At 34.2% G+C, this 144,179-nt stretch overlaps 1 protein-coding gene across 1 annotated transcript in view; it reads left to right on the forward strand.

The window, feature by feature from the left end:
* The first annotated feature begins 142,602 nt into the window (after positions 1-142,602).
* Positions 142,603-144,179, forward strand: part of LOC139853378 (uncharacterized) — a 3,625-nt gene continuing 2,048 nt past the window's right edge. The window contains exons 1-2 of the mRNA XM_071842766.1: positions 142,603-143,046; positions 143,759-144,179. The exon at positions 143,759-144,179 is cut by the window's right edge and continues 203 nt beyond it. Of these exons, the coding sequence (XP_071698867.1) occupies positions 143,802-144,179 (378 nt within the window). The 5' untranslated portion in view covers positions 142,603-143,046; positions 143,759-143,801. The remainder of the gene's footprint in view (positions 143,047-143,758) is intronic.

Genomic DNA, 144,179 nt, shown 5'->3' on the forward strand with positions numbered 1-144,179 from the left:
CATTTCTTTCTTAGAACATTAGTTATGTTCATCCGAAACTTCATATCTACGAATTCTGGACCATTATTTGCTTCACACAAAGTCGAGAAGAGAAAACAATAGCACAAAGTTTCGAAATATAGGAGTATAAATCACAGCAAACAGAAGGGATCATTAACCATAGATGTCAATAATTATGGAAAGACAAATGCAAGGAAGGATTATGAAAACCACTACCCCAAGAGCGAAGTAGAAGTAAACAGATTTCTCCGATGAGAGTTGGAATAGAAGGATGATTGTGGTGATAGTCAGAATGAGATCAAGGATCAGAACTGGATAAAGCATTTTCACAATCTTTTGGAAAGTATGAAATGAGGAAGAAGACGGAGGAGTGATGAAAATAATGGGACGGGAGAGGTTGATTTATAGCGAAATAACGGACATAGCAATTGAGGCAGGTTACCATAATTAATCAAAGAGGATCCTAATTTCCTTAATCAAATCTTATATAGATTATGAAAATGTTGTTTAACTTCCTTAAATTCGGAAATTAACCGGGACTACGTCAAGAGTTGAAACGAATCTTTGATTTCATCATTTCACTCTTTTGCGATAGCTTCTCTCATACGCTTCAAGTAATCAAATTGTTTTATCCATATTACTCAATGGTAATAAAACTCTAAAGTTCAACTTATATTATTCATTAAAATATTCTTACGATCAACCATAACGACCTCTGTTAAAATTTCGGGATGAAATTTTCTTTAACGAGGAGGTACTGTGATGAAATGGAAATGTTTGACTTATTTAAACCAATTCTCTATATGATTTAATATTTTTGTTATGATAAGCAATGCATTTTGACAAGTTTTAAAACTTTTGTAAATGAGTTTTATATAACGGTTGACCACCTTGTTTGTCCGACGATTCAGGAATGTCATAACCTGTGATAATTATATAATTGTGTGTGTATATATATATATATATATATATACGGAAACATGCGAATAATATTTATATATGAAATGATAAAAATTTATTATCGAATGATGCAATTTTCAAATTAAAATTTTTACGTATATAATCGTTTTATTTTTATAATGTAATTTTTTTAATTTATAAGAAAAACTCAATTAAATTAAAGATGTACAAGCTGTAAAGCATAACGTACAACAATGTAACTTAAATAGTTGAATCAGAATTAATTCATTTACTATTCATATGAATAGTAATGAAAGGAAATTAATTAATTTACTATTCACATGAAAGCGACATGATAGAAATTATTAATTATTAATTATAAGTTACATAATATACCCCTAAAGTATTTGAGAAATATGACTTTTAAAAAAATTTATGTATTGCTTGAGGACAAGCAAAGTTCAAGTGTGGGGATATTTGATATTGCTCCATTTGATTCAAAATTTATTATTATATTATTATATTTTATTTCAATTTCAATATTATTATATTTATTATATTATTATATTTAAATTAATATTATATTATATATCTTTGTCCAGTCAAAAACTAGGAAAAAATGTATTACGCGTACAAACTTTATATTACGAACCTTTTTATAAGTAGTTTTAAAAAGCTTAAAACCAAACATATATATATATATATATATATATATATATATATATATATATATATATATATATATATATATATATATATATATATATATATATATATATATATATATATATATATATATATATATATATAATAAGTAAACGAGTGTTTTTAAGTCGCGTTTCAAGTGAGATAAAGCTAAGAAATTTATGGGTTATATCTAAGGAGGTTATGGGTATTGTTCGGGGGTATTGTTCGTGAATCAAAGACCAACTTTGCATTTATCATCTCAGTTGCGTCTGCATACTTTTCCTACAATATTGAATCACAATATTGATATGTGAGTTTATAGATCTCTTTTTTTTTAATTGCTTTTGCAATCTATATTTTTGGGCTGAGAATACATGCACTTTATTTTAAACGCAATGGACACAAGTATATACTAAATTCTACACTGAGTTTGAACTGAAAATCCCTTAGCTTTGGTAACTAGTAACTGCCGGTTATAAGAATTGGTGGGCGCGAGAAGTTGTATACGGATCCATAGGGCTTGACATCCCCGTCCGTTCCAGGTATAGAGACCCTAGCCCGAACTATAAAGCGGACATATGCTATTTGAGTTTAGTACACGTTGGTTTGCGTGTATTATACATGTTGGTTGCATATATGTTAAAACATGGGTACTTATTATATATACTTTAAGTTTAGTTACCAATGTGCTCAATTTCGTAGAATATTTTGATAAACGTTTTGGATGAAATAACTGAAATCTTGTGATCCACCTTTATATACAGAGTATGCGTAATATTAAAACTATGAACTCACCAACCTTTATGTTGACACTTTTGAGCATGTTTATTCTCAGGTTCCTAGAAGTGTTCTGCTGTTTGCTTATACATTATACAAGCTATGTGCATGGAGTCATACATGCTTTATTTGAGAAAACTTTGCATTCACAAAATCATCACCATGTATCTTGTTTTGACTGCATTATCAACTGATGTATTATTGTAAACTATTATTTACGGTTTGTTTATATGTAGAAATCATCAGATGTCAAAAACCTTGGAATTAGATATTCATTTATGGTGTGCATTTTCAAAAGAATGCAATGTTTACAAAAAGTATCATGTAGAGGTCAAAACCTCACTGTGAAATCAATGAATAACGTACCGTGTCAATAATAATTTTGGCGGGTCGTCACAGAGGTAAAAGTTGTCAATGTCAACTGCCGACCAGAAGCAATATACCTATTCTGAATCTGTTCTATTTCAGCATCCCATCTTTTTGGAAGACCATCTTTTAAAACCCTGATAGTCTTAGCATCTGACACTTCAATTCCATAACCAGTCATCTCAGAGATAAAAAGACCGTATCTAGACAAAGTCTACTCACGAGTCTCGAAAGGAAGAGCAGCAAACACCCTCCACTCATCTTTTAACACCTTACCCTTAGTTGCACGGTATGTTGCAGTACCCTCTGTGGCTGACTGAAGAGCAAGCTAAAGTGTATATGATGTCTTGTTTTTGTTCTTAAACTGCTGAAAAATATAGTCTTAGACAAGGCCTGAATAAGCTTGCATAACATCTACACTCCAAGTTATACTGTTCACGTTCAGTTGGATCAAACTATGATGTTTCTTTTGGTTCACCATCTCCCCCTTCCGGCCATACATACTCAGTTTCAATAAACTCCCACAACCTAGAGTCAATACCATTTAGATAAATCATGAACCGGGTTTTCCAGTCCAAAAAGTCTTTAAGGTTCTCAAGTTTTGGAACCTTATTTGAAGTTCCCGACTCACTTTCAGAAAGTAACATTTTCTGAAGTCCAGGAGCTATCACAAGAGCACTGTATTCGTTAGCCACCTCTTGATTAGTGTCCGACATTCTGATTGATTAGTTAAGATTTAAAACAAATTAAGTTTCTGATCATATAGTCACACAGTCGAGTGTCTCGGTCACACGGTCGAATGTCTATGTCACACGGTCGAGTGTCTACTCGAATTGTTAAATGTCTAAAAAAAAATTGGGCAACACTTTGTTACTATAGTTCACTTTGGTATTACAACTCCCACGGTCGAGTGTCTGAGTCACTCGGTCGATTGTGTTACTCACACGGTCGGGTGTCTAGACTCACACGGTCTAGTGACTTGATAAAGCTAACACAGTTTGACTTCAACTCATACGGTCGACTGGTAATCTCACTCGGTCAGTTGAGGGACTCACTCGGTCGAATGTCAAGACTCACACAACCGAGTGTGTTCTTATAACGACCCTCATTTTTCCATTATATATTTTTCCAATATTAAATGCCCAAACAATATAATCAAAACTTAATGATTAAACTTTAATCAACAATTGTTAAGTATTAAGAGTTAGAAAACATATTAATTAACTTTGTGCAATAATTGACAAGTTAATAAAAGATGAAAATAATAAACTGTTAGTCGACACTCACTGCTAATTAAAATTTATGCATTTATGTAATATTATAACTGATAACCTATAAGTAATAAATAAAAATTGACATTTATATAAATAATAAAACAATTGAGAACTAAATATATACAAGTCATGAATTAGTAAAAAGAAAATAATACTTATCATGTAGTAAATGTAAAAAATAATAATAGTAATAATAGTAATAATAATGAGACTAAAGAATCTTAAACAATTACATCCTTATGTTGACTAAAAATTAAAATAATATATATATAAACTAGTACCACCTATTGTTGACTAAAAATTATAAAATAAAATAAAATCATTAATTAGAACATCCTTATGTTGACTAACACTCTAATACTTGCACTATATAAACTCCTAGTTTCTCATTCACAAATCACACCAAAATCCTCTCTCAAAAACAATCTCTCCCTCTCCCTCTCTTGTGGTATTCGGATCTTCAAGCTTGTTCTTCGTGTTCTTCAAGAATCTTCAAGGAGTTCTTCAAGATTTTTAAGGCTTTGATCTTCCATCTTCATCGTGTTCATCTTTTCTTTGTTAATTATCTTGAATCTTCAAAGGTATAACATAAACCCTAAACTATTTACATAAACTTTAATCTTTGTTAATTCATATTCATATTATAAACTTGTTATTCATAAGTATATACATAAACACTCCTAGATTTATATATACATATATACATGTAAAAAAAAAAAAATATTTTTATGTATATATACGAATTATATATACATATACATATTAAAACCTTAAACCCTAATACTACTTATACTAGTACTTAACATGTATACACTATTACTATTACTAGCACCTATAACCTACTACTTATATTGTAGCACAAAAATATTTTGGGATATGTATTAGAGATGTATAGATCTTCGAACTTTCTTGACGAATGGTTTCTACGAGATTCTAGGCAGAGGGTTTGGACTTCCGATTTAAAGGGTCCTATGGCTCAAGCCCCTAGATCTAAATTAGCCATTCGAAGGGAAAGGGGTGATTGGAAGCTTATCTAATACGGCAAGTATCCTAAAATGAAAAACACTCATAAAAGTAGAAACTCTATAGTCATAGAAACTTAGTAAAATAAGAAACTTTCTAAAAATGGAAACATTATAAAAATAGTAACTTACTAGGAATAGAAACTTAGTAAAACAAACTATACTTAAACACATACTTAAACTTAAACATGGGCAAAACACTTAACTACTCTTAAATGTCAATAGGTTGACTTTCCTGCTCACTCGTTCAACTCTTTATTCCGAGGAATAACTCTCTCTCTACTTACTAAGGTGAATTCATAGCCCCACTCTTTATTGCTAGCAAACTTATTTAACTTATTTGGGGTGAGACACATGCTGCTTTTACTATTTACAATTTAGACACAAGTACCAACTGCTAAAACTATGCTATACCCGGCTACGTCCGACTAAGTCCCTACAGTGATATTTTTAAGTGCTGCGGCATGCTTATTTATTGGGGGTAGGCCTATCGGGAGTAACGTCCCCGATACATTTGACTCAGTCTTTGTATTACTTGATAATGAAATTAAACCGACAAGGACAGACACAACTTGTCATGGGGCAAACTTGAACGTTTAGTCTAAATATCACGCACTGGCATAACTTTTTGATCCTGCGGGAGATCAACCTTACAAATTAAATCTTGTGGTCTAAAACAAACGGTCAAACTTATTTGTTAAACCTATGAACTTCACTCAACCTTTTGGTTGACACTTTAGCATGTTTTGTCTCAGGTGCTGTTTGATTCAAGCTCTTATACTTACTGCTTATGTGATGCTACTTGGACATAGGATCAAGAGATATCGCATTTATTACTTCTGCATGTGAACATTTCCATTATTGTTATTCCTATCATTGTAACTATGTTTCATTTTCCGCTGCGTGCTCAATAAAGTTTGTTTTATCATTTAGTATTGTTCTCGTATATTATAATATGTTGGTTGATTTGATATTAAGTCACATTTCACCCAGGCCCTAACTGGGGGTGTGACAGATTGGTATCAGAGCAAACCAGGCTGTTATAGAGAACCAGGATTGCATTTTTATGTGTGCCTTACTTGTTAGCTAGGGTGCCTTAGCAATCTAGGAAACTATAACCTTTCCTGCCTTGGACTTAAAGCACTTAGGATTGTCGTATAATCTTAACAATTATGCTTTAATAAACTTGACTCAAAGATTCTAATCAAGGTCTCTTTCCTAATGATAGGATGTCAAGCTCAAGCGTTAACAAGTCCAACAAAGCAACTCACAACCCTACCACCGAAGTAGGTGTTGGACACTCTTCAACTTCGAGACCAGTTCGAAGTCCTCTTTATAATCCTGCTTCACCACCGCTGAATTATAGCCCGAATACTATTTTAGATTCACATGGGTCTCCTCAATACTACCCAACTCCGAGAACCCAAGATAAGGGAAAACGGCATGAAGAAGTTGGTCCATCAAGGAAGAGAGCCCGATCTCCTTTTTATGATGGTCCTAAGTATGAAATCATGAGATTACGAAACGATACCGAGAGAAACATTGGAGGTCTACTTCGCCACATGGAAAGAGTGGATCGTCGAATGAAGAAACTTATGAAAGAAAACGTCGAGCTAAGAAAGGAGTTGCTGATGCTAAAGTGCGAGGAAGAACGAAACACTCGCTGGGGAAAGCAATCACTTGCTTACCTCAAGGAGGATGTTGATGTCCGAATGAAAATGGAGAAAGGTCGAGTCGACGAACAACTTGCCATAAGAGAGTACAACACTAATGCCTTAAACAGTCGTGTTACCAACCTTTATGACAACTTCGAGTATCTCTATGAGAAACAAAAGTCGAAAAATGAGAAAGTTGAGGAGTTTATGAAGAAGGTTGGAGACGAAATATGAAGACTACTTCAATCTTAATATTTCCTAGTTATTTTTCCTATTTTCCATCTATGTAAAGGCTGTGCCTTAAACAATTTCTATTTCCGAATCGTGTAATAAAGGCTTATTTAATGCCTCGTTCTAATAATATAAAGTGTTTTATTAATATCATGCGATATCAATACTTTAGTTTATTCATACTTGTGATTACTCAAACTTATAACTTGTTAAACTTATCAAACATATGTTCACTTTTATGTAGTGACATCATGGTTCGTTCAGCTGCACCTACCGTTAACAACGTTGTGTTAACTACTGAGCAATTCCAACAGTTACTCGCTGCTGCCCAAGGCAACGCCCAAGCTAATCATGCTAATACTCAACCAAAACCTTGTTCCTACAAGGACTTTACAAACTGTCACCCTCCCGCTTTTAAGGGAAACGAAGAAGCTGTCGAACTAGTTCGTTGGTTCGAAAAGATGGAATCTATTTTCCGTATTTGCAACTGTGGTGATGATGATAGAGTAAAGTATGCCACTAGCTCGTTGGGTGGTAATGCTTTAACTTGGTGGACTGCTTATGCCAAGTCCGTAGGAATTGATAATGCTAATGCAATTCCATGGGACGAACTCAAAAGTATGATGGTCAACAAATTCTGCCCAAGGAGTCAAGTTCAGAAGCTTGAAGCTGAGTTCTGGGAACTCAGGGTCAAGGGTACTGACATTGAGAATTATACCAATCGTTATCTGGAGCTTTCTACTCTATGTCCTGAAATGTTTCCTACTGAAGCTAGAAGAATTGAGCGGTATATTGAAGGTCTTCCCGAGGATGTTCAAGGGAATGTTATTGCTGCTGAGAAGGTTACTTTGGATGCTGTGATTCTCATGGCACAAAATCTCATGTTGGCCAAGAGAAGAAGGGCGTCGGCCAATAAGCAAGTTGAAACCAAGGGTAATGATGGTAAGAGGAAGTTTGAGCCGTCTCAAGGTTCTAATCAGAATGTTAGTAAAAAGCTTATGGATAGTACAAGTACGAATTATAAGGGCACTTATCCTTTTTGTGTTCGTTGTGAAAGGCATCACCCGGGGCAGTGCACTGCCACTTGTTCGTTGTGTAAGAAAGTGGGACACGTAGCTAAGACGTGTAGGACTCCTCCAAAGAATAAATCTATTGTTCCTGCCAAAGCTCCTCCTACTTGTTATACTTGTGGGGAAAAGGGACACATTAGTCCAAATTGCCCTAAGAAGAGAGATAATCCTGCTACTGGAGCCAATACTACTGCTGCAAAGGGTCGTGCATTTGTTATTACTGCTGCTGAAGCCCGAGATGAAGATGAGGTCATCACGGGTACGTATCTCGTCAATAATTGCTACGCAACTATTTTATTCGATACTGGTGCCGACCGAAGTTACGTATCTAATGAATTTTGTACCCTATTTACTGAAAAGCCTCAACCCTTAGAAACTAAACGATTAGTAGAAGTAGCCAATGGAAAGATCATGAAAGTTGATAAAATTTATAAAAACTGCAACCTAATCTTAGCCAGCAAAGAATTTAAGATAGACCTTTTGCCGGTCGAGCTAGGAAGTTTCGATGTCATAGTTGGAATGGATTGGTTACGTCCATTAAGAGCTGCGATCATGTGTTACGATAAAACCGTTCATGTTCCATTAGGAAATGGAGAGACTCTTATTATCCAAGGTGAAAAGAGTGGTTCCAATCTCAATATTATCTCCTGTATTAAAACCCGCAAATACCTTATGAAAGGTTATCCAGCTATTCTAGCCCACGTTAATCTGATTGAATCGAAAGAGAAGCGAATTGAAGATGTACCAGTAGTTAAAGACTTTCCCGATGTGTTTCCCGAAGATCTTCCGGGTATTCCACCTCCTCGACAAGTTGAATTCCAAATTGATTTAACTCCTGGTGCTGCTCCTGTTGCTAAAGCACCATACCGTTTAGCACCTTCCGAAATGAAGGAATTATCCAACCAACTCCAAGAACTATTGGATAAAGGTTTCATTCGTCCAAGCTCGTCCCCTTGGGGAGCTCCTATTCTGTTTGTTAAAAAGAAGGATGGTACATTAAGGATGTGCATTGATTACCGTGAACTTAACAAGCTTACTATCAAGAACCGTTATCCGTTGCCACGTATTGATGATCTATTTGACCAACTTCAAGGGTCAAGTGTTTATTCAAAGATTGATTTAAGATCCGGTTATCACCAACTCAAGGTCAAGGAATCCGATATTCCTAAGACTGCTTTTCGCACTCGTTATGGGCACTATGAATTCTGTGTCATGCCTTTTGGTTTAACTAATGCTCCTGCCGTGTTCATGGACCTCATGAATCGTGTTTGTAAACCGTATCTTGACAAATTTGTCATCGTATTCATTGACGACATCTTGATCTATTCGAAGAATGAGAAAGAGCATGAGCAACATTTGCGCATGATTCTTGAACTCTTACGAAAGGAACAACTTTATGCTAAATTTTCTAAGTGCGAGTTTTGGCTCAAAACCGTACAATTTCTCGGACATGTTGTTGATAGAAACGGAATACATGTTGATCCAGCTAAGATTACTGCTATTCAGAACTGGGAGATACCAAAGACTGCAAAGCATATTCGTCAATTTTTGGGACTTGCCGGTTACTATCGAAGGTTTATAAAAGATTTTTCTCTCATTGCCAAACCTCTTACAAAGCTGACTCAAAAAGGGAAGAAATTTGAGTGGTCCGAAGAACAGGAATCTGCTTTCAAGATTCTGAAGGAGAAGTTGACCACAGCCCCGATTCTTTCTTTACCTGAAGGTACCGACGACTTTGTTGTTTACTGCGATGCCTCAAAGCATGGCTTTGGTTGTGTTTTAATGCAACGAGAGAAGGTTATCGCCTATGCATCTAGACAGTTGAAGAAACATGAAGTAAACTATACCACACATGACCTAGAGTTAGGTGCCGTGGTATTTGCATTAAAGATATGGAGACATTATCTCTATGGTAATCACTTTACGGTGTACACTGACCATAAAAGTCTTCGACACATCTTTGATCAAAAATAGCTGAATATGAGGCAAAGTCGATGGCTCGAGACATTGAACGATTATTATTGTGAGCTGAAATATCATCCTGGCAAGGCGAATGTAGTTGCCGATGCCCTTAGTCGAAAAGACGATATTAAACGTGTTCGTGCTTTAAACCTAAAACTCAAATCGAATCTTATTTCACGAATCTGTGAAGCTCAATTGGAAGCTATTAGACCGACACTTATCGAAGGTGAAGGACCTATTGGTTTTGAGAACCAACTTCAAGTGAAAGCTAATGGTACACGGTACTTTGGCAATAGAATCTGGGTTCCTCGTTTTGGTAATCTTCGCGAACTAGTCTTGGATGAAGCACATAAGACTAGATATTCTATCCATCCCGGTTCCAGTAAGATGTATCACGATGTGAAGGAATTCTACTGGTGGCCTAACATGAAAGCCGATATTGCTACTTATGTTAGTAAGTGTCTCACTTGTTTGAAAGTCAAGGCCGAACATCAAAAGCCTTCTGGTCTATTGACACAACCCGACATTCCGCAGTGGAAGTGGGAAGGTATCACTATGGACTTCGTTACTAAGTTACCTAAGACTTCGAACGGTAACGATACTATTTGGGTCGTAGTTGATCGTCTTACTAAATCTGCACATTTCATACCAATCAAGGAAACCGACAAGATGGAGAGATTAGCACAGCTTTATATTAAAGAAATCGTCTCACGTCATGGTGTTCCTATCTCGATCATTTCTGATCGCGATAGTCGATTTGTTTCTAGATTTTGGAAAACTTTACAATCTGCTCTTGGAACTCAACTCGACATGAGTACAGCTTATCATCCGCAAACCGATGGTCAAAGTGAACGAACCATTCAAACTATGGAGGATATGCTACGTGCTTGTGCAATCGATTTCGGCAAAGGATGGGATAGACATCTACCTTTGGTTGAATTTTCTTATAATAACAGTTATCACTCCAGCATTAAGGCTGCACCTTTTGAAGCTTTATATGGACGGAAGTGTAGATCCCCTTTGTGTTGGGATGAACTTGAGGACAGACATTTAACTGGTCCTGAAATTATTCACGAAACTACCGAAAAGATCGTTCAAATCAAGCAACGTTTAGAAACTGCCCGTAGCCGACAGAAAAGCTATGCCAATAAGAAACGAAAAGACATCGAATACCAAGTTGGAGATAAAGTCATGTTGAAAGTATCCCCTTGGAAAGGTGTTGTCCGCTTCGGTAAGCGAAGTAAACTCAGTCCACGATATGTTGGACCATTCACAATCACTAAAAGAGTCGGTCCCGTGGCATACCGATTAGAACTGCCAACCGAACTTAGTCAAGTACATGATGTGTTTCATGTCTCAAATCTTAAACGGTGTCTTGCCGATGACACACTCGTTATTCCTCTGGATGATGTCCGCATTGATGAGCAAATGCACTTCGTTGAAGAACCTATAGAAATCATGGAAGGAGAGGTCAAACAAACGCGTAAAAGCAATATACCTATCGTTAAAGTCCGGTGGAATTCGCGTAGAGGCCCCGAATATACCTGGGAACGCAAAGACCATATGAAACGGAAATATCCCCATCTCTTCTCAACTGCTGATGCAAACGAGAAAACTACCTAAAAACTTCGGGACGAAGTTTTCAATAACGGGGAGGTACTATAACGACCCTCATTTTTCCATTATATATTTTTCCAATATTAAATGCCCAAACAATATAATCAAAACTTAATGATTAAACTTTAATCAACAATTGTTAAGTATTAAGAGTTAGAAAACATATTAATTAACTTTGTGCAATAATTGACAAGTTAATAAAAGATGAAAATAATAAACTGTTAGTCGACACTCACTGCTAATTAAAATTTATGCATTTATGTAATATTATAACTGATAACCTATAAGTAATAAATAAAAATTGACATTTATATAAATAATAAAACAATTGAGAACTAAATATATACAAGTCATGAATTAGTAAAAAGAAAATAATACTTATCATGTAGTAAATGTAAAAAAATAATAATAGTAATAATAGTAATAATAATGAGACTAAAGAATCTTAAACAATTACATCCTTATGTTGACTAAAAATTAAAATAATATATATATAAACTAGTACCACCTATTGTTGACTAAAAATTATAAAATAAAATAAAATCATTAATTAGAACATCCTTATGTTGACTAACACTCTAATACTTGCACTATATAAACTCCTAGTTTCTCATTCACAAATCACACCAAAATCCTCTCTCAAAAACAATCTCTCCCTCTCCCTCTCTTGTGGTATTCGGATCTTCAAGCTTGTTCTTCGTGTTCTTCAAGAATCTTCAAGGAGTTCTTCAAGATTTTTAAGGCTTTGATCTTCCATCTTCATCGTGTTCATCTTTTCTTTGTTAATTATCTTGAATCTTCAAAGGTATAACATAAACCCTAAACTATTTACATAAACTTTAATCTTTGTTAATTCATATTCATATTATAAACTTGTTATTCATAAGTATATACATAAACACTCCTAGATTTATATATACATATATACATGTAAAAAAAAAAAAAATATTTTTATGTATATATACGAATTATATATACATATACATATTAAAACCTTAAACCCTAATACTACTTATACTAGTACTTAACATGTATACACTATTACTATTACTAGCACCTATAACCTACTACTTATATTGTAGCACAAAAATATTTTGGGATATGTATTAGAGATGTATAGATCTTCGAACTTTCTTGACGAATGGTTTCTACGAGATTCTAGGCAGAGGGTTTGGACTTCCGATTTAAAGGGTCCTATGGCTCAAGCCCCTAGATCTAAATTAGCCATTCGAAGGGAAAGGGGTGATTGGAAGCTTATCTAATACGGCAAGTATCCTAAAATGAAAAACACTCATAAAAGTAGAAACTCTATAGTCATAGAAACTTAGTAAAATAAGAAACTTTCTAAAAATGGAAACATTATAAAAATAGTAACTTACTAGGAATAGAAACTTAGTAAAACAAACTATACTTAAACACATACTTAAACTTAAACATGGGCAAAACACTTAACTACTCTTAAATGTCAATAGGTTGACTTTCCTGCTCACTCGTTCAACTCTTTATTCCGAGGAATAACTCTCTCTCTACTTACTAAGGTGAATTCATAGCCCCACTCTTTATTGCTAGCAAACTTATTTAACTTATTTGGGGTGAGACACATGCTGCTTTTACTATTTACAATTTAGACACAAGTACCAACTGCTAAAACTATGCTATACCCGGCTACGTCCGACTAAGTCCCTACAGTGATATTTTTAAGTGCTGCGGCATGCTTATTTATTGGGGGTAGGCCTATCGGGAGTAACGTCCCCGATACATTTGACTCAGTCTTTGTATTACTTGATAATGAAATTAAACCGACAAGGACAGACACAACTTGTCATGGGGCAAACTTGAACGTTTAGTCTAAATATCACGCACTGGCATAACTTTTTGATCCTGCGGGAGATCAACCTTACAAATTAAATCTTGTGGTCTAAAACAAACGGTCAAACTTATTTGTTAAACCTATGAACTTCACTCAACCTTTTGGTTGACACTTTAGCATGTTTTGTCTCAGGTGCTGTTTGATTCAAGCTCTTATACTTACTGCTTATGTGATGCTACTTGGACATAGGATCAAGAGATATCGCATTTATTACTTCTGCATGTGAACATTTCCATTATTGTTATTCCTATCATTGTAACTACGTTTCATTTTCCGCTGCGTGCTCAATAAAGTTTGTTTTATCATTTAGTATTGTTCTCGTATATTATAATATGTTGGTTGATTTGATATTAAGTCACATTTCACCCAGGCCCTAACTGGGGGTGTGACAGTTCTTGACAGTAACTGGTCGATTTTTAGGGTTTTCTAATGCGAAAATCGATTTTTCGATCGATTCTTGACCAAAACACCTAAAACAAAATGTTGGGGACCCTGCTAAACACAACGGTAACTCATTTTAACACAAAAAACTTTTACTATAACGTAAAAACACAGCAAAACAAGAACAAAAAGGATTAAACACTAAAAACCTAAAAATTTTGACCCAAAAACGATTTAAAACAAGCAATCCAGAGACTCCATGTGACAACCCGGAAATTTCCGACCAAATTTAAACTTAATCTTTATATGTTTCCGACATGATAAGAGAAGTCTGTAATATTGATTCTCAAACTTTTTGAACTAATGTTATATATTCAGTTAACCTTTGAATATTGACCGACGATTCACGAACATCTATTTCTAAATATATATATATATATATATATATATATATATATATATATATATATATATATATAAATATAAATATATAAATAAATATATATATATATATATATATATATATACACAATAAGTTGGAATATTAATTATTCATAAATAACTTGCAATGTGTATTTAAAAACTGATTTATGTATATTAAATAAAGATATATACATATATATAATTTCAAGTTATTTAGTAAACGATAGTAACATTCGTTTATTGATTCGATTGATATTTAGATAAGTTAACTAAAATGTTTAAGATGAACAAGTAAAACACTAATTTACTACAGTATTTTCGAATTGCTACAGTATGTTTTCGAAAATCACTATTTGCACCAGTAAAGACATTTTGCTACAGTTTTTTTTCGAAAATCACTATTTGCCACAGTAAAAAACGACTTTGCTACAGTAAAACACTATTTGCTACAGTAAAACGACTTTGCTACAGTAAAACACTATTTGTTACAGAAAACAAAAGAGATTGGGTGTGTAACAACTGGCCATGCGATCGCATGGCACACACTCACAATATCCATGTGATCGCATGGGGTGAGATTCCTGGACACATATATAAATTCGACATTTTGGCTCGAGAACACACACACATACACTGATATAATTACTCCCTCTGTTGTTTATATTTATATTATATATTATTTATAATATTATTATTAAAGATTAATAATATTATTAATCTTATTAATATTAGTATGAGTAATATTATTATTATTAGTATTATACATTAAATACTACGACGAGGTTCTGCTAGCATGTTTTCAAAACAGGTTTTTCGAGCGGAATAGAGCTAAGGAAATTATGGGTTATAGCTATGGAGGTTATGGGTATGGTTCGGGGTATAGCTCGTGAGATCAAACTAGTGTTTATCATGTCCGTCGCGTCTACGTACTTTCCTAGAATATTGAATCACAATATTGATACGTGAGCATTCATATCTTATCTTTTATATATTAATAGTGTATCCATGTTTAGTGCTCGAGTATATATGTTTATGCATGCTTGTATGCTTTAATTTTGTCGTTAGATAGTTTATGATGAATCACGAATTTGATACATATGCTACTAATATAAAGTATATGATATGCATGTTTTTGGAAAGCTGGCGAAAAATTATTAACTTTTCATTTAGAAATCGCGTGATTTCGATGAACGGATTAAAAGATATGGTCAACTGTATTATGGTTAACGTTAATTGAAATTGTGTTTGAAACTGTAAATTAATATTTAAACAACTTGTCTTTGAGATTGATAAATTGGATTTTTAAATATTATTAATCGAGTAAATGAATTTCTATATAAAGCACGTCTCGTTTTGTTGAACAATTGTCAAAGTTGACTATCTTATCATGTTTTAAAGCTTTATAAACACTATAATCTGATTTTACAAGTATTGGAAAGCTATGTGAAATAATAAAATATTTTCAATTACCATGATAATTCAAATATAATATAGCCCCTGAAATAAATAATATTTTGAGTTTGATAAACTATAAATTCATTCAGTTATCAAGACTTATATTATGATAATAAACATGTATAGATTTAAAGATCATATTGGGTCAGGTTGACTTTTGAGATGACTTTTGTTAACTTTTGCATGTCGGTCTCGAGCATTAGGATTGTGATACACTATGACCCGACCTAGCTTGTTAGAAATGTATTGAGCAACATATGTTCTCTAGGTTGAGATCTACGGTTATTTTGCATTCTGAGTTTCGGTCACATTTCGGTGAATGACCTTATGTGCTGCTAAGGTGAGTTTATAGATCCCTTTTTAAATGCTTTAAATATTTTTGGGCTTAGAATACATGCAATTTATTTTAAACGCAATGGATACAAGTACATACTTAATTCTACACTGAGTTAAACCGAAAATCCCTTAACTTTAGTAACTAGTAGCTGCCAGTACATAGGATGTGGACTGGTGGGCGCGAATAATTGTATATGGATCCATAGGGCTTGACATCCCCGTCCGAGCTAGAGCGCTAGCCTTTTAATGGACGTATGTTATTTGAGTTTATGACACGTTGGTTTGCGTGTATTAAAATGAATAGGGTAATTATCATTATAACGTTAAGTTTAGTTACCAGGGTGTGACGACCCAAAAATTTCCAACCAAATTTAAACTCAATCTTTATATGATTTCGACACGATAAGCAAAGTCTGTAATATTGAGTCTCAAAAATTTTGAACTGTTTCATATATTCAATTACCCTTCGACTGTTCCTGACGATTCACGAACAATTAATTGTAAATAAATATGTATATATATATCTATTGGTATATAAATAATAATTAGAGATATTAAATAAAGTATTATATGATTTGATGATTTGAATTAATAATGAAATTGTTAGTTAATATATATTTATGTAAATATAATGTAATTCGAAAATAGATGATTTTGAATTCATTTAGGAAACAATAATAACATTTGTTTATCATTAGAATAGTGATTTAACCAAACTTATATAAATTTAAAATAAACAGTGATCCGAAAATGTGTTCTATAAATTTTAGGCTTATTAAAAATGTATTTAGGAACTATTTGTTAAGTTTTAACACTTTTTATATTTTACCAGAATTGAGAGGGACAGTTGATGTAATTTTTATTTAACAAATTAAGGATCGAATTTTATACCATAATAACCAAAATAAATAAATATAGTTAATTTAAAAATAGGGGATTTTTCTGAATACTTTTATCCACCACTGATTTAACAACGGAGTACGATTTAGCAGTCTGTGAAAACTGTCGGCACAATCAATCAAAATTCGATGGCTCTACTATTTTTAATTGCAATTCAACACGTTCTCTTTGATTCCTTTCTTGATTGATATATGATATGATTTATTATTATTATATTATTTATATTAAAACCTCACTATCTTTCTTTTATATATACATACACATTCACATCATATAGATGATAGGTAGAGATATGGAAATATATATATCCACTACCATTTTATTTGCTACTCAACACACACCCAGTTACTTCTCCTTATTCTCTCATTCGTTTTCTGTCCGAAGAACAAACACCCGTAACCATCTTACTTGATCACCATCGTTCGCTTTCACCTACAACCATCAACCCTCACTAGAACACCATTCACCACCACCTTCATCGTATCACCACTATACAACCAACCAAACATCTTCATCTTTATCAATCACCAAACAACACCTAAGTTATATTTTTTTTTTCTTTTTGCTTCTTTGCTACTACTCGACCACTACCCGATCAACCCATCAACTTTGTGCTTGATTGTTGCAGCCGTAAACATCACCCTCAACCACTTTCAGACCACCACCATCTCCGTTGAACCACCGGTTATCAACACCCACATCCACCATCCTCAAAACCATCACCATCCAACTTTTCTGTCTTGAATCCCTCAAACCGCCACCATGATTTCACCATGACCACCGTTACAACTCACCATGAACCTCCACTATCCTCCATCTTTCCGTCTCTTTCATCTTCTCTTCTCTCTCTCTCTCTACAATAATTATTTCGTAAACCCAAAAAGCCATGAAACGATTTAAACTACAAACCACAACAGCCTATTCACTGTATTGTTGTTCGTCCTTGCTGCTGTATCGAACCGCCATCACCACCTTTGGTTTAATCATCAACCCTTTAACCATCGAGACCCAAACAACATTAATGGATCATTATTTAACCACCTAAATACCGCTACTGCTGTATTATTTTTGTTTCTTCTTTATTGATAACTGCTACAACTTGCATATTACTACTACTCATTTAGACCCTAACCCAAACCCAAAAGCACCACTATTGAAACCCATTATATTTTCACTAACGATGATGATGAATTTATGATATCATGATGACGAACGAGCTTGAAGATGAAGAATAGTTGATTTAGACTGTACGAATTGGTTCCTATTTCCAGATAAACCCCACCCATTTAGTTCTGTCGAGTTTTTTTTTATTTGCTAGTACAAGTTTACAATTCCTATTATTAATTTTTTTTACTTTCGGAGGGTTTAGCAGATTAAGAAAAAAATGGGCCGAGATTTCCTTTATCGTTGGGCCGTAGTTTCAAGTATCTGTTGGGCCGATTTAAGCATGGGCTCAGTTTGTTAAGTGGGTTTTAAAGAAGCTGTAAAATGTGGGTTAAATAAATTAAGTTGAGAATAAAATCAGGAAAAACGGAAACAGTTGGACGGTTAAGTATGTCTTGGGTGAACGGGAGGTCACGGATTCGAGCCCAGACTGAGGCATTTTTTTTAGAAACTCACTCTTTAAAGGTAGTAAACTTAATCTTTATTAATATTATTAATATTATTATTATTATTATTATTATTATTATTATTATTATTATTATTATTATTATTATTATTATTATTATTATTATTATTATTATTATTAATCATAGTTATTAGGGATAAGTTAATTATTATTGTTACCATCATTAACATAATTAAACGTTATTATCATTATTGTTGTTACTAAGTATTAGGAGTATTATTAATATTATTATTATTAACATATGTATTATGATCATTATTATGATTACGATTATTATTATTATTATTATTTTGAAAACATTACAAATTATTATTATTTTCATTAACATTAGTATTAGTATCATTTTTATTATTATTATTATTATTATTATTATTATTATTATTATTATTATTATTATTATTATTATTATTATTATTATTATTATTATTAACATAAGTATCATTATTAATAACACCATTTTTAGTATTAGTATTATCATTATTAATAAAATTATTATTATTATTATTATTATTATTATTATTATTATTATTATTATTATTATTATTATTATTATTATTATTATTATTATTATTATTAGTAAATCATTATTTTCAAAAACTATCATTTTAACAAATAAATAATTTGTATATAAAAATATACTTATTACATAACTATAACTATATTAATATTACATATACAAATTTTTGATTTAACAAATATAATACTAACTATATAGATATATATGTATTAGTATAACTATATGTATAAATATTAATATACAAAATAAATATAAATATAAATATATATATATATATATATATATATATATATATATATAACCTTTGAAATAATAAATATATATAAACTAGTTTGATTATTATTACATGATAATTATATGTGTTAATATATATATATATATATATATATATATATATATATATATATAACTGATATTTATAAATGTTTGACGAAATAGACACAAGTACTTAAAAACATTCTACGATTGAGTTACGAGTACACCGGATATCACCCCTTTATAGTCTAGTAATCTAAGAATTAGGGAACCGAGCCCCTAATTGACGTGAATCCTAAAGATAGATCTATGGGCACTCACAAGCCCCAGTCAGAGAATTTGAACTGCTTTAGTAATTCGAAATAGGTATACAACCGCCAGCTTTAAAAGATATGATCTTTTTGTGAGGTGTGCACAACCATCATATTTAAAAGAGTGGCCTGTTTGTATGCTTTTTTCATGACCTTGCGGAATGCCGGTATGCGAGGGATATTCTATATGCATCTTTTAAGGTCGATTACCAGGTGTTTATATATCGTATGAATGATTTTCCAGCAGTGAGCAGACCTGCACAGATTGTTTTCAAAATATGAGTATCTTGTGGTCTATTATATTATTGAAAATGATTGTTTATGATGAACCAATGAACTCACCAACCTTTTGGTTGACACTTTAAAGCATGTTTATTCTCAGGTGTGAAAGAAATCTTCCGCTGTGCATTTGCTCATTTTAGAGATATTACTTGGAGTCATTCATGACATATTTCAAAAGGCGTTGCATTCAAGTCGTTGAGTTCATCAAGATTATTATTAAGTCAATTATAGTTGGATATATTATGAAATGGTATGCATACCGTCAACTTTCGATGTGAAGAAAGTTTGTCTTTTAAAAACGAATGCAATGTTTGTAAAATGTATCATATAGAGGTCAAGTACCTCGCGATGTAACCAAATGTAATGTATTCGTCCAGATGGATTAGGACGGGTCATCTCATAGGGTGCTCTGTTATGTAGAATCTTTTGATAAACGTTTCGGAGGAAACAACTGAAATCTTGTGATCCACCTTTATATACAGATCATGCACAATATTAAAACAATGAACTCACCAACCTTTGTGTTGACACTTTTAAGCATGTTTATTCTCAGGTTCCTAGAAGTCTTCCGCTATTTGCTTATACGTTATACAAGCTATGTGCATGGAGTTATACATGCTTTATTCGAGAAAACTTTGCATTCACAAAATCATTACCATGTATCTTATTTGACTACATTGTCAACGGGTGTATTGTTAAAAACTATTATATACGGTGATTTTCTATACGTAGAAATCATCAGATGCAGAAAACCTTGGATTTATATATTCATTTATGGTATGCCTTTTCAAATGAATACAATGTTTACAAAACGTATCATATAGAGGTAAAAACCTCACTATGAAATCAATGAATGATGTATTCGTACAAAGGGATTTGGACGGGTCATCACACTCCAGCTCTAATGCCACTTTGTAGATGACGGATTGATGGATCTTAGGATGCTTGCAATCGAGACTAGAGGCGGAAATCACTAGAATCGAGTAAAACCAAGATGCGGGTCGTGTCGGGATTGATTTGGTCAAACCTAGGGTAGAAACTAGATTAGATTGATGCCTAAACGGATGATTTCGGTGGTATATGGTGTTAGGGTTTGGTTGAGATGAAAACCAGATGAGTTGGGTTTATGGGATGTGCAACCTCATAAAGGAGGTGTTAACCCGTATATATACTGCAGCCCAGACACAGTCGGTCGACTGTGTAAGATAGACGATCGACTAAGTTACACAGTTGGTCGAGTGTGTGGACACACTCGGTCGACTGTGTATGTAGTTTAATATATTGATTGTTTAACTAGATAAGCATACACAAACAGACATATAATCAGTAGTCACCAAGATACGTTATTACATGACCAAATGTATTAAAACGATTAATGATCTACAGCTGGGGATTACATGCACCAACATGTTACATGGGTGTATCCGTCCCACCTGAATTTAATGGGAAAAAATTTTTTATACTAAAAAAATAATTTTTATACTAAAAAATAAAGTTTTTTTTAGTAATTACCCCTGCTAACATGAAATATTTATTAACTTTATATTAACTTTTTACACTCGCCTCATCTGTATTCGGGTTCAAATTTCATCACTGATAACCTATCTATGTTTTATGTCAGATGATACATGAATGTTGCTTGTAGAAGAATCTGAGTTCCTATTGGTTTAGGAAGTAACCCCAACATCAGGTAGACCATATCAAATAGCAACATTGAAAGCACCTTAACCAAAATTGTTTTCTTTAACCGTGTTTTTTTCGTTGCGTGAGTTGCATAATGGACAATAATAAAAAGATTAGATGTGATGTGATGATCATGAACAAGGATGCAAGCCGAGCTTAATATAATTGTTTGATTCGGGTTATATCTTTTAATAATGATTTCATTTCAATGGATAAAAATACCAATAAACCGAAAGTAACTTGAACGGTCTAAAATTGTAGGACAGACTTTAATGATACGCATGCTTGCTCATCCTTTACATGCGCATCACATGTGGCCGACAAGTGTTTTCCCTCGTGCCTAACCACTTAATTCCTCCTCAAAAGAACAAACACAAATGTACTACTTTGCGCATACCAAGAAACTAGCGCTGCTTAATCTATCTGCACGATTTGTAAGTGCATCTACATTACGCTAAACATGACAGCTATACTAGTTAAGGACAAGGAAAATAACAGCACACGATCTCCACATATTACAACTAACAGATGGTGGTGCAGGGTGCACGATGGTTGGTACAGACAACTGTCGGGTGTGACGACCCGGAAATTTCTGATCAAATTTAAACTTAATTTTTAATATAATTTCGACACGATAAGCAAAGTCTGTAATATTGAGTCTCAAAAATTTTGAACTATGTTATGAATTCATTTGACCTTCAACTATTACCGACGATTCACGAACCACTATCTGTAAATAAATAAATACATATATATATATATATATATATATATATATATATATATATATATATATTTGAAATAGAAACTTATATGATTTAATTCATATGTGTAAATGAAATAATATTTGATATTACTATAAATCTATGAAATGTATATTGAAAAAAAAAAAAATATATATATATATATATATATATATATATATATATATATATATATATATATATATATATATATATATATATATGATTTAAAATCTATTTAGTAAACGACGGTAACACTCAATTGCCATTTGACGGATATTAAACAAGTTTAATACAAACTTATGTGATTTTAAAATAAACGGTGATCCGAAAATGGGTTTTATAACTTATAGGCTTAGTAAAAATGTATTTAGGAGCTATTTGTTAAATTTTAAAACTTTTTATATTTTACTTGGGACTGTGAGTGAATAATTAATGTAATTTTTATTTAATAGTTAATGATCGAATTTGATACCATAATGACCAAAATAAATAAATATTGTTAATCTAAAAATTTTAGAATTTTTCGGAATACTTTTATCCCCCACGATTTATCAACGGAGCACGATATTATAACCAATTGAAAGTGTCGGCAGAATTAACAGTTTATATCCCGTGAGTGATTATTATTGGGTTAATGTGCTTCACTTTCTACCTACCTAAATTATAATATGTATCATAAGCATATGCATATATCAATATATACATATAAGTATGATCACCGTGAGCAAAGATCACCCTACCACTTTCCTCCATCTCTTTCTTCTCCAACCGAGACTATCATCACCTTCATCATGAACACCTACTTCAACCGCGAGCACCACCATAGCTCCACCAATACCACCACCACCATCATCATTATTTTTTTCGAAAACCCTTCAATCACCGGTTGCTATTACTCGTTTCGGTGTACTTCGGTTTCTATTTGAGTTGCAACCAAAACCCAAACCATCTTGTCGATCACCACCATGAAAAAAACCCGTCACCAAACCCACTTCCACTACCCTCCTAAGACCACCACACACCCCATCAAACCACCCTAAACCGAGTCACCTCCACCACCACCTTAACACACCACCGAAGCCTTCCATCACCAAGCTCACGACCCAAAACAGTTTTCTACTACAACTATTTTTTTCTGTTTCGGTTTGATAGGCCAATAACCAAAATCAGACTACTATACTTCGAATGCAGCAGCTATACGTTTTTTTTTTTTTTTTTTTTTTTGATGATAATGATAGTGAGGTGTTGATGATTATTTTTGTAATGATGAAAGAGTTATGGACAATGATGGGGTTTTAAAAGATCACTTTTTCTTTTCTGTTTCACTTTATAACCAAACACCGAACCTTCCTTATTTTAAAAATACTGATCGAGCTTTATTTTTTCTCTATTGGCCAACTAATCTTCTTTTGTATCGGGCTGTTCTTAGGCCATTTGTTGCTACGTGGGCTTTGAGGCAACTTGGACTATATTCATCGTTTTCTGTTTTTCTGACTCGTGTTCGATGTCAACACAAAAACACCCCACGAAAACCACCAGGTTTAGCCAATCGAACTACTGCAGATATATATTATTATTTTTTTCTTTTCCTGTAACTGTTCCGGTTAAGAATTTCACCACAACCACCAACAAACCGTCATCAATAACTACTGCAAGTTTCTGATTCGTTCTATGATTGCAGCCATGAAATACCAAACCCAACCACCATAAACTATCACAAATCATTGCTATATTGCTGTTATTCGAACCTGTTATTCGCTACTGCTGTAGCTATATATTCTTCTTCCCAAATCACCAGCTTGATTATTGTTACGCTGCTATTATTGTTACTAATCGTGACCCAACAAAACCCACGAAACATACTGTGCACCTGCTTGTTCCTATTTTGAAAATAATGATAACGTGGTAAAGGTTTTGATGATGATAATTATGATATAACCGTAGGATAAATATGATTATGATAGTTATGATGTTAAACGTGATGGTTTAATGATGAAGAATGGCGATATTCATGAGATTAGATGTGGGATTAGATGATGATCGTGATCATATGTTGATATGGTAATGATTCAGTCGATATATTGATATAGAAGATGAAAGTGGAAACATAGTATAAAGGGGTTAAATAAAATTTGGTATGGTTATAAAATAGAAAAACAAAATCGGATCACTGGTTAGGGTGTGTGGGAGGTTAAGCGAGAGTCTCAGGTTCGAGCCCTGGCAGTGACGTTTTATTTTTAAAGCTGCTTCTTCAAAGGTTGTAATCATTTATTATTATTATTATTATTATTATTATTATTATTAATATTAACATTGCTAGTATTATTAATTATCCTAACTATCATTAGTGTTATTATTAGAATAAGTGTTATTATTATTATTATTATGATTAGGGTTACAAATATGATTATCATAATTATTATTATAAGTATCATTATTATTAATAACATTATTATTTTCGTAAATATTAGTATTAGTGTCTTTTTATAAATAATTAAATTGTTAATATTAACATTTTTACATGAAAAATATTATTTATGTATTATTATAATTACAAGTTTCAACAGACAAATGTTATACATACAAAAATAAATTTAATATATATATAACCTAACTATATTAATATTTCTATATATAAAATGAAAATATATTTAATGAAACTTATTAATTTATTATATATAAAATTACATCACTAATAATAACAATATATATATTTGTTCGATTACAATTACATGTGTTAATATATATACAAATGATATATGTTTGTGAATCTAAGGCCAACCCTGCATTGTTCAGTATCATCGTATGAATATTTTTACTACAAAATATCGTATTGTGAGTTTCATTTGCTCCCTTTTTAAATGCTTTTGCAATATATATTTTTGGGACTGAGAATACATGCGCTGTTTTTATAAATGTTTTACGAAATAGACACAAGTAATCAAAACTACATTCTATGGTTGGATTATCGAAATCGAATATGCCCCTTTTAGCTTGGTAACCTAAGAATTAGGGAACAGTACCCCTAATTGACGCGAATCCTAAAGATAGATTTATGGGCCTAACAAACCCCATCCGAGGTACGGATGCTTTAGTACTTCGACTTATTATTATACAGACGAGAGGATTCTGTTTTGGGGATATTCTATATGCCTCTTGTTAATGTTGGTTACCAGGTGTTCACCATATGAATGATTTTTATCTCTATGCAGTTTGTGAAATGCCTGATATGAGATGTATATTTATGAGAAATGAAAATAAAAATCTTGTGGTCTATTAAAATTATGGAAATCATCGATTATGATAAACTAATGAACTCACCAACCTTTTGGTTGACACTTTAAAGCATGTTTATTCTCAGGTATTAAAGAAATCTTCCGCTGTGCATTTGCTCATTTTAGAGATATTACTTGGAGTCATTCATGACATATTTCAAAAGACGTTGCATTCGAGTCGTTGAGTTCAATAAGATTATTGTTAAGTCATTGATAGTTTGATATATTACGAAATGGTATGCATGACTGTTAACTTTCGATGTAATGAAAGTTTATCTTTTAAAAACGAATGCAATATTTGTAAAATGTATCATTTAGAGGTCAAATTCCTCGCAATGTAATCATATGTTATTGTATTCGTCCTGATGGATTAGGACGGGTCGTCTCATCGGGCTGCACCAGGGACCACCAGTGCTTTATCAACTTTTTTGACCGAATAGTACAACCCGGAAAAAATGATATCCCCTTTGTCTCCTTACATGGCACTAGGTATTCACATGATCTACACACTTCACACACACACACACACATGCACATATGGCACAAGATATCCTCTCTGAAACTCGTCGGACCGGAATCACCTGAATTATTAGAGTATCAAAACAGCTTACAAGCTCAACGTAATCATAGGTAACGTTCCTTGAACAATAAAACCTAGTGCCCTGTTGAGCCATCACTTACCGGCTAGCCCGATGATGGTGGGTCTACGTTTAATCACCCTTTCTGAGATCATCATCTCTTATGAGGGTTATTCACAGTAATTCGTACCTGAGAGTTAAACTTAAAAGACCCTTAAATCCCCCATCTTTGTTGAAAAGTATGGACCGAACCCCTTGAATATAATCCATGCTTGATCAAATGGTGCCATCTGTGGGACTTAAGTTAAAAGGTTTAGTCTATCTTTTATCTTAATGTTCGTAACATCCTTTTCTCTTTTTGTGCAAGGTAACCATCACGGGTACCAAGGACACTTTGCAAAAAGAAGAAAAATGACAAGTCAATCTTAGCCGAAGGTCTCAAAAGCGCTGCAGACGCTACTGAAAGCATCTGGGGCGCCACAAGAGCCAAAGGCTGGAGCCACCGGTGGTGCAAATGACTTGTCACCAAGAGTAACACCGCTGTTCTCAGTCGAAACACCTATGCAAGGCTTCCAGAAGTCGAAGACATTGCGCCCGATACCTTGGTAGAATAGCACTACTTATGTCGGAACAATCTCTATCGACGTTACCATGACGCCCGCCAATAACTCGGCAAGGACTGTTCAAAATCCTCGAACAATGCCAGGCACGCGCACACTGTTAGCGCCAGCTAGCGTGATAGAAACGTTGCAGAACATGAGTGACAATACTCAAGTGCTCAGCATTCAGAATGCGCCATCAATACCTGTGCTATAGTAAGTGGCACCCCCGGCGACACCAAGACCAAGTCCGATCATTTACATCTCCAAGAAAGTGTCAACCTCTAAAGGGACGAGTGTTACGCCTAATGTGCAGACAAGGGAAGAGCGCGTGCAAAACTAGGATAACTTGATCTACTCACTGATGAAAGCCACCCCTGATGACATGATTCACGTGTTTGAGAAACCGGGAAATGCCGAGCATATGATAAGGAACCTTTATGCGGGAATGAAATAGATCAGCGTTAAACCATCATTTGAAACTGCGCCTATAACGGAAAAGTTGTGCCATATGTGATTATTCACATCGCAGTATCGTTGCCTGTAATCCCCTTGACAGTTGGATATTACAATGGCCTCTCTGACCCATATGACTTCCTACAAAAGTATGAGAGCATAGCGCGCAACCAGTGTTGGTCAGATGAAACCAAATGCGTGGAATTCCCCCTATCTTGGAGGGAGTGGCGAGGCAATGGTTCAACAACCTCCCACCACCCCTGATTAGCTGTTATGATGACATGAGGGGATGTTTCTTACTAGATTTTACGCAATATGTGCGCATCTCGAAGGACGAACGTCGACTGTCACGGTATTAAACATCTGCGCGGGGAATCTCTTGGGAAATTCATTTACAGTATAGCAGAGAAGTAGATCGCATCCCGAATCTAGTAGAGTCTCAAAAGATATGTGGGTTAATACTCGAAATCTGTAGGGATCGACATCTCTTACTATGGAAAAAGTTCCAGAAGTGGCCCCCAGAAACATTGGCAGAAGCTATCAGAGAGGCGCATGAACACAGGCACACCGAAAAAGACACGACGCGATATTTCGGTCATAGGAACTACCGTGACTGACATGATGACTATAACTCACCAAGGGGAGGGAATTGTCACTCGAATCATTTGCAAGAAGCCAATACGATTCAAGCCCCTATCGGCATCATAACAACAATCACAGCAACAGCCGCAGGTTTTCTTATAAAGGTCGCAGCAACAATCACCGCCATTACATGGACCATGATGGAAACCAAGCGTTGATAAGAAACCTGTCCAAAAGTCGTTAACAAAATCATTCGAGGGAAAATCAATCTCCAGCCGTAACAGGGACCATCAGAAAGTTTGTGCAGCCTGCACTTATGGCAAGAGTAATCAATCTCCAGCCGAGAGAAGCCATTACCAAAATCATCCGGGGAAAATCAAACTCCCCCTCAAATTCAGAAGGAAGGGTGAAGGTGCAAGAAACGCTATTCTTGGTTTAAGAACCTTAATGATCGTCGCTTAAAGACACTGCATGAAAACAAAAAAGTTATAGATATACGTAAAAACAGAAGGGGAGAAATACACAAGGTTACAAGCTGGAAACAATACATTTGCTCTTCTTAGCCAAGGATATTAATCCTTTTACTTTACACTTCCTAGCTAGAACGAAAATAGGGAGAGGCTAAATCACATGCACATCAGGATTAACAAGCATAATATGCTACTCTTCAGCATGCTCAGCATCAGACTGCTCAACCTCCTCATTAGCTTCCTCTTCTGAAAGTTGTTTAGAATACCCCTATACTTACAAGTCATGAGTAGCAATCACATGAGCATTAAGTTCAGCGACTCAGCCCTGGTTCAACTCCTCAAGATAGTCAAAATTTATCACAGTGTTAAGTACCATTGCTGCAAAAAAAAAAGAGTTAAGATATTAGAAAGAAGGTAGGGCTGAAGCGTAAATGCGGATAGGACAAACACCTACCTTGATCACCATGAAACAAAATAGGAACATAGGAAATTCCCACTAGCTTCTAATACCACCCATCACAAACATATGTTTGGGATAGGAGAGTTGTGGAATTTCCAACTCCTTAATACTCTCGAAGAAAGACCTTTCAACAGCATTAAGAGAAGGGGCCTTACCAACACCCTTATTAGCTTTCAAACTCCACTCGGAAAGAGTGAGATATCTATCTGAAAAGTTTTTATACTAATAAAAAAGAAAGATTCTCTCCAGCCTTTCAAATAAGAATCCATATGGACAAAAAAATGGTAGCCACTTTTCAGTTCATAGATCACCAGCCAATCTCACAGGTGGTGATGGTAAAAGAAGATTGAAAGAGACGAAACGAAGGGCGTACATGTCAGGAACAAAAATACATTTCCCACTTAGTAAGTTTATGGTAGGCATGAGGATGCAATTGGGCAGGAGAGAAGTCATAATGTTCAAAAAACTCGTATAAAAATTCGGTTAGGGGCAAACGAAAGTTGCCAACATAGATTGAGGCATCATAAATGGCGACCATTTCCGGTGGAGGACTATAGGCCCTAAGACTGCGTCCAGGAATCACAGGGTGGTAATAATAGAGAAAAGGGAAGTCGTCTAAAATAGTAGATAAGTATCTTTGATTCACTAAACTATGAACATCCCTCACATTAACTTTAATTTTCAAAACACGACCAGCTCAAGGCCAACCATGTACTACGTATCTCAGTCAGAGTTTCTATTACGAAAGATCAATTGTCAGAATCCATAGTGGAGGTTACATTACTACAACTGTTGTGCCTCTGACAAACACACTATGATCTGACAGATGTTTCTTACCAAGGGGTGACATAGATAGTGTACTCTGAATTGGGGATCGCAACTTCCCAATAAAGAGGTAATAACCACGTCCTATTAGTTCGAAAAGCGATTGAGTTTAAATCATAATTGAAAAGCATCTCAACGACATCACATTACACAGTCATTATTTTAGCATCGTAACTGACTACGTCATAACACTCATGATAATTACTCGCTAATCATGGCAATAATATCATATATCATAACAGTAATGGAAAGCATTATAACAGATAGAATAAAAGGGATAGAAGTACTAATAGATTAGCTGAGTTCTGAAAGTACAAAAATGACAACTTCAGACCCACCTCCAATCATTTACAGACTTTGTTTACCGCCTACTCTAGGTAATTAGCCCTATTTGATAATTACATTACAAGCCTAGAGAGTGAAACTAGAGAAAGAAGGGAGATTGTGTAACATCCTTAGATCGGGCTTAGATGTAAGATGACCTTTTTGCCCAGGCATAATTGTGTGGCTAATTATTCTTTTAGTTTATTTAAATATTTTATGTTATTTTATTATTTGGTTATGACCAGTTTGTAACAACGGTCACATAACAGGTTCGTTTACTTAATTAGGACTCCGTTAGGATTGTGAAATTAAGTACAAAAGTTATTAGAAAATTGGTAAATTCCTGTTTGTGATGGGGTATTATGTTTTAACCTAATAAAATACTGGATACTGAGTGGAAGAGTTCGAGAACCCTCATTTCATTTCACCAACACCTAATTCCACCACCCTTAAAACAACCCTATGATCTTAATCTCATTTTTAAATCTACATTTATGTTACAAACCTTGTTACTACTGATTTCGTGATTATTTCAAGGTAAAAATCAATGATTTTTAAATTCAAAATGATGGATTTATGTGATTTTAAGTTAGGTTTTTTCCAAGTTGGATTTTAAGTCAAATCTAGTCAAATTGGTGTTGTTGAGGCTTGAAATTATAGGGTTTAAGTCCCTAAACATTTTCCTAACTTGTTGTGTATAGATTTTGGGTCAAAAACATGTCTAGAAACGAGATTGAGTGATTTTGTTCAAAAACCATCAGATTCTGCTGCTGTTGCTTGATGAACTCAACCGTACGGGTGCATCTTGCAACCGTACGGATACAACATGCAACTGTACGGGTGTGCATGCAATCGTACAAATGCAGTAGTGTTTATGCAACTAGGCTGTGGACTTGCAACCGTACAGATACATGATGTAACCATACGGATGGACTTGTAATCGTACGGATGCATCTGCAACTGTACAGATGAAGATCATTGATTTATTGTTTAATTTGGCTATTTTATAGCCGTTATGCTGCTCGTGTGTCTAACTTTTATTAGAACACTGTACTAACTTGATTTGCCTTATGTTCAGGTGATAAGGATATGGAAGCAACTGAGTGATAGAGTATTTGAGCTAGTTGCTGGTATTCGGTGAGTGGGTCTATCTCCGGATAGAGTATTAAGTAGCTGACACGCTACTTGTTCAGACTCTTTATTATTATGTTTATGTTCTGTATGATTGCCATGTGTAGTTAGATATTGTCGTGATAGTTAGGACGATTGCATGACTGATTATCTGTGATCCTATGTGCATATTGTTAGTTTGGACACCAACCGAGGCGGCAAGGTTGGGAACCCACCGAGGCGGTAAGGTAGGGTTTGTGTGAGGTCGAATGTGGTAGCATGGTCGGGTCATGATGTTACTGACTGTTCAGTATAGCATAGAAGGACGCATGTGTTGTGTCCGGACGATTGTGCAGTTTATTCAGTAAAGCGGACTATCGGTAGACTGTAGCCTGATCAGCTAAGTTGCATGCTCATACAAGCCGCCGATCCTCATAGTGTCAGTTGTGGTTATATGCAAGTTCAGGACGTTTGTATATTTGTGACCCTTTCATGTTCAGTTGCTTATGCTTGGTCTGTTAGATAGTATCCATTCACTTAGCAGTTGTGCTAATCCCCCAAATTTTCACCCCTTGCAGGTTTAGGTACTGCTGTAGGACGGGTGTTGCGGACGGGTTAGAAGACATGTTTGACTATGAGCATAACTATGATGTTTTCATATTTTGTACTGTTTTTATGTAACACCATCGTTTTGGAAAGTTGTAATGATTGTTAACTAAGTTGATTTCTTAACTATGGTTTGTAAACATTAGTCAGGGTTAATTTGGTAATTATATGTACTTCCGCTGTGATAAAAAAATAAAAAAAATATCAGGGTGTTACAGTTTGAGAGATAATTATGTGTTGAAGTGTGTGTTTAAATAGGTAACAAATGAGCCTATTTATAGAAACTTTTAGCCTATCAGGCCATGTGGAGAGGCCGTGTGGTATGGGCAGAATGGGTACAAGGGCCGTGTGGAGAAGTCGTGTGTCAGCTAACCCGAGTAGAGACACCGTGTAACTGACAGCCCGTGTTGATCATTGGTAAGTCGTGTAGAAAATTTGGGAAGGCCGTGTGGCAGGTCGTGTATCCTAGTCTTCTTTGGTCATTGTTGATGATTCCATGGATCATAATTCCCAGGGTCGTAACTTGAGTTTCATTGTTTTAGCTCTAGATTTTCGTTATAAGCCCGTTTTCTTCGATTCTTCTTGCATCGTGTTCATAATTACTTGATTTACCAAATAAAGCAAATAAACGCTTAATTTGGTGATAAGGTTTGTAACTTTTTTGTTTTAAGCCTTAATATTAGGGGTAAAAACGTTGATGAAACATGACTAGGAACTTCGAAATCAACAGGTTTAATTCACACAAAGGCGGAATTAGTGAATCAAACCATAACTAGTGAATATGTGAAGCTTTTTGGGATTAATTTAGTCAAACCACAAAATGATTGTGATTAGATTAACACCTAGAGCTGTTATTCACCTCTTGAGTGATTTGAGTTGAGAGAGAATCGGATTAGGCAAACCAGATCTGAGTGATGTGTGTGTAAAAATGAGAGGCTTAACCTAAAATGAAGAACAGAACACTTATATACCCCTGCTATTAACTCACCCGTGCGAGTCATCCATCACTCATACGAGTTGGCTTCCTCAGCTGTACGGGTGATCACTCACTCGTGTCATATCATTTAGGTTATATTTGTGACTTAGCTCAGTATCAACCGTGCATATGAGCCTGTCAGCCATACGAGTGAGGCTTCACTCATACGTCTGACTAAGTCTAACATAGTCAAACATAATTATTGCATTCCTGCAGTACCTATAACCACATACAAACACAGATAGGATAATAACGAGCGATCATGGTAGCCTGTAAACTGTAGTACCTGCAATGGACGTGGGTTAGATGTCTAGGGACTTACATAAAATGCATCAACAACTCCCCCTATGACCTAGACCATCAATTACAATAAAATAAACGTCTGTGAAATACACAAAAGTGCAAAAGTAACATCAGTTTAACATCAAATACATATCCAGATTCTCTCTCTCGCATAAATACATCATCAAAAGCAAAAATACAAACTTAGCAATACAGTATCAGACATAGATCAGCTGGCTTGAACTTGGTTTGAGCTTTGAGCATCACTTTCTCTGTTGAGGTAGGCATGGTAGACATCGTTCACACGTTGATATCTCATAGCTTCCTCTTTTCGATCATCTCTAAACGTAATGTGATGGCGGTGAAGTGTCTCCACATCAAATCTCGATAAGTTCCTTAGCCACATAGGATCTAAAATCCTCACATTGTCGAACTGTATTCCTCCATCTTCCTTTTCAATTGCAGTCAAGACCACTGCTTCTTCCGACAACTTATCATAGAACCACCATCTGAAGTTTTTGCATATATCCTTGGGTAAGGGCATCAATGGAGATTTCTTCATGTACTTGGCTTGACGAAACTTAACAACGTGTACAGGTCCACCTTTAGAATTTCTCTTTGTTGGGTGCATGGAAAACCTGGTTGCTGTTGACTTAAAGATGTCCCATTTCCCTGTCTTATACTCATATCTGAGTTTTCTCTAAAACCACCTGGAAAGGTCACAATCTTCAGCGTTCAACATCTTCAGCTTAGCAAGTTGCATGATCTTGAAGTATGGTAGAGTTTTGAATTGACTAGGACGTGCCATGTAATCAACTCCTCCTTCCCTCTTGATCGCGAAACAATTGATCTCCTTGAATTAACCCCAGCTTAAAATTTTACCCTTGGAATACTTCTTGGTTCTCTTTCCCCTTTCGTAGAAACTAACAAACCTCGGCTCGAGTTCTGGCTTATTCAACTGATCAGGGTTAACGACGTTCTGTTTCCACCAACTCTGATGGATCTCGTCTTCTTCAACGTTTCTGTTAACTTTAACCCTATCACATTTGAACCATTCATTAATCTCATTCCATGCCTCGGCTTTAGCTTGCTCGGCTCGGAGTTTCTTCTTTTTTAGCTCAATCTATTTTCTTTCTTTCTCAACTAGCAGTTTTTCATGTCAGATTTTCTTGTTCTTTTCAATTAAAACATCCACTTCTTTCACTTGTTCTTTGTATACCTTCCTCGCCTGTTCTAAATCATCTAACTTCTTTCTTTTCACATCACTACCAAAATTGAAAAAGTTACTTAAGGTTTTGAGTGACGGATTTGAGTATGGCTCAAGCGAAGGCATAACAACCTCAACTTCTTCTTTTTCTTCTTCATCATCAGATTCTGTTACCAATTCGTCCTCGAATTCAACAATCACATCCTCTTTTACATTATCCTTACCAATAGAATCTTCACTCTTCTCATCAGTAAACAAATTATCGAAATCACTCAAGTTGATATTTTGGATTGATTCGGGAGGTATACTGGCAAATGACTCTTCTTGTGGAGCCTGGTTCTCAGCTTCAACTATCTCTGCATCCTCTGTATCATTTTCACTATCGTATGCCAGAGCAGCAAGCTATTCCATCGGGAAATCACTTGGTGGAACGTCCCCCTTTTCTGCATCATTAAAAACATTTGAATAATTCATATAATATTCAGCAGTAAAGACCTCACCATATTCATTAAAACTTCGAATAGGTATCACTAACGGTATCTCAAAAGAGGGTCCTCCAGTTCCAGCATCTTCTTCATCGTCTTTCTCATCATCACCACCCAAATCAGAAGAAAATTCTTCTCCTCTCTCCTTAATCAGCTTAGTTTTACCAGAGTTAATCGATTTGATCTTATTGTTCAAATCCTTCAATTTCTCCTTATTCTCACTCTTAATCGCTAACACCTTCTTCTTCAACTTCTCCGTCCTTCCCTTTTGACGGTCCAATCTATTTGATAACCTCTTGTTTTCCTCCACCAACGACTCAATCTTAGCTTCATTGATCTTCTTCTCCTCAATGGCTTGATTCTCTAGATTGGTTATTTTCATGATCAAAGATAACAGTAGATTTTGCTGTGTCTTGAATTCAGCTGATGTGACCTGAGGTGTTGTGGTGGTAGGTTTTGGTGAGGTAACATCAGATCTTTCATCCTTCATGAAACCAGATGGTTGTCTCTGAGCTTGTTGTTTTGAACCTCCCTGTGATGACGTTTGAGATGAATCAAAATGATGTTTCGTTCTCTTCTCCTTCTTCTTGGGATATTCTGAAGTCATCGCTTCCTTCCCTTTCCTTTTTCTCTGAATCAAACTACCATCTTCCTCTGTCGCTTCATCATCACCTTCAATAATTTCATCATCAATATTACCTCCTTCTTGAACTTCACCAGTAGCTCTCTGATTATCACCCTCACCTTCTTCATCAGTTGCTTCATAGTTAGAGTCTGAATCCTCATTCCTCCAAGCATTACCAGCTGGACATCGATAGTTTTCCTTGATCAGATGGCAAATAAACTTTCTCTTAAAGTCAGGCTTTAAATCCTCGTTTCTTGTCTCCTCCATTCTTCGTAAAGTTATTGGATTCATTAGTTTGAGGTGAATAATATCCTGTTCAAGCTTAGGTAAATCAGGTGCAACATCATTAATGATCAATTGAAGAAAACGGGCATAAATGAGATATCTCTGAGTAGAACTAAAAAGATTCTCCTTGAAGTAGTGTAAGACAAATCCTGAGAAATCGTATGGAGCCTTTAGGACAAGTGCCACAAACATACTCTGCACTTTTTCATTCAACTTATCAAATCCAGATTTGCATCCACTCAAACAGTGCATGATCACGTGAGCAAGATATCTAAACTATAGAGGCAGAAGCGTCTTCATCAGTTCAGATTTACCAGCAATATACCCAGAATAAGCACATCTCTTGAAGCAACCATGAATTATTTCTCGACTGATCGTCATGTGAGAGCAGTTCTCGTCATTAAAACTTAAAATCCTCCTTATCACTATCTTAGAAACAATGATCTCATGCCCTTGAACCTTACTAACAATCTTAGCATCATCTTCTGATACATCAAGTACAACATTTCTCCAGAATTCTCTTTGATGGCTGTAGTAGGCCGTGCATGGAGTAGAAATAGTAGTATGTATCCTTGAACGCTGAAGGAACGCTATAATCTCTGTAATATGGTCACCTCTTTCTAGAGTAGTGTCATAGAGAGCGACTTGATTGTTCAGTTCACCCTTCTCTAGAGGAATCTCTTGCTGAGCAGGTGGGTTAACCGGATTCACTTGAGGATTAGCTTGTTGCTCCCCTTGTCCTTCTACGTTAACTGTTAGAACATTAACTTGTTGTTCAGCCATTGATGATATCTTAACAAACTGAAATATCAACAGAAATGTTAGAGATACAAACCACATATCATAAAATATCAAAGCATTCGCATCAAGGTGTCATAAACTTGTTAATATGATAAACTGTGCGAGTGATAATGTCACACGTGCAACTGAGTGATCAACCGTACGAGTGATATAGTCACTCGTGTCACTGTTGACACGTTTGAGCAGTAATATGGTTTCAGACAAGGTACAAGGTTGAGGTACTGTTCATAAACGAGTGAGTCAACCGTATGAAGACTCGTGCGGCTAATCACACGTGTCAGCTCTGTCAAGCGAGTGAGTAACCAAATCAAATTTAATGAGTGAGCTCAAAGATTCACACGGTTGATCATCAACCGTGTACTGACTCGTGCGAGTCATGCCTCACTCGTGCGAGTGATGTCACTCGTGCATGTCTGATGAAACCCGTATTAAATGCCTTTTCAAATTATATAGATTACATGTTTGATCATTTTAGGGACCGATTTACATCACAATAGCAAGTGTAGGTTCCGTTTAACTCAATACAATAACAAATAACGATCAAAACAAGCATCAATTTCACAAAATTCGATTTACAAACCCTTAGGGTTTTGATGCATTCAAACAACAAATTAACCAACTTAAACTCAATGAAATCATACCTATTAGGTAGCGCTGAGGTCGGATTAGTAAGCTAAACAAACGCTGCGGCGGAAAACGTGATCGGTGAAAGTCGAATTTTAAGTGAGAAAATGAAAATGGGTGCACAAGTGTGAGCTTCCGTGCTCGTCACCCCTATTTATACTCTCGTGATCAACCGAACGGTTGATCACACGATCCACCATCAATCGCGCATCTCACCTTAATCACTCGTGCGTGTGACCCAAATATCTTAGGACAATATTGAACAGGGTCATCCGTACGGTTAACCTCACACATGTGGTTACTCGTACGGTTCACACATCAGTCGTGCGAGTGAGCCACTTAGGAAATCTCAAAACTTTTCAAATTTTCACAAACTTAGGATTTTGACTCGTTTGGCAATCTTAAAGCTAACTAGCACTTTCAATTTAAGTCATAAATCATTAATCCATCAAGAAATGATCATTAACACTTAGGTTGATCAAAAATCCTAACCAGAACGGGGTTATTACTCTAAACATTCTGTTTCTCATGAGTAAGTCCTACGGTGTAATGTCATCTTAAGTTCACTAACAACCTCAAATCATTAAAGTCCTTCAAACAATCACAAGCTCTACAAACTTCTATCTTATGGATTTGGTGGCTAACAATATCTTGATCTCGACAAGGTTCTTTCAGATGTCATTGTACATTTAGAGGATAATCAGAAAACAAAAGAACGAAAGAAATCTTTATAAATTTTCTGAGATATAATGTCATGAACTAAAAATATGCAAATAAAAGACATTCTACTATGAAATGCAATAACATACAAAATCAAAATCTTTTTGTTGTTTTATAGTTTTCAATGCAAACTATTTAATAAACAGATAAGCAAACATATAAATCCACATTCTTTTTGTGAGCCAGATGATTAACAATTTAATAAAAAAGGATCAGAACTGACATATTGAATCAACTTCTGTTGTTCATTCCTAATTATCCAGTCTATGTCTATTATCATGCAATTACTGATATCAATCCACATTAAACATGAACATATTCATTCTGGACACTTCGACAATCATGTTGGCATTAATTACTCGAACACTATAAAGCAGTGATTTTTGAGATCACGCTAAGTTCATTGATCCTTGATTCTTTCGTCATTTATGATTGTGCGTTTTGATTAGGTTGTCAATTCATTACGCGTAACTTTCCGTTATCTCTTTCCATGTACTTCATTCAAATTGAACAGGATGGTTTTCACGGCATTTTGAATAACCCTGTCAGCCTTTGGCTTCTATTAGTGTGTTGATAATCTTCAATTTAGTTAAAATGGCAGATTTTAGAATATATTGGATTATCCGAATAGGCGCATTATTTACCGCGGGGATTGGTCTACAGTTAAAGCAGACGTGCCTGATGACCAGTCGTCACACGAAATAAATCTCAAGGCCCTTAACTTCTTTATGTTCAAATTGACATGGAAAACGGAATCGAAAATTAAACTTTCATATATATATATATATTATTTAGAGTATATCTAGGTAAGTATCTTTCCAACTTACAGTCTTAATAGGTATAACTCTATATTGCAGACGACAAGAATCTTGATAGTTCAGTGTGAACGTCGTGATTAAACAATTCAAGCTGCGTGGGGGCGTCACACTAAGAATGATCTGAGTTCTTTATGAGCACATCATGAATCAGCATTCTTCATACTTTCAGGACTTTTCCATCTTGATACGCCAATTATTTTTTACTTTGATTGTCTTTTGATATTACTTTTTCAGCATATCATAGTCTTTTGATATATTGATTTTGAATGCCATCCTGATTGGATTTTTCATTGTTATGCATGAACTCATGTTTCTTTGTTGTGTGCACAGATCACTCGAAGGTGTTCTCCCTAAAATGCTTGAACGGTCCGCAATAAGGAATTATACTTTTCAACCTTAAGCGAAAGGGACACTTACTTTTGACATAAGCTAATTTTCTATGATATTTTCGGGGTTTAGATTCGATTATAAAGTCTTAGGCCCGTGACAACGTGGTATGCACCAGCCAAACAGATAATCCTCAACTTAAAATCCACCCCCAACCTTTTCCAGTGATTATCAATTATGATAGGGGATACCCTCAACCGACTGTTGAGTTCCTCAACAATTATCATTAGATACAGTTTCGGAGATAATTAGGTGACTACCTTCAAACGCTACAGATCGTTCATGACTTCTGAATCTTAGATGATCGTTATTCTTATTATGATTGTCTAATGCCAAGAATTCATAAGTCACATCTATCAGTACATCACACAACAAATAAACATAAACGTTCAAATCAGTCTTTACTAATCAAATATATCAATTCTCAATACAGTAATTTCTTCATCTCCAATATATTAATCAAAACAAGTTCATTTTTGGAATTTTTCAACTTTTTAGGTATTTTCTATCAAAACATATACTCCCCCTAAAATACTAAAACATAAAATCTTTTTGTCTTTTAGCATTTTAACAAAAGAAACAGAAAATAACTATAGACTAGCATGCAAACATGAGATAAATCATGCAGAAAAATGCAGACAGGAAGCAAATATATGCAATACAGATAATAAGAAACTAAAATCTATATGTCATGCATCCTAGATGCAAAGTCTAAAAGTTTGATTAACCCTCACAAACAACATCCGAAATCACTTTGTCTCGATCAACAATGCCATTCACCTCTAAAAGTAGAAAGAACCTAGGTTTATCAAAAGCCTTAATGAAAAATCAGCCCTCTGGTCCTTAGTACCTATTCACTTAACCTCAATTATCTTTTTCTCATGGCAATCCCTAAAAAAATGATATTTAACACCTATGTGTTTTGTCTTAGAGTGTTGCACAGGATTCTTAGTAATTGCAATAGCAGCAGTATTATCAATATAAAGAGGAGAGAAAGAGATTCTTAGTCCGTAATCACGAAGTTGTTGTTAGATCCAAACAACTTGCGAACAGCAACTAGCAGCAGCGATATATTTAGCTTCACACGTAGAAAGCGCAACTGCAGTTTGTTTCTTGCACTGCCAGGTCACTAGCCTTTCACCTAAAAATTGTCATCCTCCTGATGTAGATTTGTTGTTGATTTTGCAACCTACATAGTCTGAATCACTATATGCTACAAGATCAAACTTGTCTTTGTTCGAATACCAGATGCTGAGATTTAGAGAATGTAACAGATAACGAAGAATTCTTTTGGCAGCTGTAAGATGAACTGTATTCGGATTAACTTGATAACGAGCACACAGACAAGTTGCGAACATAATATCCGGCCTAGATGCAGTGAGATACATGAGCAATCCTATGATTGCTCGATAGTATGTAGGATCAACAGGCTCCCCTTCACAGTCTAACGAAATACCATGATTCACAGCTAGCGGGGTTGACACAGGACGTTCTTGAGTCATACCAAAATGTTCGAGTATATCATTTACATACTTTGCTTGATGAAGAAAAATTTCATTATCAGTCTGTTCGACTTGCAAACCAAGAAAGTAGTGTAAGAGACCCAATTTGCTCATTTCGAATTCGTCCTTCATAACCTGCTCAAATTCATCGATGAGTTCCTGCTTAGTAGAACCAAAAATAATGTCGTCTACATAGATCTGGACCAAAATAATATCATCATCTTTAACCTTCGTGAACAGACAACAATCTACCATGCCCATTTGATAACCTTTTTCGATCAGATAACTTGACAAACGTCCATACCAAGCTCTTGGGGCTTGATGTAAACCATATAAAGCTCTTCGTAAACGGTAAACTTTGTCAGGATGAAGATGATCTTCAAAACCCGATGGTTGATTGACATATACTCTTTCATTTAGCTTGCCATAAAGAAATGCACTCTTGACATCCATTTGAAACACTTTGAACTTCATAAATGAAGCAAAAGTCAAGAAAATGCGAATAGCTTCCAACTGGCAACAGGAGCAAAAACTTCATCATAATCGAATTCAGGATCTTGCTGATAACCTTTAGCAACTAATCTTGCTTTGTTACGGATAACATTGCCATCTTCGTCAAATTTGCACTTCCAAACCAATTTGAGATCAATTACTTTAGCACCATGCGGCTTAGTAACTAGTTTCCAAATATCTAAACGATGGAATTGCTGAATCTCTTCTTGCATTACCATGACCCAATCAACATGCTTCAAGGCTTCCTTTGTTGTCTTTGGCTCTATTCTAGAAATATGACATGAGTACTCGTAGTATGCAGCAGCAGCTGTCATGTGAGTATCAACTTGACCATCAAACTGAACTTGCCTTCTTGTTCTAACACATGCATTTGGATCTCCAATAATATTCTCTCTAGGATGATCAGCTGTAGTTCTGGGAACTGGTTGTGCAGGAACAGGTATCTCATGATGTAGATTCGTAGTATCACCAATATCTTCATGATTATCAGAACTCTCACTTGAAATATCAGATCCATAGGTATCCTACACTGGATTAACGTCTTGATTTGAATCTTAAACTGGTTCATTGACAGTAGGTAATGGAGTTGGAGTTGGTGTAGATGCAGATACTTCTGGTTCATTTTGTAAATCAAACAACATTTGTAACTCAACTTCATTCTCCGTCTAATCTGGAGCAAGATTGAATGAGTCAATCAGCTCATCATAGTTATAAATCCAAGGATGACTCTTAGAAGCACTCTTCATATAATTCCTCTTGACATCAACTTCAGACCATTCTTTAACACATCTTGTCTCATTGTTGAAAACTCGCTTGTTAGGAGAACTATACCTAAGAAATACTCCAGTAACCACTTTTGAATCAAACTTACTTCCTGGTTTTCTCTTCAAGATGGTACACGGTGCACCAAATGGTTCTAGATGTTTCAAAGATGGTTTTCTCCCATGCAATAGCTCATAGCAAGTTTTACCCAGTCGTTTAACAGTCAGAATTCGATTCATAGTGTAACATGCATTTGTAACAGCTTCACTCCAAAAATGAACAGGTAACGATGAATCTGCTAGCATTGTTCTAGCTGTCTCTATCAATACCCTATTCTTTCTTTCAGCAACACCATTCATCTGAGGAGCGTATGCAGAACTAAACTGCATATTGATACCCTTTTTGATACAAAAACCTGCAAGATACTGATTCTTGAATTCTGTACCGTTGTCGCAACGAATCTTTCTTACCTTTAAATTAAAACCTGTCTTTAATCGATTGATTAGCACTTTCAAGTTCTCAAACGTATCGGACTTCTCTTTCAAAAACATTACCCAAGAAAATCTTGAATAATCATCAGTTACAACCAGACAATACTTACTTCCATCAATGCTTTCAAAACGAATTGGACCGAAAAGATCCATATGTAACAATTCAAGTGGATCAGAGATTGGATTATACTTCACCAGCTTATGAGCTTTCTTGCTCTGCTTACCCTTCTTACACTGAACACATGTTCCTGGAATCTGAAAAGATCGAAGATCAACACCTTCTACAAGATTGTTGTGAACAAGGTGATTCATTTTCCGAAAACTTAAATGACCCATGCATTTGTGCCAAGTAATAGAATCTTGTTCAGTCGCTTTAGAAAAAAAAAAAAGCTTGATGATGTTTAGCAGTTGAAGTAGCAACATTCATATCTAGCATATATAAATCAGCTTGTCTAGGAGCCTTCATCAAAATCATTTCATGAGGAATCACAAACTCTGGCTTCAAAATGTAGCTGAATTCGTCATCAAATGCTACCTTGAAAGATTTTTTCACAGATTTTTGAAACCGACAACAAATTGTTTGCAAGCTCTTGACAATAGTTCACTTTTTCGAAACTAACTTTTTCATTCTTCAATAAACCTTGAGCAGAAATGTGACCTCCTTTATCTCCAGCAAATGCTACATAACCTCCCTTAATTGGGTGTACATCCGAAAGAAGAGATAGCTGTCCAGTCATATGTCTAGAAGCACCGCTATCCACTATCCAGGTGTTGTTTGCAGGTACCCTGGTCTCTTTCACATCACATTAAGAAAATTAATTGATAATGGGAACCCATGCCCGGACGGCAGTAGGTTGTCCATTAACACCCATAGCTTGAACTTCCATCCATTTCTCGTTTGAGTTCGGTGGAATCTCATCATTAGAAACCGTAAACTTAGACAGTTTAGAAGTAGCAATATTGCTCTTCTGGTTTTTCACATTTTGCTCATTTTCAGAGCGATTCACTCGTGGTCTGGTACGAGAAAAGTATTTTCGACGACTAGCTTTTTGCGAAGGCGATCGTGCCTTTGGTTCAAAAGCTCTACTATGATCACTTGATTTGGCAACTCTTGCCTCAGTATCCTGTTTAGGAACCTTAATCTTCACAGGAGAAATTGACCTATTAAAGTTCTTTCTCTTGTACTCTCCATAGACAACATTTGTCGTATGATTTTTAACACGAACTTCATCATTAACAGGTGAACCTGTTTTATAGCATAAGATGATCTGTGATTATCATATGTGAGATCAATCTTCTGTCTGGGTGATCTATATCTTCTAGGACAATTAGCAGCAATATGTCCAAAAATAGCACAATTAAAACATTGACTAAACTCCCTATGTCCTCTAAATTCATACACGTTATTAGAGTGTGAAGATGACGGATCTTGTGTTCTTACAAACACAGGAGAATCATTTGTTTTATTTCTTGGAATAGGCGTAGGTGTAACAGGAGGAACTGGTCTATTAGCAAATCTTGGATTTCTTAAAATTTTAACAGGACCTTTCGGTGTTCTAACTCTACTAGTCTTAGAGTTATCTCCTAACCCAGTTTTCCTAACTTCCTCATGATCTAGAGCACCTTCAGCAGTATCATCAGAAGTTGTATTCTTAGTTGAACTACATTTTTTATTCTTTTCAACATAATCTTCATAACTAGGAGGGATACAATCTTCTGGTCGACCGTCAACTACGTTTGCATTAACGAATGTGTTCTGAAAAGGAGGAGATGCAGAACTATATCCAATACCCTTTTCCTTGGTGTCATTAAGTTTCACCATTAATGCATTCCATTGTGACGCACTTGCCCAACATTTCATTTTAATTGAAATTGCTTCTAAATCAGCTTTAACGCATTCATATTCTTTCTTTAGTTCATCAATTGTGTGAACACGTTTAATTAAAGCTTGATTTATGTCAAAGTTATAACATTTAAGATCGTGAAGTTGTTTTTTATAAACTTTGTTTTGCTCTTTCAATTCATTTTCAACCTTAGTGATCACATGGTCTGCGTGCCATTTTTCTTTCATCTCCGCATTTGCCTTTGTTAAATTATCTATTGTTACCTTAGACTTGGTGCATTTAACACATTCAATAATAGTAGATGGATCAGAAGATACCTGTTGAGCATTATTTGATGAAAAAGTCTCGGCCATAAATGCAAAGTAATCAGTCTTCTTCCCATCATCGAGCTCATCTTCTAATTCTGAGGAGTCTGTAAGGAACTCTGATGTGTCAGCATCTTTACCCAAATGAATCTGTTCAAGTCTGTCCCAAATATCTTTTGCTTTAGTTAACTTAGAAACCTTATCAAGATCACTTTTTTGATAAGCAACTCCTTAGTAGGTCTACTGCTTGCTTGTTCAAAGCTTCAAAATCAGTTTGGTTAACTCCAGTAATATCAGTTTCATTTTCAACTTCTGAGTCTGACTTCTTGTCTGAATCATCATCTTCTGAGCTTTCACTCTCAAGATCTGAACCTTCACCCATAAGAACTAACATTTCCAACTCTTCAGCAATCATTTTACCCCATTCGTCTAGTTCTCTATCAGCATCAACCAATGTTTCTTTACTTTGATCAGCTTCTAGACTTTCTTCAAACACTAAGGTATCACCATATTTATCCTTCCAACTATTGAAGTAGTAGTCCTCTGACGATGTTGGTGAAACACTTCCAGATTCAGGTATACGAGGAACTGAATCACGTGCCTTCGTGAATTTGTCTTTAACCAGTTTTTGAATCTTCTCTTTCCGAATTGTTCGAGCTAATCTTTCAGCTCTTTCAGCACGAGCAGTCAGCTTCTCAACTAAATTTTGATCAATAACACAATCTGCTTCAGATTCAGTGATCTTAGCCATGTTAGCTTTAGGTTGTTGATCATCTACATTCAATTTGATAGACCAATCATCATCGTCTCTATGAATGACAACCAAAGCTTTGTTCGGACTTTCTGCTGTTTCAACTTCATTTACTTTATCAGTAATGTAAATCTCACACTCTGTAGTTTGACTCTGAGAACTGTAGTTCTGATTCTTGAACGGATTACGATTACCCTGCTTCTTCTGTTTTGTGCACTGTCTTAAAAAATGACCTAATTCTCCAAAGTTGTAACAAGTAACAGTATTCATATCAAAACCCAGTTTTGTATCTTTGGTCAGACTGATTGGTTTTTCAGTTCGCTCTTCGTAATCTCTTGCTCTTCTCACAAGATTTGCCATACCCCACATAATATCCATCTTTTCTGCTTCATCTCTATCTAGTTGATGATAATCTTCTGTTGTTAGATGAATGTTACCCACACGATCATCAAGATAAATATCATAAGAATTAACATGGCTTGACAGCAAAGCTATATCTTCACTAATCTTATCTTTCCCAGCTTTTCTCATGTTTTCAATTTTAAGTGCAGAAAGAACATCTGATGCAGTCGGTGTAGATGACTCTGTAGTGTTGGAAGTATGCTGTGATTGAGTATTGAGAGAACATGGTGAAACTTGTGGTGGATACAAAGGTTATTGAATAGGTGCACTGCTAACATTCAAACCATACATATTCTGATTATTCGTAGCAAAAGCTATTTGAAATGGTGCATGAGCTGACTTAGGCGGTGTGTAACCATTTGGACAATACATTTTCGTGTTTTGAACTTGTTTAGACCCCTTGACGTTGTTTAACAATTCTAGTTCTTCTTCCTGAAGTCTTGCAATAAACGAGTTCACTGTAGCGGTAGCTAGTTCTCCACTGGTTTTCATAGTTAATACGAAACCATTCCATTCTAAAGGTAATGCTCCAGCTAGACATGTTACTTTGTCTTTTTCAGCAATGGTCACATCATGCTTGTGTAGTTCAGCTAGCAAATGACGATATCTTTCAACCAATTTTGTAATAGATTCTCCGTCTTGCCAGTGAAAACGGTCAAACTCAGCTTTCAATTTTAAACCTTTTCTAGTTCTGTAAGATATATTTCCTTCATTGAAAGTACGAAGTGCTTCCCATATCTTGAATGAGTTATCATGACATAGAAATTGATGGAAAATCGGACCATCAAGAGCACTTGTCAAGTTACAGTACATCTTTTTCTCCAAGTTATACTCTTCATGTTCTTCCGAAGGCATATTATGCAACGTATATAACTCATTTGTAACAGGTGAACATGGCCATTGAAATTCAATTTCAATGTACTTCCAAAGCTTCGTGTCCTAACCATCAGACCAAATCTTAAATCTCGACTTCCAAGTGGAATAGTTATCCATATTCATTAACCTCGGGCATTTCGTACCACTTCTGGATTCACTCTCAGCAAGTAGTAATCGTTGAGTCATATTCGTAATACTCTGAACTAACTGTGCGGCCAACGCGTAGTCGTTTGAATTAAACATTTTGAAAATTTTACCAAAGGGTAAACCGTGTGGTTCAGGATATCACCCGTAAGTGTGACAGTATCAACCATACGTGTCACAAATCAAGTGTGCGTGTCACTACTTAAGCGTACGTTTGACTAAACCAACCAAAAGAACCAATCAATTAATCTTAGACGTACGAGTGATGATTACCCGTGTGATTACTCGTACGTGTCAGAGTCAACTGCTTGATCACTCGTGTGATCAGACTATAGTCACTTAACCTCAAAAGGTTATGCTAAACTGTGCGTGTGAGTTCACGAGTGATGTCAACCATCTGGTCAACCGTACGTGTGAGCAAGAAATCTTGACCCACTCGTGTGAAGAGCTGTTAACCCTAAATCACTCTAAAACCCTAGAAATTGATGCTAAACCTCAATTTCTTCGTCCACAAGCTGGATTCGCATTAAACTAACAAAAACACACTCTCTAATCACAATTACACACGTAAAAATGATTCCTTTTTGATCAAAATCACTCTAAAACTCAAAAACCCAAAATAACAAACTCTTTAATCACCAAAAATCACTAGATGATGTTGAGATCACAGCCAACGCTCTGATACCAATGATGAAACATGACTAAGAACTTCGAAATCAACAGGTTTAATTCACACAAATGCGGAATTAGTGAATCAAACCATAACTAGTGAATATGTGAAGCTTTTTGGGATTAATTTAGTCAAACCACAAAATGATTGTGATTAGATTAACACCTAGAGCTGTTATTCACCTCTTGAGTGATTTGAGTTGAGAGAGAATCGGATTAGGCAAACCAGATCTGAGTGATGTATGTGTAAAAATGAGAGGCTTAACCTAAAATGAAGAACATAACACTTATAAACCCCTGCTGTTGACTCACCCGTGCGAGTCATCCATCACTCGTATGAGTTGGCTTCCTCAGCTGTACGGGTGATTACTCACTCGTGTCATATCATTTAGGTTATATTTGTGACTTAGCTCAGCATCAACCGTGTGTATGAGCCTGTCAGCCGTACGAGTGAGGCTTCACTCGTACGTCTGACTAAGTCTAACATAGTCAAACATCCTTATTGAGTTCCTGCAGTATCTGTAACCACATACAAACATAGATAGGATAATAACGAGCGATCATGGTAGCCTGTAAATTGTAGTACCTGCAATGGACGTGGGTTAGATGTCTAGGGACTTACATAAAATGCATCAACAAACGTGACTTTTTGGTCAATATTAAATATCCCACACTTAGACTTTGCTTGTCCTCAAGTAAATTTCTCGTTTTTAACTTCAAAAATCTTTCGAGGTTTCCTTTTCTATGTGTAAGTGGTTTGCTTTTCATTATAAGATAGAAAATAAGGATGAGTCTTCTATGTTAGGGGAAACTATCTCTGCAAGCATGAGAGGAGGTTAAATGACTTTTAGTCTATCTCGCACGGGTCACTGAATTACACAAGTGTTTGGGATTCCCTATAGATCTATGAAATGAATTCTCTCAAACCCAGTTTGTTACACTCTTCATCATAGGATTGATCAAGAATCAAATCATAGGCTTGATTAAGAATCAAATTCTCGTTACTAGTGCAATGACGATGATAACCATAGCTTCTAGGTCATTTTTCAATTAGTGAAATTGTTGGGTGAATGAAAGGTGAAATGAAAGGGTGATTTTATTATGGAGTGATGGTGAAGTTGTTTATTTTGGTGAAAAATGGTGTACAGGTGAAAAGGGTATAATATTATTTTTGAAGACTTTATTGATGAAATGATAAGGATATATAGGATTGCTGATATATTTGTGAAGCACTCGTAGGGTTTCGATAAAATTTCTTTCTTTGGGAATTTTCTTCTGACGAACAAGCATCCTTTTGAGTTTGAGTTATTCGGTCTTCCAGCGGTCTTCAAATTTTTGAATTTATAAGTTCTACTCCTATACTTAAAACTTTGAGAGATGTATCTTGATATCATTTTTGGAGTATTTGCTCTTTTTTAAAATATAACAGTAACAGTCGAATTATGAAGTTGGATCAAGCAATACATCTTGTAGGCGTTCATCTATGATGTGTCTTACACTATACTGTTTAGTTTTCTAAACTTTATCATTTCTTCCACTTTTTTCTTAGATATAATAAACGTACATCATAAAAATATTGAAAAATCTTTGTATATATATATATATATATATATATATATATATATATATATATATATATATATATATATATATATATATATCATCTGTAGGAAACTTCCGCTTGGTAGACTTCCACAATGCTTGTAAGTAACTATCTTCGTGGATCTTCTTTCGAGGTGATCTTGTTTTCTGAGGTTTAATCCATATATGGTGAAGGATCGATGAAATAGGTAGATAGTGGTGGTGGTGGTGATGATAATGTTGATGATGATGATGAACGGATGATGGTGATGGTAGAGGGTAATAGTGTAGGAAAGGAAAAGGTTTCTGACAAATGGCTAGCTCTTCTGGTTATACCTATGTCACATTTCGCTCCTCGAAGATGTAGATCAAGAGCAATTTCTGAATCCAAGCACATACATCGGCACACTCAACAGAAAAATAGTGAAGCATTAAAACTGAATGCTTTTTGCGACCACATTTGAGTGCCTCACCACAATCAGATTAGGTTGAATAAGCCTAGTCATGCAATGCTCTTTTAGAGAATCGTTTCGTCCTAACATGATTTTTGCCTTAAATAAGCCTTGATGTTTATTACAAATGTTTTAGATTTTTGAAAGTACTTATTCACAAAGCTTTCTTTTGTTAAAAAAAAAAATTGAAATTTGGATTAAGGACAGAAAATCTATGTAACAGGCTTATTACGATATGACATTAAAAGATAATTATACCGCTATCCCACACTTAAACGAACATTTTCCCTAATGTTCCTATTGTGGTATCCCACACTTAGGATTTTTAGTAAAGATTTTTGGAATATTGTCTAGTGCCTATGGGGTTGGAATCCACCACTTAGTGATAAGCTAGGATGCGGTTTTATTAAGTGCATAAAATTTAAAGCTAATTTCGAGTAAAAAGAAACGAGTACTTCCTTACGGACTGGTGAGGATGCGGTTGAAGAAATTTGCTGACTGAAGAAGGCAGGAGGTTTCAGGAAAACTCGTAAGTTATGTCCTTTATTCATAGGCTCATTGTCATCACTTATTATCTCAATTCTATTTTATTGCACGAGTTGCCTCCCAAAAGCTCTTTTGTATAAGTAGAGGGTACACATAACTTGGCGGATAGATGTTTAACAAGTGTCGGACCACTATATTGAGTAGGTTTGGGATTTCCCTTGATGATCTTCCGAAGGCGAGAAAATGAGTTGTTGTTGCTCGTGAAAAATCTTGAAATCTAGGGAGAATGGAATCAATGGCTCTGTTGACAGTTCCATGCAAGTCAACCATAGAGGTGGTACTTGCGGTAATTGTTTCTCGTCTTGGGTGCTCATTTATGAGGTCTTCAAGGAATGCCAAAAATTGAATCTTCATAATCTCGAATCCTTCAGACTTCGGATCTCCAGAAAAAGAGTTTGTTGTTTTGCACATGTTGCATAATAGTCAGAGCTGGTGCGAGGTGAACATGATTCTCGCCTCAAGCAGTAAAGTGGCTGCTTTGTTATAGATCTCTCAGCATTCGGTTTTGAATGTGAAGATCGGATCTATATACTCATTGAAGATACGACTAAGCTGCTTTGTCATAAATGTGGCTAGGTTGACTTGGGTAGGATCCAAATGAGAGAAAGGATTGTTTCGTCTTTCCTCTTCCAATACTACCGATCTTAATTATTTGTTAATCATATTAGCTTGTTGATCAAGTGTTAAGTAGATCACTAGCCTTGCTAGTGTGCTTTCAAAATCATCCGTTTCTAAGAGAACGCATAGGCCATGTAGATCTTTGATCATGTTTGTATCACAGTAATACGATGGACAGCCAGTAGAGCAGTCCATGTGTCTGCGGATACTAGTCAGTACTATTCGTTGCCTACTGATTTATGTTATCATTCTCGGACTTCTCTGTAGATGTGATCGTGAAGTGCTGAGATGAACTCTTGAATGCGCTCTTCTAGTATCTCTATATCATTTTCTACTCTTTGTAGGTAATGATCATACTCTGCTTTGATAGCCTCAGTCCGATCCTTCAATTGAGGTATGAACTCGATCGTAGAATTGTGGATGGCTTCTAATATTTCATCAAATTCATCATTATTGTTGATGAATGAGATCATATTGGCATGGTTCTATATGAAGGGAATTGTGAGAGGTTCTAGATAAGAGTTTGGCTCTTAATTGATGTCTGCGGAAGAGAGCGAGTATCAACATGAAAGTTGTTATTGTGTTCTTCTTCCTGTTCGTTAACCGTAGTTTGATCTTCAGTATTTGAATAGTCAGGTATTTCTACTACTTTAATATGCGAGCAGGATTCTATAGTATCATGAGGTTTGGCAACTCTACTAGCAGGATCAATTTCCATATCTCGTAAATCGGATGGTTCTTTGGGTTTCGTTCAAAAACAAACAACCATACAATTACTTCGATCTTCCACTTCTAGTTGCATGATTTGTTCATGACGTTTTTAAATTCCTAAGCTGAGTGGGGATTGTAAGTAACTAGAGGGGGTGAATAGTTACTTAGTTGATTTTTACAAAGTTTTTCGATTTAAAACTTGAGATAACTATAGTGTGATTTGATTTGTTTGTTCACAAGTAAGGTAAATACAAAGATAAGGGATAAGAGAACAAACGCAGAGATTTATAGTGGTTTGGGAAATGTTAACTAATCTTCCTTAATCCACTCCTCAAATCTAACGAATTAAGAGTTTGTTTCACTACGATACTCCAAACTCGGTGGAGTGTCCGAATACAACACTATCTCCTCGATAAACAAAAACTTATGAACCCTTACGTCCCTTTGAAGAATTCACAATCACCAAATGCTCTTACCACTAGAACCTAATGCTCCAATTAAGTGAAACCATTAACTATCTTCTAAATCCCTTTAAGAAGATAGTTTACAAAAAGGGGGAGAATGTTGGTTAGTGATCCAATGATAATATTCAAATTTTAACTACTTTGTTTTGATGATGACACCAAGTCTTATGTGCTTAAGAAATGAATATAACAATACAAGTTCACTAGCATACATGATCTCTAGCAAACGACCAATACACAAGTCAAAAGAGTCATTTGAAAAACTCTGGATGTGCACGGCCGGGTCAACGGTCGATCGCAGGTCAGACCGTGGATGTCCTGTACCTTGATTCTGAGAATGAAGTTGCACGGTCGACTCCACGGTCAACCGTGGTTCGATCGCAGTTCTCTCTGTCCGAATTTTTGACCAAATAAAGTTTAATCACTTCGGGCATATATAATCTATAAAACTTGTTTTAACATGCTTACAATAGTTACCCCCTTCATATCCAAATGAGTTTTGGTCACTAGAACGCTAGTCTTGGTTAATCACACCTAATGACGTCAAAATGACACTTTAGCTTGTGATCAATGTTAAACATATAAATGTTGCTAAATGTCCATTTGCAAAGTCATTCTTTTTAAATCTAAAATAAATGTAGACATGATTAAGATGGTCATTAAAGTACCAACTAAAGAGATGCTCTCCACTTAATTAATCATTGAGCATTAGTTACATGCTTAACAAGATATTAGTGTAATTTCCTAGAAGTCTTCATGTAAAACAAATGAGAATTATTCGGAGGCTTGCAAGTGACCAATGAATGCATATACTTGCAATCAAATGTTGACAAAAGCCTTTATGACATGTGATATGTAGTTTGGAAGCTTGTAGTTTGTCAAAGGATCAAAATTCTGCATTTGCCATAAAAGGAAATCAATGACACACAAGAAGTACAATGGGGCTTTCCTCTTTCAAGCCAATGTCAACTTTCAAGAATACATTCAAGATAAAAGGGGTAATGCAGGTCTTTTTAGATATTTTTGGCTTCTAATTGCAGCCATCCAATAAGGGAAATGACAAAATTTAAGGTCTCAACTACAAATTCAGAGATCAGAGACCTGCACGGTCGACCCACAGTCGACCGTGAGGTGAGCCGCATGCTACCGGGTTTGAACTTCTCTTGCCTATAAAAGCCAAGCCTTGGAGCATTTTAAGACTCATCTCTTGTACTTACATTTTTATATATTTACTGATTTCATTCAAATATTATTGTAATCTATTTAGAGTGATTCTAGCAAGAGTGATTGTAAACTTAGTTATAAGTTTACTTGTAAACTATCTTCTTAAAGGGATTTAGAAGATATTTAAGGGTTTCACTTAGTTAGAGCATTAGGGTCTTGTGGTAAGTGTAACACCCTAGGCAAATCCCACATCGCTAACGGACATGAGTGATCATGGGATTATAAGGTAATACTCATGCTTAAATGACACAACATGTTTTGAGACCACATGCAGAGCAGGTGTACGAGTCGACCGTGCACCTTGATTCTTAGAATCAAGGTACATGACATCCATGGTCTGACATGCGATCGACTGTTGACCCAGCCGTGCACATCCAGAGTTTTTCAAATGACTCTTTTGACTTGTGTATTGGCCGTTTGCTATAGATCATGTAGGCTCATGAACATGTGTTGTTCTATACGCTTCTTAAGCATATAAGACTTGGTGTCATTATCAAAATAAAGTGGTTAATATTTGAATATAATCATTGGATCACCAACCAACATGGATGTTTCAGTTTGTTTTACCAATTCTTCCTCTTCATCCATATCTTCTTCATCTTCTATTTCTTCCTCCACTTCCATCTCTTTTCCAGATTCTTCCTATTCCTCTATTTTTTCTTCGAGATCCTCTTCTTCCATTTCAAGATCTTTGACAGACTGTGATTCAATGGGCTTGAGGCTCAAGACTGCATCATCGGCTATTGGCAAAGATTCATCATCAGAAGTGATCCGTCTGGTGGAAATAGTAAACATATCTTCATGTTCAGAGAATCGGGTCGGTTTGTAAATTCTAAATGTTACGCTCTCCATATGCGATCGTAAAACCAGGGTTTGATATTAAACATCTATGACAGTCCTAGTCGTGTTTATGATGATAAGTGTGTCTAAGTCTTTCTTAATATCCATTACTACGAAATCCGTAAGATACAAGAATCTATTTACTTTCACCTAGACGTTTTCAACTATACCCTTAAGATCTCAAATTGTATGATCAGCAAGTTGGATTGTCATTTTGGTTGGTGTTAAGCCACCTAGCTCTAATCTCTTAAAAATAGAATAGGGCATACAGTTAATGCTTTTTCCTAAAGCGTGAAAGGATCAAGATTAGTAGATTGAATATGGGAATGTAAATCGTCTCGTATCTCCTAACTTCTTAGGAAGATAATTTCTGAGTAATGCTGAGCATTCTGCACCCAGTGGAATTATGTCAGAATCTAACATCCTTTCCTTTGAAAAGAGAAGTCTTCGTATATATATCTAATCTGGTTAGGTATTTTGGATACAGTGTCCAAGAATTTTCCATTGAGCTAGAAAGTTCCAAGTTTCTCCGGGTTGTTCTTAAGTCTTCCAGGATAGGGTACACGAACTGGATTCAACTGAGGTAGTTTCTGTGTAGCAGCTGCCTTCTTCTTTAGTCTTGCTGACCTTCTCCGAGGGATACGTTCTTCCTTCGGAGTGATGGAATCTATTTGTTTTACTTCTTTTATGTGGGATTTTTGGACAGTATTACTAGGCAATCTCCCGTGTGGTCGAGTTTTAAGGCATTGAGATAACTGTTCGAGTTGCGTCTCTAGACTCTTATGTAGTGCAAATTGATATCTCATGAGCACTTTTGTCTGATCTTGCCTAGATGCAGTTCTCTGATTTGGCCGTTGTTGACCTTGAATGAACTGGAGTAATTGAGCTTCAGCCCCTAGACCTAGGTTGGTTACTTTTGTATTCTGGTTAGCAGGAGGGTTTTCTTCTACAGCTCCAGTGAGTTAGAGTGGTTGTTCATAATTTAATTAAAGTTGTTGAGGATAAGGTGGGTAATGAAAACGAGGTTGAAAGGTTGGCTGTTTCTTTGAAATAGATTCCCTCTTGATTGTTGATTAAATCCAGGGTTTTGCTGACGAACAGGGTATTACGCGTAACATACTAATCCGTCAAGATTTTCGTACTCGACTTGATATTCTTCAATTGGTTGCGGGTTGGTACAGTTGTTACAGGTTTGCACCTGGTTGACCCGCTACTGCTGCATCTTCATATCTCCAAATTGATTGGAAAGAGACTCCGTCTTGTCCGTGAGGGTTTTGATGGCCTGCATTTGATTGTTAAGTGCGGAGAGTGGAGCAAATAATGAATGTTTTTCACCATTGTTCCAGTCATGATGATGCATTGTCATGTTTTCTAGTAAATCATGGGCTTCATAATTAGTTTGATTAATCAGATTCCCTTGAGCTGCTACATCGATCATCGTCCTATGATTCACTGTAAGACCATTCTAGAAGGTACAGATTTGAGATGACCGTTCTAGCTTGTGATTCGGGCATTTCTTCAGTAAGGTCTTGAATCGCTCCCATGCAGTGTGAAGAGATTCATAAGAACTTTTTTTGAAGTTAATGATGTTGTTTTAAGCTTGGTTTATTTAGAAGGTGGAAAGCACTTGGTTAGAAACTTCGTAGCCATCTCCTTTAATGAAGTAAAAGAATCATTTTCCGGTCCTTCAAACAACGTCTCCGCATGATGAGCGAGAGAGTAGGGAAACAAGTATACCCAAACTATATCTTGACCTACTCCTTTTTGTTTATAGGAGTTCAATAGAGAGATGAATTTGTCAAGGTGAGCGTTGGGGTCATCATCCGGTAATCCATGAAACTGAAAACCATTTTGGATGAGCTGAACAATATGATGTTTTAACTCGAATGATTGTCCTTGTATCACTGGATATCTGATTGGTCCTCCTCGACCTTTAATCGAGAGTTTGGTGTTTTCAGCAAGGGTAATACATAGCGCCATGAGAGCTCTAATTCTTTCTTCCTTGCATGCTTTAGATATTATCGATTTTAGATCAAGTGCGGATATCAGCTGTCCTGGTCTGGATCGAGTTTGGGTCCTACAATAGGTATGCCTTATTAGTTATTATAAGGAATCATTGCGGATGCTATAGTATATATAAGTGGGATCTAAAAAGAGTTTAACTAAAAAAAAAAAGTTTTGGTTCTTACTGTTGTTTTCCTGGTATTTCAATAACAAAGTTTCACTCAACCATACCCTCGACGCCCGAGAAACATGATGTAAAATCCTCAACTAGACCTAGCTGTAAAATTACTAGTTTGCCCTTAAGTTTGTGTTGTGTTATTATATGCCTTTATTTTTGTTTAATGTTTATTATTATTTAATGAGGTGGTTAGGACCATTTTGTGACAAAGGTCACAGAACAAGTTTGTTTATTTAATTTGGACTTTGTTTGGGTTGCCATATGATGTACGAAAGATATCAGATAACTGATAAATACCCGTGTGTTGTACAGTGTAGGAATTAACCTCACTTAAGTGACTAGTGTTGTGTTTTATTCCATTTTCTCCATCCTTCCAGATTATTCACACACACATAACCGTACCTTCACTCCTTCACCTAATCAAACCCTAATCCTTAATCATTGTTCTAGAGCTCAAATCGATTGTATCTTTGTGTCTCTGTGATTCACTGATTCTTTTAAGGTAAAAATTATAACATTTCGTGATCTAATCTTTGAGAAATTTAAGATTTTGTGTTAGTTTTCATAAAATAATAAATTCGGTCAAAATGGGTCGATTTAGTGTTGTTAGTGTCAAAACTTTGTGGGTTTGTGTTTCTAGATGATCAATGTACTAGATTTGGTAATTTTTAAGGTTAAAACGAGATCTAGATCAAGAATTAGTGAGTTTGGTGTGAAACCCGTCACTTTGGTAGCTGATGCTGCAGAGGAACTACCCTCGGTCGATGTTCATTAACCATTGATCGATGGTGTCTGGCGATCGGCCGATGGGCTAGACCCTCGACCGATGGTGTGAGTCCTTCGACCAATGGTTGTAATTTAACCGATCAATCGATAGTGAAGTCCATCGACCGATGGTGTTGTGACGATCGACCGAGCGGCTCTGACGATCGACCGATGGACTTTGCAGTTGGAATTTTGACTAAGTGTTCATGCCTAGCTGTTATGCTGCCCGTTTGTTTACTAATGATTATGATATTATAACTAAGTTGTGTATATGCCTTTCTCAGGAGAAAAGGAGAAAGAGAATGTTCAGTGATTAGATAGTTGAACACCTTCTCGTTTGCTGGTAATTGGTGAGTGGGACTAACTGGAGATTAATAGTATAGTGTAGCTTGTTATCCTATGATTTCCATGCTTGTTAAAATTGACATGCTACTACTGTTAGTTATTATTATGATGATTCTGTATTAGTTGATGTTTGTTGGAGCCCAGTGCGTCCCTATCTTGTGGTAGCCTAATTCGATAGGAGAGATCAACCTGCGGGTTGGCTTCCTCATGTGGTAGCCTTTTGCATCCGTGTGGTATATGTTTGAATGACGCATTCGTCGCGTGTGGATGATTTATGCAACACGGTATGTAGGAGGAAATTCCGGTAAACCTCAGTCCATTCAACTAGTGCTTAATGGTTTGGCCGAACCACAGGAGTCTCTATCGACTGCACTTCTGGGTGATGTTTATGTGTTAGACTGTGATGACCCGGAAATTTCTGACCAAATTTAAACTTAATCTTTATATGAATTCGACACGATAAGCAAAGTCTGTAATGTTGAGTCTTAAAATTTTTGAAATGTTTCATATATTCAATTACCCTTCGACTATTTTCGACGATTCACGAACAATTAATTGGAATATATATATATATATATATATATATATATATATATATATATATATATATATATATATATATATATATATATATATATATATATGAATATTGTAAAGTAAATAATTTATAAAGATAATATATAGAAATTTATAACATTTCACTTCATGTAAATAATTAAGTGTTAATATGAATTTATGATATCAAAACTATTATTATTATTATTATTATTATTATTATTATTATTATTATTATTATTATTATTATTATTATTAATATTAACAAGTGTTATTATTATATATTTATTAATTATTAGTACTAAAGATAATAAAAAAACATAAATAAATAAATAAAATTTAAAATAAATAAATAAATAAATAATAATAATAATAATAATAATAATAATAATAATAAATATAAGATCAGGTTGTTATGCATCTCCATCACTTTTCAAATTACTGTTGCTAATAGAGATTCATAACAAAATGAATACTGTTTATTGATTGAGACTATTACTATAATTGAAGTTAGTATATTGTCTTTACATATTTCCGTTTACAATCCCATCATGTTATCAATGTTATTCTATCCGTATCTATCAATTATATTATATCTTTCTAACTAATCATATATATGCACTTGTATATCCTAATCATCAATCATCCTATTAAATCATCAATCATCCCACCATCTCCACTTGTTGTTTTTCTATACTGTTAACCATCACCACTAATCCCTTTCACTATATCTTTTGTATTTTTCTTATTAGATGATATCTCTGCATTCATTTATATATCTATATATATATATATGGTAGACCTACAATCATCAACCATCATTTTTTTTGTCCAATTATATACTTCTTTCAACTTTAATCAACAACCCACTATCTATTACACTGTTTTTGGTTTAACAAATACATACATGCATCTATATTAAATCCCACATCTTTGTTACATTTTGTTTTCTCCCTCTTGTTCTTTATGTAAACTTCGTGACTCAATTACACATAACAAAACACCCCATGTTAGTGTTTCTCCTTTTGTGCTACAACTCATTAACCTCACAATCAAGTTCATAATACCACCCAAACTAAAAACTCGATCAATTTGCTGCAGCCTATTTTCGCTTAACCACGGTTGGCAGAAACCATCACCAAGTCGACACCAAACCAATGTCCGAATGATCTTATTGTTGCTACTGTTTTGAACACATCACCACCTCCATGTAACCATCTTCGAAGAACCAAACACCTATCGAAACCCACCAACAATACCACAACCATTATCGATTTTTCTGCTTTCTATAAGAGCAAGACCACAAACATTACTAAAAATCTCACCATAGTTCACTGCTACTTTTGTTGCTGCCACTACTACTCGTGTTCTGTTCCTCCTAACTTCAAACGACCATTATCAAACATCACCAACACCCACCTTTAATTATCTGACCTTGCTTCATTCCATCATCACCATACCATCTTCAATATTGCTGTATAGTACTATCTCTGTCTCTTGTCAACAAAGAACATCCAATAATCATCGTGAACTGCTGTATAAATCATTTTCTGCGTTCTATTTTCCAATAAACCACCACCATCTGTGTTGATTACTGCACGATCATTCCCAGCTGATGTTGTTATCTGTTTCCTGTTCAACCTGCAAAGAAAACCAAAATCACCTACTACTCGTTGATCAATTCATGTTCAACCTTCACTCCATAAACAGGTCAGCAATCTATAAATCTTTATCATCTAAATATTTTAATAAATTCAACTTTAATAACCTAGATTCCAAATAAATAATTCCCAAGTTCAAACTAATTTACATACAGAAAACCTACTAGAATTTATAAATTAAAGTTTTACAAATTAATTCAAAAAGCATATCAAATTTAACAACTACAATATCATATATATATATATATATATATATATATATATATATATATATATATATATATATATATATATATATATATATATATATATATATATATATTGGATACTAAATAACTAGGATTTAATGTATTGATAAATAACTCAGACTGTACTAAAAAGTATACTTAACAAATATGATTAAACATAAGAATAGATACAAGTGAATTGTTGCAGCCTTATGTGAAACGAATTCAGATAAAACGAGCCAGGAGATGAACTTGCTAAACAGAAAAACATGATGACAGTTTCATAGACGATTTGACTTCTGGAACCAAATTGGGGAAAATTATAAAAAAAACAATTATATTAGTAAATAAGGATTTATTTAGATAACTTATTATGCTCGATCAAATTAAAGTACAGAAAATAGAGGAGATGAAGAAGTTAACAGACTATTAATGAATCAATTAACCTAGATCACAAATTAATAAATTGATTGATTGAATTATTGATGGAGGATGATGAAGGCCGATAATAAAAATTGAACAAGGATGATGACGATTCAACTAACCTGCGAATTCAGCGATGATTTCAGTTGATCGACCTATTGATGACGATGATAATGATGATTGTTGATGGAGTAATCGACGAGTATTTTCCCCTCTTCTGAATCTATTTTTTTTTTCTTTATCGATCTGATTTGGGAACAAACATATTACGCGTGTTTTTATATATGATATATATTATTATTATTATTATTATTAATATTATTATTATTATTATTATCATTATTAACAATATTATTATTACAAAGATTATTAATATTATTATTGATATCATTAATAATATTACTAATACATAGATTATTAAATATTATTATTATCATTATTATATAAATCATTACCATTATTATTATAAGTATTATCATTAATATTACTATATATAAATATTATTATTTTAATATTTTTATTATTATTACTAGTATCATTATTATTATTATCATAATAACAATATTATTATCATTATCAATACTATTATTAATATTATTATTATCATTATTACGATAAAAAAAATTAATTATATAAAATATATTTAACAAAACTATATAAATTATTTTTTTTATTTATATTTAATTAAGTTATTAATGAAACATATAACTTAACATTTAATTCACTAATAATAGTATATGAATTTGCTCGATTTCAATTATACGTTTTAATATATATATACAAATAATATAGGTTCGTGAATCCAAGGCCAATCCTACACTTGTTTAGTGTCGTCATATGTATTTTTACTACAAAATACATTAGGTGAGTTTCATTTGCTCCCTTTTTAAATGCTTTTGCAATATATATTTTTGGGACTGAGAATACATGCACTGCTTTTACAACCATTTTACGGAATAGACACAAGTACTTAAAATTACATTCTATGGTTGGATTATTAAATCGAATATCGCCCTTCAAGTCTGGTAACCTAAGAATTTAGGGAAATGGCCCCTGATTGACGCGAATCCTAAAGATAGATCTATGGACCTTGACAACTCCCATTCGGGGTACGAATGCTTTAGTACTTCGAGATTATTATACAGATGAGAGGTTCTGTTTTAGGGATATTCTATGCATTAAGTTAACGTTGGTTACCAGGTGTTCAATCCATATGAATGATTTTTGTCTCTATGCATGGGACTTTTATTTATGAGAACTAAAAATGAAAATCTTGTGGTCTATTAAAATGATGGAAATAATTATTTATGTTAAACTAATGAAATCACCAACCTTTTGGTTGACACTTTAAAGCATGTTTATTCTCAGGTATGAAAGAAATCTTCCGCTGCGCATTAGCTCATTTTAAGGATATTACTTGAAGTCATTCATGGCATATTTCGAAAGACGTTGCATTCGAGTCATTGAGTTCATCAAGATTATTATTAAGTCAATTATAGTTGGATATATTATGAAATGGTATGCATGTCGTCAATATTCTATATAAATGAAAGGTTGTCTTTTAAAAACGAATGCAATGTTTGTTAAATGTATCATATAGAGGTCAAGTACCTCGCGATGTAACCAACTATTGTGAATCATTTGTAATCGATATGGACATTGTCCAGATGGACTAGGACGGGTCTCTACAGTTGGTATCAGAGCTGTGGTCTTAGCGAACCAGGTCTGCATTAGTGTGTCTAACTGATAAGTCGTTAGGATGCATTAGTGAGTCTGGACTTCGACCGTGTCTGCATGTCAAAAGTTTTGCTTATCATTTCGTGTAGAAAATTACCTGCTTATCATTCTTAGTCTAGACACGTCTTACTGCAGCCAGTGCATCGATAGTGTATAGACAAAATTCATATCTTAGCGTATTTGTTACTATAGACTTTACCTGACAGTTTCCAAAGATTCCTCCGTAACTTATGGGATTTTTGTATTATATATGCATATGTAAATTATGTATTGCAGTGTACTAATCTACATCCTATAATCTATTTCTTATCGAAAATCCTTCATCTGATCGTATGAGATGAATCCCTCAACGAGTTCGAATTCCTCGGATTCCGACAGCTATTCCGATATGGAGTTTCACCTAAGCCCCGAAAGCAGTGTCACCAGAATGAATCAACCAATCATTCATCCCCAATTCATCTGATGGGATCGTAGTCGACTTAATCATTGGAGATGCGCAGAAGGCGATCCCTTCCACTAATCGAATTCACCTCTTGATGAAGAACCTGAAGCACTTACAGGTGAACCTGTTCGTAACACCATTTTCACCCTCATTTCCCGAATATCTCGCCACGACTATATCATAACTCAGATTCTAAACCTTATTCATTCGCCCGTCCTTACAGACAATCATCCCGGAGTAATAAGTCAATGAACTACGCGCCCGAGTTGTAGCCTTGAAAAATATGGTGCAAAACGTACCAGCTTCAACAACATCAACGGCACCAACAGTAACACCAACATAAATACCGGTACCACCAACAACCCAAGTTCAACATCTCACACCTCAACATCTCATTATGTACCTCGAGTATAATCATCAATCTGCGAATCGTTCTACATCATTTATCTTCGTTCGACATGGCGATTATGTAATCTCTAATGTTTTAGAGATTATATATTCTTGTTCTGACGGAAAATCAAATGAGTTTAATATCATATTGACTCATTAAATCCATGATTACATCTGAAGAAAATATATATGTATATATAATTTTTTTCATAAAGACTGTAATTAAAAATTCTTTCGTACAAACTGTAAATGGTGAAAATATTTTAACGGGTAGGTAATACCCGAGGAATATTTAGATTTCACATTAATAAAGTTACACTGTACATTCTCCGAAGCTGATTCAATAGTCATTTACTATCCTATCTACAACCACCGATATACGTATCCGTTCACTACAGAATAACCCTTTTTATTCAATTTCATATTTGGATTTTGATCTATCAAAATCCAACAAGTGGCATAATGAAGAAAATATTTGACAAAATAAAAATTGTTAGAAACAAATAAATTAAATATGAGTAATTTTGTTAAGAATCCACGCTAACTATTCCTATCTAATTGTTCCTAGCTAACTGATTACATTTTATTTATCGCAATTTAATTATTGCAATTTACATTCTCGCAATTTTATTTATCGTTATTTAAATTCTGTTATTTACTTTACGCACTTTATTTATCGTCATTTAATTTCTGTTATTTATTGTTACGCACTTTAAATATCGGGACACGTATACAAGGTTTTGACATATCATATCGACGCATATATATATATATTATTTGGAATAACCATAGACACTCTATATGCAGTAATGATCGAGTTTTCTATACAGGGTTGAGGTTGATTCTATAATAATATATATACTTTGAGTTGTGATCGAGTCTGAGACATGTACATGGGTCACGATACGTATTAATTATTTCGAATATTATAAATTAAACTATATATGAATTATTGAACTATTAACTGTGGACTATCGACTGTGGACTATAAAGATTGGACAATTAAAAATGAATTAAAATATTGATTATAACATATGAAACTAAACATTTCTTCAAGTTTGCCACTTGATTTCATTTTAAACCGCATCTGTATCTTGACGATTATAATATGTGTTCAAACATTTCATAATTCTTGAAAAAACCTCAATCGAAAGGATGAGCCGACCGGATTTACCTACGGAAGAAAAGATTGATGCGAATAGTTATGTACCTAAAAACACTTGGAACTTGAGTAAATGTTTAATACATAGCTGTTCTAATTCTTTTAGCATTGTTATTATCCAAAATAACTTTACAATCCCTTTTCAAGGTAGCCAATTTTGTCACAGCTCCAGCAAGTCAACTTCGACTTTTCGTTCGAAACAACCTTATTATAACCTTGATATATATGCATGCACTTTTATTGTTACCGGAGAACCTTTCATATTCCACCATAGTACCATCAGCGTTTAATCATCTAAAAACACAATTCTACTAAAACCACCTCGGATTGATAACCAATGATTCAGATATCGTAGCATTAAATGTAGAGGAAACAGAAAAATTGTAGATAGTCTAAACGGCCAAAAGTTTGATGATAAAGAAGTGAGTGTTAGTAACGCTCGATAGAAAACTTGGTACTGAAAAACAGATTGAGCAAACCATGAAGGAGACCAAGGCCAAATCACAAGGACTAAACTTGTACATTCAGAATCCTGATGATACTGTTTCTGATGAAACCTTTAGCGAATACCTTGCTTCTGACTCCAAACTCTTACGGACAAATTTTCTTCACCATCCTTTGATAATAGAAATTCTAAGATAGCGTCATATTTTTCATTATAAATATCTTCCATATTTCTGAAGATATTTTCATAACTATTCTTATCTAAAATCATTAATCTCTTCGTGCTATCAGTGTTACATCATATAGAAACTGTTAGTTTCTATATTCTGTAAACTTTCGAGCTTAAAATATGAATGTTATTGAAGTAATGTTGGGAACTGATGCATGAGTTAGTATAATATAATGACACTTGATCAACGTGATTATATTACAGTAAGTCATGCTGAGTTTCTAAATGGAACATGATGATTCACAGATTATAACGTCATCATGTGTCATGTTACATAACTTTTTCATTCTGATTAACTTCTGAACATATCAAGAAAATATATTCTTGATAGTTCTATTCTCAGTGATTCTGGTAATTTGACAAATCAAATCGTGCTAATACATTCTTTCTAATTTAGAACATGATGTTTATCCGAAATTCCATACTTATGAATTCTGGACCGTTACTCGCTTTACTAGAGGTCGGGAGGATAATAAAAAGGCAAAGAGCTCCAAAATATAAGAGAAAATATTAAGCCCAATAACAACACGGAGGTTACAAACCGTGGAGATTAATAATAATAGCAACATAAAGACACGGTAGAATTAAGAATAATATCACCCAAGGTAATAGTAGAAGTAAATAGATTTTCCTTGTGGAAGATTGAAAAGAAGGATGACAGAAATGATAATTCGGAAAATATCAAGCATTAGAACTAGATTAAGCATTTTCACAATCTTTTGGATGTATAGACAAAGAAGGAAAGTATAAGAATGGTGAGAATAATGGAACGGAAGAGTTTAATTTATAATGGAAATATCAGACAGAGTAATCGAGGCAGATCACCGTATTTAATTATAGAGATCTTAATTTCTTTACTCGCCAAAGAATCAAATCTTTTAGATTTTGAAGATTTTCTTTAAATCCCTTGAATTCTAGAATTCAACCCTGAATACGTCAAAAGTTAAGATGCACCTCATTTTCTAAATTCAACCAAGGCAACGTCAAAAGTTAAAACGAAACTTCATTTATTCAATTCACTCTTTTGTGATAGCTTCATTCGTGCTCTTCGAATAATCGAATTATTTTATCTGTATTATTCAATAATGATAAAACTCTATTTATCAGCTCATATTCGTCAGGAAAACATATTTATTGTTAGCCATGATGACCTCACTCAAATTTCGGGACGAAATTTCTTTAACGGGTAGGTACTGTGATGACCCGGAAATTTCTGACCAAATTTAAACTTAATCTTTATATGAATTCGACACGATAAGCAAAGTCTGTAATGCTGAGTCTTAAAATTTTTTAACTGTTTCATATATTCAATTACCCTTCGACTATTTTCGACGATTCACGAACAATTAATATATATATATATGAATATTGTAAAGTAAATAATTTATAAAGATTATATATAGAAATTTATAACATTTCACTTCATGTAAATAATTAAGTGTTAATATCAATTTATGATATCAAAACTATTATTATTATTATTATTATTATTATTATTATTATTATTATTATTATTATTATTATTATTATTATTATTATTATTATTAATATTAATATTAACAAGTATTATTATTATATATTTATTAATTATTAGCACTAATGATAATAAAAAAAATTTAAATAAATAAATAAATAAATAAAATTTAAAATAAATAAATAAATAAATAATAATAATAATAATAATAATAATAATAATAATAATAATAATAATAATAATAATAATAATAATAATAATAATAATAATAATAATAATAATAATAATAATAATAATAATAATAATAATAATAAATATAAGATCAGGTTGTTATGCATCTCCATCACTTTTCAAATTACTGTTGCTAATAGAGATTCATAACAAAATGAATACTGTTTATTGATTGAGCTTATTACTATAATTGAAGTTAGTATATTGTCTTTACATATTTCCGTTTAAATTCCCATCATGTTATCAATGTTATTCTATCCGTATCTATCAATTATATTATATCTTTCTAACTAATCATATATATGCACTTGTATATCCTAATTATCAATCATCCTATTAAATCATCAATCATCCCACCATCTCCACTTGTTGTTTTTGTATTCTGTTAACCATCGCCACTAATCCCTTTCACTATATCTTTTGTATTTTTCTTATTAGATGATATCTCTGTATTCATTTATATATATATATATATATATATATATATATATATATATATATATATATATATATATATATATATATATATATATATATATATATATATATATATATATATATATATATATATATATATATATATATATATATATATATATATATATATATATATATGCTAGACCTACAATCATCAACCATCATTTTTTTTGTCCAATTATATACTTCTTTCAACTTTAATCAACAACCCACTATCTATTACACTATTTTTGGTTTAACAAATACATACATGCATCTATATTAAATCCCACATCTTTATTACATTTTGTTTTCTCCCTCTTGTTCTTTATATAAACTTCGTGACTCAATTACACATACAAAAACACCCCCTGTTAGTGTTTCTCCTTTTGTGCTACAACTCATTAACCTCACAATCAAGTTCATAATACCACCCAAACTAAAAACTCGATCAATTTGCTGCAGCCTGTTTTCGGTTAACCACGGTTGGCCGAAACCATCACCAAGTCGACACCAAACCAATGTCCGAATGATCTTATTGTTGCTACTGCTTTGAACACATCACCACCTCCATGTAACCATCTTCGAAGAACCAAACACCTATCGAAACCCACCAACAATACCACAACCATTATCGATTTTTCTGCTTTCTATAAGAGCAAGACCACAAACATTACTAAAAATCTCACCATAGTTCACTGCTACTTTTGTTGCTGCCACTACTACTCGTGTTCTGTTCCTCCTAACTTCGAACGACCATTATCAAACATCACCAACACCCACCTTTAATTATCTGACCCTGCTTCATTCCATCATCACCATACTATCTTCAATATTGCTGTATAGTACTATCTCTGTCTCTTGTCAACAAAGAACATCCAATAATCATCGTGAACTACTGTATAAATCGTTTTCTGCGTTCTGTTTTCCAATAAACCACCACCATCTGTGTTGATTATTGCACGATCATTCCCAGCTGATGTTGTTATCTGTTTCCTGTTCAACCTGCAAAGAAAACCAAAATCACCTACTACTCGTTGATCAATTCCTGTTCAGCCTTTAATCCATAAACAGGTCAGCAATCTATAAATCTTTATCATCTAAATATTTTAATAAATTCAACTTTAATAACCTAGATTCCAACTAAATAATTCCCAAGTTCAAACTAATTTACATATAGAAAACCTACTAGAATTTATAAATTAAAGTTTTACAAATTAATTCAAAAAGCATATCAAATTTAACAACTGCAATATCAAATATATATATATATATATATATATATATATATATATATATATATATATATATATATATATATATATATATATATATATATATATATATATATATTGGATACTAAATAACTAGGATTTAATGTATTGATAAATAACTCAGACTGTGCCAAAAAGTATACTTAACAAATATGATTAAACATAAGAATAGATACAAGTGAATTGTTGCAGCCTTATGTGAAACGAATTCAGATAAAACGAGCCAGGAGATGAACTTGCCAAACAGAAAAACATGATGACAGTTTCATAGACGATTTGACTTCTGGAACCAAATTGGGGAAAATTATAAAAAAAACAATTATATTAGTAAATAAGGATTTATTTAGATAACTTATTATGCTCGATCAAATTAAAGTACATAAAATAGAGGAGATGAAGAAGTTAACAGTCTATTAATGAATCAATTAACCTAGATCACAAATTAATAAATTGATTGATTGAATTATTGATGGAGGATGATGAAGGCCAATAATAAAAATTGAACAAGGATGATGACGATTCAACTAACCTGCTAATTCAGCGATGATTTCCGTTGATTGACCTATTGACGACGATGATGATGATGATTGTTGATGGAGTAATCGACGAGTATTTTCCCCTCTTCTGAATCTATTTTTTTTTCTTTATCGATCTGATTTGGGAACAAACATATTACGCGTGTTTTTATATATGATATATATTATTATTATTATTATTATTATTATTATTATTATTATTATTATTATTATTATTATTATTATTATTATTATTATTATTATTATTATTATTATTATTATTATTATCATTATCATTATTAACAATATTATTATTATTATTATTACAAAGATTATTAATATTATTATTGATATCATTAATAATATTACTAATACATAGATTATTAAATATTGTTATTATCATTATTATATAAATCATTACCATTATTATTATAAGTATTATCATTAATATTACTATATCTAAATATTATTATTTTAACATTTTTATTATTATTACTAGTATCATTATTATTATTATCATAATAACAATATTATTATCATTATCAATACTATTATTAATATTATTATTATCATTATTACGATAAAAAAAATTTAATTATATAAAATATATTCAACAAAACTATATAAATTTTTTTTTAATTATATTCAATTAAGTTATTAATGAAACATATAACTTAACATTTAATTCACTAATAATAGTATATGAATTTGCTCGATTTCAATTATACGTTTTGATATATATATATATATACAAATAATATAGGTTCGTGAATCCAATGCCAACCCTACACTTGTTTAGTGTCGTCATATGTATTTTTACTACAAAATACATTAGGTGAGTTTCATTTGCTCCCTTTTTAAATGCTTTTGCAATATATATTTTTGGGACTGAGAATACATGCACTGCTTTTACAACCATTTACGGAATAGACACAAGTACTTAAAATTACATTCTATGGTTGGATTATTAAACCGAATATCGCCCTTCAAGTCTGGTAACCTAAGAATTTAGGGAAATAGCCCCTGATTGACGCGAATCCTAAAGATAGATCTATGGACCTTGACAAGTCCCATTCGGGGTACGAATGCTTTAGTACTTCGAGATTATTATACAGACGAGAGGTTCTGTTTCGGGGATATTCTATGCATTAAGTTAACGTCGGTTACTAGGTGTTCAATCCATATGAATGATTTTTGTCTCTATGCATGGGACGTTTATTTATGAGAACTGAAAATAAAAATCTTGTGGTCTATTAAAAAGATGGAAATGATTATTTATGTTAAACTAATGAACTCACCAACCTTTTGGTTGACACTTTAAAGCATGTTTATTCTCAGGTATGAAAGAAATCTTCCGCTGTGCATTAGCTCATTTTAAGGATATTACTTGAAGTCATTCATGGTATATTTCGAAAGACGTTGCATTCGAGTCGTTGAGTTCATCAAGATTATTATTAAGTCAATTATATTTGGATATATTATGAAATTGTATGCATGTCGTCAACATTCGATGTAAATGAAAGGTTTTCTTTTAAAAACGAATGCAATGTTTGTAAAATGTATCATATAGAGGTCAAGTACCTCGCGATGTAACCAACTATTATGAATCGTTTGTAATCGATATGGACATTGTCCGAATGGATTAGGACGGGTCTCTACATAGACTATGTGACATGATTAGTATGACGGCTTCTGTATACTATTTCCTGTAGTTAGTTGTACTCACTTAGCTTCGTGCTAATTCCCCTCCATCTCCTCCCTGCCGGTTGTTAACTTTTGTAGATAATGCTTTTTTGGGGAGAAGATGGGCATGATGATGTTATGTTTGACAGGATTTAACTCTGATGTGATCTTACTTTTTAAACATAATGTAATTATGTCTTTTTCAATTAAATATGTATTTTGATATAATGACACGTGACATCGGTTTGAACTGTATTAATATCAGTTATCCATCATATCGCATTTAATTAATATAACACTTCCGCCACGTATAAAAAAAAATTTTAGCGCTGTCACACATGAACTAGATGCATACACTGAAGGCTCATTAATAAGAGCGACCTGATGAGGTGACATGTTAACGATCCTTAAGGTCTAAACTTTCTTAAGCATAAGCAAAGATAGAAGGCATCCCAAATCCGAGAGACATGCCGTGTTTTCGATGTTTTCATTAATGATTGGACTTATAAATCAGTTAGGCTCTTATTTAAAAGAGAAGAATCATAAAGAACACCATGGTCAGGTTACAGAGTAACCTCCATGAACGCATTCGGTTATCCTAATAGTCCAATCCTTTATGGGTTTAAACAAATAATTCCTGAATAAATATAGAATCCCTCAAGCTCAGTGCAATGCTTGAGACTGCGTTATGGTGCAATATACTGTATCCACACTGGAGATTATCTTCCATGGCCATACACAACAGAGGCATAGAGTACTACAACAGTTGTGCCTCCTCATATGCTTACAATATTTAAATGATAATGACTACACATGCATAGTTCAGGGCGGACCATGTACTACGTATCTCAGTCAGAGTTTCCATTATGAAAGGTCAACTGTCGGAATCCATAGTGGAGGTTGCCTTACTATAACCGTTGTGCCTCTGACAAATGCACTATGTTTTTTATGGAGGTTTCTTACCAAGGGGTGACACAGATAGTGTACTCTGAATCGGGGTTCGCAACTTCCCAATAAAAGATCCAATAACCACGTTCTATTAGTTGGAAAAGCAATTGAATTTAAATCATAATTGGAAAGCATCTCAATGACATCACATTACACAGTTATTATTTCAGCATCGTAACCGACTACGTCATAACAAACACTCAAGATAACTACTCGTTAATAATGGCAATAATATCATCTATCATAACAATAATGGAAAGCATTATAACATATAGAATAAAAGGGATAGAAGTACTAGTAGATTAGTCGAGTTTTAAAAGTACAAAAGTGACAACTTCGGACACACCTCCTGAAATGTCCTGTTTATATTGATTATAAACGTTCCATATTAATTGATTTCGTTGCGAGGTGTTGACCTCTATATGAGACATTTTTCAAAGACTGCATTCATTTTTAAAACAACCATAACCTTTATTTTATCAATAAAGGTTTTAAAAACATTACGTAGATTATCAAATAATGATAATCTAAAATATACTATTTACACACCACCATTACATAATGGTTTACAATAGAAATATATTACATCGACATATGTTTCTTGAATGCAGTTTTTACACAATATCATACAATCATGGACTCCAAATCTTGTCCTTATTTTAGTATGCAACAGCGGCAGCTCTTAGTATTCACTTGAGAATAAACATGCTTTAAACGTTAACAAAAATGTTAGTGAGTTATAGGTTTAACCTATATATATCAAATCGTAACAATAGACCACAAGATTTCATATTTCAATACACATCCCATACATAGAGATAAAAATCATTCATATGGTGAACACCTGGTAACCGACATTAACAAGATGCATATATAAGAATATCCCCATCATTTCGGGACACCCTTCGGATATGATATAAATTTTGAAGTACTAAAGCATCCGGTACTTAGGATGGGGTTTGTTAGGCCCAATAGATATATCTTTAGGATTCACGTCAATTAGGGTGTCTGTTCCCTAATTCTTAGATTACCAGACTTAATAAAAAGGGGCATATTCGATTTCGATAATTCAACCATAGAATGTAGTTTCACGTACTTGTGTCTATTTTGTAAATCATTTATAAAACGTGCATGCATTCTCATCCCAAAAATATTAGATTTTAAAAGTGGGACTATAACTCACTTTCACAGATATTTCCTTCCTAAGAAATAAGACATGGCCACGGATCGATTCACGAACCTATACAAATATGTACATATATATCAAAGTATGATCAAAATATAATTACAACTATTTTTTATTATGTTTTAAAGATTTGAGTGTATTAAGTCAGCTGTCCTCGTTAGTAACCTACAACTAGTTGTCCACAGTTAGATGTACAGAAAATAAATCAATATATATTATCTTGAATCAATCTACGACCCAGTGTATACACGTCTCAGGCTAGATCACAACTCAAAGTATATATATTTTTAGAATCAACCTCAACCCTGTATAGCTAACTCCAACATTACTGCATATAGAGTGTCTATGATTGTTCCAAATAATATATATACATGGGTCGATATGATATGTCAAAACATTTGCATACGTGTCTATGGTATCCCAAGATTACATAATATATTAGAATACATGTATAATACAATATAATTTAGCTAGGATATGATTTGTATAGATTTGTTAAACATTTCCCGTAGCTAAAAAGATCAAAAATATCCAATCTTGTTTTACCCATAACTTCTTCATTTTAAATCCGTTTTGAGTGAATCAAATTGATATGGTTTAATATTGAACTATAATTTAAGAATCCAAACAGAAAAAGTATAGGTTTATAGTCAGAAATTTAAGTTACATGTCAATTACTAAAGAGGTAGTCATTTTCGTCGAAAGAACGACATCTTGATGACCATTTTAAAAAACATACTTTCACTTTGAGTTTAACCAAGATTTTTGGATATAGTTTCATGTTCATATGAAAAATCATTTTCCCAGAATAAAAACTTTTAAATCAAAGCTTATCATAGTTTTTAATTATCCAAACCAAAACAGCCCTCGGTTTCACTACGACGGCGTATATCCGATTTTATGGTGTTCATCGTGTTTCCAGGTTTTAAATCATTAAGTTAGCATATCATATAGATAGAGAACATGTGTTTATTTGATTTTAAAAGTCAAGTTAGAAGGATTAACTTTTGTTTGCGAACAAGTTTAGAATTAACTAAACTATGTTCTAGTGATTACAAGTTTAAACCTTCGAATAAGATAGCTTTATATGTATGAATCGAATGATGTTATGAACATCATCACTACCTCAAGTTTTCTGGATAAAACTACTGGAAATGAGAAAAATGGATATAGCTTCAAAGGATCCTTGGATGGCTTGAAAGTTCTAGAAGCAGAATCATGACACGAAAACAGTTCAAGTAAGATTTTCACTCGAAATAAGATTCTTATAGTTGTAGAAATTGAATCAAAGTTTGAATATGAATATTACCTTGAATTAGAAAGATAACCTACTATAAATAACAAAGGTTCCTTGATCTTAGATGATTACTTAGAATGGATTAGAAAGCTTGGAAGTAGACCTGCGAACTTGGAAGTATTTTTGATTTTTATGAAACCATACTTATGGAATTTATGAAGAACACTGAGAACTTGAAGATGGAACTTGAGAGAGATCAATTAGATGAAGAAAATTGAAGAATTAAAGTGTTTTAGGTGTTTTTGGTCGTTAGTATATGGATTAGATATAAAGGATATGTAATTTTGTTTTCATGTAAATAAGTCATGAATGATTACTAATATTTTTGTAATTTTATGAGATATTTCATGCTAGTTGCCAAATGATGGTTCCCAAATGTGTTAGGTGACTCAAATGGGCTGCTAAGAGCTGATCATTGGAGTGTATATACCAATATTACATACATCTAAAAGCTGTGTATTGTACGAGTACGAATACGGGTGCATACGGGTAGAATTGTTGATGAAACTGAACGAGGATGTAATTGTAAGCATTTTTGTTAAGTAGAAGTACTTTGATATGTGTCTTGAAGTCTTTCAAAAGTGTAAGAATACATATCAAAACACAACATGTATATACATTCTAATGGAGTCGTTAAGTCTTCGTTAGTCGTTACATGTAAGTGTTGTTTTGAAACCTTTAAGTTAACGATCTCAATTAATGTTGTTAACCCAATGTTTATTATATCATATGAGATGTTAAATTATTATATTATCATGATATTATGATGTATAAATATCTCTTAATATGATATATACATTAAAATATCGTTATAACGATAATCGTTACATATAAGTCTCGTTTCGTAATTCTTGAGTTAGTAGTCTTGTTTTTACATATGTAGTTCATTGTTAACATACATAATGATATATTTAAATATCATTTTATCATGTTAAATATAGAGTATCAATATCTTAATATGATACATATGTATTTAGTAGGCGTTATCATAACGATAATCGTTATATATATCATTTCGAGTTTCTTAACTTAGTAATCTCATTTCTTATGTATATCACACATTGTTAATATACTTAGTGAGATACTTACTCATCATAATCTCATGTCAACCATATATATATATATGTCTATATATACCACAACAGGTAGTTTTTACAAATTTGTAACGTCTTGAATCGTCGGTCAACTCGGGTGATCAATTGTGTATATGAAACTTATTTCATTTAATCAAGTCTTAACAAGTTTGATTGCTTAACACGTTGGAAACATTTAGTCATGTAAATATCAATCTCAATTAATATATATAAACATGGAAAAGTTCGGGTCACTACAGTACCTACCCGTTAAATAAATTTCGTCCCGAAATTTTAAGCTGTTGAAGGTGTTGACGAATCTTCTGGAAATAGATGCGGGTATTTCTTCTTCATCTGATCTTCACGCTCCCAGGTGAACTCGGGTCCTCTACGAGAATTCCATCGAACCTTAACAATCGGTATCTTGTTTTGCTTAAGTCTCTTAACCTCATGATCCATTATTTCGACGGGTTCTTCAATGAATTAAAGTTTTTCATTGATTTGGATTTTGTCCAATGGAATTGTAAGATCTTCTTTAGCAAAACATTTCTTCAAATTCGAGACATAGAAAGTTTATGTACAGCCGCGAGTTGTTGAGGTAGCTCCAGTTGGTAAGCTACTGGTCACACGATCTATAATCTTGAATGGTCCAATGTACCTTGGATTTAGTTTCCCCCGTTTACCAAATCGAACAACGCCTTTCTAAGGTGAAACCTTAAGCATGACCATTTCTCCAATTTCAAACTCTATATCTTTTCTTTTACTGTCCGCGTAGCTCTTTTGTCAACTCTGGGCGGTTTTCAATCGTTGTTGAATTTGGATGATTTTCTCGGTAGTTTCTTGTATTATCTCCGGACCCGTAATCTGTCTATCCCTCACTTCATTCCAACAAATCGGAGACCTGCACTTTCTACCATAAAGTGCCTCAAATGGCGCCATCTCAATACTAGAATGATAACTGTTGTTGTAGGAAAATTCTGTTAACGGTAGGTGTCGATCCTAACTGTTTCCGAAATCAATAACACATGCTCGTAGCATGTCTTCAAGCGTTTGTATCGTCCTTTCGCTCTGCCCATCAGTTTGTGGATGATAGGCAGTACTCATGTCTAGACGAGTCCCCAATACTTGTTGCAACATCTGCCAGAACCTTGAAACAAATCTACCATCCCTATCAGAGATAATAGAGACGGGTATTCCTTGTTTGGAGACAACCTCCTTCAAATACAATCACGCCAACTTCTCCATTTTGTCATCTTCTCTCATTGGCAGGAAGTGTGCTGACTTGGTGAGACGATCAACTATTACCCAAATAGTATCATAACCACTTGCAGTCCTTGGCAATTTAGTAATGAAATCCATGGTAATGTTTTCCCATTTCCATTCCGGGATTTCAGGTTGTTGTAGTAGACCTGATGGTTTCTGATGTTCAACTTTGACCTTAGAACACGTCAAACATTCTCCTACATATTTTGCAATATCGGCTTTCATACCCGGCCACCAAAAGTGTTTCTTGAGATCTTTATACATCTTCCCCGCTCCGGGATGTATTGAATATCTGGTTTTATGTGCTTCTTTAAGTACCATTTCTCTCACATCTCCAAACCTTGGTACCCAAATTCTATCAGCCCTATATCGGGTTCCGTCTTCCCGAATATTAAGATATTTCTCTGATCCTTTGGGTATCTCATTCTTCAACTTTCCTTCTTTTACAACCCCCTGTTGTGCCTCCTTTATTTGAGTAGTAAGGTTAGTACGAATAATTATATTCATAGCTTTTACCCGTATAGGTTCTCTGTCCTTTCTACTCAAAGCGTCGGCTACCACGTTCGCCTTTCCTGGGTGGTATCGAATCTCAAAATCATAATCATTCAACAGTTCAATCTACCTACGTTGTCTCATATTCAGTTGCTTCTGATTAAATATATGTTGGAGACTTTTGTGGTCGGTATATATAATACTTTTGATCCCATATAAATATTGCGTCCAAGTCTTTAATGCAAAAACAACAGCACCCAATTCCAAATCGTGAGTCGTATAATTTTGCTCGTGAATCTTCAATTGTCTAGACGCATAAGCAATCACCTTCGTTCGTTGCATTAATACACAACCGAGACCTTGCTTTGACGCGTCACAATAAATCACAAAATCATCATTCCCTTCAGGAAAAGACAATATAGGTGCCGTAGTTAGCTTTTTCTTCAATAACTGAAACGCCTTCTCTTGTTCATCCTTCCATTCAAATTTCTTCCCTTTATACGTTAATGCAGTCAAGGGTTTTGCTATTTTGGAGAAATCTTGGATGAATCTTCTATAGTAACCAGCCAATCCTAAAAATTGACGTATATGCTTCTGAGTTTTTGGGGTTTTCCACTTTTCAACGGTTTCAATCTTTGCCGGGTCCACCTGGATACCTTCTTTGTTCACTATGTGACTGAGGAATTTAACTTCTTCCAACCAAAATGCACACTTTGAAAAACTTAGCGTACAGTTTTTATTTCCTCAATACTTCTAGCACTTTTCTCAAATGTTCTTCGTGCTCTTGATCATTCTTTGAGTAAATAAGTTTGTCATCGATGAAAATAATGACAAACTTGTCAAGATATGGCCCACACACACGGTTCATAAGGTCCATGAACACAGCTGGTGCGTTAGTCAATCCAAACGGCATAACCATAAACTCGTAATGACCATAACGCGTCCTAAAAGCAGTTTTTGGAATATCATCCTCCTTTACTCGTATTTGATGATATCCAGAACGTAAATCGATTTTCGAATAAACTGACAAGCCTTGTAGTTGATCAAATAAGTCGTCAATTCTCGGCAGTGGATAACGGTTTTTGATGGTAAGTTTATTCAACTCTCTGTAGTCAATACACAACCTAAATGTACCATCCTTCTTCTTGACAAACAAAACAGGAGCTCCCCATGGTGATGTGCTTGGTCAAATGAAACCATGTTCTAATAGTTCTTGCAGTTGGCTTTGCAGTTCTTTCATCTCGCTGGGTGCGAGTCTGTACGGAGCACGAGCTATTGGTGCAGCTCCTGGTACAAGATCTATTTGAAATTCAACAGATCGATGTGGAGGTAGTCCCGATAATTCTTTCGGAAATACATCGGGAAATTCTTTTGCGATGGGAACATCATTGATGCTCTTTTCTTCAGTTTGTACTTTCTCGACGTGTGCTAGAACAGCATAGCAACCTTTTGTTATTAGTTTTTGTGTCTTCAAATTACTAATAAGATGTAGCTTCGTGTTGCCCTTTTCTCTGTGCACCATTAAGGGTTCTCCTTCTTCTCGTACAATGCGAATTACATTTTTGTAACATACGATCTCTGCTTTCATCTCCTTCAACCAGTCCATGCCAACTATTACATCAAAACTCTCTAACTCTACTGGTATCAAATCAATCTTAAATATTTCGCTACCCAGTTTAATTTCTCGATTCCGGCATATATAATCTACTGAAATTAATTTACCATTTGCTAATTCGAGTAAAAATTTACTATCCAGTTGCGTCAACGGACAACTTAATTTAGCACAAAAATCTCTACTCATATAGCTTCTATTTACACCCGAATCAAAATAAAACGTAAGCAGATTTATTGTCAATAAGAAACGTACCCGTAACAAGCTCCGGGTCTTCCTGTGCCTCTGCCGCATTAGTATTGAAAACTCTTCCGCGGCCTTGTCCATTCGTGTTCTCCTGGTTCGGGAAATTTCTAATAATGTGGCCCGGTTTTCCACATTTATAACAAACTACATTGGCATAACTTGCTCCGACACTACTTGCTCCGCCATTATTCGTTCCGACACCATTTGTTCCTTTCGTTTTGTTAACCCCTGCTCCGTAGACCTCACACTTCACCGCGCTATGACCATTTGTTTTACACTTGTTGCAAAATTTGGTGCAGAACCCCGAGTGATACTTTTCACACCTTTGGCATAGCTGCTTCTGATTGTTGTTGTTGTTGCGGTTGTTATTGTTGTTGGGATGATTGTTGTAGTTGTTGTTGTGGTTGTTGTTGTGCCGTTTGTTGTAGTTGCGATTGATGTTGCGATTGTTGGGATAGTTGTTGGTGTATTGGTGACTCTTATCACCATTTTCCTCCCACTTTCTTTTGACTAGCTTCACGTTGGCCTCTTTGGCTGCCTGTTCTTTAATTCCTCCCTCAATCTGGTTCACTAGTTTGTGAGCCATTCTACATGCCTTTTGTATGGAGGCAGGTTCGTGTGAACTTATATCTTCTTAGATTCTCTCCGATAACCCTTCACAAACGCGTCGATCTTCTCTTCCTCATCTTCGAACACTCTCAGACAAAATATGCACAATTCTGTGAATCATCTTTCGTACGAAGTAATATCGAATCCCTGTGTTCGTAACCCTCTAAGTTCTAACTTGAGCTTATTGACCTCGGTTCTGGGACGGTACTTCTCGTTCATCAAGTGCTTGAATGCTGACCACGGTAGCACGTAAGCAGCATCTTGTCCCACTTGCTCTAGATAGGTATTCCACCATGTTAACGCAATACATGTGAAGGTATGCGTAGCGTACTTCACTTTGTCTCCTTCAGCACACTTACTTATGGCAAACACCGATTCAACTTTCTCGGTCCACCGTTTCAATCCGATTGGTCCTTCGATTCCATCAAATTCTGAAGGTTTGCAGGCAGTGAATTCCTTGTAGGAGCATCCTACACGATTTCTTGCGTCGTTAGCTGTATTGCTGGATTCAGAGTTATTGTTGGTATGTAGCGTGGCCTATACTGTGGCTATGTTTGAAGCAAGAAAGGCACGAAATTCCTCTTCGCTCATATTCAAGGTGTGTCAAGTAGTCAGTGCCATTTCCTTCAAAATAGTTAAATGAAACAAGTTAATCATACAGAATATTAAGAGTAGTCAATAGTATCTCGTAGCATAATATGAACTCATTTATAAAAGCTTTTTCTTCATGTTAGCGTTTTATAAGTTTAAATTCGGGTACTACCTACCCGTTAAGTTCATACTTAGTAGCTAATATACAATTCAACTACTACAATTCCAAATGAAAAACTGATTATAAAAATATATCACATATAAATATTCTTCAAACTTACAACTTCGCTATATTACATATAACATGAAATATAGTACACTATGATACATGACAGTTTTGAAGATAAATCTAGTTAATACGCAAGTTATTCAGCAAAGGAAATAAAGACACGTAATTCATAAGCCCAGAAACAAGTCATGCATTCTGGTTTTACTAAGACGACTTCCCATCCTTGGTCTTGTGGAAAATAACCATTATGACCATTGGCTAGGCAGCTTCTTGTAATGTCGTCAAAAGGACGAGGGTTTCGTAATGTCCAACAGCCCTGTAATAATCTAAAATCCTTGTTTCTCACCCCAACTACTGAATCCGTCACTTATGGGAAAGTTTTATTTAAAAGCTGCAATCCGATGTTCTTTTTCCCACTTTGGTAAGAAGCGAACATCACTAACCCGTAAGCATAACATGCTTCTTTATGTTGCATGTTAGAAGCTCTTTCTAATTCACGAAATCCTATGTTGGGATATGTTGAGTCAAAATAGGTTCTTAACCCGTAGCATAAAATTGCATTTGGGTTCCCCGCATTTAACGCTTTAAAGAAAACACGGCGTAACTTAAAGTCTCCCCAATGTGATATACCCCACCTATCAAAGGAAAGCCTTTTATAAACTAAGGCATTTCTGGAAAGTCTTTCAAATGTTTGACAAGTTAATTTTGCCATAACTAAATATGCTGATGAATTCTGACCGACTCTAGACAAGATTTCCTCAATCATATCCTCTGGTAGGTCTTCTAAAATATTCAGTTGTCTACCCTTAACGTCCATTTTGTTTTTATACTGTAAAATAGACAAGGATTAGATTCGTAATAACAAACAATACAAGCAATTTTTACATAGAACATAAAAGTACAAGCACACTATAATACATTTATTACACAACATGCTCACACCCCTCTAATCTGAATCACTGGTTTCTTCTTCTTCGGACTTGGTTCTTTTTCCTAATCTTATAGGGATATATGATGTTCCTCTAATACGAGTCGTCGTTTTCCACATTGGTTTAGAAAAACCTGGTGGTTTAGAGGTTCCCGGGTTATTGTCACGATATTGAAAATACGGGTGTTGACGGTACATATAAAGTTCATCGGGGTCGGAATCAGATTTCTTTATTTTGATGCCTTTTCCCTTATTATTTTCTTTTGCCTCATTAAATTGGGTCGGGGTAATTTCTATAACATCATCGGAATCCTCATCAGGATCCGATTCATCGGAAAATTGGTAATTTTCCCAATATTTTGCTTCCTTAGCGGAAACACCATTGACCATTATTAACTTTGGTCCATTAGTTGAGGATTTTCTTTTATTTGACCGGTTTTCTGTGGTTCCTACTATTCCCCCCTCCGGAACCTCTTCTTCTTCCGGTTCCTCTTCTTCTGGTTCCTCTTCTTCCGGTTCCTCTTCTTCCGGTTCCGTTTCCTCTTCTCCCGGTTCTTCGGGAACTTGTGAATCTTGCCAATATATATTCGACTCTTCGTTATTATTAGGTGAGTCAATGGGATTTGAGCTAGAGGTAGACATCTATCACACAATATCAAACATGTTAAGTGATTAATATATCACATAATATTTACATGTTAATAATATATAGTTTCCAACAAAAATGTTAACAATCATTTTTAAAGAAAAACACGGTCGAAGTCCAGACTCACTAATGCATCCTAACAAACTTGATAAGACACACTAATGCAAATTTTCTGGTTCTCTAAGACCAACGCTCGGATACCAACTGAAATGTCCCGTTCTTATTAATTATAAACGTTCCATATTAATTGATTTCGTTGCGAGGTTTTGACCTCTATATGAGACGTTTTTCAAAGACTGCATTCATTTTTAAAACAACCATAACCTTTATTTTATCAATAAAGGTTTTAAAAATATTAAGTAGATTATCAAATAATGATAATCTAAAATATACTGTTTACACACGATCATTACATAATGGTTTACAATAGAAATATATTACATCGACATATGTTTCTTGAATGCAGTTTTTACACAATATCATACAATCATGGACTCCAAATCTTGTCCTTATTTTAGTATGCAACAGCGGAAGCTCTTAGTATTCACCTGAGAATAAACATGCTTTAAACGTCAACAAAAATATTGGTGAGTTATAGGTTTAACCTATATATATCAAATCGTAACAATAGACCACAAGATTTCATATTTCAATACACATCCCATACATAGAGATAAAAATCATTCATATGGTGAACACCTGGTAACCGACATTAACAAGATGCATATATAAGAATATCCCCATCATACCGGGATACCCTTCGGATATGATATAAATTTCGAAGTACTAAAGCATCCGGTACTTTGGATGGGGTTTGTTAGGCCCAATAGATCTATCTTTAGGATACGCGTCAATTAAGGTATCTGTTCCCTAATTCTTAGATTACCAGACTTAATAAAAAGGGGCATATTCGATTTCGATAATTCAACCATAGAATGTAGTTTCACGTACTTGTGTCTATTTTGTAAATCCTTTATAAAACCTGCATGTATTCTCATCCCAAAAATATTAGATTTTAAAAGTGGGACTATAACTCACTTTCACAGATATTTTCTTCCTCGGAAATAAGACTTGGCCACGGATCGATTCACGAACCTATACAAATATGTACATATATATCAAAGTATGATCAAAATATAATTACAACCATTTTTTATAATGTTTTAAAGATTTGAGTGTATTAAGTCAGCTGTCCTCGTTAGTAACCTACAACTGGTTGTCCACAGTTAGATGTACAGAAAATAAATCGATATATATTATCTTGAATCAATCCATGACCCAGTGTATACACGTCTCAGGCTAGATCATAACTCAAAGTATATATATTTTTAGAAACAACCTCAACCCTGTATAGCTAACTCCAACATTACTGCATATAGAGTGTCTATGGTTGTTCTAAATAATATATATACATGGGTCGATATGATATGTCAAAACATTTGCATACGTGTATATGGTATCCCAAGATTACATAATATATTAGAATACATGTATAATACAATATAAGTTAGCTAGGATATGATTTGTATAGATTTGTTAAACATTTCCCGTAGCTAAAAAGATCAAAAATATCCAATCTTGTTTTACCCATAACTTCTTCATATTAAATCCGTTTTGAGTGAATCAAATTGCTATGGTTTCATATTGAACTCTAATTTAAGAATCCAAACAGAAAAAGTATAGGTTTATAGTCAGAAATTTAAGTTACATGTCAATTACTAAAGAAGTAGTCATTTCTGTCGAAAGAACGACATCTTGATGACCATTTTGAAAAACATACTTTCACTTTGAGTTTAACCAAGATTTTTGGATATAGTTTCATGTTCATATGAAAAATCATTTTCCCATAAGAACAACTTTTAAATCAAAGTTTATCATTGTTTTTAATTATCCAAACCAAAACAGCCCCCGATTTCACTACGACGGCGTATATCCGATTTTATGGTGTTCATCGTGTTTCCAGGTTTTAAATCATTAAGTTAGCATATCATATAGATATAGTGAAAGTATTTTGAATGCCCGAGAGACATATTAAATTAATGTGGCTAATGTGTTATGATCCAAGTCGGGTCATACCCAATAACAAGCTTACCGACACTTTATATGTATTTAATCTTAACGATTGGGTCGTTAAATAAATACGCGACACTTGGATTTTAGAAAATCGGTTTTCTAAAATGTTATCACTTGAGATAAATTATTTGGATAATTTACATATAATTGTTTATAAGTTTAAATGATTATATTGTGTTATATTTTATAAAAGGTTTATAAAATGTGAAAGTAACAAACAAATACATGTTTTACACACACACACACACACACACATATATATATATATATATATATATATATATATATATATATATATATATATATATATATATATATATATATATATATATATATATATATAACATATTTATATATATATGTTAAAAACATTGTTTTATAAAATAAGAGAGTGTGAAGATTTTGGGACTCCAAGACTCCCATGCTTACCTTGTTTTGTTACTTTTAAGACTTCACAAGTCCTTATGTGGTTGGGCTACTCAAGGACCAAGGTTTGAACAAGTCTCTCAAGTGTAAATACATCTTTGAAGCAAGAAAAAACTGCACAGAATTATTCTGCACAAGCAGCTGGCCGTGACCCTTTTTAGACTCAAAGGGAGTTCTAAAATTCTTTTTCAAGCTCAATAAAAGTGTCTAATTAAATCCTAACTAAAGTATTAGGTGTTGGTTAAAAGTTTGGGGTATTATCTCTTGAGGTTTCATAGTTTTGAGACTCCATTCATCATCATCTTTTGACAAGCTGCTGTCCAGAATTTTGGGTTCAAAAGAAGAGAGATTCTAGCTTGGTCTTAAGGTGATTGAGTGTCTAAAACATAATCAAGTTCAAGGATGGTGTTGGTGCATCAAAAGCTCGGGCTTTTACACAATTTGTTCATCACTTTGTTCTTCAAACACACCCTCAATTAACTTGAGGAGGTAATACTTCTTTCTCCTTCTATATATATATATATATATATATATATATATATATTTAAGCATGATTTCAAGACTTGATATTACATAGAATTCAATTAAAATGATTATGCACATAAACTTGTTTTCTTAGTTATTATGCTTCCGCTTGTTATAACTTAACATGAATTGGTTTCATGATTCTATTAACATTTAGAAACTTTTTATTATGTTGAATTCCATCATATAGAACATGTGTTTAGTTGATTTTAAAAGTCAAGTTAGAAGGATTAACTTTTGTTTGCGAACAAGTTTAGAATTAACTAAACTATGTTCTAGTGATTACAAGTTTAAACCTTCGAATAAGATAGCTTTATATGTATGAATCGAATGATGTTATGAATATCATTACTACCTCAAGTTTTCTGGATAAAACTACTGGAAATGAGAAAAATGGATCTAGCTTCAAAGGATCCTTGGATGGCTTGAAAGTTCTTGAAGCAGAATCATGACACGAAAACAGTTCAAGTAAGATTTTCACTCGAAATAAGATTGTTATAGTTGTAGAAATTGAATCAAAGTTTGAATATGAATATTACCTTGAATTAGAAAGATAACCTACTGTAAATAACAAAGGTTCCTTGATCTTAGATGATTACTTGGAATGGATTAGAAAGCTTGGAAGTAGACTTGCAAACTTGGAAGTATTCTTGATTTTTATGAAACTATACGTATGGAATTTATGAAGAACACTTAGAACTTGAAGATGGAACTTGAGAGAGATCAATTAGATGAAGAAAATTGAAGAATGAAAGTGTTTTTAGGTGTTTTTGGTCGTTGGTATATGGATTAGATATAAAGGATATGTAATTTTGTTTTCATGTAAATAAGTCATGAATGATTACTAATATTTTTGTAATTTTATGAGATATTTCATGCTAGTTGCCAAATGATGGTTCCCATATGTGTTAGGTGACTCACATGGGCTGCTAAGAGCTGATCATTGGAGTATATATATCAATAGTATGTAGTGACCCGAACTTTTCCATGTTTATATATATTAATTGAGATTGATATTTACATGACTAAATGTTTCCAACGTGTTAAGCAATCAAACTTGTTAAGACTTGATTAAATGAAATAAGTTGCATATAGACAATTGATCACCCAAGTTGACCGGCGATTCACGAACGTTACAAATTTGTAAAAACTACATGTTGTGGTATATATAGACATATATATATGGTTGACATGAGATTATGATAAGTAAGTATCTCACTAAGTATATTAACAATGTGTGATATACATAAGAAATGAGATTACTAAGTTAAGAAACTCGAAATGATATATATAACGATTATCCTTATGATAACGTCTACTAAATACATATGTATCATATTAAGATATTGATACACTATATTTAACATGATAAAATGATATTTAAATATATCATTAAGTGTGTTAACAATGAACTACATATGTAAAAACAAGACTACTAACTCAAGAATTACGAAACGAGACTTATATGTAACGATTATCGTTGTTACGATATTTTAATGTATATATCATATTAAGAGATATTCATACATCATAATATCATGATAATATAATAATTTAACATCTCATTTGATATAATAAACATCGGGTTAACAACATTAATTGAGATCGTTAACTTAAAGGTTTCAAAACAACACTTACATGTAACGACTAACGTAGACTTAACGACTCCATTAGAATGTATATACATGTTGTGTTTTGATATGTATTCTTACACTTTTGAAAGACTTCAAGACACATATCAAAGTACTTCTACTTAACAAAAATGCTTACAATTACATCCTCGTTCAGTTTCATCAACAATTCTACTCGTATGCACCCGTATTCGTACTCGTACAATACACAGCTTTTAGATGTATGTACTATTGGTATATACACTCCAATGATCAGCTCTTAGCATCCCATGTGAGTTACCTAACATATTTGGGAACCATCATTTGGCAACTAGCATGAAATATCTCATAAAATTACAAAAATATTAGTAATCATTCATGACTTATTTACATGAAAACAAAATTACATATCATTTATATCTAATCGATATACCAATGACCAAAAACACCTACAAACACTTTCATTATTCAATTTTATTCATCTAATTGATCTCTCTCAAGTTCCATCTTCAAGTTCTAAGCGTTCTTCATAAATTCCATAAGTATAGTTTCATAAAAATCAAAAATACTTCCAAGTTTGCAAATCTACTTCCAAGCTTTCTAATCCATTCCAAGTAATCATCTATGATCAAGGAACCTTTGTTATTTACAGTATGTTATCTTTATAATTCAAGGTAATATTCATATTCAAACTTTGATTCAATTTCTACAACTATAACAATCTTATTTCGAGTGAAAATCTTACTTGAACTGTTTTCGTGTCATGATTCTGCTTCAAGAACTTTCAAACCATCCAAGGATCCTTTGAAGCTAGATCCATTTTTTTCATTTTCAGTAGTTTTATCCAGAAAACTTGAGGTAGTGATGATGTTCATAACATCATTCGATTCATACATATAAAGCTATCATATTCGAAGGTTTAAACTTGTAATTACTAGAACATAGTTTAGTTAATTCTAAACTTGTTCGCAAATAAAAGTTAATCCTTCTAACTTGACTTTTAAAATCAACTAAACACATGTTCTATATCTATATGATATGCTAACTTAATGATTTAAAACCTGGAAACACGATGAACACCATAAAATCGGATATACGCCGTCGTAGTGAAATCGGGGGCTGTTTTGGTTTGGATAATTAAAAACTATGATAAACTTTGATTTAAAAGTTGTTCTTCTAGGAAAATGATTTTTCATATGAACATGAAACTATATCCAAAAATCTTGGTTAAACTCAAAGTGAAAGTATGTTTTTCAAAATGGTCATCAAGATGTCGTTCTTTCGACGGAAATGACTACCTCTTTTGTAATTGACATGTAACTTAAATTTCTGACTATAAACCTATACTTTCTCTGTTTGTATTCTTAAATTAGAGTTCAATATGAAACCATAGCAATTTGATTCACTCAAAACGGATTTAAAATGAAGAAGTTATGGGTAAAACAAGATTGGATATTTTTGATCTTTTTAGCTACGGGAAATGTTTAACAAATCTATACAAATCATATCCTAGCTAACTTATATTGTATTATACATGTATTCTAATATATTATGTAATCTTGGGATACCATAGACACGTATGCAAATGTTTTGACATATCATATTTACCCATGTATATATATTGTTTGGAACAACCATAGACACTCTATATGCAGTAATGTTGGAGTTAGCTATACAGGGTTGAGGTTGATTCCAAAAAAATATATACTTTGAGTTGTGATCTAGCCTAAGACGTGTATACACTGGGACATAGATTGATTCAAGATAATATATATCTATTTATTTTCTGTACATCTAACTGTGGACAACTAGTTGTAGGTTACTAACGAGGACAGCTGACTTAATACACTCAAATCTTTAAAACATAATAAAAAATGGTTGTAATTATATTTTGATCATACTTTGATATATATGTACATATTTGTATAGGTTCATGAATCGATCCGTGGCCAAGTCTTTTTTCCGAGGAAGGAAATATCTGTGAAAGTGAGTTATAGTCCCACTTTTAAAATCTAATATTTTTGAGATGAGAATACATGCAGGTTTTATAAATGATTTACAAAATAGACACAAGTACGTGAAACTACATTCTATGGTTGAATTATCGAAATTGAATATGCCCCTTTTTATTAAGTCTGGTAATCTAAGAATTAGGGACTAGACAACCTAATTGACGCGAATCTTAAAGATAGATCTATTGGGCCTAACAAACCCCATCCAAAGTACCGGATGCTTTAGTACTTCGAAATTTATATCATATCCGAAGGGTGTCCTGGAATGATGTGGATATTCTTATATATGCATCTTGTTAATGTCGGTTACCAGGTGTTCACCATATGAATGATTTTTATCTCTATGTATGGGATGTGTATTGAAATATGAAAACTTGTGGTCTATTGTTACGATTTGATATATATAGGTTAAACCTATAACTCATCAACATTTTTGTTGACGTTTAAAGCATGTTTATTCTCAGGTGAATACTAAGAGCTTCCGCTGTTGCATACTAAAATAAGGACAAGATTTGGAGTCCATGATTGTATGATATTGTGTAAAAACTACATTCAAGAAACATATGTCGATGTAATATATTTCTATTGTAAACCATTATGTAATGGTCGTGTGTAAACAGTATATTTTAGATTATCATTATTTGATAATCTACGTAATGTTTTTAAAATCCTTTATTGATAAAATAAAGGTTATGGTTGTTTTAAAAATGAATGCAGTCTTTGAAAAATGTCTCATATAGAGGTCAAAACCTCGCAACGAAATCAATTAATATGAAACGTTTATAATCAATATGAACGGGACATTTCAGTTGGTATCCGAGAGTTGGTCTTAGAGAAGCAGAAAATTTGCATTAGTGTGTCTTATCGAGTTTGTTAGGATGCATTAGTGAGTCTGGACTTCGACCGTGTTTTCTTTAAAAATGATTGCTTAACATTTTTGATATTGTGTGATAGATTCTACCTCTAGCAAAAATCCCATTGACTCACCTAATAATAACGAAGAGTCGAATATATATTGGCAAGATTCACAAGTTCCCGAAGAACCGGAAGAAGAGGAAACGGAACCGGAAGAAGAGGAACCGGAAGAAGAGGAACCAGAAGAAGAGGAACCGGAAGAAGAAGAGGTTTCGGAGGGGGGAATAGTAGGAACCACAGAAAATCGGTCAAATAAAAGAAAATCCTCAACCAATGGACCAAAGTTAATAATGGTCAATGGTGTTTCCGCTAAGGAAGCAAAATATTGGGAAAATTACCAATTTTCCGATGAATTGGATCCTGATGAGGATTCCGATGATGTTATAAAAATTACCCCGACCCAATTTAATGAGGCAAAAGAAAATAATAAGGGAAAAGGCATCAAAATAGAGAAATCTGATTCCGACCCCGATGAACTTTATATGTACCGTCAACACCCGTATTTTCAATATCGTGACAATAACTCGGGAACCTCTAAACCACCAGGTTTTTCTAAAACAATGTGGAAAACGACGACTCGTATTAGAGGAACATCATATATCCCTAGAAGATTAGGAAAAAGAACCAAGTCCGAAGAAGAAGAAACCAGTGATTCAGATTAGAGGGGTGTGAGCATGTTGTGTAATAAATGTATTATAGTGTGCTTGTACTTTTATGTTCTATGTAAAAATTTCTTGTATTGTTTGTTATTACGAATCTAATCCTTGTCTATTTTACAGTATAAAAACAAAATGGACGTTAAGGGTAGACAACCGAATATTTTAGAAGACCTACCAGAGGATATGATTGAGGAAATCTTGTCTAGAGTCGGTCAGAATTCATCAGCACATTTAGTTATGGCGAAATTAACTTGTCAAACATTTGAAAGACTTTCCAGAAATGCCTTAGTTTATAAAAGGCTTTCCTTTGATAGGTGGGGTATATCACATTGGGGAGACTTTAAGTTACGCCGTGTTTTCTTTAAAGCGTTAAATGCGGGGAACCCAAATGCAATTTTACGCTACGGGTTAAGAACCTATTTTGACTCAACATATCCCAACATAGGATTTCGTGAATTAGAAAGAGCTTCTAACATGCAACATAAAGAAGCATGTTATGCTTACGGGTTAGTGATGTTCGCTTCTTACCAAAGTGAGAAAAAGAACATCGGATTGCAGCTTTTAAATAAAACTTTCCCACAAGTGACGAATTCAGTAGTTGGGGTGAGAAACAAGGTTTTTAGATTATTACGGGGCTGTTGGACATTACGAAACCCTCGTCCTTTTGAGGACATTACAACAAGCTTCCTAGCCAATGGTCATAACGGTTATTTTCCACAAGACCAAGGATGGGAAGTCGTCTTAGTAAAACCAGGATGCATGACTTGTTTCTGGACTTATGAATTACGTGTCTTTATTTCCTTTGCTGAACAACTTGCGTATTAACTAGATTTATCTTCAAAGCTGTCCTGTATCATAGTGTACTATATTTCATGTTATATGTAATATAGCGAAGTTGTAAGTTTGAAGAATATTTGTATGTGATATATTATTATAATCAATTTTTCATATGGAATTGTAGTAGTTGAATTGTATATTAGCTACTAAGTATGAACTTAACGGGTAGGTAGTACCTGAATTTAAACTTATAAAACGCTAATATGAAGAAAAAGCTTTTATAAATGAGTTCATATTATGCTACGAGATACTATTGACTACACTTAATATTCTGTATGATTAAATTGTTTCATTTGACTATTTTGAAGGAAATGGCACCGACTACTCGACACACCTTGAATATGAGCGAAGAGGAATTTCGTGCCTTTCTTGCTTCAAACATAGCCGCAGTACAGGTCGCGCTACATACCAACAATAACTCTGAATCTAGTAATACAGCTAATGGCGCAAGAAATCGTGTAGGATGCTCTTATAAGGAATTCACTGCCTGCAAACCTTCAAAATTTGATGGGACCGAAGGACCAATCGGATTGAAACAGTGGACCGAGAAAGTTGAATCGGTGTTTTCCATAAGTAAGTGTGCTGAAGGAGACAAAGTGAAGTATGCTACGCATACCTTCACAGGTATTGCGTTAACATGGTGGAATACCTATCTAGAGCAAGTGGGACAAGATGCTGCTTACACGCTACCGTGGTCAGCATTCAAGCACTTGATGAACGAGAAGTACCGTCCCAGAACCGAGGTCAATAAGCTCAAGTCAGAACTTAGAGGGTTACGAACACAGGGATTCGATATTACTTCGTACGAAAGACGATTCAAAGAATTGGGCCTATTATGTCCGAGAGCGTTCGAAGATGAGGAAGAGAAGATCGACGCGTTTGTGAAAGGGTTACCGAAGAGAATCCAAGAAGATATAAGTTCACACGAACCTGCCTCCATACAAAAGGTATGTAGAATGGCTCACAAACTAGTGAACCATATTGAGGGAAGAATTAAAGAATAGGCGGCCGAAGAGGCCAACGTGAAGCTAGTCAAAAGAAAGTAGGAGGAAAACGGTGATAAGAGTCACCAATACAACAACAACTATCCCAACAATTGCAACATCAATCGCAACTACAACAAACGGCACAACAACAACAACAACAACAACAACAACAACAACAACAACAACAACAACTATAACAATCATCCCAACAACAATAACAACCGCAACAACAACAACAATCAGAAGCAGCTATGTCAAAGGTGTGAAAAGTATCACTCGGGGTTCTGCACCAAATTTTGCAACAAGTGTAAAAGAAATGGTCATAGCGCGGCGAAGTGTGAGGTCTACGGACCAGGGGTTAACAGAATAAAAGGAATAAATGGTGTCGGAACGAGTAATGCCAATGTAGTTTGTTATAAATGTGGAAAACTGGGCCACATTATTAGAAATTACCCGAACCAGGAGAACACGAATGGACAAGGCCGCGGAAGAGTTTTCAATATTAATGCGGTAGAGGCACAGGAGGACCCGGAGCTTGTTACGGGTACGTTTCTTATTGACAATAAATCTGCTTACGTTTTATTTGATTCAGGTGCGGATAGAAGCTATATGAGTAGAGATTTTTGTGCTAAATTAAGTTGTCCATTGACGCCGTTGGATAGTAAATTTTTACTCAAATTAGCAAACGGTAAATTAATTTCAGCAGATTATATATGCCGGAATCGAGAAATTAAACTGGGTAGCGAAATATTTAAGATTGATTTGACAGTAGAGTTAGGGAGTTTTGATGTAATAGTTGGCATGGACTGGCTGAAGGAGATGAAAGCAGAGATCGTATGTTACAAAAATGCAATTCGCATTGTCCGAGAAGAAGGAGAACCCTTAATGGTGTACGGAGAAAAGGGAAACACGAAGCTACATCTTATTAGTAATTTGAAGGCACAAAAACTAATAAGAAAAGGTTGCTATTGAAATGTCCCGTTCTTATTGATTAAAAACGTTCCATATTAATTGATTTCGTTGCGAGGTTTTGACCTCTATATGAGACGTTTTTCAAAGACTGCATTCATTTAAAACCAACCATAACTTTTATTTCATCAATAAAGGTTTAAAAAGCTTTACGTAGATTATCAAATAATGATAATCTAAAATATCCTGTTTACACACGACCATTACATAATGGTTTACAATACAAATATGTTACAACAAAATAAGTTTCTTGAATGCAGTTTTTACACAATATCATACAAACATGGACTCCAAATCTCGTCCTTATTTAAGTATGCAACAGCGGAATCTCTTAATAATCACCTGAGAATAAACATGCTTAAAACGTCAACAAAAATGTTGGTGAGTTATAGGTTTAACCTATATATATCAAATCATAATAATAGACCACAAGATTTCATATTTCAATACACATCCCATACATAGAGATAAAAATCATTCATATGGTGAACACCTGGTAACCGACATTAACAAGATGCATATATAAGAATATCCCCATCATTCCGGGACACCCTTCGGATATGATATAAATTTCGAAGTACTAAAGCATCCGGTACTTTGGATGGGGTTTGTTAGGCCCAATAGATCTATCTTTAGGATTCGCGTCAATTAGGGTGTATGTTCCCTAATTCTTAGATTACCAGACTTAATAAAAAGGGGCATATTCGATTTCGATAATTCAACCATAGAATGTAGTTTCACGTACTTGTGTCTATTTTGTAAATCATTTATAAAACCTGCATGTATTCTCATCCCAAAATATTAGATTTTAAAAGTGGGACTATAACTCACTTTCACAGATTTTTACTTCGTCGGGAAGTAAGACTTGGCCACTGGTTGATTCACGAACCTATAACAATATATACATATATATCAAAGTATGTTCAAAATATATTTACAACACTTTTAATATATTTTGATGTTTTAAGTTTATTAAGTCAGCTGTCCTCGTTAGTAACCTACAACTAGTTGTCCACAGTTAGATGTACAGAAATAAATCGATAAATATTATCTTGAATCAATTCACGACCCAGTGTATACGTATCTCAGTATTGATCACAACTCAAACTATATATATTTTGAAATCAACCTCAACCCTGTATAGCTAACTCCAACATTCACATATAGAGTGTCTATGGTTGTTCCGAAATATATATAGATGTGTCGACATGATAGGTCGAAACATTGTATACGTGTCTATGGTATCTCAAGATTAAATAATATACAATACAAGTTGATTAAGTTATGGTTGGAATAGATTTGTTACCAATTTTCACGTTGCTAAAATGAGAAAAATTATCCAATCTTGTTTTACCCATAACTTCTTCATTTTAAATCCGTTTTGAGTGAATCAAATTGCTATGGTTTCATATTGAACTCTATTTTATGAATCTAAACAGAAAAAGTATAGGTTTATAGTCGGAAAAATAAGTTACAATTCGTTTTTGTAAAGGTAGTCATTTCAGTCGAAAGAACGACGTCTAGATGACCATTTTAGAAAACATACTTCCACTTTGAGTTTAACCATAATTTTTGGATATAGTTTCATGTTCATTATAAAAATCATTTTCTTAGAATAACAACTTTTAAATCAAAGTTTATCATAGTTTTTAATTAACTAACCCAAAACAGTCCGCTGTGTTACTACAACGGCGTAAATCCGGTTTTACGGTGTTTTTCGTGTTTCCAGGTTTTAAATCATTAAGTTAGCATATCATATAGATATAGAACATGTGTTTAGTTGATTTTAAAAGTCAAGTTAGAAGGATTAACTTTTGTTTGCGAACAAGTTTAGAATTAACTAAACTATGTTCTAGTGATTACAAGTTTAAACCTTCGAATAAGATAGCTTTATATGTATGAATTGAATGATGTTATGAACATCATTACTACCTTAAGTTCCTTGGATAAACCTACTAGAAAAGAGAAAAATGGATCTAGCTTCAACGGATCCTTGGATGGCTTGAAGTTCTTGAAGCAGAATCATGACACGAAAACAAGTTCAAGTAAGATCATCACTTGAAATAAGATTGTTATTGTTATAGAAATTGAACCAAAGTTTGAATATGATTATTACCTTGTATTAGAATGATAACCTACTGTAAGAAACAAAGATTTCTTGAGGTTGGATGATCACCTTACAAGATTGGAAGTGAGCTAGCAAACTTGAAAGTATTCTTGATTTTATGTAACTAGAACTTGTAGAATTTATGAAGAACACTTAGAACTTGAAGATAGAACTTGAGAGAGATTAATTAGATGAATAAAATTGAAGAATTAAAGTGTTTATAGGTGTTTTTGGTCGTTGGTGTATGGATTAGATATAAAGGATATGTAATTTTGTTTTCATGTAAATAAGTCATGAATGATTACTCATATTTTTGTAATTTTATGAGATATTTCATGCTAGTTGCCAAATGATGGTTCCCACATGTGTTAGGTGACTCACATGGGCTGCTAAGAGCTGATCATTGGAGTGTATATACCAATAGTACATACATCTAAAAGCTGTGTATTGTACGAGTACGAATACGGGTGCATACGAGTAGAATTGTTGATGAAACTGAACGAGGATGTAATTGTAAGCATTTTTGTTAAGTAGAAGTATTTTGATAAGTGTATTGAAGTCTTTCAAAAGTGTATAAATACATATTAAAACACTACATGTATATACATTTTAACTGAGTCGTTAAGTCATCGTTAGTCGTTACATGTAAGTGTTGTTTTGAAACCTTTAGGTTAACGATCTTGTTAAATGTTGTTAACCCAATGTTTATAATATCAAATGAGATTTTAAATTATTATATTATCATGATATTATCATGTATGAATATCTCTTAATATGATATATATACATTAAATGTCTTTACAACGATAATCGTTACATATATGTCTCGTTTAAAAATTATTAAGTTAGTAGTCTTGTTTTTACATATGTAGTTCATTGTTAATATACTTAATGATATGTTTACTTATAATAGTATCATGTTAACTATATATATATATATATCCAGATATATGTCATCATATATTTTTTACAAGTTTTAACGTTCGTGAATCACCGGTCAACTTGGGTGGTCAATTGTCTATATGAAACATATTTCAATTAATCAAGTCTTAACAAGTTTGATTGCTTAACATGTTGGAAACATTTAATCATGTAAATATCAATCTCAATTAATATATATAAACATGGAAAACTTCGGGTCACTACAGTACCTACCCGTTAAATAAATTTCGTCCCGAAATTTTAAGCTGTTGAAGGTGTTGACGAATCTTCTGGAAATAGATGCGGGTATTTCTTCTTCATATGATCTTCACGCTCCCAGGTGAACTCGGGTCCTCTACGAGCATTCCATCGAACCTTAACAATTGGTATCTTGTTTTGCTTAAGTCTTTTAACCTCACGATCCATTATTTCGACGGGTTCTTCGATGAATTGAAGTTTTTCGTTGATTTGGATTTCATCTAATGGAATAGTGAGATCTTCTTTAGCAAAACATTTCTTCAAATTCGAGATGTGGAAAGTGTTATGTACAGCCGCGAGTTGTTGAGGTAACTCAAGTCGGTAAGCTACTGGTCCGACACGATCAATAATCTTGAATGGTCCAATATACCTTGGATTTAATTTCCCTCATTTACCAAATCGAACAACGCCTTTCCAAGGTGCAACTTTAAGCATGACCATCTCTCCAATTTCAAATTCTATATCTTTTCTTTTAATGTCAGCGTAGCTCTTTTGTCGACTTTGGGCGGTTTTCAACCGTTGTTGAATTTGGATGATCTTCTCGGTAGTTTCTTGTATAATCTTCGGACCCATAATCTGTCTATCCCCCACTTCACTCCAACAAATCGGAGACCTGCACTTTCTACCATAAAGTGCTTCAAACGGCGCCATCTCAATGCTTGAATGGTAGCTGTTGTTGTAGAAAAATTCTGCTAACGGTAGATGTCGATCCCAACTGTTTCCGAAATCAATAACACATGCTCGTAGCATGTCTTCAAGCGTTTGTATCGTCCTTTCACTCTGCCCATCAATTTGTGGATGATAGGCAGTACTCATGTCTAGACGAGTTCCTAATGTTTGCTGTAATGTCTGCCAGAATCTTGAAATAAATCTGCCATCCCTATCAGAGATAATAGAGATTGGTATTCCATGTCTGGAGACGACTTCCTTCAAATACAGTCGTGCTAACTTCTCCATCTTGTCATCTTCTCTTATTGGCAGGAAGTGTGTTGATTTGGTGAGACGATCAACTATTACCCAAATAGTATCAAAACCACTTGCAGTCCTTGGCAATTTAGTGATGAAATCCATGGTAATGTTTTCCCATTTCCATTCCGGGATTTCGGGTTGTTGAAGTAGACCTGATGGTTTCTGATGCTCAGCTTTGACCTTAGAACACGTTAAACATTCTCCTACGTATTTAGCAACATCGGCTTTCATACCCGGCCACCAAAAATGTTTCTTGAGATCCTTGTACATCTTCCCCGTTCCAGGATGTATTGAGTATCTGGTTTTATGAGCTTCTCTAAGTACCATTTCTCTCATATCTCCAAATTTTGGTACCCAAATCCTTTCAGCCCTATACCGGGTTCTGTCTTCTCGAATATTAAGATGCTTCTCCGATCCTTTGGGTATTTCATCCTTTAAATTTCTCTCTTTTAAAACTCCTTGTTGCGCCTCCTTTATTTGAGTAGTAAGGTTATTATGAATCATTATATTCATAGATTTTACTCGAATGGGTTCTCTGTCCTTCCTGCTCAAGGCATCGGCTACCACATTTGCCTTCCCCGGGTGGTAACGAATCTCAAAGTCGTAATCATTCAATAATTCAATCCACCTACGCTGCCTCATATTCAGTTGTTTCTAATTAAATATGTGTTGAAGACTTTTGTGGTCGGTATATATAATACTTTTGACCCCATATAAGTAGTGCCTCCAAGTCTTTAATGCAAAAACAACCGCGCCTAATTCCAAATCATGCGTCGTATAATTTTGTTCGTGAATCTTCAATTGTCTAGACGCATAAGCAATCACCTTCGTTCGTTGCATTAATACACAACCGAGACCTTGCTTTGATGCGTCACAATAAATCACAAAATCATCATTCCCTTCAGGCAATGACAATATAGGTGCCGTAGTTAGCTTTTTCTTCAATAACTGAAATGCTTTCTCTTGTTCATCATTCCATTCAAATTTCTTCCCTTTATGCGTTAACGCAGTCAAGGGTTTTGCTATTCTGGAAAAGTCTTGGATGAACCTTCTGTAGTAACCAGCTAGTCCTAAAAACTGGCGTATGTGTTTCGGAGTTTTCGGGGTTTCCCACTTTTCAACAGTTTCTATCTTTGCCGGATCCACCTTAATACCTTCTTTGTTCACTATGTGACCGAGGAATTGAACTTCTTCCAACCAAAATGCACACGTTGAAAACTTAGCGTACAATTCTTCCTTCCTCAATACTTCTAACACCTTTCTCAAATGTTCACCGTGTTCTTGGTCATTCTTTGAGTAAATAAGTATGTCATCAATGAAAACAATGACAAACTTATCAAGGTATGGTCCACACACTCGGTTCATAAGGTCCATGAACATAGCTGGTGCATTAGTTAAACCAAACGGCATGACCATAAACTCGTAATGACCGTAACGTGTTCTGAAAGCAGTCTTTGGAATATCATCTTCTTTCACCCGCATTTGATGATACCCGAAACCTAAGTCAATCTTTGAATAAACAGACGAGCCTTGTAGTTGATCAAATAAGTCGTCGATTCTTGGTAGTGGGTAGCGGTTCTTGATGGTAAGTTTGTTCAACTCTCGGTAGTCGATACACAACCTGAATGTACCATCTTTCTTCTTGACAAAAAAAACAGGAGCTCCCCACGGTGATGTGCTTGGTCGAATGAAACCACGCTCTAAAAGTTCTTGTAATTGGCTTTGCAGTTCTTTCATCTCGCTGGGTGCGAGTCTGTAAGGAGCACGAGCTATTGGTGCAGCTCCTGGTACGAGATCTATTTGAAATTCAACGGATCGATGTGGGGGTAATCCCGGTAATTCTTTCGGAAATACATCGGGAAATTCTTTTATAATGAGAACATCATTGATGCTCTTTTCTTCAGTTTGTACTTTCTCGACGTGTGCTAGAACAGCATAGCAACCTTTTCTTATTAGTTTTTGTGCCTTCAAATTACTAATAAGATGTAGCTTCGTGTTGCCCTTTTCTCCGTACACCATTAAGGGTTTTCCTTTTTCTCGTATAATGCGAATTGCATTTTTGTAACAAACGATCTCTGCTTTCACTTCTTTCAACCAGTCCATACCGATTATCACATCAAAACTCCCTAACTCTACTGGTATCAAATCAATCTTAAATGTTTCGCTAACCAGTTTAATTTCTCGATTCCGACATATATTATCTGCTGAAATTAATTTACCATTTGCTAATTCGAGTAAAAATTTACTATCCAAAGGCGTCAATGGACAACTTAATTTAGCACAAAAATCTCTACTCATATAGCTTCTATCCGCACCCGAATCAAATAAAACGTAAGCAGATTTATTGTCAATAAGAAATGTACCCGTAACAAGCTCCGGGTCTTCCTGTGCCTCTGCCGCATTAATATTGAAAACTCTTCCGCGGCCTTGTCCATTCGTGTTCTCCTGGTTCGGGCAATTTCTAATAATGTGGCCCGGTTTTCCACATTTATAACAAGCTACATTGGCATAACTTGCTCCGACACTACTTGCTCCGCCATTACTCATTTCGACACCATTTGTTCCTTTCGTTCTATTAACCCCTGGTCCGTAGACCTCACACTTCGCCGCGCTATGACCATTTCTTTTACACTTGTTGCAAAATTTGGTGCAGAACCCCGAGTGATACTTTTCACACCTTTGGCATAGCTGCTTCTGATTGTTGTTGTTGTTGTGGTTATTATTGTGGTTGGGATGATTGTTGTAGTTGCTGTTGTTGCTGTTGTTGTTGTTGTTGTTGTTGTTGTTGTTGTTGGGCCATTTGTTGTAGTTGCGATTGATGTTGCGATTGTTGGGATAATTGTTGCGATTATTGTTGTAATTGCTGTTGTTGTTGTATTGGTGATTCTTATCACCGTTTTCCTCCCACTTTCTTTTGACTTGCTTCACATTGGCCTCTTCAGCAGTCTGTTCTTTAATTCTTTCTTCAATCTGGTTCACTAGTTTATGAGCCATTCTACATGCCTGTTGTATGGAGGCGGGCTCGTGTGAACTTATATCTTCTTGGATTCTTTCCGGTAATCCTTTCTCAAACGCGTCGATCTTCTCTTCCTCATCTTCGAATGCTCCCGGACACAATAGGCACAATTCTGTGAATCGTCTTTCGTATGTGGTAATATCAAATCCTTGGGTTCGTAACCCTCTAAGTTCTGTCTTGAGCTTATTGACCTCGGTTCTGGGACGGTACTTCTCATTCATCAAGTGCTTGAATGCTGACCACGGTAGTGCGTACGCATCGTCTTGTCCCACTTGCTCTAGATAGGTATTCCACCATGTTAACGCAGAACCTGTGAAGGTATGCGTAGCGTACTTCACTTTGTCCTCTTCAGTACACTTACTTATGGCAAACACCGATTCGACCTTCTCGGTCCACCGTTTCATTCCGATTGGTCCTTCGGTTCCATCAAATTCCAAAGGTTTGCAGGCAGTGAATTCTTTGTAGGTACATCCTACACGATTTCCTGTACTGCTAGATCCAAGGTTATTGTTGGTATGTAGCGCAGCCTGTACTGCGGCTATGTTTGAAGCTAGAAAAGTACGGAATTCCTCTTCATTCATATTCACGGTGTGTCGAGTAGTCGGTGCCATTTCCTTCAAAATAGTCAAATGGAACAAGTTAATCATACAGAATATTAAGAGTAGTTAATAGTATTTCGTAGCATAATATGAACTCATTTATAAAAGCTTTTTCTTCATATTAGCATTTTATAAGTTTAAATTCGGGTAGTACCTACCCGTTAATTTCATACTTAGTAGCTAATATACAATTCAACTACTACAATTCTATATGAAAAACTGATTATAATAATATTTCGCGTTCAAACTTTTGCACAATATTTTACAAACTTACAATACCGTTTATTTTACATATAGCATGAAATATAGCACACACTAAATTTGATACAAGATGGTTGTGAAGATAATTCTAGCTAGTACACAAGTCGTTCAGCAAAGGCAATAAAGACACGTAATTTATACGTCCAGAAACAAGTCATGCATTCTGGTTTTACTAGGATTACTTCCCATCCTTGGTCTTGTGGAACATAACCGTTATGGCCATTGATAAGACAGCATGTTGTAACATCGTCAAAGGGACGAGGGTTACGTAATGTCCAACAGTCCCGTAACAATCTAAAAACCTCATTTCTTACCCCAATTACCGACTTCGTCACTTGTGGGAACGTTTTGTTTAATAGTTGTAGCCCGATGTTCTTGTTCTCACTTTGGTGAGAAGCGAACATTACCAATCCGTAAGCATAACATACTTCTTTATGTTGCATGTTAGCCGCTTTTTCTAAATCACGAAGACCAATATTCGGATATATTGAGTCAAAATAATTTCTTAACCCATTCCGTAAAATAGCATTTGGGTTCCCCGCAATATATGCGTCAAAGTAAACACATCGTAACTTATGGATTTCCCAATGTGATATCCCCCATCTTTCGAACGAAAGCCTTTTATAAACCAAGGCATTCTTGGAACGTTCTTCGAATGTCTTACAAACTGATCTCGCCTTAAATAGTTGTGCCAAAGAATTCTGACCGACTCTAGACAAGATTTCATCAATCATGTCTCCGGGTAGGTCTCTTAAAATATTGGGTTGTCTATCCATTTTGTGTTTTTATACTGTAAAATAGACAAGAGTTAGATTCATAAAAAAAATACTTATTAATACAAGCAATTTTTACATATATCATAAAGCATAAGCACACTATATTATATATATTACACCACACGAATACAACTATCTTATTTCGACTCGCTTGTTTCTTCTTCTTCGGTTTTGGTTCGTTTTGCCAAGTTTCTAGGGATATATGATGTTCCCCTAATACGAACCGTCGTTTTCCACATTGGTTTAGAAAAACCTGGTGGTTTAGAGGTTCCCGGGTCATTGTTACAACTTAAGGACTTCGGGGGTTGACGATACATATAAAGTTCATCGGGGTTGGAATTAGATTTCTCTATTTTTATGCCCTTTCCCTTATTATTTTCTTTTGCCTTTTTAAATTCAGTTGGGGTAATTTCTATAACATCATCGGAATTCTCGTCAGAATCCGATTCATCGGAGAATTGGTAATCCTCCCAATATTTTGCTTCCTTGGCGGAAACACCATTGACCATAATTAACCTTGGTCGGTTGGTTGAGGATTTTCTTTTACTTAACCATTTTATTATTTCCCCCACCGGTTCTATTTCTTCATCCGGTTCCGATTCTTCTTCCGGTTCCGATTCTTCTTCCGGTTCCGACTCTTCTTCCGGTTCCTCTTCGGGAACTTGTGAATCAGTCCACGAATCATTCCAATTTACATTTGACTCTTCATTATTATTAGGTGAGACAATGGAACTTGTTCTAGAGGTAGACATCTATCACATAATATCAAACGCGTTAAGAGATTAATATATCACATAATATTCACATGTTAAAAATATATAGTTTCCAACAAAATTTGTTAAGCAATCATTTTTCAAGTAAACACGGTCGAAGTCCAGACTCACTAATGCATCCTAACAAACTCAATAAGACACACTAATGCAAAATTCTGGTTCTCTAAGACCAACGCTCGGATACCAACTGAAATGTCCCATTCTTATTGATTAAAAACGTTCCATATTAATTGATTTCGTTGCGAGATTTTGACCTCTATATGAGACGTTTTTCAAAGACTGCATTCATTTTAAAACCAACCATAACTTTTATTTCATCAATAAAGGTTTAAAAAGCTTTACGTAGATTATCAAATAATGATAATCTAAAATATCTTGTTTACACACGACCATTACATAATGGTTTACAATACAAATATGTTACAACAAAATAAGTTTCTTGAATGCAGTTTTTACACAATATCATACAAGCATGGACTCCAAATCTCGTCCTTATTTAAGTATGCAACAGCGGAAGCTCTTAATAATCACCTGAGAATAAACATACTTAAAACGTCAACAAAAATGTTGGTGAGTTATAGGTTTAACCTATATATATCAAATCATAATAATAGACCACAAGATTTCATATTTCAATACACATCCCATACATAGAGATAAAAATCATTCATATGGTGAACACCTGGTAACCGACATTAACAAGATGCATATATAAGAATATCCCCATCATTCCGGGACACCCTTCGGATATGATATAAATTTTGAAGTACTAAAGCATCCGGTACTTTGGATGGGGTTTGTTAGGCCCAATAGATCTATCTTTAGGATTCGCGTCAATTAGGGTGTCTGTTCCCTAATTCTTAGATTACCAGACTTAATAAAAAGGGGCATATTCGATTTCGATAATTCAACCATAGAATGTAGTTTCACGTACTTGTGTCTATTTTGTAAATCATTTATAAAACCTGCATGTATTCTCATCCCAAAATATTAGATTTTAAAAGTGGGACTATAACTCACTTTCACAGATTTTTACTTCGTCGAGAAGTAAGACTTGGCCACTTGTTGATTCACGAACCTATAACAATATATACATATATATCAAAGTATGTTCAAAATATATTTACAACACTTTTAATATATTTTGATGTTTTAAGTTTATTAAGTCAGATGTCCTCGTTAGTAACCTACAACTAGTTGTCCACAGTTAGATGTATAGAAATAAATCAATAAATATTATCTTGAATCAATCCACGACCCAGTGTATACGTATCTCAGTATTGATCACAACTCAAACTATATATATTTTGGAATCAACCTCAACCCTGTATAGCTAACTCCAACATTCACATATAGAGTGTCTATGGTTGTTCCGAAATATATATAGATGTATCGACATGATAGGTCGAAACATTGTATACGTGTCTATGGTATCTCAAGATTACATAATATACAATACAAGTTGATTAAGTTATGGTTGGAATAGATTTGTTACCAATTTTCACGTTGCTAAAATGAGAAAAATTATCCAATCTTGTGTTACCCATAACTTCTTCATTTTAAATCCGTTTTGAGTGAATCAAATTGCTATGGTTTTATATTGAACTCTATTTTATGAATCTAAACAGAAAAATTATAGGTTTATAGTTGGAAAAATAAGTTACAAGTCGTTTTTGTAAAGGTAGTCATTTCAGTCGAAAGAACGACGTCTAGATGACCTTTTTAGAAAACATACTTCCACTTTGAGTTTAACCATAATTTTTGGATATAGTTTCATGTTCATTATAAAAATCATTTTCTCAGAATAACAACTTTTAAATCAAAGTTTATCATAGTTTTTAATTAACTAACCCAAAACAGCCCGCGGTGTTACTACGACGGCGTAAATCCGGTTTTACGGTGTTTTTCGTGTTTCCAGGTTTTAAATCATTAAGTTAGCATATCATATAGATATATAACATGTGTTTAGTTGATTTTAAAAGTCAAGTTAGAAGGATTAACTTTTGTTTGCGAACAAGTTTAGAATTAACTAAACTATGTTCTAGTGATTACAAGTTTAAACCTTCGAATAAGATAGCTTTATATGTATGAATCGAATGATGTTATGAACATCATTACTACCTTAAGTTCCTTGGATAAACCTACTGGAAAAGAGAAAAATAGATCTAGCTTCAACGGATCCTTGGATGGCTCGAAGTTCTTGAAGCAGAATCATGACACGAAAACAAGTTCAAGTAAGATCATCACTTGAAATAAGATTGTTATTGTTATAGAAATTGAACCAAAGTTTGAATATGATTATTACCTTGTATTAGAATGATAACCTACTGTAAGAAACAAAGATTTCTTGAGGTTGGATGATCACCTTACAAGATTGGAAGTGAGCTAGCAAACTTGAAAGTATTCTTGATTTTATGTAACTAGAACTTGTAGAATTTATGAAGAACACTTAGAACTTGAAGATAGAACTTGAGAGAGATAATTAGATGAAGAAAATTGAAGAATGAAAGTGTTTGTAGGTGTTTTTGGTCGTTGGTGTATGGATTAGATATAAAGGATATGTAATTTTGTTTTCATGTAAATAAGTCATGAATGATTACTCATATTTTTGTAATTTTATGAGATATTTCATGCTAGTTGCCAAATGATGGTTCCCATATGTGTTAGGTGACTCACATGGGCTGCTAAGAGCTGATCATTGGAGTGTATATACCAATAGTACATACATCTAAAAGCTGTGTATTGTACGAGTACGAATACGGGTGCATACGAGTAGAATTGTTGATGAAACTGAACGAGGATGTAATTGTAAGCATTTTTATTAAGTAGAAGTATTTTTATAAGTGTATTTAAGTCTTTCAAAAGTGTATAAATACATATTAAAACACTACATGTATATACATTTTAACTGAGTCGTTAAGTCATTGTTTGTCGTTACATGTAAGTGTTGTTTTGAAACCTTTAGGTTAACGATCTTGTTAAATGTTGTTAACCCAATGTTTATAATATCAAATGAGATTTTAAATTATTATATTATCATGATATTATCATGTATGAATATCTCTTAATATGATATATATACATTAAATGTCTTTACAACGATAATCGTTACATATATGTCTCGTTTAAAAATTATTAAGTTAGTAGTCTTGTTTTTACATATGTAGTTCATTGTTAATATACTTAATGATATGTTTACTTATCATAGTATCATGTTAACTATATATATATCCAGATATATGTCATCATATAGTTTTTACAAGTTTTAATGTTCATGAATCACCGGTCAACTTGGGTGGTCAATTGTCTATATGAAACATATTTCAATTAATCAAGTCTTAACAAGTTTGATTGCTTAACATGTTGGAAACATTTAATCATGTAAATATCAATCTCAATTAATATATATAAACATGGAAAACTTCGGGTCACTACAGCTATGCTGTTCTAGCACACGTCGAGAAAGTACAAACTGAAGAAAAGAGCATCAATGATGTTCCCGTCGCAAAAGAATTTCCCGATGTATTTCCGAAAGAATTACCGGGACTACCTCCACATCGATCTGTTGAATTTCAAATAGATCTTGTACCAGGAGTTGCACCAATAGCTCGTGCTCCTTACAGACTCGCACCCAGCGAGATGAAAGAACTGCAAAGCCAACTACAAGAACTATTAGAACGTGGTTTTATTTGACCAAGCACATCACCATGGGGAGCTCCTGTTTTGTTTGTCAAGAAGAAGGATGGTACATTTAGGTTGTGTATTGACTACAGAGAGTTGAATAAACTTACCATCAAAAACCGTTATCCACTGCCGAGAATTGACGACTTATTTGATCAACTACAAGGCTTGTCAGTTTATTCGAAAATCGATTTACGTTCTGGATATCATCAAATACGAGTAAAGGAGGATGATATTCCAAAAACTGCTTTTAGGACGCGTTATGGTCATTACGAGTTTATGGTTATGCCGTTTGGATTGACTAACGCACCAGCTGTGTTCATGGACCTTATGAACCGTGTGTGTGGGCCATATCTTGACAAGTTTGTCATTGTTTTCATCGATGACATACTTATTTACTCAAAGAATGATCAAGAGCACGAAGAACATTTGAGAAAAGTGCTAGAAGTATTGAGGAAAGAAAAACTGTACGCTAAGTTTTTAAAGTGTGCATTTTGGTTGGAAGAAGTTCAATTCCTCGGTCACATAGTGAACAAAGAAGGTATCCAGGTGGACCCGGCAAAGATCGAAACCGTTGAAAAGTGGGAAACCCCAAAAACTCCGAAGCATATACGTCAATTTTTAGGATTGGCTGGTTACTACAGAAGATTCATCCAAGATTTCTCCAAAATAGCAAAACCATTGACTGCATTAACGCATAAAGGGAAGAAATTTGAATGGAAGGATGAACAAGAGAAGGCGTTTCAGTTATTGAAGAAAAAGCTAACTACGGCACCTATATTGTCATTGCCTGAAGGGAATGATGATTTTGCGATTTATTGTGACGCATCAAATCAAGGTCTCGGTTGTGTATTAATGCAACAAACGAAGGTGATTGCTTATGCGTCTAGACAATTGAAGATTCACGAGCAAAATTATACAACTCACAATTTGGAATTGGGTGCTGTTGTTTTTATATTAAAGAATTAGAGGCATTATTTATATGGGGTCAAAAGTATTATATATACCGACCACAAAAGTCTCCAACATATATTTAATCAGAAGCAACTGAATATGAGACAACGCAGGTGGATTGAACTGTTGAATGATTATAATTTTGAGATTCGATACCACCCGGGTGAAATGTCCCGTTCTTATTGATTAAAAACGTTCCATATTAATTGATTTCGTTGCGAGGTTTTGACCTCTATATGAGACGTTTTTCAAAGACTGCATTCATTTTTAAAACAAACCATAACCTTTATTTCATAAATAAAGGTTTAAAAAGCTTTACGTAGATTATCAAATAATGATAATCTAAAATATCCTGTTTACACACGACCATTACATAATGGTTTACAATAAAAATATGTTACATCGAAATCAGTTTCTTGAATGCAGTTTTTACACAATATCATACAAACATGGACTCCAAATCTTGTCCTTATTTTAGTATGCAACAGCGGAAGCTCTTAGTATTCACCTGAGAATAAACATGCTTTAAACGTCAACAAAAATGTTGGTGAGTTATAGGTTTAACCTATATATATCAGATCGTAACAATAGACCACAAGATTTCATATTTCAATACACATCCCATACATAGAGATAAAAATCATTCAAATGGTGAACACCTGGTAACCGACATTAACAAGATGCATATATATAAGAATATCCCCATCATTCCGGGACACCCTTCGGATATGATATAAATTTCGAAGTACTAAAGCATCCGGTACTTTGGATGGGGTTTGTTAGGCCCAATAGATCTATCTTTAGGATTCGCGTCAATTAGGGTGTCTATTCCCTAATTCTTAGATTACCAGACTTAATAAAAAGGGGCATATTCGATTTCGATAATTCAACCATAGAATGTAGTTTCACGTACTTGTGTCTATTTTGTAAATCATTTATAAAACCTGCATGTATTCTCATCCCAAAAATATTAAATTTTAAAAGTGGGACTATAACTCACTTTCACAGATTTTTACTTCATCGGGAAGTAAGACTTGGCCACTGGTTGATTCACGAACCTATAACAATATATACATATATATCAAAGTATGTTTAAAATATATTTACAACACTTTTAATATATTTTGATGTTTTAAGTTTATTAAGTCAGCTGTCCTCGTTAGTAACCTACAACTAGTTGTCCACAGTTAGATGTACAGAAATAAATCGATAAATATTATCTTGAATCAATCCACGACCCAGTGTATACGTATCTCAGTATTGATCACAACTCAAACTATATATATTTTGGAATCAACCTCAACCCTGTATAGCTAACTCCAACATTCACATATAGTGTGTCTATGGTTGTTCCGAAATATATATAGATGTGTCGACATGATAGGTCGAAACATTGTATACATGTCTATGGTATCTCAAGATTACATAATATACAATACAAGTTGATTAAGTTATGGTTGGAATAGATTTGTTACCAATTTTCACGTAGCTAAAATGAGAAAAATTATCCAATCTTGTTTTACCCATAACTTCTTCATTTTAAATCCGTTTTGAGTGAATCAAATTGATATGGTTTCATATTGAACTCTATTTTATGAATCTAAACAGAAAAAGTATAGGTTTATAGTCATAAAAATAAGTTACAAATCGTTTTTGTAAAGGTAGTCATTTCAGTCGAAAGAACGACGTCTAGATGACCATTTTAGAAAACATACTTCCACTTTGAGTTTAACTATAATTTTTGGATATAGTTTCATGTTCATAATAAAAATCACTATCTCAGAATAACAACTTTTAAATCAAAGTTTATCATAGTTTTTAATTAACTAACCCAAAACAGCCCGCGGTGTTACTACGACTGCGTAAATCCGGTTTTACGGTGTTTTTCGTGTTTCCAGGTTTTAAATCATTAAGTTAGCATATCATATAGATATAGAACATGTGTGTAGTTAATTTTAAAAGTCAAGTTAGAAGGATTAACTTTTGTTTGCGAACAAGTTTAGAATTAACTAAACTATGTTCTAGTGATTACGAGTTTAAACCTTCAAATAAGATAGTTTTATATATATGAATCGAATGATGTTATGAACATCATTACTACCTCAAGTTTAGTAGGTAAACCTACTGGAAGTGACAAGAAATGATCTAGCTTCAAAGGATCTTGGATGGCTTGAAAGTTCTTGAAGTAGGATCATGACACAAAAACAAGTTCAAGTAAGATTTTTACTCGAATTAAGATAGTTTATAGTTATAGAAATTGAATCAAAGTTTGAATATGAATATTACCTTGAATAAGAAAGATAACCTACTGTATATAACAAAGGTTTCTTGATCTTAGATGATTACTTGGAATGGATTAGAAAGCTTGGAAGTAAATTAGTAAACTTGAAGGGATTTTTGAAGTGTTCTTGAAGTGTTCTTCCTATGATGATTATAGCTTGATTCTTAAAGTGATTTTTGATGAAGATGATGATTAACTACTGGAAAAATACGTTCATAATAGTGTGTGTGTGTGTGTGTGTGTGTGTTGAGAGAGAATTAGAAAGAGAATTGGAAGTGAAATGGAGTGAATGATGAGTGGTAATTGGTGAGTGGTGAGTGGGGTTAAAAGGAGTTCTAGTTAGTTGACTAGCTCATGGTAGAAGTTAAAATTGATTAGTCATACATGACATAATCAAGAGTGGAATCCCATGCTAGTTCCTATTAGTATATACTCATAGTAAGTACGTTTTGAAGCTGTGTATAATACGGGTAAAAATACGACTAGAATTCTTGATGAAAGAAAAGAATGGAAAAGTAACAGTAACCATTTTCGTTAAGTATGAGTGTTTTGATATATGTCTTGAAGTCTTCCAAAAGTATTTTAATACATCTAAATACACTACATGTATATACATTTTAACTGAGTCGTTAAGTCATCGTTAGTTGTTACATGTAAGTGTTGTTTTGAAACCTTTAAGTTAACGATCTCAATTAATGTTGTTAACCCATTGTTTATTATATCTAATGAGATGTTAAATTATTATATTATCATGATATTATGATATATTAATATATCTTAATATGATATATATACATTTAAATTTCGTTACAACGATAATCGTTACATATATGTCTCGTTTCGAAATCCTTAAGTTAGTAGTATTGTTTATATGTATATAACTCATTGTTAATATACTTATGGAGATACTTACTTATCATAATCTCATGTTAACCATATGTATATCCATATATATATCGTCATGTCTTTTTTACAAGTTTTAACGTTCGTGAATCGCCGGTCAACTTGGGTGGTCAATTGTCTATATGAAACATATTTCAATTAATCAAGTCTTAACAAGTTTGATTGCTTAACATGTTGGAAACATTTAATCATGTAAATATCAATCTCAATTAATATATATAAACATGGAAAGTTCGGGTCACTACAGTACCTACCCGTTAAATAAATTTCGTCCCGAAATTTTAAGCTGTTGAAGGTGTTGACGAATCTTCTGGAAATAGATGCGGGTATTTCTTATTCATCTGATCTTCACGCTCCCAGGTGAACTCGGGTCCTCTACAAGCATTCCATCGAACCTTAACAATTGGTATCTTGTTTTGCTTAAGTCTTTTAACCTCACGATCCATTATTTCGACGGGTTCTTCGATGAATTGGAGTTTTTCGTTGATTTGGATTTCATCTAACGGAATAGTGAGATCTTCTTTAGCAAAACATTTCTTCAAATTTGAGACGTGGAAAGTGTTATGTACAGCCGCTAGTTGTTGAGGTAACTCAAGTCGGTAAGCTACTGGTCCGACACGATCAATAATCTTGAATGGTCCAATATACCTTGGATTTAATTTCCCTCGTTTACCAAATCGAACAAAGCCTTTCCAAGGTGCAACTTTAAGCATGACCATCTCTCCAATTTCAAATTCTATATCTTTTCTTTTAATGTCAGCGTAGCTCTTTTGTCGACTTTGGACGGTTTTCAACCGTTGTTAAATTTGGATGATCTTCTCGGTAGTTTCTTGTATAATCTCCGGACCCGTAATCTGTCTATCCCCCACTTCACTCCAACAAATCGGAAACCTGCACTTTCTACCATAAAGTGCTTCAAACGGCGCCATCTCAATGCTTGAATGGTAGCTGTTGTTGTAGGAAAATTCTGTTAACGGTAGATGTCGATCCCAACTGTTTCCGAAATCAATAACACATGCTCGTAGCATGTCTTCAAGCGTTTGTATCGTCCTTTTGCTCTGCCCATCAGTTTGTGGATGATAGGCAGTACTCATGTCTAGACGAGTTCCTAATGCTTGCTGTAATGTCTGCCAGAATCTTAAAATAAATCTGCCATCCCTATCAGAGATAATAGAGATTGGTATTCCATGTCTGGAGACGACTTCCTTCAAATACAGTCGTGCTAACTTCTCCATCTTGTCATCTTCTCTTATTGGCAGGAAATGTGCTGATTTGGTGAGATGATCAACTATTACCCAAATAGTATCAAAACCACTTGCAGTCCTTGGCAATTTAGTGATGAAATCCATGGTAATGTTTTCCCATTTCCATTCCGGGATTTCGGGTTGTTGAAGTAGACCTGATGGTTTCTGATGCTAAGCTTTGACCTTAGAACACGTCAAACATTCTCCTACGTATTTAGCAACATCGGCTTTCATACCCGGCCACCAAAAATATTTCTTGAGATCCTTGTACATCTTCCCCGTTCCAGGATGTATTGAGTATCTGGTTTTATGAGCTTCTCTAAGTACCATTTCTCTCATATCTCCAAATTTTGGTACCCAAATCCTTTCAGCCCTATACCGGGTTCTGTCTTCCCGAATATTAAGATGCTTCTCCGATCCTTTGGGTATTTCATCCTTTAAATTTCCCTCTTTTAAAACTCCTTGTTGCGCCTCCTTTATTTGAGTAGTAAGGTTATTATGAATCATTATATTCATAGATTTTACTCGAATGGGTTCTCTGTCCTTCCTGCTCAAGGCATCGGCTACCACATTTGCCTTCCCCGGGTGGTAACGAATCTCAAAGTCGTAATCATTCAATAATTCAATCCACCTACGCTGCCTCATATTCAGTTGTTTCTGATTAAATATGTGTTGAAGACTTTTGTGGTCGGTATATATAATACTTTTGACCCCATATAAGTAGTGCCTCCAAGTCTTTAATACAAAAACAACCGCGCCTAATTCCAAATCATGCGTCGTATAATTTTGTTCGTGAATCTTCAATTGTCTAGACGCATAAGCAATCACCTTCGTTCGTTGCATTAATACACAACCGAGACCTTGCTTTGATGCGTCACAATAAATCACAAAATCATCATTCCCTTCAGGCAATGACAATATAGGTGCCGTAGTTAGCTTTTTCTTCAATAACTGAAACGCTTTCTCTTGTTCATCATTCCATTCAAATTTCTTCCCTTTATGCGTTAATGCAGTCAAGGGTTTTGCTATTCTGGAAAAGTCTTGGATGAACCTTCTGTAGTAACCAGCTAGTCCTAAAAACTGGCGTATGTGTTTCGGAGTTTTCGGGGTTTTCCACTTTTCAACAGTTTCTATCTTTGCCGGATCCACCTTAATACCTTCTTTGTTCACTATGTGACCGAGGAATTGAACTTCTTCTAACCAAAATGCACACTTTGAAAACTTAGCGTACAATTCTTCCTTCCTCAATACTTCTAACACCTTTCTCAAATGTTCACCGTGTTCTTGGTCATTCTTTGAGTAATAAGTATGTCATCAATGAAAACAATGACAAACTTGTCAAGGTATGGTCCACACACTCGGTTCATAAGGTCCATGAACATAGCTGGTGCATTAGTTAAACCAAACGGCATGACCATAAACTCGTAATGACCGTAACGTGTTCTGAAAGCAGTCTTTGGAATATCATCTTCTTTCACCCGCATTTGATGATACCCAGAACGTAAGTCAATCTTGGAATAAATAGACGAGCCTTGTAGTTGATTAAATAAGTCGTCGATTCTCGGTAGTGGGTAGCAGTTCTTGATGGTAAGTTTGTTCAACTCTCGGTAGTCGATACACAACCTGAATGTACCATCTTTCTTCTTGACAAACAAAACAGGAGCTCCCCACGGTGATGTGCTTGGTCGAATGAAACCACGCTCTAAAAGTTCTTATAATTGGCTTTGCAGTTCTTTCATCTCGCTGGGTGCGAGTCTGTAAGGAGCACGAGCTATTGGTGTAGCTCCTGGTACAAGATCTATTTGAAATTCAACGGATCGATGTGGGGGACATCGGGAAATTCTTTTGCAATGGGAACATCATTGATGCTCTTTTCTTCAGTTTGTACTTTCTCGACGTGTGCTAGAACAGCATAGCAACCTTTTCTTATTAGTTTTTGTGCCTTCAAATTACTAATAATATGTAGCTTCGTGTTGCCCTTTTCTCCGTACACCATTAAGGGTTTTCCTTTTTCTCGTATAATTCGAATTGCATTTTTGTAACAAACGATCTCTGCTTTCACTTCTTTCAACCAGTCCATACCGATTATCACATCAAAACTCCCTAACTCTACTGGTATCAAATCAATCTTAAATGTTTCGCTAACCAGTTTAATTTCTCGATTCTGACATATATTATCTGCTGAAATTAATTTACCATTTGCTAATTCGAGTAAATATTTACTATCCAAAGGCGTCAATGGACAACTTAATTTAGCACAAAAATCTCTACTCATATAGCTTCTATCCGCACCCGAATCAAATAAAACGTAAGCAGATTTATTGTCAATAAGAAACGTACCCGTAACAAGCTCCGGGTCTTCCTGTGCCTCTGCCGCATTAATATTGAAAACTCTTCCGCGGCCTTGTCCATTCGTGTTCTCCTGGTTCGGGAAATTTCTAATAATGTGGCCCGGTTTTCCACATTTATAACAAACTACATTGGCATAACTTGCTCCGACACTACTTGCTCCGCCATTACTTGTTCCGACACCATTTATTCCTTTCGTTCTATTAACCCCTGGTCCGTAGACCTCACACTTCGCCTCGCTATGACCATTTCTTTTACACTTGTTGCAAAATTTGGTGCAGAACCCCGAGTGATACTTTTCACACCTTTGGCATAGCTGCTTCTGATTGTTGTTGTTGTTGCGGTTATTATTGTTGTTGGGATGATTGTTGTAGTTGCTGTTGTTGTTGTTGTTGTTGTTGTTGGGCCATTTGTTGTAGTTGCGATTGATGTTGCGATTGTTGGGATAATTGTTGCGATTATTGTTGTAATTGCTGTTGTTGTTGTATTGGTGATTCTTATCACCGTTTTCCTCCCACTTTCTTTTGACTTGCTTCACATTGGCCTCTTCAGCAGTCTGTTCTTTAATTCTTTCTTCAATCTGGTTCACTAGTTAGTGAGCCATTCTACATGCCTGTTGTATGGAGGCGGGCTCGTGTGAACTTATATCTTCTTGGATTCTTTCCGGTAATCCTTTCACAAACGCGTCGATCTTCTCTTCCTCATCTTTGAATGCTCCCGGACACAATAGGCACAATTCTGTGAATCGTCTTTCGTACGTGGTAATATCAAATCCTTGGATTCGTAACCCTCTAAGTTCTGTCTTGAGCTTATTGACCTTGGTTCTGGGACGGTACTTCTCGTTCATCAAGTGCTTGAATGCTGACCACGGTAGTGCGTACGCATCATCTTGTCCCACTTGCTCTAGATAGGTATTCCACCATGTTAACGCAGAACCTGTGAAGGTATGCGTAGCGTACTTCACTTTGTCCTCTTCAGTACACTTACTTATGGCAAACACCGATTCGACCTTCTCGGTCCACCGTTTCAATCCGATCGGTCCTTCGGTTCCATCAAATTCCAAAGGTTTGCAGGCAGTGAATTCTTTGTAGGTGCATCCTACACGATTTCCTGTACTGCCAGATCCAAGGTTATTGTTGGTATGTAGCGCAGCCTGTACTGCGGCTATGTTTGAAGCTAGAAAAGTACGGAATTCCTCTTCATTCATATTCACGGTGTGTCGAGTAGTCGGTGCCATTTCCTTCAAAATAGTCAAATGGAACAAGTTAATCATACAGAATATTAAGAGTAGTTAATAGTATTTCGTAGCATAATATGAACTCATTTATAAAAGCTTTTTCTTCATATTAGCGTTTTATAAGTTTAAATTCGGGTAGTACCTACCCGTTAAGTTCATACTTAGTAGCTAATATACAATTCAACTACTACAATTCTATATGAAAAACTGATTGTAATAATATTTCGCGTTCAAACTTTTATACAATATTTTACAAACTTACAATACCGCTTATTTTACATAAAGCATGAAATATAGCACACAATAACTTTGATACAAGATAGTTGTGAAGATAATTCTAGCTAGTACACAAGTCGTTCAGCAAAGGCAATAAAGACACGTAATTCATACGTCCAGAAACAAGTCATGCATTCTGGTTTTACTAGGACTACTTCCCATCCTTGGTCTTGTGGAACATAACCATTATGGCCGTTGATAAGACAGCGTGTTGTAACGTCGTCAAAGGGACGAGGGTTACGTAATGACCAACAGTCTCGTAATAACCTAAAAACCTCATTTCTTACCCCAATTACCGACTCCGTCACTTGTGGGAACGTTTTGTTTAATAGTTGTAGCCCGATGTTCTTGTTCTCACTTTGGTGAGAAGTGAACATTACTAACCCGTAATCATAACATGCTTCTTTATGTTGCATGTTAGCGTCTTTTTCTAAATCACGAAGTCCTATATTCGGATATACTGAGTCAAAATAATTTCTTAACCCGTTGCGTAAAATAGCATTTGGGTTCCCCGCAATATATGCGTCAAAGTAAACACATCGTAACTTATGGATTTCCCAATGTGATATCCCCCATCTTTCGAACGAAAGCCTTTTATAAACCAAGGCATTCTTGGAACGTTCTTCGAATGTCTTACAAACTGATCTCGCCTTAAATAGTTGTGCTGAGGAATTCTGACCGACTCTAGACAAGATTTCATCAATCATGTCTCCGGGTAGGTCTCTTAAAATATTGGGTTGTCTATCCATTTTGTGTTTTTATACTGTAAAATAGAAAAGAGTTAGATTCATAAAAAAAAATACTTATTAATACAAGCAATTTTTACATATATCATAAAGCATAAGCACACTATATTACATATATTACACCACACGAATACAACTATCTTATTCCGACTCGCTCGTTTCTTCTTGTTTGGTTTTGGTTCGTTTTGCCAAGTTTCTAGGGATATATGATGTTCCCCTAATACGAGCCGTCGTTGTCCACATTGGTTTAGAAAAACCTGGTGGTTTAGAGGTTCCCGGGTCATTGTTACAACTTAAGGACTTCGGGGGTTGACGATACATATAAAGTTCATCGGGGTTGGAATTAGATTTCTCTATTTTTATGACCTTTCCCTTATTATTTTCTTTTGCCTTTTTAAATTCAGTTGGGGTAATTTCTATAACATCATCGGAATTCTCGTCGGAATCCGATTCATCGGAGAATTGGTAATCCTCCCAATATTTTGCTTCCTTGGCGGAAACACCATTGACCATAATTAACCTTGGTCGGTTGGTTGAGGATCCTCTTTTACTTAACCGTTTTATTATTTCCCCCACCGGTTCTATTTCTTCTTCCGGTTCCGATTCTTCTTCCGGTTCCGATTCTTCTTCCGGTTCCGACTCTTCTTCCGGTTCCTCTTCGGGAACTTGTGAATCAGTCCACGAATCATTTCAATTTACATTTGACTCTTCATTATTATTAGGTGAGTCAATGGGACTTGTTCTAGAGGTAGACATCTATCACATAATATCAAACACGTTAAGAGATTAATATATCACATAATATTCATATGTTAAAAATATATAGTTTCTAACAAAAATGTTAAGCAATCATTTTTAAAGAAAACACGGTCGAAGTCCAGACTCACTAATGCATCCTAACAAACTCGATAAGACACACTAATGCAAATTTTCTGGTTCTCTAAGACCAACGCTCTGATACCAACTGAAATGTCCCGTTCTTATTGATTAAAAACGTTCCATATTAATTGATTTCGTTGCGAGGTTTTGACCTCTATATGAGACGTTTTTCAAAGACTGCATTCATTTTTAAAACAAACCATAACCTTTATTTCATAAATAAAGGTTTAAAAAGCTTTACGTAGATTATCAAATAATGATAATCTAAAATATCCTGTTTACACACGACCATTACATAATGATTTACAATACAAATATGTTACATCGAAATCAGTTTCTTGAATGCAGTTTTTACACAATATCATACAAACATGGACTCCAAATCTTGTCCTTATTTTAGTATGCAACAGCGGAAGCTCTTAGTATTCACCTGAGAATAAACATGCTTTAAACGTCAACAAAAATGTTGGTGAGTTATATGTTTTACCTATATATATCAGATCGTAACAATAGACCACAAGATTTCATATTTCAATACACATCCCATACAAAGAGATAAAAATCATTCATATGGTGAACACCTGGTAACCGACATTAACAAGATGCATATATATAAGAATATCCCCATCATTTCGGGACACCCTTCGGATATGATATAAATTTCGAAGTACTAAAGCATCCGGTACTTTGGATGGGGTTTGTTAGGCCCAATAGATCTATCTTTAGGATTCGCGTCAATTAGGGTGTCTGTTCCCTAATTCTTAGATTACCAGACTTAATAAAAAGGGGCATATTCGATTTCGATAATTCAACCATAGAATGTAGTTTCACGTACTTGTGTCTATTTTGTAAATCATTTATAAAACCTGCATGTATTCTCATCCCAAAAATATTATATTTTAAAAGTGGGACTATAACTCACTTTCATAGATTTTTACTTCGTCGGGAAGTAAGACTTGGCCACTGGTTGATTCACGAACCTATAACAATATATACATATATATCAAAGTATGTTTAAAATATATTTACAACACTTTTAATATATTTTGATGTTTTAAGTTTATTAAGTCAGCTGTCCTCGTTAGTAACCTACAACTAGTTGTCCACAGTTAGATGTACAGAAATAAATCGATAAATATTATCTTGAATCAATCCACGACCCAGTGTATACATATCTCAGTATTGATCACAACTCAAACTATATATATTTTGGAATCAACCTCAACCCTGTATAGCTAACTCCAACATTCACATATAGAGTGTCTATGGTTGTTCCGAAATATATATAGATGTGTCGACATGATAGGTCGAAACATTGTATACGTGTCTATGGTATCTCAAGATTACATAATATACAATACAAGTTGATTAAGTTATGGTTGGAATAGATTTGTTACCAATTTTCACGTAGCTAAAATGAGAAAAATTATCCAATCTTGTTTTACCCATAACTTCTTCATTTTAAATCCGTTTTGAGTGAATCAAATTGCTATGGTTTCATATTGAACTCTATTTTATGAATCTAAACAGAAAAATTATAGGTTTATAGTCGTAAAAATAAGTTACAAGTCATTTTTTTAAAGGTAGTCATTTCAGTCGAAAGAACGACGTCTAGATGACCATTTTAGAAAACATACTTCCACTTTGAGTTTAACTATAATTTTTGGATATAGTTTCATGTTCATAATAAAAATCATTTTCTCAGAATAACAACTTTTAAATCAAAGTTTATCATAGTTTTTAATTAACTAACCCAAAACAGCCCGCGGTGTTACTACGACGGCGTAAATCCGGTTTTACGGTGTTTTTCGTGTTTCCAGGTTTTAAATCATTAAGTTAGCATATCATATAGATATAGAACATGTGTGTAGTTAATTTTAAAAGTCAAGTTAGAAGGATTAACTTTTGTTTGCGAACAAGTTTAGAATTAACTAAACTATGTTCTAGTGATTACGAGTTTAAACCTTCGAATAAGATAGTTTTATATATATGAATCGAATGATGTTATGAACATCATTACTACCTCAAGTTTAGTAGGTAAACCTACTGGAAGTGACAAGAAATGATCTAGCTTCAAAGAATCTTGGATGGCTTGAAAGTTCTTGAAGTAGGATCATGACACAAAAACAAGTTCAAGTAAGATTTTTACTCGAATTAAGATAGTTTATAGTTATAGAAATTGAATCAAAGTTTGAATATGAATATTACCTTGAATAAGAAAGATAACCTACTGTATATAACAAAGGTTTCTTGATCTTAGATGATTACTTGGAATGGATTAGAAAGCTTGGAAGTAAATTAGTAAACTTGAAGGGATTTTTGAAGTGTTCTTGAAGTGCTCTTCCTATGATGATTATAGCTTAATTCTTGAAGTGATTTTTGATGAAGATGATGATTAACTACTGTAAAAATACGTTCATAATAGTGTGTGTGTGTGTTGAGAGAGAATTAGAAAGAGAATTGGAAGTGAAATGGAGTGAATGATGAGTGGTAATTGGTGAGTGGTGAGTGGGGTTAAAAGGAGTTCTAGTTAGTTGACTAGCTCATGGTAGAAGTTAAAATTGATTAGTCATACATGACATAATCAAGAGTGGAATCCCATGCTAGTTCCTATTGGTATATACTCATAGTAAGTACGTTTTGAAGCTGTGTATAATACGGGTAAAAATACGACTAGAATTCTTGATGAAAGAAAAGAATGGAAAAGTATCTGTAACCATTTTCATTAAGTATGAGTGTTTTGATATATGTCTTGAAGTCTTCCAAAAGTATTTTAATACATATAAATACACTACATGTATATACATTTTAACTGAGTCGTTAAGTCATCGTTAGTTGTTACATGTAAGTGTTGTTTTGAAACCTTTAAGTTAACGATCTTAATTAATGTTGTTAACCCATTGTTTATTATATCTAATGAGATGTTAAATTATTATATTATCATGATATTATGATATATTAATATATCTTAATATGATATATATATACATTTAAATGTCGTTACAACGATAATCGTTACATATATGTCTCGTTTCGAAATCCTTAAGTTAGTAGTCTTGTTTATATGTATATAACTCATTGTTAATATACTTATGGAGATACTTACTTATCATAATCTCATGTTAACCATATGTATATCCATATATATATCGTCATGTCGTTTTTACAAGTTTTAACGTTCGTGAATCGCCGGTCAACTTGGGTGGTCAATTGTCTATATGAAACATATTTCAATTAATCAAGTCTTAACAAGTTTGATTGCTTAACATGTTGGAAACATTTAATCATGTAAATATCAATCTCAATTAATATATATAAACATGGAAAAGTTCGGGTCACTACACCGGGGAAGGCGAATGTGGTAGCCGACGCTTTGAGTAGAAAGGACAGAGAACCTATACGGGTAAAAGCTATGAATATAATTATTTGTACTAACCTTACTACTCAAATAAAGGAGGCGCAATAGGGGGTTGTAAAAGAAGGAAAGTTGAAGAATGAGATACCCAAAGGATCAGAGAAACATCTTAATATTCGGGAAGACGGAACCCGATATAGGGCTTATAGAATTTGGGTACCAAGGTTTGGAGATGTGAGAGAAATGGTACTTAAAGAAGCACATAAAACCAGATATTCAATACATCTCGGAGAGGGGAAGATGTATAAAGATCTCAAGAAACACTTTTGGTGGCCAGGTATAAAAGCCGATATTGCTAAATATGTAGGAGAATGTTTGACGTGTTCTAAGGTCAAAGCTGAACATTAGAAACCATCAGGTCTACTACAACAACCTGAAATCCCGGAATGGAAATGGGAAAACATTACCATGGATTTCATTACGAAATTGCCAAGGACTGCAAGTGGTTATGATACTATTTGGGTAATAGTTGATCGTCTCACCAAGTCAGCACACTTCCTGCCAATAAGAGAAGATGACAAAATGGAGAAGTTGGCGCGATTGTATTTGAAGGAGGTTGTCTCCATACATGGAATACCCGTCTCTATTATCTCTGATAGGGATGGTAGATTTGTTTCAAGGTTCTGGCAGACGTTGCAACAAGCATTGGGGACTCGTCTAGACATGAGTACTGCCTATCATCCGCAAACTGATGGGCAGAGCGAAAGGACGATACAAACGCTTGAAGACATGCTACGAGCATGTGTTATTGATTTCGAAAACAGTTGGAATCGACACCTACCGTTAGCAGAATTTTCCTACAACAACAGTTATCATTCTAGTATTGAGATGGCGTAATTTGAGGCACTTTATGATAGAAAGTGCAGGTCTCTGATTTGTTGGAATGAAGTAGGGGATAGACAGATTACGGGTCCGGAGATAATACAAGAAACTACCGAGAAAATCATCCAAATTCAACAACGATTGAAAACCTCCCAGAGTCGACAAAAGAGCTACGCGGACAGTAAAAGAAAAGATATAGAGTTTGAAATTGGAGAAATGGTCATGCTTAAGGCTTCACCTTGGAAAGGCTTTGTTCGATTTGGTAAACGGGGGAAACTAAATCCAAGGTACATTGGACCATTCAAGATTATAGATTGTGTCGGACCAGTAGCTTACCAACTGGAGCTACCTCAACAACTCGCGGCTGTACATAACACTTTTCACGTCTCGAATTTGAAGAAATTTTTTGCTAAAGAAGATCTCACTATTCCGTTGGACGAAATCCAAATCAATGAATAACTTCAATTCATTGAAGAATCCGTCGAAATAATGGATCGTGAGGTTAAGAGACTTAAGCAAAACAAGATACCGATTGTTAATATAACGACCCTCATTTTTCCATTCTATATTTTTCCAATATTAAATGCCCAAACAATATAATCAAAACTTAATGATTAAACTTTAATCAACAATTGTTAAGTATTAAGAGTTAGAAAACATATTAATTAACTTTGTGCAATAATTGACAAGTTAATAAAAGATGAAAATAATAAACTGTTAGTCGACACTCACTGCTAATTAAAATTTATGCATTTATGTAATATTATAACTAATAACCTGTAAGTAATAAATAAAAATTGACATTTATATAAATAATAAAACAATTGAGAACTAAATATATACAAGTCATGAATTAGTAAAAAGAAAATAATACTTATCATGTAGTAAATGTAAAAAATAATAATAGTAATAATAGTAATAATAATGAGACTAAAGAATCTTAAACAATTACATCCTTATGTTGACTAAAAATTAAAATAATATATATATAAACTAGTACCACCTATTGTTGACTAAAAATTATAAAATAAAATAAAATCATTAATTAGAACATCCTTATGTTGACTAACACTCTAATACTTGCACTATATAAACTCCTAGTTTCTCATTCACAAATCACACCAAAATCCTCTCTCAAAAACAATCTCTCCCTCTCCCTCTCTTGTGGTATTCGGATCTTCAAGCTTGTTCTTCGTGTTCTTCAAGAATCTTCAAGGAGTTCTTCAAGATTTTTAAGGCTTTGATCTTCCATCTTCATCGTGTTCATCTTTTCTTTGTTAATTATCTTGAATCTTCAAAGGTATAACATAAACCCTAAACTATTTACATAAACTTTAATTTTTGTTAATTCATATTCATATTATAAACTTGTTATCCATAAACACACCTAGATTTATATATACATATATACATGTAAAAAAAATATATATATATTTTTATATATACATATACATATTAAAACCTTAAACCCTAATACTACTTATACTAGTACTTAACATGTATATACTATTACTATTACTAGCACCTATAACCTACTACTTATATTGTAGCACACAAACATTTTGGGATATGTATTAGAGATGTATAGATCTTCGAACTTTCTTGACGAATGGTTTCTACGAGATTCTAGGCAGAGGGTTTGGACTTCCGATTTAAAGGGTCCTATGGCTCAAGCCCCTAGATCTAAATTAGCCATTCGAAGGGAAAGGGGTGATTGGAAGCTTATCTAATACGGCAAGTATCCTAAAATGGAAACACTCATAAAAGTAGAAACTCTCTAGTCATAGAAACTTAGTAAAATAAGAAACTTTCTAAAAATAGAAACTTTATAAAAATAGTAACTTACTAGGAATAGAAACTTAGTAAAACAAACTATACTTAAACACATACTTAAACTTAAACATGGGCAAAACACTTAACTACTCTTAAATGTCAATAGGTTGACTTTCCTGCTCACTCGTTCAACTCTCTATTCTGAGGAATAACTCTCTCTACTTACTAAGGTGAATTCATAGCCCCACTCTTTATTGCTAGCAAACTTATTTAATTTATTTGGGGTGAGACACATGCTGCTTTTACTATTTACAATTTAGACACAAGTACCAACTGCTAAAACTATGCTATACCCGGCTATGTCCGACTAAGTCCCTACAGTGATATTTTTAAGTGCTGCGGCATGCTTATTTATTGGGGGTAGGCCTATCGGGAGTAACGTCCCCGATACATTTGACTCAGTCTTTGTATTACTTGATAATGAAATTTAAACCGACAAGGACAGACACAACTTGTCATGGGGCAAACTTGAACGTTTAGTCTAAATATCACGCACTGGCATAACTTTTTGATCCTGCGGGAGATCAACCTTACAAATTAAATCTTGTGGTCTAAAACAAACGGTCAAACTTATTTGTTAAACCTATGAACTTCACTCAACCTTTTGGTTGACACTTTAGCATGTTTTGTCTCAGGTGCTGTTTGATTCAAGCTCTTATACTTACTGCTTATGTGATGCTACTTGGACATAGGATCAAGAGATATCGCATTTATTACTTCTGCATGTGAACATTTCCATTATTGTTATTCCTATCATTGTAACTACGTTTCATTTTCCGCTGCGTGCTCAATAAAGTTTGTTTTATCATTTAGTATTGTTCTCGTATATTATAATATGTTGGTTGATTTGATATTAAGTCACATTTCACCCAGGCCCTAACTGGGGGTGTGACAGATTGGTATCAGAGCAAACCAGGCTGTTATAGAGAACCAGGATTGCATTTTTATGTGTGCCTTACTTGTTAGCTAGGGTGCCTTAGCAATCTAGGAAACTATAACCTTTCCTGCCTTGGACTTAAAGCACTTAGGATTGTCGTATAATCTTAACAATTATGCTTTAATAAACTTGACTCAAAGATTCTAATCAAGGTCTCTTTCCTAATGATAGGATGCCAAGCTCAAGCGTTAACAAGTCCAACAAAGCAACTCACAACCCTACCACCGAAGTAGGTGTTGGACACTCTTCAACTTCGAGACCAGTTCGAAGTCCTCTTTATAATCCTGCTTCACCACCACTGAATTATAGCCCGAATACTATTTTAGATTCACATGGGTCTCCTCAATACTACCCAACTCCGAGAACCCAAGATAAGGGAAAACGGCATGAAGAAGTTGGTCCATCAAGGAAGAGAGCCCGATCTCCTTTTTATGATGGTCCTAAGTATGAAATCATGAGATTACGAAACGATACCGAGAGAAACATTGGAGGTCTACTTCGCCACATGGAAAGAGTGGATCGTCGAATGAAGAAACTTATGAAAGAAAACGTCGAGCTAAGAAAGGAGTTGCTGATGCTAAAGTGCGAGGAAGAACGCAACACTCGCTGGGGAAAGCAATCACTTGCTTACCTCAAGGAGGATGTTGATGTCCGAATGAAAATGGAGAAAGGTCGAGTCGACGAACAACTTGCCATAAGAGAGTACAACACTAATGCCGTAAACAGTCGTGTTACCAACCTTTATGACAACTTCGAGTATCTCTATGAGAAACAAAAGTCGAAAAATGAGAAAGTTGAGGAGTTTATGAAGAAGGTTGGAGACGAAATATGAAGACTACTTCAATCTTAATATTTCCTAGTTATTTTTCCTATTTTCCATCTATGTAAAGGCTGTGCCTTAAACAATTTCTATTTCCGAATCGTGTAATAAAGGCTTATTTAATGCCTCGTTCTAATAATATAAAGTGTTTTATTAATATCATGCGATATCAATACTTTAGTTTATTCATACTTGTGATTACTCAAACTTATAACTTGTTAAACTTATCAAACATATGTTCACTTTTATGTAGTGACATCATGGTTCGTTCAGCTGCACCTACCGTTAACAACGTTGTGTTAACTACTGAGCAATTCCAACAGTTACTCGCTGCTGCCCAAGGCAACGCCCAAGCTAATCATGCTAATACTCAACCAAAACCTTGTTCCTACAAGGACTTTACAAACTGTCACCCTCCCGCTTTTAAGGGAAACGAAGAAGCTGTCGAACTAGTTCGTTGGTTCGAAAAGATGGAATCTATTTTCCGTATTTGCAACTGTGGTGATGATGATCGAGTAAAGTATGCCACTAGCTCGTTGGGTGGTAATGCTTTAACTTGGTGGACTGCTTATGCCAAGTCCGTAGGAATTGATAATGCTAATGCAATTCCATGGAACGAACTCAAAAGTATGATGGTCAACAAATTCTGCCCAAGGAGTCAAGTTCAGAAGCTTGAAGCTGAGTTCTGGGAACTCAGGGTCAAGGGTACTGACATTGAGAATTATACCAATCGTTATCTGGAGCTTTCTACTCTATGTCCTGAAATGTTTCCTACTGAAGCTAGAAGAATTGAGCGGTATATTGAAGGTCTTCCCGAGGATGTTCAAGGGAATGTTATTGCTACTGAGAAGGTTACTTTGGATGCTGTGATTCTCATGGCACAAAATCTCATGTTGGCCAAGAGAAGAAGGGCGTCGGCCAATAAGCAAGTTGAAACCAAGGGTAATGATGGTAAGAGGAAGTTTGAGCCGTCTCAAGGTTCTAATCAGAATGTTAGTAAAAAGCTTATGGATAGTACAAGTACGAATTATAAGGGCACTTATCCTTTTTGTGTTCGTTGTGAAAGGCATCACCCGGGGCAGTGCACTGCCACTTGTTCGTTGTGTAAGAAAGTGGGACACGTAGCTAAGACGTGTAGGACTCCTCCAAAGAATAAATCTATTGTTCCTAACAAAGCTCCTCCTACTTGTTATACTTGTGGGGAAAAGGGACACATTAGTCCAAATTGCCCTAAGAAGAGAGATAATCCTGCTACTGGAGCCAATACTACTGCTGCAAAGGGTCGTGCATTTGTTATTACTGCTACTGAAGCCCGAGATGAAGATGAGGTCATCACGGGTACGTATCTCGTCAATAATTGCTACGCAACTATTTTATTCGATACTGGTGCCGATCGAAGTTACGTATCTAATGAATTTTGTACCCTATTTACTGAAAAGCCTCAACCCTTAGAAACTAAACGATTAGTAGAAGTAGCCAATGGAAAGATCATGAAAGTTGATAAAATTTATAAAAACTGCAACCTAATCTTAGCCAGCAAAGAATTTAAGATAGACCTTTTGCCGGTCGAGCTAGGAAGTTTCGATGTCATAGTTGGAATGGATTGGTTACGTCCATTAAGAGCTGCGATCATGTGTTACGATAAAACCGTTCATGTTCCATTAGGAAATGGAGAGACTCTTATTATCCAAGGTGAAAAGAGTGGTTCCAATCTCAATATTATCTCCTGTATTAAAACCCGCAAATACCTTATGAAAGGTTATCCAGCTATTCTAGCCCACGTTAATCTGATTGAATCGAAAGAGAAGCGAATTGAAGATGTACCAGTAGTTAAAGACTTTCCCGATGTGTTTCCCGAAGATCTTCCGGGTATTCCACCTCCTCGACAAGTTGAATTCCAAATTGATTTAACTCCTGGTGCTGCTCCTGTTGCTAAAGCACCATACCATTTAGCACCTTCCGAAATGAAGGAATTATCCAACCAACTCCAAGAACTATTGGATAAAGGTTTCATTCGTCCAAGCTCGTCCCCTTGGGGAGCTCCTATTCTGTTTGTTAAAAAGAAGGATGGTACATTAAGGATGTGCATTGATTACCGCGAACTTAACAAGCTTACTATCAAGAACCGTTATCCGTTGCCACGTATTGATGATCTATTTGACCAACTTCAAGGGTCAAGTGTTTATTCAAAGATTGATTTAAGATCCGGTTATCACCAACTCAAGGTCAAGGAATCCGATATTCCTAAGACTGCTTTTCGCACTCGTTATGGGCACTATGAATTCTGTGTCATGCCTTTTGGTTTAACTAATGCTCCTGCCGTGTTCATGGACCTCATGAATCGTGTTTGTAAACCGTATCTTGACAAATTTGTCATCGTATTCATTGACGACATCTTGATCTATTCGAAGAATGAGAAAGAGCATGAGCAACATTTGCGCATGATTCTTGAACTCTTACGAAAGGAACAACTTTATGCTAAATTTTCTAAGTGCGAGTTTTGGCTCAAAACCGTACAATTTCTCGGACATGTTGTTGATAGAAACGGAATACATGTCGATCCAGCTAAGATTACTGCTATTCAGAACTGGGAGATACCAAAGACTGCAAAGCATATTCGTCAATTTTTGGGACTTGCCGGTTACTATCGAAGGTTTATAAAAGATTTTTCTCTCATTGCCAAACCTCTTACAAAGCTGACTCAAAAAGGGAAGAAATTTGAGTGGTCCGAAGAACAGGAATCTGCTTTCAAGATTCTGAAGGAGAAGTTGACCACAGCCCCGATTCTTTCTTTACCTGAAGGTACCGATGACTTTGTTGTTTACTGCGATGCCTCAAAGCATGGCTTTGGTTGTGTTTTAATGCAACGAGAGAAGGTTATCGCCTATGCATCTAGACAGTTGAAGAAACATGAAGTAAACTATACCACACATGACCTAGAGTTAGGTGCCGTGGTATTTGCATTAAAGATATGGAGACATTATCTCTATGGTAATCACTTTACGGTGTACACTGACCATAAAAGTCTTCGACACATCTTTGATCAAAAACAGCTGAATATGAGGCAAAGTCGATGGCTCGAGACATTGAACGATTATTATTGTGAGCTGAAATATCATCCTGGCAAGGCGAATGTAGTTGCCGATGCCCTTAGTCAAAAAGACGATATTAAACGTGTTCGTGCTTTAAACCTAAAAATCAAATCGAATCTTATTTCACGAATCTGTGAAGCTCAATTGGAAGCTATTAGACCGACACTTATCGAAGGTGAAGGACCTATTGGTTTTGAGAACCAACTTCAAGTGAAAGCTAATGGTACACGGTACTTTGGCAATAGAATCTGGGTTCCTCGTTTTGGTAATCTTCGCGAACTAGTCTTGGATGAAGCACATAAGACTAGATATTCTATCCATCCCGGTTCCAGTAAGATGTATCACGATGTGAAGGAATTCTACTGGTGGCCTAACATGAAAGCCGATATTGCTACTTATGTTAGTAAGTGTCTCACTTGTTTGAAAGTCAAGGCCGAACATCAAAAGCCTTCTGGTCTGTTGACACAACCCGACATTCCGCAGTGGAAGTGGGAAGGTATCACTATGGACTTCGTTACTAAGTTACCTAAGACTTCGAACGGTAACGATACTATTTGGGTCGTAGTTGATCGTCTTACTAAATCTGCACATTTCATACCAATCAAGGAAACCGACAAGATGGAGAGATTAGCACAGCTTTATATTAAAGAAATCGTCTCACGTCATGGTGTTCCTATCTCGATCATTTCTGATCGCGATAGTCGATTTGTTTCTAGATTTTGGAAAACTTTACAATCTGCTCTTGGAACTCAACTCGACATGAGTACAGCTTATCATCCGCAAACCGATGGTCAAAGTGAACGAACCATTCAAACTATGGAGGATATGCTACGTGCTTGTGCAATCGATTTCGGCAAAGGATGGGATAGACATCTACCTTTGGTTGAATTTTCTTATAATAACAGTTATCACTCCAGCATTAAGGCTGCACCTTTTGAAGCTTTATATGGACGGAAGTGTAGATCTCCTTTGTGTTGGGATGAACTTGAGGACAGACATTTAACTGGTCCTGAAATTATTCACGAAACTACCGAAAAGATCGTTCAAATCAAGCAACGTTTAGAAACTGCCCGTAGCCGACAGAAAAGCTATGCCAATAAGAAACGAAAAGACATCGAATACCAAGTTGGAGATAAAGTCATGTTGAAAGTATCCCCTTGGAAAGGTGTTGTCCGCTTCGGTAAGCGAAGTAAACTCAGTCCACGATATGTTGGACCATTCACAATCACTGAAAGAGTCGGTCCCGTGGCATACCGATTAAAACTGCCAACCGAACTTAGTCAAGTACATGATGTGTTTCATGTCTCAAATCTTAAACGGTGTCTTGCCGATGACACACTCGTTATTCCTCTGGATGATGTCCGCATTGATGAGCAAATGCACTTCGTTGAAGAACCTATAGAAATCATGGAAGGAGAGGTCAAACAAACGCGTAAAAGCAATATACCTATCGTTAAAGTCCGGTGGAATTCGCGTAGAGGCCCCGAATATACCTGGGAACGCAAAGACCATATGAAACGGAAATATCCCCATCTCTTCTCAACTGCTGATGCAAACGAGAAAACTACCTAAAAACTTCGGGACGAAGTTTTCAATAACGGGGAGGTACTATAACGACCCTCATTTTTCCATTCTATATTTTTCCAATATTAAATGCCCAAACAATATAATCAAAACTTAATGATTAAACTTTAATCAACAATTGTTAAGTATTAAGAGTTAGAAAACATATTAATTAACTTTGTGCAATAATTGACAAGTTAATAAAAGATGAAAATAATAAACTGTTAGTCGACACTCACTGCTAATTAAAATTTATGCATTTATGTAATATTATAACTAATAACCTGTAAGTAATAAATAAAAATTGACATTTATATAAATAATAAAACAATTGAGAACTAAATATATACAAGTCATGAATTAGTAAAAAGAAAATAATACTTATCATGTAGTAAATGTAAAAAATAATAATAGTAATAATAGTAATAATAATGAGACTAAAGAATCTTAAACAATTACATCCTTATGTTGACTAAAAATTAAAATAATATATATATAAACTAGTACCACCTATTGTTGACTAAAAATTATAAAATAAAATAAAATCATTAATTAGAACATCCTTATGTTGACTAACACTCTAATACTTGCACTATATAAACTCCTAGTTTCTCATTCACAAATCACACCAAAATCCTCTCTCAAAAACAATCTCTCCCTCTCCCTCTCTTGTGGTATTCGGATCTTCAAGCTTGTTCTTCGTGTTCTTCAAGAATCTTCAAGGAGTTCTTCAAGATTTTTAAGGCTTTGATCTTCCATCTTCATCGTGTTCATCTTTTCTTTGTTAATTATCTTGAATCTTCAAAGGTATAACATAAACCCTAAACTATTTACATAAACTTTAATTTTTGTTAATTCATATTCATATTATAAACTTGTTATCCATAAACACACCTAGATTTATATATACATATATACATGTAAAAAAAATATATATATATTTTTATATATACATATACATATTAAAACCTTAAACCCTAATACTACTTATACTAGTACTTAACATGTATATACTATTACTATTACTAGCACCTATAACCTACTACTTATATTGTAGCACACAAACATTTTGGGATATGTATTAGAGATGTATAGATCTTCGAACTTTCTTGACGAATGGTTTCTACGAGATTCTAGGCAGAGGGTTTGGACTTCCGATTTAAAGGGTCCTATGGCTCAAGCCCCTAGATCTAAATTAGCCATTCGAAGGGAAAGGGGTGATTGGAAGCTTATCTAATACGGCAAGTATCCTAAAATGGAAACACTCATAAAAGTAGAAACTCTCTAGTCATAGAAACTTAGTAAAATAAGAAACTTTCTAAAAATAGAAACTTTATAAAAATAGTAACTTACTAGGAATAGAAACTTAGTAAAACAAACTATACTTAAACACATACTTAAACTTAAACATGGGCAAAACACTTAACTACTCTTAAATGTCAATAGGTTGACTTTCCTGCTCACTCGTTCAACTCTCTATTCTGAGGAATAACTCTCTCTACTTACTAAGGTGAATTCATAGCCCCACTCTTTATTGCTAGCAAACTTATTTAATTTATTTGGGGTGAGACACATGCTGCTTTTACTATTTACAATTTAGACACAAGTACCAACTGCTAAAACTATGCTATACCCGGCTATGTCCGACTAAGTCCCTACAGTGATATTTTTAAGTGCTGCGGCATGCTTATTTATTGGGGGTAGGCCTATCGGGAGTAACGTCCCCGATACATTTGACTCAGTCTTTGTATTACTTGATAATGAAATTTAAACCGACAAGGACAGACACAACTTGTCATGGGGCAAACTTGAACGTTTAGTCTAAATATCACGCACTGGCATAACTTTTTGATCCTGCGGGAGATCAACCTTACAAATTAAATCTTGTGGTCTAAAACAAACGGTCAAACTTATTTGTTAAACCTATGAACTTCACTCAACCTTTTGGTTGACACTTTAGCATGTTTTGTCTCAGGTGCTGTTTGATTCAAGCTCTTATACTTACTGCTTATGTGATGCTACTTGGACATAGGATCAAGAGATATCGCATTTATTACTTCTGCATGTGAACATTTCCATTATTGTTATTCCTATCATTGTAACTACGTTTCATTTTCCGCTGCGTGCTCAATAAAGTTTGTTTTATCATTTAGTATTGTTCTCGTATATTATAATATGTTGGTTGATTTGATATTAAGTCACATTTCACCCAGGCCCTAACTGGGGGTGTGACAGTTAAGGTTCGATGGAATGCTCGTAGAGGACCCAAGTTCACCTGGGAGCGTGAGGATCAGATGAAGAAGAAATACCCGCATCTATTTCCAGAAGATTCGTCAACACCTTCAACAGCTTAAAATTTCGGGACGAAATTTATTTAACGGGTAGGTACTGTAGTGACCCGAACTTTTCCATGTTTATATATATTAATTGAGATTGATATTTACATGACCAAATGTTTCCAACGTGTTAAGCAATCAAACTTGTTAAGACTTGATTAAATGAAATAAGTTGCATATAGACAATTGATCACCCAAGTTGACCGGCGATTCACGAACGTTACAAATTTGTAAAAACTACATGTTGTGGTATATATAAACATATATATATGGTTAACATGAGATTATGATGAGTAAGTATCTCACTAAGTATATTAACAATGTGTGATATACATAAGAAATGAGATTACTAAGTTAAGAAACTCGAAATGATATATATAACGATTATTGTTATGATAACGTCTACTAAATACATATGTATCATATTAAGATATTGATACACTATATTTAACATGATAAAATGATATTTAAATATATCATTGAGTGTGTTAACAATGAACTACATATGTAAAAACAAGACTACTAACTCAAGAATTACGAAACGAGACTTATATGTAACGATTAACGTTGTAACGATATTTTAATGTATATATCATATTAAGAGATATTCATACATCATAATATCATGATAATATAATAATTTAACATCTCATTTGATATAATAAACATTGGGTTAACAACATTAATTGAGATCGTTAACTTAAAGGTTTCAAAACAACACTTACATGTAACGACTAACGAAGACTTAACGACTCCATAGACACGTATGCAAATGTTTTGACAAATCATATCGACCCATGTATATATATTATTTGAAACAACCATAGACACTCTATATGCAGTAATATTGGAGTTAGCTATACAGGGTTGAGGTTGATTCCAAAAAAATATATACTTTGAGTTGTGATCTAGCCTGAGACGTGTATACACTGGGTCGTGGATTGATTCAAGATAATATATATCGATTTATTTTCTGTACATTTAACTGTGGACAACTAGTTGTAGGTTACTAACGAGGACAGCTGACTTAATACACTCAAATCTTTAAAACATAATAAAAAATGGTTGTAATTATATTTTGATCATACTTTGATATATATGTACATATTTGTATAGGTTCGTGAATCGATCCGTGGCCAAGTCTTATTTCCGAGGAAGGGAATATCTGTGAAAGTGAGTTATAGTCCCACTTTTAAAATCTAATATTTTTGGGATGAGAATACATGCAGGTTTTATAAATGATTTACAAAATAGATACAAGTACGTGAAACTACATTCTATGGTTGAATTATCGAAATCGAATATGCCCCTTTTTATTAAGTCTGGTAATCTAAGAATTAAGGAACAGACACCCTAATTGACGCGAATCTTAAAGATAGATCTATTGGGCCTAACAAACCCCATCCAAAGTACCGGATGCTTTAGTACTTCGAAATTTATATCATATCCGAAGGGTGTCCCGGAGTGATGTGGATATTCTTATATATGCATCTTGTTAATGTCCGTTACCAGGTGTTCACCATATGAATGATTTTATCTCTATGTATGGGATGTGTATTGAAATATGAAATCTTGTGGTCTATTGTTACGATTTGATATATATAGGTTAAACCTATAACTCACCAACATTTTTGTTGACGTTTAAAGCATGTTTATTCTCAGTTGAATAGTAAGAGCTTCCGCTGTTGCATACTAAAATAAGGACAAGATTTGGAGTCCATGATTGTATGATATTGTGTAAAAACTGCATTCAAGAAACATATGTCGATGTAATATATTTCTATTGTAAACCATTATGTAATGGTCGTGTGTAAACAGTATATTTTAGATTATCATTATTTGATAATCTACGTAATGTTTTTAAAAACCTTTATTGATATAATAAAGGTTATGGTTGTTTTAAAATTGAATGCAGTCTTTGAAAAACGTCTCATATAGAGGTCAAAACCTCGCAACGAAATAAATTAATATGGAACGTTTATAATCAATATGAACGGGACATTTCATAGTACATACATCTAAAAGCTGTGTATTTTACGAGTACGAATACAGGTGCATACGAGTAGAATTGTTGATGAAACTGAACGAGGATGTAATTGTAAGCATTTTTGTTAAGTAGAAGTACTTTGATATGTGTCTTGAAGTCTTTCAAAAGTGTAAGAATACATATCAAAACACAACATGTATATACATTCTAATGGAGTCGTTAAGTCTTCGTTAGTCGTTACATGTAAGTGTTGTTTTGAAACCTTTAAGCTAACGATCTCAATTTATGTTGTTAACCCAATGTTTATTATATCAAATGAGATGTTAAATTATTATATTATCATGATATTATGATGTATGAATATCTATTAATATGATATATACATTAAAATATCGTTACAACGATAATCGTTACATATAAGTCTCGTTTCGTAATTCTTGAGTTAGTAGTCTTGTTTTTACATATGTAGTTCATTGTTAACACACTTAATGATATATTTAAATATCATTTTATCATGTTAAATATAGTGTATCAATATCTTAATATGATACATATGTATTTAGTAGACGTTATCATAACGATAATCGTTATATATATATATATATATATATATATATATATATATATATATATATATATATATATATATATATATATATATATATATATATATATATATATATATATATATATATATATATATATATATCATTTCGAGTTTCTTAACTTAGTAATATCATTTCTTACATATATCACAACGTGTAACTAGCAGCCCGTGTTGATCATTTTTCGGTCGTGTAGGCCATTTGGGTAGGCCATGTATCCTTGTCTTCCTTGGTCGTTTTTGTTGATTTCCAGGATCGTAACTTGGTTCCCAGAGTCGTAACTCGTGTTTCATTGTTTTCGCTCTAGATTCTTCGTTATAAGCTCGTTTTATTCGATTCTTCTTACATCGTCTTCATAATTACTTGATCTTTCAAATAAAGCAAATAAACGCTTAATTTGGCTATAAAATTTGTAACTTTATTGTTTTGGGCCTTAATATCAAGGGTAAAAACATAACTTTTTGGCCGATATCAGCTAGCCATTTTGTAGAAAATAAAATGAAAATAAATCAACACGTAAAAAGCACAGGAAGAAAATCTAACCTTAAAGAAGAAAAGAAGAAGATTGCAGAATCTTGGAAAAATGTTCGTTTGAAAAAGTTTGATAGCGTAAAATGAAGTAAGGGAAGACGGAATGTATTTGTAGGGAAGAAACAATGAAACTGAACGATGGAGATGAAGTACATGTGTCGAAAAGGTATGGAAAAAGTCACAAGGGTACTTTTTAGGGTAATGATTTGAATTTCAAAAAGGAGATAACATGCATTGAAAATGGCGCGTCACAAAAAAGTGTCTTTTCAAACACAAGCGTTTAATACACGTCAAATCAGTCATAATATTTTGAGTTTGGCAACGTATCATTAACCAGATGACGTTACGAAATGGGGGGGGGACTTGATGATACACATATTTGATTCGTATTAAATAAGTCTTATTCGCATACAACTTACCCATATTTATCAGATACAACATCAAAAGAAATCCAAAAGTGTGTGCTGTCACAGGCCGGAAGCAAAACAACTGTTCAAATAAAGTCGTCTGCTGACAATAGGATGACGTACAAGCCACATGGACGCCAGCCGGATAGGCATATGGCAGGCGAAAGACCGACATTGACGCCGACTAAGCAAAACCCGGATAAAACAGTGAGTCATTTAGAAACTAGCCGGATAGAGAATGTCTGATGTAACTCTAACGTGCAACTCATATAAGAGACCATCCGGATGGAGAATGTCGTGAGGGAACACTTGACGATTTTAAAGGTTGTGTTTACACGTAAGTCCTTTCACTTGGCAGTGTGTAGCGTACCCTGTATCTTGCACACGAAGAATCAAAAATATCTGGGTATTAACACACGAATGGAGCGTCTGTGCCACGTCGACCCGAATCTTTAGGAAAATTTGTTACGATAGTTTATTACAATCATGAACGAGACAGATGTCACGTCATCATTTTCTAACAAACTGTTGGCGTCTATAAATACACCTTCGGATCATTCATTACACACACAATCCAACACACAATCAATACGTCGTTACTCTGCTCAATATGTCATCTACAGACAATCACATCGAATTCCAGTCATCACCGGAGTTCGATTACTTAAAAGATATTAATCGATTCAATCCAAACGAGTAGATTAATTCGATTGATTATTATACACCCTCGTAAAATCTCAAACTTTGATCGAGTTTACACAATTGTCGGAGTTAAAACAATCTATCAACTATTTTTTTGCAAATTTAGCACTCAAACTACCCATAAGTTTTACTTTTGATCATATTACAACAACGTATCTTTTGCACAAATACAACTATATGACGATAGTCTTAGGTGTTGACTTGTATATTTAGCAATTTTTAACAGACTAATTCGGCGGTAGAATGTATTTTACGGAGTATATAACAATAAGATAAGATTTAAGATACATAAAACGTAGTTTTATGCTTAAAATATAAAAAACTAAAGACAACTTGTGTGAAAACGATTCTCCTTTTTTCTTTTTTACTATTTGGGTGTCAACAACTTATGCGTTGTTTACAGCTGTACCCGATTCAGAACTATGTACACTATGCTTAACTAGTTTACAATCTACGCTCTCATATTTTGATATATTACACTTTGGACCTTTATACTTTTGCCTTTAATGAATTGTGTTAGCTTATTCACACACACACACATATTGAATAAATTCAGAGAGAAATAGATTGAGCTCAGTCTGTGAGTTCTCTGAGTTCTCTCATACCCTTGATTCTCTTTGGATCTTCACGCTATATATATAATAGATGTTTAGTTGTTCGATTTTAAGTTTTCTTGATTTATTCAGTTCGTTTTGTTTGATTTTAATTTTTTGATAACAAAATCGAAAATAAAATCGAATTTGAATTCGAAATTGAAAATCAAAACCAACCTTTAAATTTAGTTTAGTTTCCGTTAAACTCAGAAAAACACAAATATCAAATAATCGTAAAATCCATTTTTAATTTGTCTTTTTATTATTATTATTTTTTATTTTAAAAAAATTGACTTTTGATTTTTGAATTTATTTGTAGTGTATATATATATATATATATATATATATATATATATATATATATATATATATAAGATTTAATTTAATATATATTAGTATAGTAGTATTATTATTGAAAGTGGTATTCGGATTAATTGAGTTCAAAAAGAGAAAATTGAAAAATCAAATCCAATCCTTTTTTTCGTTTTCACTTGGTTCAATTTTAAATCATACACTTTGAAACTGAATACGGAACACTTGATACATACATATTTACATATTACTGCTCTCCTATTTATTGACATATTACTTCTCACATGCATATTACAATATCGACATATTATCTTTCGCGAGGGTTGCCCGCCACTTCGAGATTAAATTTGTTTTTTTAAAGACAATGCTTCAAAGTGCAACTAGTAAGGATTAAACATTCTCCGTTAAATGTAAGCACTCTTGTTAATTACGTAGTAATGTTTACCGTACCAATAAATTGGAAGGCTAAGTTACACTTGAGTGTAATAATAATTGGGTTTTTTTAAGAGATTGATGACTTAATTCTCCGGTGTGTCACCATGAATAACCCAGTTCGAGAGATCCGAGCGATCTCGAGGGTGATCAAAGGCTAATCGTCGCCCGATTGAGACTCAGTTAATCGGGGCATGGGAAAATATCTTGCAAAGTGTAGGAAAAACTCTAGATGACAATGGGAGGTTGCCGGAGGCACTAACGTGGTGCCTTAGTATAGGGAGAGATCCCTATATTTATAGGGAAAATCTAGAGTTACTGTAGAACTAAGGTTTAGAGCTCATGTGCCAAAAGTTAGTGAAACACGAACTTAACTGTAACCGAATTGTACCACCTAAGCTTGGCTTGAGTGGTATGGGGTGAGATCTAACTTGATGGTACTGCCAACATCAATGCGATTTGAGAAGGTCTCTGGGGGTTTTCCCAACCTTCGATGGTACTGCCAACACCGTCGCGAATTGGGTTTCTCCTAACGCGTGTATGGGTGACAAATGAGAGTATTCGATGCCGGAATCGCCGTTAAAAAAAAAAAAGCTGTACCCGATTAGTCAGAACATGTATTAGTTGACTAGCTTTGATTTCATATATGCATAAAACGGTTGAACATAGCTTGGTTTTGTAAAATTCGTTGCAAATTAAGTACTAATTTAGAAACAAATTAGGTTTTGATAATTGTGGTGGTAAGAGCTACTCAATTATTTAAAAACAAATACATATAACGTTGGACAAATAGCATAAAGTCTTGTAGATCACCACCGGCATATTTCTTGTTCTCCTCTCCGAAATGGATCTACAACTTCTTTCTTGATTGAATGCCCATTTTTCTCGTGCTTTCTTGCTAAACACTTCGCATAACGAAGCCAAACAACGCCCCCATTAGAGGGCATTCATGCGTCCGCGATTGGATACCTTGTTGGTGAACGCTCCCTTAAGAATGGTATCAATAAAACCAGCCCTTACGGGGGTTTAAATTGGTCGTGAAATCCACGTGACTATATTTTGACGAATTTTACACATTATGGAACTTCATATTTGAGGCCTTCAAGGCGCTAGTCACGAAAAAGACGGGCACAATAACATGCTTAGGATTTGTTTCAACCAATTAGAATATGACACTTCAAGTTTTATATTAATAATTTATTTATATTACACCTAACTTCAAATCATAATTTTAGTGTATTACTCAAAAAAATTTCTAACAAAAATTTAACACTTAAATTTAAATTTGACACTCCTCATAACAAACTTACAAAACATGAAACTACCACATCAAAGTTAGATTTTTCTCTCTTTTTAAAAAAATGCAATGTTTAACTCAACGGTCTCAATAAGTATTAACATAAGATGCGGTTCCAATCACTCACATTTTATCATATTATTCAAAACATTTCAATAAATATTTAACACTCAAATTTGACACTCACTATAACATACTTTTATTTTAAAATATGACACTCTCACATCACTGTTAGATTTTTCTTTTTCAAAAATTGCAATGTTTAAGTTAACATGTCAAAAACTTTTAACATAAGATGTGGTTTAAAATGCCAGTTTTTCTTAAATAATAAAACAAGTCACGATTTCTTTAGAATATAACAGTAACAGTCGAATTATGAAGTTGGATCAAGCAATACATCTTGTAGGCGTTCATCTATGATGTGTCTTACACTATACTGTTTAGTTTTCTAAACTTTATCATTTCTTCCACTTTTTTCTTAGATATAATAAACGTACATCATAAAAATATTGAAAAATCTTTGTGTATATATATATATATATATATATATATATATATATATATATATATATATATATATATATATATATATATATAGGTGTCTACAAAAGAGATTTTTTTAAATTATATGAAACTCAAGTAGTTTAGGCAAGAATTGACATACTAAAATACATGTGTTTATAAAACTGTTAAATAGCTTTGTCGATATTATTATGTTCAAGTTCTAGGTGATCTCATCACCCTTCTATTTGTTAATTTAAATATTCCATCATTTGTATTCATTTTGATTAACAACAACAAATCATCCTCTTAGGTCACAAACATGTAAAGATTGTATTGCTCTAGTGTCATATCTATTCTCTAATATATTTTGTTAGAATGTCTCAAATTAATTGTTTACTTTTATACATGAAAATATTCATTTGTACTCATCAAATCACAAGTCACGATTTCTTTAAAATATAACAGTAACAGTCGAATTATGAAGTTGGATCAAGCAATACATCTTGTAGGCGTTCATCTATGATGTGTCTTACACTATACTGTTTAGTTTTCTAAACTTTATCATTTCTTCCACTTTTTTCTTAGATATAATATAACTAGAAAAAATCCGACCGCGCGTTGCTGCGGTTGTATTCGACGCGCGGTCCAATTTTCCGTTTCGCGTATAGTTAGTCGCGTTGTATATGTATATATATGTATGTAATATAACCTGAAATATTTATTTTTTTTAATGATGTCCGTTTCGCGTATAGTTAGTCGCGTTGTATTCGTAAAATTATTTCGAGTTGAACGGTGGTCTCGGAAAAATTTAACTCGCACCGAACGTGAATATAGGGCCCGTTATTTAGTGTTTTTTTAACGATGTCCGTTTTGCATATAGTTAGTCCCGTTGAGTTCGTGAGATTTTTTCAAGTTGAACGGTGACCTCGGAAAAATTTAACTCGCACCGAGCGAGAAGATAGGACCCGTTATAAATTCGGGTGGAGTAAGGTTTTTTTATTTTAATTAAATTATAAATTTACGTTTTTTACCTCTGAAAAAGTGTAAAGTTGAGGGGTTGTTGTGTAATTTGTGCGAAAGTTGGAGGACCATTTGTAATGTGAACGCAAACTCAGAACGCGGTAAAACTGAAACGACCAAATTTGAGAGGAGGTTTAGTAGGTTTAGTGTATAAGTATAATATAATATAATATAATAAACGTACATCATAAAAATATTGAAAAATCTTTGTGTGTATATATATATATATATAGGTGTCTACAAAAGAGATTTTTTTAAATTATATGAAACTCAAGTAGTTTAGGCAAGAATTGACATACTAAAATACATGTGTTTATAAAACTGTTAAATAGCTTTGTCGATATTATTATGTTCAAGTTCTAGGTGATCTCATCACCCTTCTATTTGTTAATTTAAATATTCCATCATTTGTATTCATTTTGATTAACAACAACAAATCATCCTCTTAGGTCACAAACATGTAAAGATTGTATTGCTCTAGTGTCATATCTATTCTCTAATATATTTTGTTAGAATGTCTCAAATTAATTGTTTACTTTTATACATGAAAATATTTATTTGTATTCTTAATTTTGCTTAAAATTAGAGGTTAAATTTCAACCCTTTGATCAATATAATCAATTGCTAGAATTAAAAACGCAGGACAATCACATGTGATTGGTTAGGATTAAAAACGCGGGACAATCACATGTGATTGTAAGATCTCAAGTAAAATTAAGAATTCAAATGAATATTTCACTTTATATATATATATATATATATATATATATATATATATATATATATATGATCATATACATACTTATGTATATGTATATTTTTAGTGCGGAAGGCCTTTTAGAGGTGAACGCACAAGACAGATAAACCGCGGAGTGAATGCGGTAGGATTGCGCAGAACATTAAAGAGTGCGAAGGCTTCTCGCAGTATTTGTGCGGAATGCCTAAGTGCCCGCATAGTCTTACTTCCGCGTAACTCCTGGACCTATAAATAGGGAGCTTGGCCTCTCATTTAAGGGTTGTTGATTCTGGAAGGGTTGCCCTAGCCATATTGATTTCTCTCGTGACTTTGCCCGAGACTAAATCATTATTTGGTTAAGATAATTTACGAAGACCGGGACATGGTTGTTGATCGTTTAGCACTTAACGAAATATGACAATAAGGTCCCAAAATCATAATCGACATCCATTATACCCCCTCATTGCACTCAATCCTTGATTAACTGTAATTGGATAATCTAGGATTGATCAATATATATATATATATATATATATATATATATATATATATATATATATATATATATATATATATATATATATATATATATATATATATATATATATATATATATATATATATATATATATATATAAAGAGGTAAACATATTTTATACCGTAAAAGTATACATATAAAACCGAAAGATAGGTAAATCATTGAAACCAAACAAAAAGTATATTAAGTAATAACAATATTTCTTGTGTGTTTTGTGTCCGAGTATAATAGAATTTGAACGAAGAGAGTATTACTACTCTGTATATTTTAAGTACTTCATAGGATACACATATTAGTAGCAGAGCTCCTCAAGTGCCTTGGTACGACATAGTTTGGTATACCCATTGCATTCCACGTCACTCGTTTCTTGTTTGGCTTTTAATGGGGGAACATCTCAAGACTCAAGATCGTTTGAAAAGTTGGGATATTAGTAGCAGAAGTAATGATCCGATCGTATGTCCTTTTTATCGTGGTGAGCCGGTCTCTCATGACCATTTATTCTTTGGTTGTTCGTACTCTGCTCCGGTATGGTTGTTAGTGAAAAGCTCTATGGATGTTAACATCTCGGGTTGTAGCTGGCGTGATTGTATCACAGCTTTGACCCCGATTGCTACCAAGCGATCGGTCCAAAGTATTGTTGCTATGCTACTTTTCGCTGCTGCAGTGTATTTCATTTGGCAATAGCGCAATCTCAGGTTATTCAAGAAAGAATCAAGATTGTATGGGAAGCTTGTTTATGTTATTTTTTTCACAGTTCGTTGAAAATTATTTCTATTCCGTGGAAGAACTCGTCGAGTGTGAGGGTTATGAAAGACGCTTGGAAGGTCCCTTAATGTTATTTTTTGTTTAGATTGGTTTGGAGTCTAGATTGTTATTTAGACTTTTGTTTGGTTGTGGCCTGTGTGCCTGGTTGTCGGCTTTGAGGAATGCCTCTTTGCTGTTTCGCACTTCATTGTTATATCTTGATTCTTAATAAAATTTCACCGGGTATAACCCTTTACCAAAAAAAAAAGGATACACATATTAGAGTTAGAGAGAACATATATACATGAAGTAGTTCATGCGGATCGCATCATCATTGGGGTTATTTGTTACGCCACACTTTGGACCTTATGGCGCTTTAGAAACGGCTCAATCTTCGATCCCTCTAAGGTTAAAAATTGTCATATAATTGATTGTATCGTTCTTTCCTCTCCTGATTGGCTTTCGTCTCATTATATGAAAGCTAATCTAAATTGGAATTCTTGGTTGCAAACCGCTCTTTTATCTTTGTAATGCTCTAGCGCCTTGCTAGTTTTTTATATAATTTTCAGCCGTTCCAAAAAAAAAAAAATGAAGTAGGTCATGCATTATGTCAGATATTGTTTGGCACACGAACTTATATAAACGTAAGTTTATTATTTATAAGCTCCGGCAACTAGCATTTTTTGTTAGATAAAATTATAACAACTTCTGAAAAATAAGCTCTAGAAAAACATAAGATAGTTAAAGTATCTTAAATTACGAGCTTACGAAAGAAGAAATTAAAAATAAATATCTCTTATAATGGTTTTATATGTACTTTTGTATAAATTCATATATTTTAGCTACAAGTCCAACTAGTTTCACAAAAGACATAAACAATAAGCTTCACGTCCAACTCCACACTCTCCTCCAACTTTCATTACAACTTTTAATTTCAACTCGAACTCTAACAGCTAGATGTTAGATTTACAAAAGACAAACTATAAAGAAAAAACCGGTAAAAGGGACTAAAATAGTAATATTTATAAAGTTGTAGGTATTTTCTATAAATTTCTATTTCTTCCCATATCTCTCTCTCAATTTCTAAGTCCACGTAGAAAAAGGGGTATAATAATTAATAATTAATAATTAATAATAATAATGAATATAAACAGCAAAACAAGATACTACAAAGATATAAGAATTGTAAAATTCTCACTTCCTCCGTCTATTTCTTCTCAAAATGATTCATCAAAACCCTCTCTCTCTTTCTCACATGTTCCATCTTTATAAAATATAAAATTCACAGATACATTCATCCAGACATATATCCGTATCCAAATCCAAATATTTTTATTCATTTCTCATATATATCTGAACTTATACTCAATTTCACACACCCAAAAATAGTATAGTGGAGTATAATTTTATTTAATTGGGTATCTGGTGATCTCTAAAAAGTCTACGTGACTTTCTTGGTGGGTTTGGTGTTTACTTCAATTATTGATCATACCCATCTTCCAAGATCGATTTTTTACATTATTAAAATAAAATCTGATCTTTTTAGAGAAAGATTGTGTTCCAAGAACCCAAAGATATACTAATAATGCATCATGTATTACAAGTGAAATGAAGTTTTTTCTAGAGTATGGATTGGTCTAAATTGCAGGTTTAAAAGCTGCTGTTGTTTTTCCTTGCTTTTTGAGTCTCTTTTGAAGAAAGAGAAGAATTTGAGTTAGTAAAGGTGACTCCTTTTTAGTAAATTTTGCTCTTTCTTTTTATCTTTTACTGTTTTTATCACACTTTTTTTTTTCTTCTTTTTCTTCCATAATTGCAGTCTTTTTCAATTTGTTTTGTTTTCCATTTATTAATCAAATTTCAGACTAATTTTAGTTTTAATCGAAACTCATATTGTGTTGCAATTGTTAGGAGTAGTTCATGATAGTAAAAAATAAAACAATTCTTGGGTAATGCTTGTGGGTTGGTTTGTTTGTTTGCTTGGTCAAATATTTGACCAAATTCTGCAGAAAAGGTAGCCTTTTGTTATTGGGTGTTTGATTATGTTACAATTTTACATATGGTTTGTTATTTTTAAGTTAATTATATCTTGAATTGAGTGCTTGAAGGTGATGCATGTGCTAGCCCCCTCCCTGTGTCAATGAAATCAATTATCAGTTTTTCAAAGTTGATTTGTTTGGTCTTAATTAATCAACTGGGGTAACATCCGTACAGTTAAGACTTAAGAGCATTTACTTTAGATGCATTTTAGAACAAGTTGTTAAAAAAAGTATGCTTCATCTCCCCCTAAGTTTCTAAAATTTACAGAATTTATCCTCATTTATGCGTTTACTGTGCTTAAGTTCTGTGCACTTAAGTACACAAAACGTTAACCCGATACCTAAAAAACTGATTATTGTGATTTCAAACCAAAATAATTTTCTTTATTTATGTGGTAGGTTTTGATCTATTAACCTCAATGGGGAAGTATTTGTGACAACAATGGATCCTCAAGCTTTTATAAGGTTATCAATAAGTTCACTTGGATTACGATATCCCGAAAAACCTGGAATCCATGTTTTTTCTTCTCCGTGTACATGTGAAATTCGTCTTCGAGGTTTCCCGCCTCAAATTGCATCGATCCCGATTTTATCGTCCCCTGAAGCCACACCAGATTCTCATATCATTGCGTCAAGTTTTTACCTTGAAAAATCGGATTTAAAGGCGTTACTTACGCCTGGTTGTTTCTATACTCCCCAAGCATGTTTAGAAATTGTTGTGTTCACCGGTCGTAAAGGGTCCCACTCATGTGGAGTTGGGGTTAAACGACAACAGGTTGGGACGTTTAAATTGGACGTGGGACCCGAATGGGGTGAAGGT

The sequence above is a fragment of the Rutidosis leptorrhynchoides genome, chromosome 6 (genome assembly GCF_046630445.1).
Source record: "Rutidosis leptorrhynchoides isolate AG116_Rl617_1_P2 chromosome 6, CSIRO_AGI_Rlap_v1, whole genome shotgun sequence".
Taxonomy (NCBI): Eukaryota; Viridiplantae; Streptophyta; class Magnoliopsida; order Asterales; family Asteraceae; genus Rutidosis; species Rutidosis leptorrhynchoides.